We start from the raw sequence: 116,230 nt of genomic DNA, 5'->3' as shown, positions 1-116,230 counted from the left end.
TGCACATGTTCACACACACACACACACACACACACACACACACACACACACACAGAGTTGAGTACAGAAATGTATTTCACTCACCAGGGAAAGAAGAGGGAGAGATCATTAACAGAGACATTTGTTGTTGGGCAATTGTTTCAGTCAAGGCTGATACTTCAGGACCCCATTTGGGGAGTTCTTTTGTTCTTATTAATTTATTTTAAACTTCAACACAAAATAAGGGGGGGGGGAAGCATTGCCATGTGCACAGCAGAGCGTAAGAGAGGCTCCAAAATAGACAGCAATCAATTTCCGTTTCGAGAAAGCCTATTGATAAATACTGCACATCGTGTTCTGAGCTGCCCGGCTTCTCTTTGCTTCCTTGTAAGTTTTCGACTTGTTCTCTGCTGTGCACTTTTTACTTTGCTCTTTTGTCCCCTTTCCTCCCCCCCCCGGCTACAATTAATTGAGGACAGATTTATATACACATAATATACATACACATATATGCACATGCATACATACATATGCACAAACACATATACATACATATACACATACAGGCACTTACAGACACATATGTATACTTAGATATCTATGATCATACTCATATGTAGACATATACATTCATACACATCTATGTAAGGCCGTACTATACTTGTCCGTCCTCTGTTTCTCTGACGGTGGATAACGTCTTCCTTGGTAAGTGTGAGTCTTTTCCGTATTTTTCTAAGTCCACCCACTCGTCCTTTCCTGCACCACAGCCATTTTCCAACCTTATACTGTCGAGTTATTTTAAATAGTCTAAAACAATATTGATTAATCTGGCTGACAAATGGTGTACTTTTCCTATTTTTCTCTTTTGATTAAATCTATTTTAGCCTTAACTTTGTCTGAGATCGTGATTACTACTCCTGCTTTTTTTCCCTAAGAAAGTTGACTCCTGATCTTTATTTTATGTTTGTATGTATCTCTTATTTGCTGTCACTCCTGACTCCTCTACTTTACTTCTACCTGCTACCTTGCCCTCCTATTACTTAACCTAGCTCCCCCTCCCTCCAAAGATCCCTCCCTTATCCTCCCATCCCCATTAATCTAAACACCCTTGTATACCACCCCCCCTTATCCTATTCTCTTCCTCTCTTATTCTTTATAAATTTAGAAGAAGACTTTTATTTCTTTCTAAATGTTTATATTGTTCTCTCTTTAACCCAGTTCTGATGTGAGTAGGGTTCCCTCTAAAGATTCCTCCTTTATCCTCTCCCCTCTCCCTGTCCCCGGAGCCTTTTATTTATTTCTGAATTTAGAAGACTTTTATATCCTTCTAGATATATATGTATTGTTCCCTCTTAAACCCATTCCCAATGAGAGTAGGTTTCGAGAAGATGTAGGGGAAATTACACTACGTGATCTAAGAGAGATGGCCAAATGACCATCCCAGAGGTAGGGAACCTTTGGCCTGGAGGCCACATGTGGCCCTCTAGGTCCTCAAGTTCAGCTCTTTGACTGAATCCAAATCCCCTTCATAAAAAGATTTAAGGATTTGTTCTGTGAAGTTTGGATTCAGTCAAAGGGCCACACTTGAGGACCTAGAGGGCCACATGTGGCCTCCAGGCCACAAGTTCCCTACCCACAGACCATCCTTTTATTAATTACCTGCTGGCCTTATTCATAAAATGATCAAATTTCCCAGAAACTCTCTCTCAAACTTTTCAAATGATACCTTTATGGAGGATGTTGTTGGTTTGGGCATGAGTGATTTTTCATAAAGATTTTGTACATATTAGAGAGTAGACATATGGGTCAGTAGCAAACGCTAGGTGGCACAGTGGATGGAGGATAGACCTGGAATCAGGAAGATCTGAGTTCAAATTTGACCTCAGAGAATTACTAGTTATATGACTGGAAAATTCACTGAACGATGTCTGCCTCAGTTTCCTCATCTGTAAACTAAGAATAATCATAGCACTTACCTGCCACGGTTATTGTGAGGGTCAAAGGAGATCAGATTTGTAAATTGCTTTGCAAACCTTAAAGTGCTACAGAAATGGGCTATCGTTGAGAAATTCTCTTAGTTGCCTTTTTTCAGTATCAAGAAGATTCCAGACTTGTTCTAAGCCTTCAGTATCTTCTCCTCCTTAGATGCCTCATAAAACAAATCTTAAACGTCATCTAAATTGTGTGGCCTCCAGCCTGAAAGTCCATGATGTCATGTATACTTGGCCTAATCTGGCTGGGCTTCCCATTTTTTGCTCTCTCTAATGACATTTGTACTCCCCCTATGAACACATCTAGGACTGTGATGTTAAGGTTAAAGTATGGTGATTTGCATTGAAGAAGTCATTTAATAAATATGCATTTGTTGAATTTAGTTGACTTGTTGCAATAGGGAAAAGAATGATGAAGGTGATTTGAAGACATCTCTAGGAAGGCAGAAGGCTTGAGATGCAGGAGAAAATTCCTAAGAGTATCTGGGAATTACTCAATTGAAAGGAAAAATGGAAGGCCAACTGAAGAAGAATTGGAGCAGCAGGAATTAGGGAAAGGAAAAGCGTACAAAGTTGGAAGGTCCACAAAGAAGGAAAACAGCAGTACAAGGACTTGAGAAGGAGGAGAATGTCTTAAGGAGAAAGAGAACATTGATAAAACAATAGCTTAAGGAGAAACTGGAAGTGGAAGAAGGGAAGTGGGGGATGGTTGTCAAGAGTTTGTTAAGGGGTTGGGGGGGTAGCTAGGTGGCAGCTAGGTGGCGGAGTAGAGCACCAGCCCTGGAGTCAGGAGGACCTGAGGTCAAATCTGGCCTCAGACATCTGACACTTACTAGCTGTGTGACCCTGGGCAGGTCACTTAACCCCATTGCCTAGCCAAAAAAAAAGAGTTTGTTAAGGAGACCCAGGTGAGGAGCCTGTTAGCTTTGGAGCCGTGCTCATCCACAACAGCAAAACAGGCAAGGACTGAAAAGCTTACTTTGAGGACATCCAGAGACCAGGCTGAAATTTGCCAAATGACTACGATCTATGACACTCAAAGTGTGGCCTGGTTTCCTCATTAGGAAATGATACTGGAGTTCCAGGGTGGTTATTTGGGAACTGCTTCTTCTTCTTTTTTTTTTTTTAGAGTTGAAACTTTTTCTCCCTTTTTCTCCCCCCCCCCAAGACGGCGCACAATCTGACATAGGCTTTACATTTATATACCCATTAAACATATTTTCATATTAGTGAAGTTGTAAGTAAAAATTAAAACCAATAGGAGAAATCATCAGAAAGAGGAAACAAAACTCAACAGAAGGTAAAAATAAGTGAGAGCGATTCGACTTCCACAGCTCTTTCTTTGGATGTGGGCAGCATTTTCCATCCCGAGGCCTCTGGAGATGTCTTAGATCCTTGTAATGCTGAGAAGAGATGTCTAACATTAGTCCTTGCACAATGTGGCTGTTACTGTGTACAAAGTCCTCTTGGTTCTGCTCACTTCACTCAGCATCAGACCATACAGGTCTTCCCAGGTTTTTCTGAAGTAAACCTGTTCATCATTTCTTATAGCACAATAGTATTCCATTACATTCATATACCACAACTTGCTCAGCCATTCCCCAACTGATGGGCATCCTCTCAATTTCCAATTCTTTGCCACCACAAAAAGAGCTGCTATGAATATTTTTGTGCATGTGGGTCCTTTTCCCATCTATTGCTGTATCAAAGGGTATGCACATTTTTGTAGCCCTTTGGGCATAGTTCCAAATTGTTCTCCAAAATGGTTGGATCATTTCACAACTCCACCAGCAATGTATTAGTGTTCCAATTTTCCCACATCCTCTCCAACATTTATCATTTTCCTGTTTTGTCATGTTGGCCAATCTGATAGGTGTGATGTGGTACCTCAGAGTTGTTTTGATTTGCATTTCTCTAATCAATAATGATTTAGAGCATTTTTTCATATGACTATAGATGGCTTTAATTTCTTCATCTGAGAACTGCCTGTTCATATCCTTTGACCATTTATCAATTGGGGAATGGCTTGTGTTCTTATAAATTTGTCTTAATTCTCTATATATTTTAGAAATGAGGCCTTTATCAGAAAGACTGGTTGTAAAAATTCTTTCCCAATTTTCTACCTTCCTTCTAATCTTAGTTGCATTGGCTTTGTTTGTGCAAAAACTTTTCAATTTAATGTAATCAAAATGATCCATTTTGCTTTTCATAATGTTCTCTATCTCCTGTTTGGTCATGAATTCTCCTGTTCTCCATAGATCTGATAGGTAAACTATTCCTTGTTCTCCCAGTTTACTTATGGCATCAGCCTTTATATCTAAGTCCTGAACCCATTTTGACTTTATTTTGGTATATGGTGTGAGATTTGGGTCTATGCCTAGTTTCTGCCATACTCTTTTCCAGTTTTCCCAGCAGTTTTTTTTCAAAGAGTGGGTTCTTATCCCAGAAGCTGGGGTCTTTGGGTTTATCAAATAATAGATTACTATAGCCATTGACTACTGTGTCTTGCATCTTTAACCTATTCCACTGATCCTCCTCCCTATTTCTTAGCCAGTACCAAGCTGTTTTGATGACTTCTGCTTTATAATACAATTTAAGATCTAGAATGGCTAGGCCACCTGGGAAGTGCTTCTTTAAGAAATCCCAGGAAAGGTTTTAAGAAGACAGAGGCTACATAGAGGTTGGTATGGGGGAAGCTGGGTTCTGTACGAAGCCCGCAGGGTAGAATAATATCACACAGAGGAGGGAGGGAGCAAAAGCCACTGGGAACCTGGAGTTAAGGACCAGACATGGGCCTCTTCCCCAAAAGGAAGGAAGCAGCTGCTGATTCCCCCAAGGAACCACGTAGCTGAGCTCCCCAGAGCTTGCCTCTGTCAGGGGAGAGCTGATCCAGTGTCAGGGTCCAAAGATGATGGGCTGGTCACAATTGTTTAAGGGTATTCATTTGCAGACCTCACACCGATGTGGGGGGGGGGGCTGTTGTCTTTCCTGGGCATAGATGACAACACATGGTCTCTGAAGACTTGTCAAAAGTAGATGATTACTACCTATCTCACGTGGTTTTCTTGGGCGCACAAGATATCACCTAAAGAAACCAACACAAAATTGGTAAAGATTGCACAGTCTGAGGGAAGAAGATGAATACCTTAGGGATGTCGGGATGTATTTGGATCACTACTGCCATTGAAGGCAAGGGATTCAAGAGAGAACAGGAGATTTGGGAAGCTGGTGAAGAAGTGCGGAGGACTGCTCAAAATGGACTTGCCTGGAGGCTTACACATCTAATCAAACAGGCTTTAAATGGAAAATGACTGAGAAGGAAGTAGCCTGCCCCTGTATATCCCCCATAGGGAGTCTCCATGATGCAAAAAGAAGAACAGTGAGACACCCAGAAATTTCTAGACAGTGCACAAAAGCCAAGGAATGCGTAATGCAATGAGTGGTGTTGGTGGTCAGTGTGGAAATGCATGAAGTATGGGTAACAAGACATTCCCATAAGGGGAGTGAACCAGCCTGGGAGGGTCAAGGGCCCCCACTTTTAAGTTGTGCCTGATGCAGCCTGGCCAGGTGACCTAGGCAATGCATTGGTGAAAGAAGCTGCCAGTACCAATGAGAGCACAGATTTGGTTATAACGGAGAACTCTGGGAGAAATGAGAGGAGGGAGATATGGAGGAGAGCACTTGGGGAAAAAGCCTTAGAGACAGCCCCAGGAGTCAGGTTGTAATTGAAGCATGTACTATAGCACCCAAAGAAAAAAGAGAAAGAGGGAGGAAGAAACCCAATCCCAGCCTGCTGCAATCATCATGGGGGATTTCCATCATCTCCACACCTGCTAGATATTTTTGCCTTATGGAAGGGGGTGCTCCATACATCTGCCCCCATGGACATGAATGATGTGATCAGGCTAAAGGTGTGAAGACACGTAAATGTAAAAATGTAGTGGTCCAGCCTGGGCTGTTGTGTTTTATGTGATGTGGACTTCTTTGAGCGAGTCAAGAAAGGAACATTGGCTTGATTGGCTAATGGGAGTGGGAAGAGTGAGGCCAGAGAGGGTGTTTCACTATACCCTCTACAAATCACGTCCCTACCACACACATTAGGTTATCGCCCAAATCCTAATCCTAATTCCAAGGAGCAGCAAGGTGGCCCAGTGAGTAGAACTCTGGGCCTAGAGCCAGAAAGACTCACCTTCCTGGGTTCCACTCTGCCCTCAGACACTTGTTAGCTGGGTGACCCTGGGCAAGTCACTTCACCCTCAGTTTGCCTCAGCTTCCTCATCTGTAAAATGAGCTGGAGAAGGAAATGGCGAACCACTCCAGGATCTCTGGCCAAGAAAATGGGGTCATGAAGAGTCACTAAAAAGTGTAAACTGAAAAGCACTAAATGACAGTGCCAACGTACAAAAGCCACACAAGGGCTCCTCGGTAGTTTGAGGGAGGGGCTCCTGAAAGGCTCTGAGCTGCTTGAGCTGGCTGAGCCGAAGAGGAGGTGACAAAGCCAAGCCTGCGTGGTAAGCGTGGGAGGGAGCTGGCATAGCTGCCTGGCCCTTGGGAGGGCCTCATAGCGGCAGGGTCAGACAGGCTTGCGCTCACCAAATGACCTTGAAGTCAGGCTGCCTGCGTTCTGTTCCCTTGAGGCCCAGATGTAGGTCACAGCTAGGCCTGGGCTGGGGGCCCTGAAGCTCCCACTCCTGGGCACTTTTTCCCTTCTCTCCGACTGTAGTCTCAGTCTCCCCAGTGACGGCCTGGCCTAGGCTGCTGCTTCGGGCCGGGGTCAGGGGTCAGGTGAGATAGAAGGCAGCAGGAGACAGAGACAGGTGGAGCTGGGAGGAAGAGGCTGGGGACTTCCAGGCTGACTGAGGTTAGTGGGTCAGACGGAAGAGTGGATGGAGGGATGGACTGATGGAGTTCCCGCCTCCACCCAGTCCTGGTTCGCAGGGGAGGCCAGGGGCGGGGCCCAGAGCAGCCCGCGCGCGCCCGTCCTCCCCGGGCCGCCGCCGCGCACGTGCGCTCGGGGACGCGCCGGGGCGGCCGCGCGCACCCGGGCCGGAGGCAGGCGGCGGAGCGAGCCGCGCGGGGGCGCGGGCGGCCGGGGGCGCGCGGCAGAGGGACGAACCCGAGGGGCCCCCTCCAGCCTGCCCCCCGCCTCCTTCGCTCCCTCCAGCTCGTGGCCTTCCCCCTCGGACACGGCCCCCAGCGGCGGTGAGTGCGAGGCGGGGGAGCGGGGTGGGGGGAGAGGGAGGGAGCAGCCTGACGCCCCTCCCCAGGCCCGGCCCCCGCCCCCCAGGGCTGCCCCCCCCCGCCCCCGTCCTCCGTCCCGGGGCGGGGGTGGTTCGGTTGGGCAGTGCTGCGTGAGGGGAGCGGAGGGTGAGCGCGGGGATGGGCCGCCTCCCCCTCCCTGCTCCTCTTCTCCCCGCCCCGCCCCTCCCCGCCGTGGGGGGGGGGGCGGCTCCGGGACTGGATCCCGGAACTCCGATCCCCCACCTGCCTCCACCCGGTTGTCCCTGACAGGACAGGACAGGTCGGTTATCTCATCTCTGGGTGCTGGGGGTGGGGGGGCAAACCAGCTGGCAGGAAGTGGACGCGCCCTCCTTTCCCAGATCGCCCCCTCCCCGCCAGCATCAGTTTCCTCTATGTCTTCCCAAACCCTAGGCCTGAGGAAAAGAGAAAGCGAAAACATGGAGGAATGATAAGGTCAGCCCCGCCCCCCCAGCATTTTCTCCTTTCGGGCCTTGGGTCTAGTCTCCCAAACCTGTGGGACAGGGTTAGGACCAGGAATTCCAGGAATTCAGGGCCCAGCCTCCCCCTGCCCCCCCTTGCATTCTAGAGCACCATGCCTGAAGCTGGGGAAGGTTGGGGAGGTAAAGGAAGAAGGATATTCCATTCCCAACCTGGGGGGGGTCGCTATTTCTGCCTGCAGTGGGGGTGGAAGGGGGGCCTCCAGCTCCTTGGAGCCCTGCCCTCAGCCTTACCTTTTCCCCTCCCCACCTCCTCAGAGCCTCCTGGGCCACCAGGCAAAGGGTTAAAAGGTGGAGGCTCCCTCCTCCTCCTCCTCCTCCTCCTCCTCCTCCTCCTCCTCCTCCTCCTCTTCTTCCTCCTCCTCCACCTCCACCCCCCAGCGCTAGCTAGCTAGCTGACTAGCAGGTTAGCAGGCTGGGCCTAGGCTCCTGGCAAAAACCTCCCTGTGCTGCTTCTCACTGGCCTGCCTCGGCCCAGACCTAGGAAGGGAACCCCACAAGTGGTGAGGAAGGGAAGTGAGGGGGACTGGGGGAGGGTGCTGGGCCACCAGGATGCAGGGAAGGGCAAGCTTTTTTTCCCAGGTGCTTTGAGATCTTTCACTTAAGAGTAGGGAGGGTACTCCCAGAGAGAACCTGGCCTCTTCCCCAGAAGCAGCAGCAGATGTACAGAAAAACTCAGCTGCCCCCCACCTCAGGAGCTTCTCTACCCACTTGCCTGCCCCCAGGAGCTAGTCTGGCTGTCCTGAAAGCTGCTTGGGGATGTATTCCTTAGGTCAGAGCCATGTGAGCCCAGAGTGGTCCGGCTCTTAGAGGGTTGGGCCTTCAGGGGGCCATTTGAGCCAAGATCTTGGGGGACAAGGGCTTAGGGTCACATCTTGGCAGCTGAGGACTTAGGGAACTATAGATAGAGGAGCCAGCTGAGAGCTTGGGCTGCTTACGGAGGAGGGGAAAGATCGTAGCAGTGGCAGGCCAGGTCCTTCCCCTGCAGAGCCACCTCAGCTTGGGGAGGTGCCCCCAGAAACCACGGCTGGCCCTGCCCCTCGTGGGATGCTTTTGCTGTGGGTTGGCAGCAGCTGGAAGCCGGGGCCCTTCTGAAGTCCTCATTTGGCCTCCCCCACCCAAGTTGGAGAGTTTGGGGGGGGAAATGCCAAGTGGGGAAGAGGAGGAGCTCCCCACCTCCTACTCAGGGCTGAGCCCTTGTTTATCTGTCTCTTCTGGACTTTGCTTCTCTGCTTCCTGACTCATTCCTGACTAGGACCTAAGGAAGAGCTAAGGCAGTAGGGCATTTGGAGGGCCGAGGGAGAAAGACAAGACAAGCTGCCAGGTGCCACCTTGCTTTCCTCCCCCTGTACCCCTTCTGGACCACCCAAGAGGAGGTCTGTGCCAGCAAAGGGTGAGGGGAGCTTTTTGCATCCTGTGGGATAGAGAACTTTAAGGCTGCCTGCCCCCCCCAAACCACAACCTAACCCCAAAGTAGGAGTCAGAAGGCTAAAATCACAATCCAAGGGTCTGAGGGCTGGTTGAGTGGGGAGAACAGCTGGGTCCCTGACAGCAAGAGCTTCTCACCCAGGTCCTGTCCAGCAAGACATCTCTGCCTCCTCTCACCTGCCTTAGGATGGAGCTCAGAGGACAACTCATCAGCTCCCCAAGCTACAACTGTCCAGGTACAAGCCCCAGGGATGTGGGTTGGGGGGAGAAAGCCCTTGGGTGGCAGGGCTAGGCTGACTACCTAGGGCACGGTTTAGAATATTGGCTAACTCTGGGTGGGAGGTCAGATGTGAGAGCAGATGGACTCCAGCCTGTTTTCCGTCCCACTGAACAGGACTGCCCCTGGAAGAGAGCCCCCCAGTTAAGGTGGAGAGACTTCGGGCCCTGCTGGAACGGCAGCGGGGCCTACAGGAAACCCTAAGTCTAAAGCTTCGAGAACTCCGAAGGGTCTGCCTACAGGAGGCGGTAGGTGAAGGGACCCTAGTACTTGGGATGGAGGGTGGGCCAGGAGGGGAGCCCCATGATAACCTCCTTCCCCCACTCCAGGAGCTGACAGGCCGCCTTCCTGTTGAATACCCCCTGGAGCCTGGGGAGCAGCCTCATCCCATCCGGCGCAGGGCTGCCCCTATGCCCCTGCAACCCCGAGGAGTCTGCACCTCTGGGGTAAGTGTCTGAAGCTCCTCAGGAAGGGGCAGTGCAAAAGGAACCGGGCCTCAAAGGCGTTGGGGGGTAGAACTATGGAGGGCCAGCAGGGGCTGCTTGGGGGTGAGATCTAGAGCCCGAGGCTCCACCCTCCCCTTTTCATTTCCCTGCCTCTGTGGTCCTTTCCATGGTGCAGGCACTAGCACTGGAAACGCTTGAGAGAGAGGTATCGGTTCAGAGGCAGATTGCTGCAGCCGCCAGACGCCTTGCGCTAGCCCCAGAGCTGAGTGTGGAGCAGCGGCGGCGGCGGCGGCAGGTCCAGGCAGATGCATCACAGAGACTCCTTGAACTAGAGGAGCAGCTGAGGGCCAGCCGGGCTCTTCTGGGCCTGCCGCTTACCATGCCGCCAGGCCATGGTGGTCCTGGACTTCCTGGCCTCCGAACCCGGGTAGCTCAGCTTAGCCAAGGTGAGTGACATACTTCTACTGGAACTAACCAGTGGAGATAGAAGAGAGAGCAGCTCAACAGTAGCCAACAGAAGAGGGGCCGAGGCACAGGCAGTGTGGGTCTAGGGGACTGGTGACTCCAAAGACCGGCCCCTGCTTTCTTCTCCTAGATGATGCCTCCCGCTCAGAGAGCAGCTCTCTCTCAGAGTCGATGAGCCACGAGAATGGTGAGTGTGATCCGTGGAGAATGCCCGGGAGGAGCAGAAAGCCAGAACCCACCTGCCCCACCAAAATGTCCCCTCTTTGTCTCCCCTTGCCCTCAGAGGATCCCCACAGTGAGCGGCCCGCACTCCCAAAGGCCCGGGACCAGTTGCGAGCTTCAGTGTCAGCGGGAGGCAGCCCTGAGCGTCGCCCGCCATGGAAGGCAATGCCCCCTCTGCCAGCTGCTGAGCTCTATGGAGACCTGAAGAGCCGGAGGAACTCTGTGGCCAGCCCCACCAGGTGACCACAGTTCAAAGGGGAGGGTCCTTCAGAAAGCAGGTGTGAAGCCCCTCCCCAGGGGACTGGAAACCACTGATCATTGCTTCTTCCCCACTGACAGCCCCACCAGGACCCTTCCCAGAAGTATATCAAGCTTTGAGGGCAGAAGCGTTCCTGCCACACCTGTCCTGGCCCGGGGCCCTGCGCCCCAGCTCTGTAGGTAAGGCCCACCAAGGCAAGGGGGAGAGAAAGGAAGGCCAGACTTTCCAATCTTAGTGACACGGTTTAGAACTGAGGGTCTGTGGATAGATTGGGGGGGGGGAAGGGTCAGGGGTCTATGAACTTGGATGGGAGCAAAGGACATCTTCGACAGGATTGGGTTCAGGTTTTATGCATTTAGAAACAAGATTGTTCCCAGCAGGGCTGCACAGACTTCTTTGACAGGCAGCTAGACAGGCGATGGCACCACTTACTGTTCTAATTCCCTCACCTGCTGTAGAACAGGGTTGCCACGGATGCAAACCTCTGAGCACAGCAAGGTGCTAGTCAACCTGTAACAAGGCAGCATTGAATGGGGCTTGCTTACTGTCCAGTCAGAACCCTTCCTTTTATAGAGGGGGACACTGAGGCTCCAGAGAGAGAAGGCACCCGCTCAGGCTTTGAGCTGAAGGCAGGGCTGGCAGGTGGCTCCCCGGTTCTTTCTGATTGGCCTCGTGACCTCACTGCATTGCCCCTCTCTCCCGTCCCAGGCTGGAGGGCCTTCACTCCCGCCAATGGTCTGGCAGCCAGGACTCTCAGATGGGCTTCCCACACACAGATGGGCCTTGGGAGCGCGCCTTCCTCGTCTCTGGCCGAACCCGCCGGAGCAACAGTTCTGAGGCCCTGTTGGTCGACCGAGGTGCTGGGATCTCCGGCTTTGCCTGTGCCCGCCTGCCCCCAGAAGGCCCACCAGTGTCCCCGCCCTGCAAAAGCAATGAGAGTATTTTTGAGCGACCAGCCCCAGTGCCCCCCCCAGCCTTCTCTTCTCGAACAGCTGGGCCTCCGGACCCTCCCCGGGCTGCTCCACGGGGGCGGCCCCTGCCAGCCTCTGGTGACCTGCTACTTGATTACTACTTGACCCGGGGTGGACAGTGCTGGCCTGAGGGCCCAGGCCACCTTTCCTGCAGGGACGGTCTCTTTGTCTTCTTTCCCCCAGCTCCCTCAGCACTTCAAGGGGATAGTGGAGGTGGCATTGGCAGCCCCCTCCTTCAAGCCAAGGACCCAGCAGCACCTCACGGAGGCCCTGGGCGTGGGCTGACCAGTCGCGCTAAGTCTGATGATGGGGGCCCGCTGCCTGGTTCCTTCTGGGCAGGCCCTGGGCCAACCCGTTACCACAGCCAGCCAGAGCAGTCAGGTGCTGACCCCCGGAGTGGGCACAAGGCTCTGGCCCTAGAGGGCCTCCGAGACTGGTACATTCGAAACGTGGGCTCAACAGGAGGGGGTGCTGTGGCGGGCCTTCACCCCTCGGCCCGGGGCCTCCTTCCAGAGGGCCAGGCCCTGCATCCTTCTCCATTCTCCTGGCCTCACTCTAGCTACCCCCCAAGGCCTCCTGCTGCACACTGCCCATGGCACTGAGGCTAGCCCTGAGCCATACTTGGGCTATGCTGGAGTGGCCCTGCCCTCAGCAGCGGCGGCGGCAGCGACAGCCCTACCTCACTCCCTCAGCTTCACAGCACCTCCTGTCTCTGGCAGGTACTGAGTGAGGGTGCCCTGGGGGAGGGTGGGGGACTTGGCACGCCGGGGCATGAGGAGGTGGGAACGAGGGAGAGCCCAGTGGACCCTGTTCTCTGCTCTGCTGTCTTTCTTGTTTTCTCTAATGTTACTCTCTTCTCTCTCTGTCTCTGGCTCTGTCTGTCCCTGTTTCTCTTGTCTTTCTACTCCTCTCCCTTGCCCTCCCCCCACCCTAAGACACTATACAGACTTCCTGTACCCCCCAGAGCTGAGCTCCCACTTAAGTGACCTGGCATTGGAAGGGGATCGGCCCCTGGACTCAGATCCTCGAACCCCAGGGACGTTGGTCTGACCCTCCTCACCCTGGAGAGACTGGTCTGACATCCCAGTAATCCCAGCTCCCCCTGGGGATGCTAGTCTGGATTCCTAATGGACCCTCAGGATGCTAGCATCATGTCTTTGTGAACCTTCCCCTGCACGGCCCCCCAGGGATGCTGCTTTGACACCCTCTGCCCTCTTACCCAGCCCTTTGCTTCCTAAACACCATCCCTCCCAAGCCCCTGCTACGCACCCATTTCTCATCTGCTGTGAGTTGGGAAGCGGCCTAAGTACGGCGCAGGGCCCCTCCCTCTCTTTTCTGCCTGCTATGAGGAAGCAAGAGAGCCCCCAACTACGTGGATGCTGATGTGCTCTGACCTCCCCCTCCCTCTGCCCACATGAGGAGGGGGCATGGGGCTTCTGGGGAGGGGGCGTGGGCTGGATGCCAGTGTGGCATCTAACCCATTGCCCTGTCTGCTGTCGTTGACATCAGGCCTCCAGATGGAAGCAAGTGCCAGGCTCAGCCACCTAGGTGTGGGGGAACGGGGGTAGTGTGCGCCTCTGGAAACGGAGGATTTCTCTCCAAGGCGAGCTGTGCTCAGTCTTCCAGTCTTCATATCTGTTCCTCTTGGGTGTCGGGCAGAAGGCTCAGCAGCCATCAGGAGTCCCCTGCTTATTGGCTGTGAAGATACTGGGCAGGGGGGAGGTGGGGAAGCTCATTAGCTGGGGAGAAGCAGCCACCCTGTCCCCCATCAGGAGCCCCCCACCCCAGAGTAAAGACTCTATGTTCCAGTGGTGGCAGCAATGAGGCGAGACCCTCCTGTGCCTCATCTCCTGAAGATGAACGGTGTGGAGGGGCCTCTCGGCCTCTCCGAGCCACACGAAGACTCATTGCCCCTTTCTCCTGTCTCACTGTTGTGTTGTCTGTCTGGATGGCCCTGCTCCCCAGGAGATGGAAGGAGATGCTTTCTTTTTTTGGAGGGGGGAGTACAAATGGCCCCCTGGGGTGGACACCCCCCCCCCAGCCTCTGGCGGCTGGCGTCAACACTGGAACACTAGGGGTTTCTATAATAAACAGGTGAATGGTACTGGCCTCTGCCTCCCTGATTGTCTCCAGCCTCCCCAAAACTTTCCTTTTCCCTGCCCCTTTCAAGATCAAGCCTGGCACTATTTGGACTTCGGATCTTCAAGAGCCAGAAAGGTGCTTACAGATGAGCTTCTTCAAGGTTCCCCTTCCCCTGCCCCCCACCCGGGGCCATTTCATAGAGGGAGACTTGGAACCACAGGGGAAACTGAGGCCCTTAAAACTGTAGGAGGGACTTAAGATGGTAGGTCCAGAAAGTCCCTGGAGAGAAATGCCTCCAGCCCTCTTTAAGATTAGACATGAGTTGGGGCAGCTAGGTGGCACAGTGGATAGAGCACTGGCCCTGAAGTCAGGAGGACCTGAATTCAAATCCTGCCTCAGACCAAACATTTGACACTTACTAGCTGAGTGACCCTGGGCAAGTCACTTAACCCCAATTGCCTTACCAAAAAAAAAAAAAAGAAAAAGACATGAGTTAAATGTGAGCTCGTCCTCCACCCATCTGAGCTACCTTCCAAGCTGGCCCATGACTGTCCCTCCTCCACACTGAGGAACTCCAGAACTCCATTTCTCCCATCTCTCATTCCGACCATAATCTCTGATGCCACCTTTGCTTCGGCCTTATGACACGCAGCCTGATCTTCATCCTTATGCCCTCAGCTCTTTCCCGGGCCTTCCACACAGGCTAGACTGCCTTATCTCACCCACTTGATGAACCAGTTCAACTCAACACCATCCTCCATGTTCAAATCTCTAGCCCCCTTGTTTTATTGACAGCTGTGTCCTGCCAAGCCCCAAAGCTGGATTACTCCCACCTTCCACCACATTGGCTCCTACTCACACGGTTCTGGATAAAGTCACAGATCCAGGTTGAATGGGTCCACCACAAATAAGCTTTTCTTAAAATCTTCACTGGGCCCTCACTGAAGCAAGGCAATCCATTTATACCCCCTGATTGATTTGCTAGGGGCAGCTAGGTGTTGAAGTGGATAAAGTGCCAGGCATGGAGTCAGGAAGACCTGAGTTCAAATCCAGCTTCAGATGCTTCCTAGCTGTGTGATCCTGGGCAAGTCACTTCACCCTTCTGGCCTCAGTTTCCTCACCTGTAAAATGAGCTGGAGAAGGAAATGACAAATCACTCCATTATCTCTGCCGTCACAGAGAGTCAACCAGGGCTGGAACTGAACAATCAGTTTGCTCTCCCATTTACTACCGTAGCTCTTCCCAACTTTTTCTTCCTTCCTCAGGCCTCTCATGGCTCCCCCTCAGCTGAGGACCTCATTCATATTTCCCTGAAAAAAATTGAAAGCATTCACCAGGAGCTCCCTCTTCTCCCCTCCTCATCTCATATCACTCCAAACTCTAGCTGCTACTTCATAAATCCTAGTGGCACCTCCAGGATCAAATACAAAATGCTGTTGGCACTTTCAATGCCCTTCATGACCTAGTGCCACCTCCCCTCCTCCCAAGTGCCTTTCTGGGCTTAGAACTTATTCCCACCCCTATCCCCCACATACTGTGCCATGCAGTAACTCCTGCCTCCTGACTGTTCTTGTACAAAACACTCTGGGCAGCTTTGTAAGGCTGTCACCCTCCTCATCTCCCACCTCCTGGCTTCCCTGGCTGCCTTCAGGTCCTGGCTCAAATCCCACCTTTTCTAGGAAGTTCTTCCTGATTTTCCTTAATTCTAGTGTCTTCCCTCTGTTAAGGATCCTCAAGTTACCCTATTTGCATGTTTATATATAGTTGTTTGCATGTCGTCTCCCCCATAAGACTGTGGGCCCCTTGACAGCAAACACTGTCTTTTAGCTTTCTTTGTATCCCTAGCCCTTAGGACAGTGCCTGGCACATGGTAGGGGCTACACGTCTCTTGACTGTCTTTCCCAAGGAGGTAGCCCTCCTTTCCAAGGCAAACCCCTCTAATGGGCATCCTTGGTTTCATCCTTGTCTCATCCCCTTGCCCCCATTATCATATCTACTCTCTAAGCTTCAATTTCTCCTTATCTACTCATTTCTTCCCTACTGCATATAAACATACCTAGGTCACCTCCGTAACAAAACAAAACAAAAAACTCCTCACTTGATCTAACCATACCTGCTGGCTCTCATCTTCTAGCTTTCCCCTTCTAGGCTAAACTTCTTGAGAAAACCATCGACACTTGCTACTTGTACTTCCTCTTGCTTTCATTTCTTAAATCTCTGCAGTTTGGCTTCCAACCTCATCATTCAACTGAAACTGCTCTCCCCACAGTTATCAAGGATCTGTTAGTTAGTCGCCAAGTGCTATCCTTAACCGTTTTCCCAATCAGCTTCTCCTTGACCTCTCTGTTGCCTTTGATATAGGTGTTGAGTGCTACGTCCTTGATATCAGGGTCCTTCCTGAGCCCTCTTCTCTTCTCCCTTTATACTATGTCACTCACGGGTCTCATCCGCTCTTGTGGCTTCAATTATCATCTCTAGGAAGTGATTCCCACATGTGCTGATCCAACCCTACAGTCTCACAACTCCAAATGCTTATTAGATGAATTGACCTAGATGTCCTCAAACTCAACATGTTCAAAATAGGGCTCATTATCTTTTCCCCAACCTCTCCCATATGTTCCTATTACTGTCGAGGGCGCCACCATCCTCACAGGCTCCCAGTCTGGCACTCACCCCATGTATCCAGTCAGTTGCCAAAATTTGTCATCTTTACTTTCCCAACATCTCTTCTACATGTCCCCGCTTTCTCCACTCATATAGCCACAACCTTAGTTCTGGCCCTCTTGCCCTCAACTTCCCAGGGTTGTTGCAAGGATCAAATGAGGTAATATTTGGTGTGTGTGTGTTTTTGGCTAGGCAATGGGGTTAAGTGACTTGCCCAGGGTCATGCAGCTAGTAAATGTTATGTGTCTGATACCGGATTTGAACTCAGGTCCTCCTGAATCCAGGGCTGGTGCTCTATCCACTTCACCACCTAGCTGCCCCATGAGGTAATATTTGTAAAAGCACTCAGCACAGTGCCTGGCACATAGGAGACATTTAATGAATGTTTATTCCCTCCCCTCTTTTGTTGTTCAGTTATTTTTTCAGTCATGTCTGACTCTCCCATGACCCCATTTGGGGTTTTCTTGGCAGAGATACTGGAGTGGTTTGCCATTTCCTTCTCCAGCTCATTTTACAGATGAAGAAACTGAGGCAAATAGGGTGAAGTGACTTGCCCAGGGTCACACAGCTAGCAAGTGTCTGAGGCTGGATTTGAACTCAGGAAATCTTCCTGACTCCAGGTCCAGAGCTCTGTCCACTGCAGCACCACCTAGCTGCCCATTCCCTCCCCTCTAGACTATTGTAATAGCCTTCTGGCTAGTCTCCCTGCCTCAAGCCTCACCCCACCCTGTCCATCCCTTACTTGTCGAAGCAATCTTAATAAAGTCCAGGGCCACCATGTCACTCTTCTGCCTGATGACTCCCAGTGGCTCGTGAAGTTCACCGTTCGGCACTGATTTGCCAATTTCTAGTATTCTTGCCCCTTCCCCCACTTCCCTGATCTAGACTAGAACTAGTGCCCCTGCACTCCCTGGAACATGCCCCTTCCTCTCTCACCTCTGCACCTTTGCCTTGGCACTGGCAATCCTCGACTCCTGGTGAGCTCTGTCCCTCATCTCCACCTCACTTCCTTGGCTTCTTTCAAGACTCAGCTCATATCCCATCTTCTGCAGGATTCTCTTCCCCTCCCGTTAGGGCCTCCCAGCTGGTGCCTTCCCCTCCGCTACCTGCCTCTGCACCACTTTTTACTGCTTGTCTCTGCTTTTCTGGGATTTTTGCCCCCATGCCCTCTGTTTACTCCCCTGTTTCCCCATGGTCTTTCCCAGAGAGTAGCCAAAGAACCAGGAGTTCCTGCCCCTAATTTCACAATTTCATAAATTAATTATCAGTTCACCTATACTAGTGGAGTCCTTCCTCTTTGTCCCATCCATGCATTCTCTAGTCTAGTCAAACTGGCCTGCCAGTTAACCGCTCCCTGGACACAGAATATTCCCACCTCCCACTTCCAAGTCTTTGTGTACGTTGGAGTACATGCCCTTTGAAATCTCAAATTTCCTTAAAGGCAGTTCTGGTAGAAGCTATGTTTCTTTATCTCCTCAGTTGTTATTTTTTTTCTCCCTCTTGAAATTACTTTGTATATAATTTTATCATAAGCTACCACCAGAAGAAGGTAAGCTCCTGGAGGGCAAGGTCTAGGGTTTTTTGGTTTTGCTTGGGTTTGTTTTTTCTTTCCAGTCTTTGTAAACCCAGTGCCTAGCACTGCTTGGCACAAATTAGGCATTTACTAAAATATTTGAATTGAATTTCAGAATCAGTTGTCTGTATACAGTCACACCGTTAAATAATGAGAATGAAGATCAGTATTAACACCAAATGAGAAGAACAAGAAAGAAAGGGTGGCTGATATTTAAAGAGCTCCCATTTAACCTAAAGAATCAAAAATACAGAAATGGATTAAAGGCACAGACACTGAAAGGCAGAATTTCCACTTCCTCTCTAGATGCTGAACTGGCATTCAGTAATTTCCCCAACAAGAAGGCCAAGAGCCTAGAAACCATATCAGCCACTGAATGAGATTATCTTGGCGCGGTGGGAGATGTCAGTAAGGGCAACAACAGTTTAGAATATTATTTTCCTAAGATTCTCTGTGGGATCACAGAGAAGCAGCTGAGCTGCTTTCACTCGAATAGTCTCAGAAAGATTCTGAAGATCACCTGGCAAGATAAAGTATCAGACACCAAGGTCCTTTCTTGAGCTGAACTGCCGAACAGTCAGACTCTACTGCAGAGATCGAAACTCTGATGGGCTGGCCGTGTTGTTCGAATGCCATACATTTGCCTGAAAGACAATTTTACGGAGAATTCACGCAAGGCAGGCGCTCACACGGAAGTCAGAAGTGATAAAAGGACACTCTCAAGGTCTCTCTGAACAATTTTGGAATTGGTTTCATGATGTGGGAGACACTGGTAAAAGACTGTCCAGCATGGTGTGCCTGCATCAAAGAAGGTGCTGTGCTGTCTGAGTGAAGCAAAACTGTAGCCACTCAAAACAAGAGTGAGATGCGCGATTCGAGCTATCCGCATTCCAGACGTTCACACGGACTATCTGTGCTCCACCTGAGCTCGTGTTGGTCTGATCAGCCCCAGCCGAATGCACTGTACCTTGACCCCAACATCGTGATGCCATTTCGGTCCTCCTCCAGTACGAAGAGCATACAACAGGCAAACACCAGTGTGCACTGCCACCAGGTGACATGCTACCCACACAGCGATGTGAAGGAGAGGGCCTGGAGGGGGTTGGGTGGCAGTCTTGGAAACACCTCCCTGGGGTAGAGCTGGCCAAGGCAAGCAGCTGGGGCCCCAGAACTCTGTAAAAAAGTTTGGGACAGTCTCGATCGCTTCCATCCACCAAGCATTTATTCAGTTCTTCCTGTATGTCAGCCAGCAGAACCTGTGCTCCACTCAGCTCTGCTTTTGGGCCACCAAAAAAGATGGATCCTGCCTTCCAGGGGTTCACATTCCACGGAGAGGGGGGGAGGCAGCATCCTGAATGCCCAAACCAGGATCAATATGAATTCCAAAAGGGAACGGAACCTGCCCAATAGTGAGTACTCTGTCTGCCTCCTAGCCTCATTGCTCAGGACTGACTGGGTTTTTGGATTTTTTTTTTTTACCACAAACCCTAAAACCCTGCAATTCCTGTCCCCACCCCTCAGGGAAGGGCTCTCCAGCCTCCCTCCCTCAGCTTTCAAGACCTAGCTCCTGGAAGCCCCGCCCCAATTTTTCCCTCCTTGATGAGTTCCTGGGACTCAGCTAATCTGTGGATGATAATAATAGCTAGTATTTCTACCTACCAAGGGCCAGGCACTGTGCTAAGCACTTTACAGATATGATCTCATTTGATGGCTGTGATAACCTTGGCAGACCAGTGCGATTAGGATCCTCACCTTATAGTTGAGGAGACTGTGGCAGACAGGCGAAGCGACTTGTTCCGGATCGCTTGGTAAGTGTCTGAGGTGAGGAATGCGGAGCCCACCCTGGACCTGAGCAGCGACTAGCCTTCAGCTGGAGCTAAAGTTTCCACAAACAGATGTCTAGTGACAGGGGGCTCCCAAGCTGCCCAGTAACTTAAGCTCCGCCTTCCCTCCAGCTGGGATGTGCCTTTCTGTCACTGTCTCCCAATTTTGTCTAACAGACACGATGTGCTTGTGCACCAGTCAAAGTCAGGGAGCATATTTGAAGCTCCTACTCTGTGTTAAGTCCCAGCTCGGTGGAATAGCTGGGCTGGGGGTGGGGAACAAGCAACCGAAGATGAGACAAAAAGGGCACAAGAGGGGACTAGCAGAGTCTAGAAAGGGAGGCAGGATTGGTCTGAGCCTTTTCTCCAAATGAGGATGGAGTTTCCTACAGGAACTCACCAGTGAGAAAAGGGATCCGATAGCTCCGGTAGGAGTTAAGAGTCTGATGACAAATATAGTGCTATAGGACTAGAGGTTCAGGGGTTAAGGGTAGACAAAGACGAATTTGAAGTAATCCCTGGGGGAGATCAGGGAAGGCATGGAAGCTTCATGCAGGAAAGCTACGGCATCTGAGCTAAGCCTTGATGAGAATGGGGATTGGCATAGCAGAGGGGAAGAAAAAGTAGGCCAGGAACGGGGGGATGCCAGCCCATTGAAGCCCACGTCTCAGAGACGTGGAAAGGTAATTGCAGGTAAGTTGGAAAGGGCTGGAAAAGCCAACCCGAAGAGTTTGATTTGGATTCTAGAGGAAAGAGGAATTGTGACTAGGAAAGTGACGCAGTCAGATGTGTGTTTTAGATGTGTTGAAGCTGCTTTTTTTCTCAGCCAAGGAACACGACCTTCCAGACAGAAATGGCTAACTGGGAGCTATTGTCACTTAAGCCAAGGAGACAGTAAGACAATGCCAAGTTGCTCTTGTCACCTGGTTAGTGCGAATGGCATCTTTGGGTCTTGGAAGAAGTGGCAGACATAATTGCTGAGCCACTGTCCCTGATATTTGGAAGATAATGGGAAATGGATGAGGTACCAGCAGATTGGAGAGAAAAGGCAAGCATTCTGATCTTCCAGGAAGGAACAGAGCCAACCAGGCTGCAAGACACAGGCCAATGAGTTGAGTGGGGGACATCCACCTTCAAAGGGAAGTGGTGATTTCAGAGCACAAGACTGGCTTCCTCAAGCATAGAACAAGCCAGACTAAGTACAATGCCGCCTTTTCATATGATTACTGACCTGGTGTCGTCAGGAATGCTGTAGATAGAATTTGCTGACATTTGGTGATGTGTCTCAGAGTTTTCTTAAGGAGGAGATGGAGAGGCATGAACTAGACAATAACACACTTTTCAAATGGATTCAGAACTAGCTGGCTGGCCAGAGCCTAAAAGAAATCTGTAAGGGTTCAATGTCAGCTTGGTAGGGGGGTCTCCAATGGAGTGCCCCAGGGCTCTGTGCTGAGCCCTTGGCTGCTTCACCTTTCTTTATCAGGTGAATTGAACAAAAACGTTTGGATGCTCAGCAGATCTGGAGATGACACAAAGCTAGAAGTACAGAGTCAGAATCCCCCCAAAGAGTTAGGTTAGAATTCTGGGCTGAATCAACACAATAAAGTGAAGGATGGGGGAAGACATCGACAGTGGTGGACCCATAGAGATTTGGTGACTGAATGGCCTCCAAGCTCTGGGAACCAGCTCACATTGGGATGCCAACTCCATTTCGCCCTGGTCGCGCCACATCTTCAGGATTATCTCCACTTCCGGGCACTGTAGTTTAAGAAGGACTTGTGTGGCAGGGTAGGGCCTCGAGTTTATGTCACATGGGGATCAGTTTAAGAAGCAGAGGATGTTTAGCCTGGAGAACAGAAAACACTGAGGGGGGGGATGGGGGGTGCAGAACAGGGGAAGACGGGAAAGCTTGTTTCCATATCTGAAGGGCTATCTTGTGGAAAACAGATTAGGCTGTTAGTTCTGCTTGGCCCTCGGAGAGCAGAACTCAGAACTGGGGACAGAGATGGAGGCTGAGGCTCCTTCATGGCGGGAAAGACTTCCCGATAACTGGAGCCATCCCCAAGTGGCCTGCCAGTCAACTTGGTCTCATTCGAGGTCCTAAAGCAAAGCCAACCGTTTGCCAGGTTTCTTCTAGTGAGGATTCCTTTGGGATGTGGGTCAGGTGAGGAGTCCTCTGAGGTCTCTCCCACTTTGTGACTCTGAGATTTCAAACCTTGGTGACTGGGGTGATGGCAGTGTTCTCAACAGAAATGGGGAAGCACCAAAGAGATCTGGGTTTTTGGAAAGAAAACCGGAAGGTTTGTAGATGCCTTGAATTTGCAATGCTTGTGAAATATACTGACTCTGGTGGGGGACGTTCATCTGGCCTCGGGAGAGGAAGGCGCCCAGGGCTGGAAATAGAGATCAGACAGACAGATAGGGAGGGGAGGGCATCAAGGGCACAAGAAAAGGAGTTGGTCTCGGTCCTGGAGAGTGTGGCCAAGGGCTCGCTCGGTATCTTCTTGGGGAGCCCTGCCCAGAACAGGACCAGGACTCGAGGAGGGCTAAGGGGGGTGTGGCTGGGAAGAGGTTGCAGAGTCTGGAGGGGAAGAGGGAGTAAATGTGGCAGCCAGGGCCTAGGTGCTTTTTTCTCCTAACACGCGGTAGACTATTGCACTTTCGCCCTTGTCTTGCCTCAGTGGTCGTCGGGGGCGGCGCTGTGGCTAACAAGGTTTTTAGGTTTTCTCTTCTCATCCGGCCCCGGCAAAGTAAACTCCTTGTGTCCCTCATCATTCAGGCCCCAATCGGGGAGTGAGCCTCCCATCACCCAGGCAGAAAGGGCCTCGAAGACGGCCCCCTCCTTGTGAGGAAGGACACAGCTGTCTTCATCCCTCAGTCCAGGACTGGCTCAGGCCATTCTGCTTTCCCAGCCGCCCACCTTGGGAGTTGTCTTGGGAGTGCGTTTCGCCTCCCCTGAGTCAGGAGGGCCTCCCCGCTTGTTCTGGGTCCCCTCCATATAGGGAGACAGGAGCGTCGGCCCCGCCCTCGCCGCTCCCTCCCTCCCTCTCGCCTAGAGGTGGTGATTCACGCTCTGGCTTGGGCAGGGGTGGGGTGGGGTAGGGTGGGGTGGGGTGGGCAGCGGCCTCACCTACTTCGTACTGGGCGGCGGAGGACCCAGGGCTGTCGGGGATTGCTCGTACAACTCGAGCTCCGGGGCAGCGTCTAGCGCTTCCTAGGCAGGGACCTCCAGGAAGGAGGGCCTCTGAAGCAGCGCCTACCTCTTTTCCCTCTGGCCCCAGGATGGCGGACTCGGAGCATAGCTCGACTCCCAAATGCTTAGCCGCCTGCACTGCATTCTCCCGCACCCGCAAGGGGATTTTCCTCTTGGCCGAGATGGTGAGCGCTTCTGGGGGAGGAAGGGAGGAGAGACCGGGGGCCGGTCGGCATACCTGGAAATCTGGCCTGGCCGGGATGTGGGGGAGGGGGACTTGGGGACTGTCGCTAGTGGCTAGGAAAGAAGGGTGTGTCTCAGCACGTGGAGAGGAGGAGGAAGGAGCAGCCCTGGGGTCTCCCTCGGAGGAACGTGGGACCTCTCCCACTCCCACTGGGTCTTCTCCCTAACCCTATAACCCAGCCCCTCACTTCCCCGAGGGTGGGGAGGGAAGGGGAAGAAAGGGGAAACTCCAGGGGAAACTGAGGTTGAATGGAGACCGGGAGAACTTATTCCCGCGCCCCCGCGCAGAGGGGGAAGGGAGGGAGGAAAGGCTAGGTGAGCCAGGCGAGGCTGGCGGGGTAGGGCGGGGCGGGAAGGCAGAAAAGGGTGTGTTCCCCCTTCTCGCGGTCTCGGCCTCCTTCCTCCCTCCCCTATTTTTCTCCGCTTTGGTTCTCTTTCTCCTTTTTTTTCCCCTCCCCCGCCCTCGAAGGCCTAGGGCACCGCTTATTTACCTGGACAACTCCCCACCACGTCCCCCGGGATGCTCCTGCCGCCCTGCCTCTGGTGCCCCTCCGGCTTCCCACCCTCCATTTTCCTGGGCCAGCGGGGGTAAGGGGGGGGGTGCGTGCCTGCGGTCCTTGCCTCAACTCCCCTCTCTCTTTCTCAAACTGGGGAAATTGGAAGCAACCCCGTCGCTTAGCCTCCCGTGCCTGAACCGTTTCTTCTTTTATCCCCTTTTCCTCTTTTATTTCACTTATTTCCTCGCTCCCATCCCCCACTCTTGCGGCTGGGGCTGTTTGTGGTCCTGGGGCAGTAGTGTGGGGGGAGCTAAGAGGGAGAAGCGCCGCCGGGAACGGCGGAGCTGAAGGCCCTGAATGCGACTGGAAAACTCTCGAGGGCCTCCGTGAAGATCCGGGGGGGGGAGGAGGAAGGGGAAGGGTGCTGGTTCCTGGGCCGGGAGAGAAGAGTCTCGGGCCTGGACCAAGCAGCGCCCTCTACCGGAGGGTCAGCGAGCAGTGTTGTCCTGTCCTCTCCTCGCCCCCCCCCCCTTCCTTCTCCCTGAGCCAGGTGCTGTGTTTGCTGATCATCATATGTTACTCAGCCTCCGGGGTAGTGGGTTACCTTACTCTACCTGTGTTGGAGATGGTCCTGGCCGGCTTTCTTTTCGTCATCTTTATGTTGAACAAACATCACCAATTGCAGTTCATCAACTGGCCCTGGAGTGTGAGTGCTGGCGGGGGGGGGGGGGGGGGGGTGCGGCTGAGTTGCAGGAAGATCACAGGCTTCTGGGGCTTTCCCATCCACCCCGTGTTTGTGGGTCCCCTCTCCCTTTCCGAGCCAGGGCTTCATCTGGGCCAACACACTGTCACCTGATGAGCCCAGGGCCAGAGAATTCCCATGGCCTGCCCAACCCTTGGGATTGAGGCCTTGTAGTGAAGTCCCAGAAGCCCTTTCCTGCTGAGTCCACTTGGGGTCCTCACTCACTGCCCTCCCCCCCCCCCGCAGGACTTCTTCCGAGCTCTCATCGCATCTGTCCTCTTCTTCATTGCCTCACTCATTACCATCATCAAAAATGTGGATGCTCAGAGTATGGTTGGAGGGGTAAGCTTCCCCAGGACTCTCCTCCAGTTTGTCTGCTCTGGGATAAGGGCTGGCCTGCACCCTGTTGCTCTTGTTTCTTACCTTGATCCTCCTGGCCCTTAGGTATTGGGCCTGGTGGCCACCATCCTGTTTGCCTATGATGCCTATAGCACTTTCCAAGGCCAGCGGAGCCACCACACCCCAGCTGCCACTGGTGAGTGCCAGTGCCAGGGAGGACTGTGCAGGGGCCTGGCCAGCTCAGGCTCTTCTTCATTTTCCCATACTTCCCCCCCTGCAGAGTCTCCCGATGGCCCCTCGTAGCACCAATGTGGCCACCATGGGCTCCCTCACTCACAAAAGGAGGATGAAGAGGATGACCAGTGGAGCAGCCCAAGTGTCTGTGCATCTCCCTCAGCCCCTGCTTGCAGGAACCAGTCTCTTTGCCCCTGGGAGCCTCAGCTGCAGCCCTCAGCCAAGTTGGACCAACTTGTCCCAGAGAGGAGGCCAAGGGTTTTGGGGCAGAGGGCAGGGAGAGGATGAATAAACGGGTAATAAATTGGCTTGTCTGTGGATCATGAGCTTCATCGGTGGGCAGCAGCAGATCCTGAGAGGGAGGGGGAGAGGGCAGCTTAACAAAACACCACCTGGAAACTCAAACACATGAAACTAATCCTTTTAATGGGCAGAGCCAGCCTGCAAAGGATGGCATGGAGTAGAATATTCTAGAGGTACTGGAGTGGAAGGGGTGGGAGGGCTGGGCAACCAGAATGCAGACCCCAGGATGGCACAAGAGGGATACAAAGAACTTGATCCAGCATCTGCTCCAAAACCAACTCCAACAGTTGGGGACAATGAGGCAGAGAGAGGGAGAATGAGTCTGCACAAGGCCTTCTCCGTAGGGGCATGTGTGAGCCCAGCCAGGTCTCAGGCCACGATGCAGTTCCTGTCCCTGTCCGGGTGTCGGCCCTGGCTTGGAGCCTGCCTGGGAGGCCCAGGGGAAGTCTCCCATGTCCCTTCCTTCTCTTGGGGCCCCAGAGTGGCTCTCTGCAGGGCTGGGGGCAAAGGAATGGGCTCCCCAAGGAAGTAGCCATCCTCCTCTGAGTCAGAGGAGGAAGAAAGAGAAGAAGAAGAGACCCAAGCTGAGTCCCACTCCAAGTGGGTACTGTGGCGATGGTGAGGCAGCCGCTGGGGCTGTTGCCTTCTCCTCTGACTGGGCTGGGCTGCAAGGCCCTGTGGAGGGGGAGGAGGAAGGCCCTGGAGCTGCTCCTTCTCCTGTGGGGCTTGGGCCACCAGGGGTTCTCGGAAGCTAACTCGGAGCTCCCCTCGCCGGCAAAACTCGGGGCCCTCTGAGGAGGCTGCTGGGTCAGGGGCAGATATAGGCTTAAGGTCTGGCTGTGGGGGCTGCCAAGGGGAAGAGACCACCCGTCGGAGGCCCAACACAGGCATGGAGTGGCGCTGCGGGGCCTCACGGCAGAAGTGGCTGCATGCTCTGCCTGCCAGGGAGCCTGCCCGGGAGCGGGCCCGGAGTGCTGTTGTGCTGGGAACCAGAGGGCAGGTGGTGACTGCTGTTGCCCCCACGGTTGCTGTGGCCACTGTGGCCTCTGCTTGAGCAGGGAGGCTACAGGCTCGAGAGCAGAAGATCTGGCCTTGCCTGGGGAGGAAGGGCTCGCCCAGCAGGGGCCGCCCACAGCGGCAGCAACTGAAGCAGGTCTCAGATGCGTGCCAGTGCTGCCCACCGTACGTCATCTGGCCCTGCTCCATTCCTGGCCAGGGAGAGAACAGAACGTGAGCTCAGTCATGGAGAAAGGAGACAGAACGTGAGCTCAGTCATGGAGAAAGGAGGCAAAATGGAGCCAGAGGCACACTGGCTCCTTCCTCCCTGAAGTGGGAGCCCTACTTTGCCAATTTTCCCCTAAGGCCAAGCTCAGAAGCAAGGTCACCTCCCCCACTCCCCCACAGCTGTTCCTCTTCCCAACCCCGCTCAGCCTATAGGCTCTGGAGTACACAGGTCCATAGAGCCTCCCCAGCTAGATGGAGCATGAGAAGGGGTGAGCAGAGGCTCAGGAAAGCCCCAGAGCCAGGCCCTCGTTGCCCTTCCTCAGGTTGGATCGGGGCAGTGGCCTCACCGATGCGCTCTCCACAGCTGTCGCAGTACTGGGTGTGTCTGGCCTCGTAGCAGGCCCCACAGTGAGGCCGGCTCCCCCTCATCACGTAGCGCTGCCCTCCCAGAGGCCCCTCACAGTCAAAGCAGCAAAAGTGTTGGATGTGCCAGTGACGGCCTTCGGCCTCTGTGCACTCTGCCGCGAAGATGATCTGGACAAGGAGACAGGCAGGGAAATGGGAGGACGGAAGGGCGAGAGGGCCCGAAACAACTTCCTTCCTCCCAGAGTGGGCGGGCTGTGCCCCCTGGAGTCTGCGGGGCCCTGACCCTCTGCCAAGGTGCACCCCCACCCCCCACGTCAGTCCCCTCAGATACTTCATCACAGGCTTGGCAACGGGGCCGAAGGCACTCAGCGTGGTGACGCCCACAGTAGATCTTCCCAGACTGGTAGAAGTAGATGAGATCAACAAGTAGTTCACCACAGGTGGCACAGAGGAAGCACTGGGGATGCCAACAGGTCCCGTGGCCAGCCCGGCTGGCGAAGACGGCCAGATCCCCCCCTCCGATCTGCTTCCCACACTAGGAGGGGGAGAACCAAGGCACCGTTGGCAAATAAATCAGATCATCAGCCCACAGGAGCTCCTCTAGGGCAGGGCTTCTCTTTTTCCTTTCTTGGCATCCCTGGCACATAGCAGGTGCTTCATTCATGCTGGCCAACTGACTGAAACAAGGTACCTACTTTGGGCTTGGACTACTGCTGTGGGACTGGAAAGTGAGATGTTGGCCCCTCATGGGGTTCACCTATTCTACTGGGGGGAAAAAAAACCACTTTCACAGATCAATTCTTCCCAATCAATCCCAAGTCTATTTGGGGAGGGAAGGGAGGCCCTAGCAGCTGGGGGAATGGATCAGGCTAGGTCCCAGGAAGGACATGGAGCCTGAGCTGAGTCTTGAAGGCCAACAGGAACTGGAAGAGGCAGAGGTGAAGAGTGAGGGCCTTCCAGACAGAGGGGATGGCCTGGGCAAAGGTGTGGAAAACAGAGTGAGGAACAGCAGAACAGAATGCAGGCCATTTGGGCTGCATTACAATTTGTGATGAGGCTGAAAAAGGCAAAACAGGCATGTCTATCTGATCCAAGAGGCAACGGGGAGATGTTGGAGTTTCTTTTCTGGGAAACTCAGGAGAGGCGTGGATATGGGGAAAGTGCAGCATGAGAGAGGTGTGGGCTTCAGAGCCCCAGCGACCTGCTCACAGATGGCCCTGATAATGGACTCCTGGAACGCTTGGACAGCCCCTGGGACCCTATCACCTGGTCACGCCTGGCGCTGGTGACGGACCCTGGGAATGCTCAGAGCCCCAGGGACCTCCTCACCTGCTCACAGATGGCCCCGGTAATGGACACTGGGAACGCTCGGACAGCCCCTGGGACCCCATCACCTGGTCATGCCTGGCGCTGGTGACGGACCCTGGGAATGCTCAGAGCCCCAGGGACCTCCTCACCTGCTCACAGATGGCCCCGGTAATGGACACTGGGAATGCTCGGACAGCCCCCCGTCCCAGGTTTTCCCGTCTCCGCTTTTGGCTAAAGAGTCTCAGTTCCTTTTCTTCCTCTTCTTCCAGTGCTGCACAATACTGGGCCTGGGAAGTGAAGTTGGGGGACACCTCAAAAGCCATAGAGGTAAACCACTGCTGCTGACTCAGTTGTCCATCCCCAGTTACCTTCGCAAGAATCCAGCAGCATAGAAGAGGAGAAGGCTCCCCACTGTCTGGAACACCATCCTCCTTCTCTGGATAGCTCCCCCTGGCCTGCCCCCTCACAAAGAGCCTGGCAGGCTTCAGCAGCAGTGGGGCTCACTTGGGCCTCCTCCCCTTCCTCTCAGGCTAGCCTAGCCTTAGGCCCCCAACTCAGGGAAGTCCACTTCTCTTCTCTTGACTGGTCCCGCCTGGTTTCTCCCCTTGGACTCAATGAAGCCCTGCTTTGGAAGGCTGCCCCTTGTCTGGGGGCTGGGGAATCTCACCTCACTGTCATGTGGGGGTAACTGTCGAAGCAATTGTTGAACACGGTACCTTTCCCCAAGGCTGTTTACATAAGGAACTTTGTCCTCTGGCAGGCAGCTGAAAAACTGATCCACCTGGGAACAATTGAGGGTTAAAGAGGAAAGGGGAAGCCATCACATCCAGGCAGACCATAGGCAAATCTCTGACCCCCCCCAACTCAAGAAAGGATCACATTTAGCTCCATGGTCCCCTCACCTGAACCCCACCTTAAACCACCTCGCTCTGAGACTCAGGGCAAACACCTGTGAGCGTGGAAAGCCAGAGCAACCACTGATTCCTGATGGAATTGGCCCTTGGGTCAGGCCCTGCCCCTCTCTGGGCTTCAAGTCTCTGCAGCTTGGAACATGTGGGTGCTTAGTGACTCTCTGCCTGACCCACTCCACTCTGAAACCTCTGCTCTGGCAGCATTGGAGGGAACTAGAGAGGAAAAGAGCCTGGCCTGAAGTCAGGGGGCCAGAATTCTGGAAGGAGTGGGGTGGGAAGGGGCATCTCATGGCCACAGTGCCTGTGCTAATCACTTTTTCAAACATCCAAAACCAAAATCAAACCAAAGCGCTGTTCCGAGCCCCATTTTCAGAGCTTGGCAACCTCTCAGACTTGGAGTTGTTGGGTCCAAGGCACTGGAAGGGGGCTTCCACTCCCTCTGGCCAATGTATTCCCTGATAGCAGGATAGTGAGCCTCCCGAAAGGGCCCCAGGTCACCAGGCTTGTCTTAAGTGAATGTTTTAAACAGCAGAATCCCAGTGTAGCTGCCCACCCCCACCCCCATATGCTTCCACAGAGGGGAAACTGAAGCCCTGTGAGCAGGCCAAAGAAACTGGTCCAGAGAGGAGTTGTCGGTGGGGGGCCAAGAGGTTACCTGCTCAGGCTTGAGGCCTGGGGGCACCCACGTATACTCCTCTGAGGCACAGCCAGAGCTTTCATCTGAGGTGGAATGCCGCTGGAAGTCAGAGATGAGGCGGGCCATGAGCTGCTCCAGGTCCTCCGGGACCCCACTCCCCGTGTGAGCCTCTCGGGGGCACTTACAGTGCTGACAGATCTTCCTGTGTGGAGAGACGCTTCCACTCCACTCCCTGCCCAGATCTGAGCCTGCCTGCTCTGGTTGAGAGGGACCCATGAAGTCCTCCCTCCCTTCATGTGACAGGTGGGGAAACTGAGGGGGGAGAGGCTCCTGACAGGGGGTTAGCAGCCTCCAGGGGGCTACTCCCTCCCCACCCCTAATCTTTAAGAGGCCTCTGCTCTCTGCATTATGGTTAGAGTTAGGAAATGACCAGCTGAGAAGCCCAGGGTCCCTCACCTCCAGCCATGCACCAGGAAGCCAGGACACTGGTCCCCACAGCTATTGCATGGCCTCCCGAGGCCAGGGTCTTCAGACTCAGGAGGCTGGGGGCAGACAGGCCAGGAGGAGCCCTCAGTCCTTCTCCCAGCCCCACCCCCCACCCTACCTGGCCTCCTGGATTTCTCCTTGTCCCAGACAGAAGGAGTCGGAGGGAGGAGGGGAGAAAGAAGGGAAGCCTCCCTGTTTCCTACCTGACCCTCCATTCTGCCTTTCCTCCCCGCTTCTCCAGCTGTTGCCCTCCCCGGGGCGCGCCAGCCTCCCGCTCCCCACGGGCCACCCTGCTGGGGGCCGGCAGCCCCGGACAGACGTCCCCGCATCTGCTGAGGCCAGCTCCTTCCCTGACAAGCCCGAGGCTCCTTACCCCGCGTCCGGAGCGGCGCCGGCGGGTTCCCCTGACGAACATGGCCACCCCGGACTTCAATCCACTCCCTCCCAGCCGCCGCCGCCACCGCCCTCCTGGCCGCCAGGACTCCTCCCTCCTCTCTCTTCTTCCTCCCCCTTCCTCCCTCCCGTCTCTTCTCTCCCCCCTTTTCCTCCCCTTCCTTCTCCCTCCTTCTCCACGCTTCTCCTCTCCTCGTCCTCTCCTCCCCTCTTCCTCCTCGCTTGTCGCGCTAACCCAACCCCTCTCTGCTGGGGCCTAACTCCGGGGTGGAGGAGGGGAGGAGACAAGCAGCTGAGTGTGGGCTTCTCCCTCCCCCCTTCCCCCCACCCCGTCTAGAGATCCCGGCTGGGGATCCCTGGCCAGCCACGGGGCTCCCCCTGGCGGCCGGTGCGGGAACCCGGAGAGACGGCCCAGAACCACCCTGGCCATGCTGCTTGGCTCCCTTCCCCCGGCCCGCCCCAAACTATAGTCACTCTCCCGGAGCCAGGGTTCGAAGCGGGTTCCTCTCAAGGCTCCCTGCCCCCGGCCCTCCAGGGTCCCAGCAGGCGCTTCAGCTCTGACCCGGGCAGAGCTGTCCAAACAGTCCAGGCCCTCCGGCTTCTTCCCCTCGCTCCCAGACAACTCTCTCTACCCGACTCGTCAAAGGGTCAAGCCCGACAGAGGGACCGCTGGCTTGGCGGGACTCAGCTTCCTGCCCCGCAGGGCGGGAAGCCAAGTCGGGATCAGGAAGTCGGGACTGCTCCTTCACGCGAGGAGAGTCGCTCCCTCCAACTAGACAGTGGACTGGGGTGGGGGTGCTCTACCCTTAGCCTTGGCTCCAGGCCCCACTCCCAGCCCGTGGTGGGGGATGGGAGGCAGAAAAGACCACCACACCCGCAGCTGGCAACCTAACCCTGAATCATGTGTCGGTAGAATGGTGGGAGGGAGAAGGACCCGTGATGGGAACCCCACCCCACTGACAAGGATGTTGATTGCAGCCCACCACGTGTACAGAGTCATCCCCTATATAGATCCCCCCACACACACACATTCTGTGCACACACACCCACAGATGCAGGCTCCGGGGTGCCCCTCCCCAGCATTCCTGGCCCCCACCCACCTACACCCAGCACAGAGAAGTTCAGAAAGGATGCTTCTCACTGTCCCCAAGTGCAGAGAGATGGGGTAGCTAGGATGGCATGAGAAGGGAGGGGAGGAAGGACCTGTTCACCACAGCATACCTCAAGGAGAAAAGGGGAAAAACAGAAGGTCCCTCTTCTCCAAACATGGAGAGCAAACCTCAAGGATACTGGAGTTAGGCAGACCTGGGTTCAAGTCCAGCACAAGTCCCACATAAAGCTGATGTGTGACCTTTCTTAGTGCCCGCTGATAATGCTCTGAAACTACAAGTCAGGTATGCCGGAAACCATGCTTTAAGGCACAGAAGAGTTGTGGCAGGCATCCCTGGGTTCAGCTGGGTGAGCTCCACTGAGGAGATGAAAGGATTTGGCCCTTTGGAGTCAGCTGAAGTCCTTAGGCTTTTAAAGACACCTTGGGCCATTGGGTGAAGCAGCATTTGGAGCCCTTCCCAGAGCAAGGCAGTGCTGGTGGTGGTGGTAGTGGTGTGAATTGGGACTGAAGGAGAGGCTCCATTTCAGGCAGAGGTTAGTGAAAAGAAAGATGGCCTATTTCCCCACCCAAGTTCACGGACCCCAGCTTAAGAGTCCTCACCCTGGAATATAGACTGAATTGCAGGTGCCTTTCTAAGGAGACCCAGGGAATTGCTGACTGAAACTCAGAGGGCCAAACTCTCGTCAGAGGAGAGCTATGCAGGCAAGTGGCTGGACCAGCTTGGGCTCAGATTTTGAGATGCCAGGCCAGTGCACAGCATATTTGGGGACCTTCATGGAGGTAAGGAGGAACCTGCCCCCCCTTTCAGGGGGAAGAATGGGGGAGAGATGGAGACTTGTGGCAGAAGCACATGGCAGAGTAGACCTGGGCTTGCTTGCGGCCTGAGACAGTGACAATGGTTATGAACCTCAGCTCCTTCGTGGAGAGGTGGGGGGGTGTCTTCTAACTCCCTAGGCATCATGGTAATCCCAGGATCTAGCCTCCTAGCATGACAGGGGAGATTTTGGGGGCAGCATCAGCTTGTTCCAGGGGAGTTCCCTGGTAGCCTCCAGTCCAAGAGTTCCCAAGTCCAAACTTGTAGAAGAAGGGATTTCCTGAAGTGGAGTGCTCCTTTGAGAAAGAAGAGGATTGTCTGGCAAGTGCCAGCCGTGCCCAGCATCCCACTTGGGTCCAGGAGCGAGGAGGTTAGTTGGATGTTTGTTTACCTGGCCACACAATCTTAGGGAGATGACATTGGGCTGTTAGAAAGAGGAACCAGCTGAATGTCAAAGAGTTGCCTCAGCAGCACTCTGCAGGTTCAGCTCCCTTATGACTTGAGTTCTTTACATGTTTCTTTATTCATGAGTTCCTGTGAGTGCTTTTTGTCTTATACATTCTACATGAAGTGAAATGAAAACTGTCCTGTATCCAATATGCATTTGGTACCTTGAGTGCTCATACAGTGGCTATGGACCCTACTATTTAAGAAAATCTAGATATTCCAGGTGGGAGCAATGAGTCAGAAGGAGAAAGTGACCCTCGTGGGGTCAGCACAAAATCAAACCAGTCTGCCTGACCCTAGAGTCTTTTAGGGGACCACAGACATCCCCTCCCCACATGGACACCTGAGGCTCTGTTGTCTCTAATGAGACACTTGTCCTGGAAAGAGTGGAAGGGGATGTGAACATCCTGGCACCAAGGAAGCTCCCAAGCAAGAAGAAAGCAATTGGATGAGTCAGGAAGAGAGTCGGAGCAAAACCCCCTCCCTGACCTCTCCCCATCAGGACAGATAGCTGAGAAGTCAGCATGCTGCTCTTGAGCTCTCCCTTCTTGGTACTCTTCTTGGCAGGGAGCTGGGAGAGCTGGAAGGCCTTTGAATGGGGCAAGGGGTGGTTTGGGGGGATTCCGAGGACCCTCGAGGGGGGAAGTGGAACTTTCTAAGAAGCTGGGTGATGACAAAGCATTTTCCCCCTACCAGTCCTTCCTCCTTCCCCACCCCCTTCCCTTGATTCCCAGAGAAAAGGCAAAGCATGATGGGCTTGGTACCTTTTATTTAAAGGGGATGGGAAGAGAGAGAGGATCCATGGCCTAGTTTTTCCCTGAAGGATTAGGGGTAGCAAGGTGGGAAGGAGCAGGACCACAAAGCTGGACAAAATAGAGACACACAGCACAGGCACCACCAGGAATCACAGATGCAGGAGGGTAGTGGAGAAAGGGGAGGGATTGGATCTGGGGGGAGGAGAGGAGGGGAGCAGAGCCAGGAGATAGGGGTCGGTGCAGTCAGGGCTGCCCCTCGGACAGGGCCTTCTCAAGCCTGTGGGGCCAGCAAGCCTTCCCTACCTTTTCCCCTTGAGGCCCTCTAGAGATCAGCCAGCCCACCCTCTCTATCCCTCCAGTCCTCTGCCTCCTGCCTCCATTATAAAGCCTCTCCCCATCCTGACCGACAAGTTAACATTCATGACGGGCCCACCGTGTGCTCATGACTGGGGCTTCAAAGAGCCTTCCCCCGACTGTGTTCTGAGCCCTGATCCCAAGGAGGTGTGGGTCCCTGCTCCCTCCCAGCCCCCTTAGTCTACACCTCTAGGGAAGGAAAGAGATGAAGAAGGAAGGATAGTACCACAAGGAGTGGGGAAGGGTCTGGGTTAGGGAGGGTCGCCTGGTTGGTGGTCTGGCTCCCGTTCCCCAGATTAAGATGGGCATTGGATTTTTGGGGGAGGAGTGGGTGAGGGATCTGCAGACAGATAAATAATATATCTTTCTCTGTAATATATGTATTCTATATAAACATCAAAGACAACTAGATCACCCCCAGGGTGGGAGAGGGCAGCGGGAATTTGACCTTGGGGCTCCTAGGCAGGTTCTGATATTCCCTACTATGCACACACACACACAGGCACACGTGCACTCGCCCACACCAGAGGGCTTCCTGTAGGAGGTGGCACAGGTGAGTGTCTCACTCCCCCCCATCCCAGCCTAGAGAGAGAGAGAGAATGCACATAGCTGGTTGGAAGTCTCCTGGATCCTGCACCCCCACCCCCTGCCTCCAGAGCCCTACATCTGGTTAGAGAAGGAGGTGGGCGCTCCCTGGGGGCCATAATCTGTGGGCTGGCCCCCATAGCCTCCCATGCCGCCTGTTGGCTGCCCGTAGTCAGGCTGGTAGCCACCCTGGGGCCCATAGCCAGCCTCTCCATAGGATTCTCCTGGGGGTGCAGGCTGCTTCTCTGGGGCAGGGGGCTGTGGGCGCAGGAATGGTGCAGACCAGCCAGTTTCCTTGAACACAAACCACACGTTGCCCAGCCACAGGACCAGATTGAGGAACCCAAATACCTGCAGGTGACAGAGAAGCCAAAGGACCCCCCCTCCCTCAGTTCTTGCCTGATCACCCCCTCCCCAGGCCCTCCAGCCCTCCCCAAGATCTCCATTCCACCCACTGCTCCGGAGACTCCCGGAATATCAGAGCCAGATATGGGGCCTGAGAGGCCCCTTCCCTTCCACAGGGGTAAACTGAAGCCCAGAGAAGTGAAGGAAAGGGCTGTCTCACCACGGAGGTGTTGAGGCCTGAGGTGACAGGCTCCCTCAGCTCCTTGCAGGACACACTGGGCTGGGAACAGATGCTGCTCATACCCTTGATGATGTTCTCTGGGTCAGTGGCCATCTTCACATCAGACAGGCCCTTGGCCCAGGCAGAGGAGCTCACCAGCCACAGGAAAGCAAAGGCTGCAGTGACCAAGAAGTCCTGTAGGGAGGGGGACACAAGGGAAAAGAGGGCTGAGGCCACATGGAGCCCCAGGGGCACTCCTAGAGGTAGGGCGCAGCCAGCTGCCTTGGCATGTGCACGCCAGGCCGGGGGGCAGGGGGCTGGGGACGACTCACAATCATGGGGCCCTTGTTGTTTTCTCGGTACTTGTCCTGGAGGAAGATGTAGGTGGCCAGGGCGCCTGTGGAGTAGAGGAAGGCAAACACGGCCACAGTGACAAAGAACTCAGCAGAAGAGGAGTAATCACCCACTAGGAAGACCTTCTTGGCACCGTTGCTCTGACAGGTGGGGGCATCGAAGTACACTTGATGCAGCCTGGGCAGGGATGAGACAAGGCCAAAGTTAGGCCTGAGTCCTACTAAACACCTAGCTCCTGTCCTGGGGTGGGGGTGGAGGGGGCGAGGCGGGGGGGGGGTAGAGAGAGAGACAGAGACACAGAGAGAGATGGAGAGAGACAGAGAAAGAGAAGAGACAGAAGAGAGAGACAGAGAGAGAGAAAGAGAAGAGAAAGGAGAGAGAGAGAAAAGAGAGAGAGAGAACAGACAGGCACAGAGACAGATAGGCAGAGACAGAGACAGAAGAGAGAGACAGAGAGACAGAGAGAGACAGAGAGAGAGAAAGAGAAGAGAAAGGAGAGAGAGAGAAAAGAGAGAGAGAGAACAGACAGGCACAGAGACAGATAGGCAGAGACAGAGACAGAAGAGAGAGACAGAGAGACAGAGAGAGACAGAGAGAGAGAGAAAGAGAAGAGAAAGGAGAGAGAGAGAAAAGAGAGAGAGAACAGACAGACAGGCACAGAGACAGAGACAGAAGAGAGAGATGGAGAGAGACAGAGAAAGAGAAGAGAAAGAAAAGAGACAGAGAGACAGACAGAGAGAGACAGAGAGAGACAGAGAAAGAGAAGAGAAAGGAGAGAGAGAGAAAAGAGAGAGAGAGAACAGACAGACAGGCACAGAGACAGAGACAGAAGAGAGAGACAGAGACACAGAGAGAGATGGAGAGAGACAGAGAAAGAGAAGAGAAAGAAGAGAGAGACAGAGAGACAGATAGAGAGAGACAGAGAGAGAAAGAGAAGAGAAAGGAGAGAGAGAGAAAAGAGAGAGAGAGAACAGACAGACAGGCACAGAGACAGAGACAGGACAGAGAGACAGACAGAGAGAGACAGAGAAAGAGAAGAGAAAGAAGAGAGAGACAGAGAGAGACACACACAGAGAGACAGAGATAGATACAGAGAGAGACAGAGAGAGCTCAGGCTACTCAGGGACAAAGGGCACAGGCTGTGGTGCTTCCCAGACTCACTTGTACTCTTCTATAAGAGAGGCTGTGAGTGGGGTCCCACACTGCTCTGGGCCATTCCTATCATTTCCCTCCCAGGAGGTCCCATCCAGACCACAGAGCAGCCCCCATGGAGCAGAGACAGAGAAAGGAGTGTGGTAGAGATAAGAGTAGACTTAGAGATTACAAACAAAGTGAAGGGAGAGGCAGTACACAGAGATGTGGAGACCAGAAAAGAGGGCTAGAGACAGAGAAAAGATAGGGCCCAGACAGAGGGAGGAACAGCTATGGGGACAGGAAAAGACACCAGGGGAGTGAGGCCCAGGGAGTGCCAGAGGACCTCAGGCAGGGGCTGGGAGGGGGCAGAATTTGAGCAATGCAGAATTTAGAGATTATGAGTCTGGAGGGGTTTAGGTCTAGGGGCCCCTGGCGTGGAAGAAGTCTCCCTCTGGGAATCCTGAGGAGTCTGGGGGAGCCCGGGCACCTGAAAGGGTAGGCAAACTCCACATCGATGCTGAGCTGGCTTTCACTCCGGTTGGCACATTCCACGCTGAGCTTCAGCTCCCCTGTGTAGCTACCACAAGTAGCAAAGGCGAAAATGGCAAAGACCTTGGGCAGTGGAGAAACACAGGAACACAGTCATACAGACACTCCAAGTGGGAAGGGCCCTTGAGGGTCATCGAAGGTCACCCCTACTTGAACCAAGAGCCTTGCTACGACATTCTCCACCAGTGGCCCACTTGGAGCCATCTGGTAAAGGGTGCTCTACAGCCCATGAGGAAGGCTCATCCACTTTGGGATGACCAAGATGGCCGAGAAGTTCTTCCTTCTATCAAGCTCCAACTGCCCCACCTGTGCCATTAGGTGATGAATATTCCATAGCATGCTATGAAAGCATTGAGCTGGCCTTAGGATTTTACCTGGAATGAGACAGAGAGAGAGAGAAAGAGAAGAGAAAGGAGAGAGAGAGATGGAGAGAGACAGAGACAGAGGGACAGAGACAGAGAAAGAGAAGAGAAGGGAGAGAGAGAGAAAAGAGAGAGAGAGAACAGACAGACAGGCACAGAGACAGATAGGCAGAGATAGAGACAGAAGAGAGAGACAGAGAGAGCTCAGGCTACTCAGGGACAAAGGGTACAGGCTGTGTTAAAAGGATGACTGGTCCAATCAGCCGAAGGCAGTGCCTGCCCCAAAGGCCAGCCCAGCTTCAGCAAGCCTCACTGAGCACACTGCCTTTTTTTCCCCCTCAGGTCACGAAACTAGGAAATGCGGGGTAGGTTGTGGAGGTAGTTTGCCTAGATTTTAACAACGTATTTGATCCAATCTCTCGTATTATTCTAGTGGAGAAGATGGAAAGGTTTGGGCCAGATGATCAGACAGTTATAAGAAGCCAGCACCATTTAAATGGCATGGCCCAAGTGTGGTCAGTAATGGCTCACTGTCACCTTGGCAGGGAGTCTCTACTGGATTGCCCTCGGGATGTATGTCGGGCCCTGGACAGCTTCACGTTTTTAGCAGGGAATTGAATAAAGGCCTAGCTGGTCGCTTAGCAAACCTGCAGATGGCGCCCTGCTGGGAGCAATACAGCTAACAGAATGGGAGACAGGCAGTCAGGACCCACAAAGATCTGGCCAGGCTGGAGCACCTGATTGATGCCAATGAGAGAAAATGCTATAGAAATACTCTCTTCCTTGGATTCCCAAGCCTGAGATGGTGGAGCCTGGTTGGATGACAGTCGTTTGGTCCTAAGCTGTGGGATGTGAAGGGGTCCCTCTGGCCTCTGTTGAGAGGATTGTATTTTGTTTTGGGAGGAGAAGCTGGAGTGTGTCCCGTCGGCTGAAGAGGATGGGAGGGTCCTCAAGATCACGCCATCTGACCATTGTTGAGCTGGGAGACAGGTGGATGTGAAGGAAGAGGGCCTAGCTTTGTTCTGCTTGGCCCCCAGAGGGCAGAGCCAGTCTGGGCTGGATGTCAGGTCTCTTCTACCTCTGAGACTCTTCGTGTCCCATCCCCCCCCATGGCTCCTTGGTGCCCTCTGGGGGCAAGGAGAGCAAATCTAACCCCATATGTCCACGCTGGCCCTTCCAATCCTTGAAGACAGGATTAGAAGGGCCATCCAAACCAAACCTCTGCCCATGCCAAAGCTTCTCCAGGCTCAACTGTCCCTCTTCCTCTTCTGACCCTCATGGGGCCTGGCTCCTCCTCATCCCCTACTCAGCCATGCATCTGGACATATTCCAGCTTCTGCATGGCCTTCTTATGTTTGGCCCCCAAACCTGGACACAGTAGTCTAGACAGGTCTTCCTCATCCTCTACTTCACCAATTGATTATTTGAGAGTCAAGGTTTACATTACTTTACATTGCTCCCTGTCAATGTTCATTTTATTAGCCCTGGCTCATTATCTTAGGATCACTGGATTAAGAAGTGGAAGGGAACTCAGGTCACCTGGAGGACCAGTGTGTCATTTGACACAGGAGAAAACCAAAGTCCTGAGAAGGAAAGGGACTTCCCTGAGGTTTTACAACTACTGAGGTGGGATTTGAATCCTGGCCCTGGGACTCCAAAGCTGGGCTCTTTCTAGCCCATCACAGTGATGATTTTTGAATCTTGATTCTTCTATCTCCTCCCAGTTCAAGGTGAACCCCAAATTAATAAACAACATCTTCATGGCTTATTTAAAAAACAAACCCTAACCCCCCCCAAACCTCAAAGGGAGCCCAGTGGTCATCTATTCCAACCCAGAATGTCAGGATTTCTCTCTCCCCCCTCCTGTCTCTCTTTCCCTCTCTGTCTGTTTGTCTCTGTCCCCTCCCCCATTCACCTACTTCTGCAACCCTCCCTTAAACACCACCTCCCCCAGCTGCTCCACCCAGCTCCCCCCTGCTCCTCCTGGGAGGTCCCCCTAGATTTCTCCAACATCCTCTTCCTCCATTGCTTCTGACTAGAACAAAATAGAAGGTGGAGTCCAGGGGCTGCTACCAGAGACCTCCTCCCTCCAGAATTACCTTAATCTATTATTCACTACTAGGATTTATCCATTTAACCATCTCTGAACCCATCCAAGTAGACTTTCATTGAGAAACTATCAAACACCTTTGATGAAATCTAGGCATCCTAATTCCATAGCTTTGCCTGGCTTCAGTTAGCTGCCTTCTCTCTCCCTCCCTCCTCTCACCCAGTGGGTGGCCAGGCAGGTGGCAGATGGCTCAGCAATCCTTTGGCCCTCTTGTCTCCTAATCCAGGATAAGCCATGCCCTACCCTCTATTCCCATCTCTCTGCCTACCAAGGTTGAGAGTGGATTAACTGGGGCCTCCCCTTCTCCTCAGCCTCTCCCATGGGTCTGTTCCAGATCAGAATTAGTTGTTCCCCTCCTCACCAGGATTCCCCCTCTTGGGAACCAGATAGAAACCCACCTTAACCTCATCCCTCTAGAAATTCTCCACAAAAGAGACTCACCCATTCCAGTAACTTCAGGAAGCCCAGGGGCTCCTTGACCACCCGGAACTGACCTCCAGCCACCAGCTGTAGAGAGACAAGAAAGGATGAGGAGAAGGAAAGATGGAAGAAGGGAAAATATGGAGATTAAAAAAGAGGAGAAGAAAAGGGATGGGGAGGGAGATAAGGAGAGGACCAATGAAGGAAGAGAAGAGGAAGAGGACAAAAAGGGAAGGAGGGAAGAGAAAATTAAAGGGATGGAGGAGAGACAGGGCTATAGGAGCAAGTGTGGAATGGGAAGGGGGAGCTCTGAGCACAGGCTGCTGACCAGCTTCCCACTTAGTTCTGCAAAGGGCACTGCTCCTATCCAAGGTGACTGGGGTGGGGAAGGGAATGGGGACCCTACCTTTTGGGTCAATCAACACTTCTTCCCAGTCTTCTCACCATCCCTCTGGCCTTCTTCTCACCCTGCCTTCTGTCACCCTATTTTCTCAGCTCAACAGAGTAACACACACACACACACACACACACACACACACACACACACACTCTCCACCTTCCAAACCTCTTCTCACTCTGACTCTTCCAACTCTAGAATTTCTCCATCTATCTCCCTTTTTCTCCCACCTAGTCTTCTTTCTAGGCCATCTGCTCATATATGATCCAGCCAGGAATTGTCCATTTCCCTCACAAAATTCATCCCTCATCCTCCTGGATTCATTCCAGGATTGCCACCTTCACCTTCCTCTCACCTTATCTTCAGGTAGCTTCCTCCTTCTCTGGGATTCCTGCTTTCATATCTCCATCCTCATTATCCCATCCCATCCCCACCCCCACTTTCTTCACTTCAAACCTTCCCTCCTCTGCCACGGTGCCCTGTCTCCATTGCTATCAACATCTATGTTCATACATCTAATCCTTCCTTCTCTGGAATGCCCTTGGGAATCTCCATATTCATCTCCTCCCCAGGACCATTATCTTCCCTGTCTCTCTCCTTCCCCACTCCTGCTAGATCCACCTCCCTTCTCTTTCCCTCCTTCTCCCCAAAATTCAGACTTCCTATTTCACTTAGATGTTTCTCCAGAATTTCTTATCCATCAAACCCCCAAGTCAATGTTCTTCCTTCTGGATGATCTCCAAGATTTCTCTCTCTCTCCCCCTCCCTCTCTCTCTCCCTCTCTCTTTCTCTCCCCTCCCCTCCCTTCCCCTCTCCCTTCCTCCCCCCCCTTGCTCTCTCTTTCTCCTTCCCTCCCCCCTCTTTCCTTTCCTCCTTCCTCCTCTCTCTCTCTCTCTCTCTCTCTCTCTCTCTCTCTCTCTCTCTCTCTCTCTCTCTCTCTTTCTCTCTCTCTCTCTCTCTCTCTCTCCCCCCCCCTCCTCTCCTCTCTTCTCCTCTCCCCACCCACAAACCTCTTCTACATCCATCGATTCTCTACTAGTCCCTAATTCCTCTACTTCCTGGGCAAGCCTGCTCTTCTCCCTGGTGACCCTCCTGAATTTTTCCACCTCTTCTCCCCTGTCACTTCCAGGGCTGTTTCCTCTTTTTTCTGGATGCCTTTTGGGATTTCTCTATCTGTTCCATCTGCATCCCTCAACAGCAAATCCCCTTTGCCTTTCTTCCTAGGATGCTCCCTCCTCCCCTTAGCTAATTGGTTTTTAGCTCCAGCTTCCTGCCTCTTCCTGGGGGACCCCTAGGCTTTCTCCCTCTCACTGAGCCTGGGGCTTTTGCAGGATGGCAGCTTCCTGCCTTCCTTCTCCTCCAAAATCTTTCTATTTCACTCCTTACTGGATGCCCTCAGGAATTTGTTTTCTCCCATTTCCCTTTGCATCTTCTCATTGCCTGTCCCTTCTTGACCTTCCTTTTCTCCTCCTGGCCGTCCTCTGGGGTTTCTCCCTCCCCAACTGATCATCACTACTAGTCAACCGGGCCTTCCCTTCATTCTCTGAGACTCATCTTCCTTCCCCACCTTTCTCAATTCCAGGCTTCTTCTTGCCGTGCAGCCCTCTTCAGCTCCTGGCCCCTTGACAAGCCTCATTCCCCACCCCTCATCTCGTACCCCCTGAATGTTCTCCTCCCTTCCTGGGTCTCCTTTATCTCTTGCCCCCTGGGCACTGCCCCTCACAGCCTGATTCCTTCATCTGTCCCCTGGATGCCTTCCTCCCCCAATTCATCTGTCCTTCAGACAGCCCCCCTCCTTCCCTGGTTTCTTCATCTCCTGCCCCCCTCAGGACTCCTTCCCTTCTGGCTCATCTTGCCCCCCACCCCCTCCCCTCTGGCTCCCTCACCTCCAGCCAACCTCCCTTCTCTGGCTCCTTTATCTTCTGCCCCCTGTTCTCCTGACCTCTGGCTCCTTCAATTCCTGCTCCATTCTGCCTAGGTCCCCCTGACTGACTCCTTTATCTCCTACCCCTCCCCAGACACCACCCCCTCGCTCCTTTACCTCCCGCCCCCCCACGTCCCCCTGACCTCTGGCTACTTCATCTCCTGCCCCTCCTCAAGCCCCCCCCTTCACCTTTTGCCCCTCCCCAGGCCCCTTCTCCCCTCTGGCCCTTTCACCTTCTACCCCCCCATCCCCTTCCCCTCCGGTTCCTTCACCTCTGCGCCCCCCATCCCCCTTCCCCTTTGCCTCCTTTACCTCTTGCACACTCCCCCCCCCCGCCCCGCCCCGCCCTTTTGTTCAATCTCTTGGCTACCCTCCCTGAGCCCTCCGGGAAGGGGAGGAGCGACCCCTGGGGCCTAGGAACTAGCTCGGGGTGGCTGTCCGTGGTGCTGAAGCGCCCTCGGTCGCCTCCGCATCTCCCCACCTGGTTGAGCACGTCCATGGCGGCCTTTTGGATGTCCAGCAGCCGCCGCAGCCGCAGCCGCAGCGGGGGGAGGAGCAGTAGCAGTGGCAGCGGCAGGGAGGGGGGCGGAGCGTTGCAATCATTGAACAGCCTCAGCTGCTCTCGTCGGCGCGCCTTCCCCTTCCGCTGCTCTTCTCGCTACCCCCACCCCTACTCCCTGCGCGCAGGCGCGCCACCAGAGGAGGGGAGCAAGGGAGTCGGGCTGGTCGATGGTCATTGGCCTTTTCGGGAATGTAGACAGGGCAGGTTTCGGAAGGGACGTCTTAGGGGTCCCTGGGACAGGTGACTTCAAAGGCTTCCAACCCCTTCCCCCAGGCCACTTCCTCCTGGAAGCCCACCGAGATTTCTTTCCCAGCTCTGAAAGGGGTGTCACAGAGGCCATCTAGCCCAACTCTGACTTTAACCGGAGTCCTCCCTCAACCCTTCCCTGGGGGTCGTCCTTGAAGACTGGAGGTGACCGGGACTTTCACTATCTCACCTCCCAGACTCAAGGATGAAAATGGGCTCAATGGTCATATAGTCTATTCTAAACAGGAATCTGAATTCCCCAACCCCCTCCAAGTACACAGCAACCAGCCTTGACTTGAAGGCCTCCAGGGAGGGGCATCCCCATGCAGCGCACAATGGTGAGGAAAAAGCCTTGCTCTTGTCAACCCTTGGGAATCTCTGGGCCCCTACCCTGTGCTGATGAGCAGTTTCTAACTGCCCCCCAAGGAGGAACCCCCCCCATTCCCCAGCAGTTTCTAACCACTCCTGTTCCCAGACAGAGATAATAGCAAGGACACCCCTACAAATGTGGTCTTTTCTTTTCTTTTCTTTTTTCCTGCTTTCTCAACACTCCTTTCCTGCAGCCTGGCTGTTCTATGTATCCTTATGCCCTACACTAAGAATCTCCTTTCTCCCCTTCTCCAGGTATCCCTGTCTGAATAAGGCAGCCCATTGGCCCGAAATACAATTCCCACACCCTGAATAAATGCCTCACTATTTACTGATCACCTCGTTGGTCTGAGTTTTTCCAGGTTTGACACTTTTCGTTAGAAACAAATTTTGTCAGGGATCCTTTTTGAACCTAGCCACCAATGACCCCCCTCCCCCACCCCATCCTTAGTCCTGATCCTCCTTTGGAAGAAGGATCTCAAGCCTGAGTCTCCCACTTTGGCCTGACTGGGAAGAGCTTTGCAACTGTTATCACTGAATCTGCTTCTGCCCTCTGGAGCCAGATAGGACAAGTCTTATCCTTGTCAACTCCATGTGTCAGCCCTTCGAGTAGTTGGAGAAACTCTCATGTACTTCCAAATCTTCTACATAGGATGTGGTCTCCAGGCCCTTGGCCAGCCTGGTAGCCTTCCTCCAGCTTGTCAACATCCTTTGATCCCAGATCTCAGAAATGACAATGGGGCTGTCATGTCCTTCATCCTGGAAGGTTGGCCCTCCCTGGCAGCTCAGGCTGCCTGCCTTGGTTTGCCATTCCTCTGCCAATTCATCTGGACCCACAGAAGCCTGGATGGTTGGACCCAACAAGCTCCCAGCTTGCTGAAGAATGGCTCATTTGAATCTGTTCTTTCAGAGTCAGAGTTCAGGCTGAACCAATGCTTAGGAGACCAAGTTTTCTTTTTTTGTTTGTTTGTTTTTGTTGGTTGGCTTTTTTCTCACTACTCGCCCAGAGTCACACAGCTAGTGAGTGTTATGTGTCTGAGTTCAGAATTTGAACTCAGGTCCTCCTGACTCCAGGGCCAGTGCTCTAGCCACCTAGCTGCCCCTAGGAGACCAAGTTTGCCACCTTCACTTGAAACCGTTGATTTCCTTGGCCTTTGTCTACGGATACCCTGAGGCTGAGGATTTTCAGCCGCATCCTTTCTTGGTTGGTGTCCCAAATACTTCTTCCTCCATTGTAACAATTCTGCAATGTAGCTACTTCCAAAGTTGTAGCTATTAGGCATTTATGCACCTATGCCATAGGAAGGAATTTTATCAAAGAGTTTACTAAGTTTCAAACAGAATTAGAAACAAAATAAAAATAGTGAGAGATTCTAACCACTCAACTCTCCGATGGTGACCAAACCACAATGTTAAAGGAGAAGTAATCACCTTTTACTGTAGAGGGTCCTGAGAGTTACCTCAACTCCTCACACATTCCCAAAATTGGACTCTGGTTCTTACAGCTAAAGAAAGTTACAGAAACCTGCAATGATGTTTCAGTTTGTGTCTCTCTCTGTCTGTGTCTCTGTCTGCCTGTCTGTCTGTCTGTCTCTCTCTCTCTCTCTCTCTCTCTCTCTCTCTCTCTCTCTCTCTCTCTCACACACACACACACACACACACACACTCCCATTTCAGCCTTTCATTAATTCTGGGTCTCCTATATCTGTTGTCTATCTTGATACATCAAAATCTCCTATAATTTAGTCTTTCCTTTATGTCTCCTCTCTTTCTCATATAGTCATATTTGTTGTTCAGTCTCATGACCCCATTTGGGGTTTTCTCTACAAAGTTACTGGAGTGATTTGCTGTTTCCTTCTCCAGCTCATTTCACAGATGAAAAAATTGAGGCAAATAGGGTGAAGTGACTTGCCCAGGGTCACACAGCTAGCAAGTGTCTGAGGCTGGATTTGAACTCAGGAAGATGTTTTCCTGACTCCAGGCCCAGAGCTCTATCCACTGCAGCACCACCTAGCTGCCCTTCCTCTCTTTCTCAGGCCAAGGCAAAACCCCAATCAATCAATCAATAATCAAAGTCAATAAATATTTACTTAAACACCTCCTACACACCAAGCACTGTGCCAGGTTGTGGGATATAAAAAGAGGCAAACGCCAGTCTCTGCCCTCAAGGAGCTCACAATTCAATGGGGGAAACAACATGCAAATGGCCACGTACAAACAAGTCATAACCTGGATAAAACAGAGAGAAGGCACTGAAAATAAAGGGGAATCCAGGAAGGCTTCTTTTAGAAGGTAAGACTTTAGCTGGGACCTGAAGGAAGCCAAGAGGTAGTGATGAGAAGGGAGAGGATTTCATGTCTAGTGACAGGCAGCGAGAATGGCCAGAGAGATGGAAAAGCCAGGAGGCTAGTGTCACTGGATCCCAGAGTACATGGAGGTGTGCAACATGTGAGAAGACTGGAAAAGTAGCAGGGACCAGCTTATGAAGGGCTTTGAATGTCCAACAGAGAATTTTCTATTTGATCCTAGAGATGATAGGGAGCCACTGAAGTTTCTTGAGTGAGTTCTATGGTTGGAAAATCACTTTGGCAGCTGAGTAGAGGATGGATTGAAGGGGGGAGAGACCTGAGGCAGGCAGGGCTCCCCACCTCCCACAGCAGCTACTGCAATAATCAAGGTATGAAGTGATGAGAACCTGCACCAGGGAATGCTAGTGTCACAGGAGAGATGGGAGTGTATTTGTGAGATGTTACAAAGATAGAAACAACAGAAGTAGGCAACAGATTGGATATGGGAGGTGAGAGAAAGTGAGAAGTCAGGGATGACACATAGATTGCACGTCTGGGTGACTGCAAGGATAGGGGTACCATGAAAAGTAATAGGGAAGCTGTGGGGGGAAGGTTTCAGGGAAGAGATAATGAATTCCATTTTTAATATGTTGAGTTTAAGATGTTTACATGACATCCGGTTTTGAGATTTCCACTGGGCAATTGGACATGTGAGACTAGAAGTCAGCAGAGAGCACTGACAAATCAGAGAGGGCTGGACAAATCAATGTGAGACTCATCTGCATAGAAATGAGAATTGAATCCCCGGGAGCTGATGAGGTCACCACGTGAAATAGTCTCGAGGGAGAAGAGGGCCCAGGACAGAGCCCTGGGGGACCCCCACCATCGGATGAAGATCTAGCAAAGAGCACCATGAAGAAGCAGTCAGAGGAGGAGAATGAGAACCAGGATAGAGCAGCGTCATGAAAACCTCAAGACAAGACGGTGGGTGCCAATGTTGAAGGCTGCAGAGAGGTCAAGAAGGGTGAAGACTGAGAAAAGGCTACTGCATTTGGCAACTAAGAGAACTAAGAGATCCTGAGTAACTTTGGAGAGAGCAGCTTCAGTTGATTAATGAGGTCAGAAGCCAAACTGTAAAGGGTAAAGAAGAGAGTAAGAGGAGGGCAAAAGGAGGTACCTGTTATAGGCAACCTTCTAAACCCCAAAGGTGTTTATCCACAAAGGGGAAGAGAGGTATGAGATGAAAGTTAGGTATATCTGGTGAGGGCCTTTTGAGGATGGGAGACACACAAGCATGGTTTTTGGCAGTACAGAAATAGTCAGTAGAGAGATTGGAATAGAGTGAGTGAAAGAGTGGGGATAATAGAGAGGGCAGCCTGCTGGAGAAGATGGACTAGAATAGGATCACTTGTGCATGAAGAGAGGTTAGCCTTACTAAGGGAATCGAGCTGAGCCAAAAAAAACCCAAAAAACAAAACCAAACAAACAAAACAAGGGCCATGAGGACCACACTGTCAATGGAAAGAATAACTACCAGAAGACCACCCAAAGTGAGCAATGCAAATTTACAAAGAACAAGCCTGGCTCGAAAAAAGATCCTCTGCCCAGGTGGGAGGTCAAGACATGCAGGTGGCACAGTGCAGATTTTCACACTTTTTTGGCTATATCCATCAGTTATGCTGTTTCTCTCTCTCTCTCTCTCTCTCTCTCTCTCTCTCTCTCTCTCTCTCTCTCTCTCTCTCTCTCTCTCTCTCCCTCTGTATGTGTGTGTGTCTGTCTGTCTGTCTCTGTCTCCCTCTCTTTTGTCTACAAAATGCTATTTATTTTATGAGATAACTCTTAGGGAGGAAGAAGAGGAGGGATGTTAGGAGAAATTATGGGGTTGGGAAAAAAAAAAAGAGACCAATTGAAACTTTTAAAAAGTAGAAATGTAGCTTTTCCACCTATCCAAGGTCATGGACCCCTGTAATCTATCCACAGACTTCTTGAGGGTCAGTGGAATGCAGGTTAAGAACCCTTGGTCTGGGAGCAGAGCCAAGATGGTGGAGTAAAGGCAGGAACTTACCTGAGTTCTCCCAAATTCCCCTCTAAACAATGTCAAAATAGTGCCTCAAAATGAATTCTGAATCAACTGAACCAACCAAAGGATGGGATAAAATAATATTCCAACCAAGATAACTTAGAAGGTCAACAAGAAAGGTCTGTCTCACTGGGGTGAGAATGGAGCACAGTCCAGTACAGGTGCACCCAGGAAAGCCAGCAGCAGCCCTTGGAGTTGACTGAATTGGCAGCAGTGGCTTCCAGAGACAGTAAGAGGGGTCAGAGAACTGGTCAGAAGAAGATTGCAAGGGACCCTTTGCTGACACAGGGAGCAGGACTCTGTTGCATTGCCCATAAGCAGTTCCAGGTTACAGTTGGGGCTGGGGGGGGGAGGGGAGAGGAAACACTAGCAGGACACAGTTCCAGGGCAGAAAAAAAGTACTTGTGGTTGTTCACAGACCAGTAGAGCAATGACCACACCTCTCCTTATATTCTACCACCTGGGAAGAACAGAAAACTTACAGAACTAGCTCTGAAAACAGCAGAACAAAAAATCTGAAGCTTGAGACAGTGTCCCCTCCACCCCAGGAGCAGAGCCCAATTTTAACATAAAGTTAAAAGTCAAGAAGTAGGCCTAAAAATGAAAGAAAAAAAGAAACTGACTGTACAAAGTTACTACGGGGACAGGGAAGATCAAAACACAAACTCAGAAGAAAACAATGCCAAAACAGCTATGTGCAAAAGCCTCAAAGAAAAATGTGAATTGGTCTCAGGCCCAAAAAGAATTCCTGGAAGAGCTCAAAAAGACTTTTAAAAATTAAATAAGAGAGGTAGAGGAAAAATTTGGAAAAGAAATGAGCATGATGCAAGAAAATCATGAAAAAAGTCAAAAGCTTGGTAAAGGGGGCATGAAAAAATACTGAAGAAAATAACACTTTATGTGAACTGATCCAAGCATTCTGGAGAGCAATTTAGAACTATACCCAAAGGTCTATAAAACTGTGCATACCTTTTGACCCAGCAATACCACTTCTAGGTCTGTATCTAAAAGAGATCGTAAAAATGGGGGAAAGGGACCCACATGTACAAAAATACTTATATATTTATTTTAATTTTTAGGCAATTGGGGTTAAGTGACTTGCCCAGGGTCACACAGATAGTAAGTGTCAAGTATTTGGTCTGAGGCTGGATTTGAATTCAGGTCCTCCTGACTTCAGGGCCGGTGCTCTATCCATTACGTGACCTAGCTGCCCTACAAAAATATTTACAGCAGCTCTTTTTGTGGTGGCCAAGAATTGGAAATTGAGGGGATGCCCATCCATTGGGGAATGGCTGAACAAATTGTGGTATATGAATGTAATGTAATACTATGGTGCTATAAGAAATGATGAGCAGGTGGACTTCAGAAAAACCTGGAAAGATTTGTATGGACTGATGCTGAGTGAAGTGAGCAGAACCAGGAGAACGCTGTACACCCTAACAGCCATGTTGTGTGATGACTAACTTTGATAGACTTGACCCTTCTCAGCAATGCAAGGACCTAAGACATCTCCAAAAGACTCATGATAGAAAATGCTATCCACATCCAGAGAAAGAACTGTGGAGTTTGAATGCAGATGGAAGCAAACTATTCTCTCTCTCTTTCTCTCTCTCTCTCTCTCTCTCTTCCTTTTTTTCTCGTGGTTTTTTCCCTTTGGTTCTAATTCTTCTTTACAACATGACTAATGTGGAAATATGTTTAATATGATTGTACATGTATAGCCTATATCAGCCTGCATGTTGTTTTGAGGAGGGGGGGAGTGAAGGGAGGGGGAGAAAATTTAGTACTCAAAATCTTACAGAAGTGAATGTTGAAAATGAAAAACAAATACATAAATTTAAAAAAGAAAAGAACACACTAAAACCAGAATAATCCAAATGGTAAAAGAGGCACCAAAAAACCATTGAAGAGAAGAACCCATTAAAAAGCAGAATTGGCCAAATGGAAAAAGAAGTACAAAAATTCACTGAAGGACCCCATCAATTGAGGAATGGCTGAATAAGTTGCAGTATATGAATGTAATGGAATACTATTGTTCCATAAGAAATGGTGAGCAGGCGAATTTCAGAAAAACCTGGAAAGACTTACACGAACTGATGCTGAGTAAAGTGAGCAGAACCACAACATTGTACACAGTAACAGCAACATTGTTCAAAGATCAACTATGATAAACTTAGCTCTTCTTAGCAATGCAATGATCTAAGACAATCCCAAAAGACTCATGATGGAAAATGTTATCCACACCCAGAGAAAGAACTATGGAGTCTGAAAGCAGATCAAAACATACTATTTTCTCTTTTTCTTTGTTTTTTCTTTCTCATGTTTTTCCCCCCTTTGGTTCTGATTCTTCTTTACAGCATGACTAATGTGGAAATATGTTTAATATTTACGTGTTACATGTACAGATTACATGTATATACATCAGATTGCACACTGTTTTGAGGAGGGGGCAGAAGAGGGAGGGGGAACATTTAGAACTCAAAATCTTGTAAAAGTGAATGTTGAAAACTAAAACTAAATGAATAAATAAATAAAATTTTTAAAAAATGAGCAGGATGGTTTCAGAAAAACCTGGGAAGACTTAAATGAACTGATGCAAAGTGAAGTGAGCAGAACCAGAAGAACATTGTATAAAGAACATATTGCATGACAAGCAACCGTGAATGACTTAGATATTTTTAGCAATACAAAGATCCAAGACAATTCTGAAGGACTTATGATTAAAAAATGGTATCCACCTCTAGAGAAAGAACTGATTTTTTGTTTTGTTTTGTTTTTGATCAGTTCTAAGTGTGATTTTTTGTTTTGTCTTGTTTTTTGCACAACATGACTAATATGGAAATATCTTTTGCATGACTGCATTTCTATGACCTGTATCAAATTGCTTGCCTTATCAGTGAGGAGGGAAGGGAGTGAGGGAGAGATTTTGGAACTCAAAATTAAAAAAAAAAAAACAAATGCAAAAAAATGTTTACATGTAATTGGAAAAAAATATATTAAAAAAAGAACTCTTGGTCTATCTTGTCTCTATCTCTCTCTGTGTTTCCTTCTCCTTTTGTCTATGTAACTTTCAGTGTCTGTATATTTTCAACATTCACTTCTATGAGATTTTGAGTTCTAAATTTTCTCCCCCTCCCTCCACTCCCCGCCCCCCAAGATGACATGTAGTCTGATATAGGCTATATATGTACAATCATATTAAACATACTTCCACATTAGTCATGTTGTAAAGAAGAATTAGAACCAAAGGGTCTCCCTTGGTCTCCCCTTTTATGGCTCCATCAAACTCAGGTCCCAGGTGAGTTCTCGCCATTGCCTCTAGACCCAGGAGATAGGGATTGGAGCTGTCGTACCTGAGCTCACCTCCTCCAGGATGACATTTATTCTAGTATAACACCTACCTATGTCTACACAGGCACTTACACACACGCACACCCTTAGGTCACCCAGGCTCATCTGTGGAGCCCCAGCGCATGAGCCCCTCCCTATGTGTCACCCAGAAGATCCAGTTAGATCCAAGCCCAAAGCATTTCATATGAAGATTTTCAATAGAACATTTTCCCATACTCCAACACAGGACATACTCTCATATAGATAGCCAAGAAAGCAGTGGGGAGAGTGAGCAGGCAAGGGCATGTTCTGGAGTTGTTGTTGTTGACCTGCTCTCATTATGCATGCTCCTTGATGGGCATGTCACTCCACTGGGCTTACTGGCATCTCTGTAGGCCTCTTGTTCCACTGAGTTCTTCTGGTCTCTCTTGGCACACAAGAGCTTCAGTTTGAACTGGGTGTAGTTTCTAAAGCTCTCCCAGAGGAGGCTAGCCTGACGCTCTTTAGTTATAGCTGCCCACACCTAACCAATAAAAGTTAGGCCAAGTGCCCTAAAAGCTAAGATTAGCTCTTTCCTTTAGGCAGCCAGGTGGCTCAGTGGATGGAGTGCGGGGCCTGAGGTCAGGAAGACCTGAGTTCAAATGCAGCCTCAGATACTCACTAGCTAGGTAACCCTGGGCAAGTCAGTTAACCTATGTTTGCCTTAATCCACTGGAGAAGGCAATGGCCCAGTGTAGCAGCCTTATATTCCAGCTGCCTAGGGTTAGGTTCTGCCAATCTGATGCATTCCCCTGTAAGGTCCTCTCTCCTTAAGCTCTAAATGTATTTGCACAAGAACCAAAGGTAGGCTAAGGAGGCCAGGGTAGTGTTCTCCACCCACCTGGTCCCAGATTCAGTCTTAGGCCTCCCTTCAGTAGCAAAGCCTCAGTGCTTTGGTGCTCTATTTCTTCCAGCAAAAAAATGAATGTTTCTCTGGGTGCCCTGAGGAGCTTGCAGGGACAGCATAGACAGGGCCTTTGGAGCCTCTCCCAGGTGCCAATGCTCTGGAGGGTCCCTTGGGGAGTCTTCAGTACTCTCAGGGGCTTGAGCTCTCAAGGACATTCAGGGACGCTCCAGGACTTTTTTTCTGTCACTCTTGGAGGCACTGAAGAGTTCTCAAGGCCTCTCTTGAGGCCTCATCTAGGCTCTAAGGGTCTCATATTCTCTCCTACACTTTTTTTTTTTTGCTTTTTGCAGTGAGGCAATGGGGTTAGGTGACTTGCCCAGGTTCACGTAGCTAGTAAATGTCAAGCGTCTAAGGGCAGATTTGAACTCAGGTCCTCCTGACTCCAAAGCCCGAGCTCTATCCACTCCTACACTCTTTAGAGGCTTTTCAGATGTGGAAGAATATTTAAAAACTCCTTCACAATTTGTCTGGGAAGATGAAGAAATCATCATTTTCTGGCCACAAGCCCCTTCCAAGACTTTCTGGTTTGAGGACAGGAGCATTTCCTTATGGAAAGAGTACTTGGCTCTGGTTTACATCCTTGCCTCCCCCCACCCACAAGAAGCAATGGAAATATTGACCCATCTAGGTCTCCACAAGGGATCAGCCTAAGACCCACCCAAAGTGGGGAAGGGCCCTCTTCTATTCTGAGATTCTGAAGAGATATGGGACCTTTTCGTTCCAGAAGGAGTCAGAGGGTGATTGGTACTCCATTGCTGTTCTGGATTGTTAACTGCCAAGCTGGACTGTAACACTGTCCACTCTTTTCCTATTTGGAGAGTCCTATCAATATTACCTCAAATATTCGGGGGGTCTGGGGTAGAGTCCTATTAGAGGGCATATGGGGAGGGGATAGGCCAGTTCAGACCTCTCCTCCCCCCACTCCCTCTCTGTTTTCCAGAAAAGGTTTGGATAGTACATCTAAACATTTTTTATTTAATAATTTAAAAAATTTTAAATTTAAATATAAAATGAGAAAAGAAAAAAAAAAACACTGCCATGTACACAGCAGACCATAAGAGAGGAATAGTAAATGTCCATTTCAAGAAAACCTCTAGAATAAATACTACACAGTTTTCAAAGCCGCCCAGCTTTTCTGGGCTTCTTTGTTGGTTTTCTTTTGTTCTCTGCTGCGCACTTTTTACTTTATTTTTCTCCTCCCCCCCCCCAAAGAAGGCTACAATTTAGCGTGGATATATAAGCATATACATAGATATCTATAAACATCGCTATACATACACTCATATACATAACTGTAAGACCATCCTATGCTTATTTCCTTCTATCATCTGTTTCTCTGAGGGTGGCTAGCATCTGCTTTCACAGCTCCAAGTCTTTCCACATTTTTCTAAATCAACCAGCTTATTATTTCCTGCACCACAGCAGTATTCTGGCCCAGTCACATCCTATCTGAGAGATTGTCTATGAAAGTTTTCTCCCAATTTTCTTCCTTCCTTCTGTTCTTGGCTGCAGAGGTTTTATTTATACAAGATCATTTTAATTTAAAATAATCAAAATAATCCTTTTTACACTTCAACAATACTCTCACCATAGAACATAGTTTAAGGTCTGACACTACTGAATCTGCTTCCTTGACATCTTCTTTCTCTGGTTTCTTTGAAGTCCTTGACCTTTTGTTCTTCCATATGAACTTTGTTATTATTTTTCTAACTCAGTAAAATGATTTTTTTAGTAACTTAATTGGAAAGACATTGAATAAATAGATTAATTTGATAAAATTGTCACTTAACAATTATATTGGCTTTCCTATCCATGAACAATAAATAGTACTTCCATTATTTATATAAAAATAATTTTATGTTTATGTTCACATAGCTCCTGTGTCTGTCTTGGTATGTGCTTATACAGTATTTTATACTGTCTATGTATTTTAAATGGTCTAAAACTATATTGAATTATCTATTTGACACAGAATAGTTTCTCTATTTTTCACTTTTGATTAAATGTATTTCAACTTTAACTCTACCTGAGATCATGATTACTATCCCTGCTTTTTTACATAATAAATTCTACTCCTGCCCTTTATTTTATCTTTGTGCATAACTCTCATTTTTACAATGTTTCTTGAAAGCAACACATTGTGGAATTCAAATTTTTAACTTGCTATCCATTTCTGTTTTGTGGGTAACATCATCCCATTCACATTCTAAGCTACAATTATTTGTTGTGTATTTCCCTCCTTCCTATTTTTCCTCACTATCCTTCTTACCCTATTTACCCTGTCTCTCTTCACTCCTCTGCTTTACTTCTACCCACTACCTCGCCCTCCTATTCCTTAACTTACCCACCCCTCCAAAAGTCCCTCCCTTATCCACTCCCCTCCACCCTATCCCCTTGCCTTCTTACTTTTTTTGAATTTAGAAGACTTTTATGTACACATATGTACATAGACACACACATACATTTCCTTCTTTAGCCCATTCCCAATGAGAGTAGGGTTTCAGCACCACCTGTCCTTCCCCCTATTAGCTTCTTCTGTATCAATTTTTCCTTTTATGCCTCATTTGCATGAGATAGTTTCTCCTTTTTATCTCTCCCTACAGCTTTTTTAGAATCACCCCATCATACTCAGCTCAGCCCAAGCCTTTCTTTCAAACCACCTAAATAATGACAATCATAAGAGTACTGCTAACGTTTTCACATATACAAAGTAAACAATTTGACCTTATTGAGTCCCTTATATCTATAGTCTTTAATGTTTACCTTATATTTCTCCTGTATGTTATATGTCAAGATTTCCCTTAAGTTCTGGGTTTTTTTGTCACAAGAACCTGAAAGTCTTTCAGTTCATTAAATATCCATTTTTTTCTTCATTCAGGATTATACTTAACTTTGCTGGGTAAGTTACCTTTGGTTATAACCCTAGTTCTTTTGCTCTATGGAATATAGTATTTCAAGACCTATGATTCTTCAATGTAGTAGTGGTAGGTCTTGTGTAATCCATATTGTAGCTCCATAATATTTAAATTGTTTTTTCCTTGTTGCTTCCAATATTTTCTCCTTAACCTGGGAGCTTTGAAACTTGGCTATGATATTCCCGTAAGTTTTCCTCCTGGGATCTCTTTCAGGTGGTAATCAGTGGATTTTTTGTATTTCTGCTTTGCCTTCTTGTTCTAGAACTTCAGGGCAATTTTTCTTGATAATTTATTGTAATATTATATCAAGATTATTTTTAATCACATTTTTCCTTTTTTAATTCTTTTTTTAATTTATTTTTAGACAATTGAGGTTAAGTGACTTGCCCAGGGTCACATAGCTAGTAAGTGTCAACTGTTTGGTCTGAGGCCGGATTTGAACTTAGGGCCTCCTGACTTCAGGGCCGGTGCTCTATCCACTGCACCACCTAGCTGCCCTTTTAATCATATTTTTCCAGTAGCCTGACTATTCTTACATTATTTCTCCTCAATCTGTTCTCTAGATACATTGTTTTTCTGACAAGATGTTTCACTTTCTCTTCTGTTTTTTCATTCTTTTGATTTTGTTTTATGATTTCTTGGAGTCTTAGAATGTTATTAGCGTCACCTAGCCCCATTCTAGTTTTCAAGGAATTAATTTCTTCCTTAAGTTTTTCATTTTCTATGTCAAGTTGGTTGACTTTCTTTTCATAATTTTCTTCATTTTCTTGGATTGCTCTTTTCCCCCCCTAATTTTCCCTCAATCCCTCTTACATGATTTTTAAAGTCCTTTTTACATTCTTCTAAGAACTCTTTTTGTGCTGGGGACCATTTGACATTTCTAATTGAAAAAGGAGTGGTTTTGTTTTTTTAGCTCCATCATCTTCCTCTGAATATGAACCCAGATCTTCTCCATCCCCGTAGTAACTATCTATGGTTGGGGTTTTTCTCCTTTGCTTACTCATTTTTATTTATTTTTTATTTTATTTTATTTTTTAAAAGCAGCTATCAATGTAATCAAGTTGTAGTCCCAAAGTATGGGGAATGATGCCCCAAGTCTCAGGTCTTTCTTACTGTTATTTACTGAGGTCTGTCTCAGGGCCCAACCTTGAGCTCTTCTCTCCACTTAGGGCTCCCAGCCACACTGTCCTGCGAATGATCTTGCTCTCTGCAGTCCCCCCCACCCCCCCATGGCTGCAAACCACAGCTGTCCTCTGCCCTGGGACTGAAAGCAGTGACTCTGCTCTCCAAGCAAGGTCCCAGCCCCTCATTACTGCACTCATCAGATGTGGACATGTCTGGTCAGCACAGCTGTGCTTGGCGTCCCTCAGCAGTGGAAGGTCCTTCAATCTTCTCCTCCCCAGGGTCTGCCCCCAGGACTTGTTGTTTGTTGATTCTGCAGAGTCTCACCCCTGGAGGTGTTTGCACTTCACCCCTGGAGGTCAGGTCTTTCCTGGGGTCTTCTCCAATTGTCTTAGGGGGACAACTGCTTTACCCCGTGTTTATTTCTGCTGCTCTGAGGCGATGGTCTGTCTTTTTTTGTGGAAGAAATTTGGAGGACCGAAAGTTTTCTGACCTATTCTGCCATCTTCCCAGAATCCTCCCTCTTGGATAGTAAATGAATGCTCGATGAAATCAAATTGTCTCTGGCAGACTTGCACCTAAAATGCAGTCTAATAGTCACCTTTTTTTCTTAATTTGGCAGACTCAGCTCTTGGAGTACCAGAGGGCTTTTGATCTCTTGGGTTTCTCAAGGGTTTTCAGGGTCTCTGGGGATCTCTCACAGACCATCCTTAAGTGCTGAGTGCAGAGGTCCATGCTAAGGGCTAGGGACTCTGCCAGGGCACTCTTCATATACTCTGGGGATCTCCAGCTCTAGTCCTTTATGAATCTCTATAGCTCAGTTTCTGTCTCTCCCTCTCTCTGTCTCCACTATGCTTCTCTGCCTCTTGCTCACCTCCAGGAAAGACAGAGGAGATGGCCTATTGAGGCTTCTCCAGGGATCTTGGGACCTAGAAAGAGGAAGCCCCTAAGGGGCTGGGACACAAGCCATCTCATCCGCTAGTTCTTCCTCTTCGACCTCTGGGGCCCTGAGGATCTCCTCATCTTCATCACTACCCATGGGACCCCATATTTGGGTCTGGGCAGGGGAGGGCCTGGCGGCCCCCAGGGCTAGCAGGTCACAGGCAGCACTGTCCATCTCATCCAGGGTCAGCCGGCAGGCATCAGCAATCTCCTGCTTTGCCAGAGCCACAAAGCGAGGGTCACGGGCAAAGAGGCCCAGGCCCTCGGAGATCAGCACCTGTGGGCATCAATCAGTGGGAGCAGGGCAGTGGCCCAGGGAAGGGAGGGATGACAGGGGAATTTTAGAATTGGAAAGGGGGCAGAGAGGATGGGAGCTCAGGATGTGTGAGGTGGGTAGCGGGGGATGTCGGATCCCAGAGGGGAACTGGCTGCAGGGCCTAAGTTATGCAGGCAGATAGGGGGAGGGGAGGAGAAGGGAGGGAGGAGAGGGAAGGGAAAAGGGAAGAAGGGAAGGGAGTACTTCTACAACCAGTTGACATGTCTAGGGGTGGGGTACCTTTTCTCAGCCCTACCCGCACCCCATTCGGACTCACAGCTTCCACCAGGCTGTCAGCGCTGCCCCTTTTCCCTGGGCTAGGTGGTAAGTGGGTGCTGGGCACATGCAGGCGGGCATAGGTGCGCAGTGGGCCCCGGGACTCCACGTCAATGTGACCTCCCTGGAGCCTGCCCTCCTCCACCAGTAGTAGGGGTGCATAGAGCACATGGCCCTGCTGAGGAGGTGTGGCCCACGAACCCTGGAAGAAGGGGAAGAAACACGTCTGGGCAGTTGGCAGTTAGCTGACTGCACCTGTCCTTGCCCCCTAAGCTCCTCCTTACCTGTGCCTGGCGGCTGCCAGAAGATCCCCCACGCTGATAGGTTCCAGGAATTGGGAAGTCATCGCAGCTCCCCTGGCGTTGCATACACTGGATGGTGAAAGAGGGCTTCCGGGCTAACAAAGTACAGGAGGGCAAAGGGTCACTGACCCCTGGCCTCTGAAACAGTCCCTCTCTCCCTGGGGCCACAACGCCCAGATCCCTCCCTCTAGACCCCTCCCATCTCATCCCCCGGGGGCTCTCACTGGCAGGTGTTGGGGGCAGTAGGCGCCTGCGGCGGGGGGGTGGGCCCAGCCGCCTCCCCAGTTGTTCAGAGGGTTCCCGAGGAGGAGGAGGTGGTGGTGGTGGGAGGAGGATGTGATGGGACCTCCAGATGAGCTCATTTACATGGGGTTGTCTGTTGGAGAGTTAAGGAGGAAATTAGAAAGAGGACAACTGGGGAAGCCAGGTGGTGCAGTGGGTGGAGCCCCGGCCCTGAAGTCAGGAGGACCTGAGTTCAAATCCAGCCTCAGACCAAACGCTTGATACTAGCTGTGTGACCCTGGGCAAGTCACTTCACCTCAATTGTCTTAAATAAAGATTTAAAAAGGGAAAAAAAAAAAAGAAAGAGGAGGACCAGGTTTGTGAAGGAGGGGCTCAGTTGGCCCTGTGAAATCCTTTTTTTTACCTTTCCTGACTGGGAGAGTGGTCCTCTTCTTCCTCCTGTTCTGCCAAGCCCTTAGGTCCTGAGGGCAGCTCTTCTGGCATGGGGAAAGCGCTGGTAACAGAGGAAGGAGACATCCTAGGTTTCTTCCATGGCCTGTTCTTCTCCCCCCCCCCATCCCGGCTCCCCTAGAGCTTAGCTCCCCCAGTGGCTACACCAAGGGAAGGGCCAGAGTGACTACTACTACAGTAACTACTTTAAAGCAGCTGGGAACACATCACACCATGAACTGGGATAAGGTCAAAATGGGTACAGGATTCAGACATAAAGAATGATAGTGTAAGCAAATTGAGGGAGCATGAAATATTATGCATAAGGGAAGATTTATGGACCAAACAAGAGACAGGGAACATTATGGGAAATAAAATGGAGAATTTTGATTACATCAAATTAAAGAGTTCTTGCACAAACAAAACCAATATAGGCTATTCTTAGCAGTACAATGATCCAAGATAATTCCGAGGGCCTTACAAAGAGAAAGAACTGACGGAATTTGAATGCAGACTGAAGTATACTTTTTTTTTACTTTACTTTATTATTCTTGGAGGTTTTTTGTGTGCATTTTCTTTTGCAACACGGCTAATATGAAAATGTTTTGCATGAATATACATGTATAATCTATATCAAATTGCTTGCCTTCTCAAGGAAGAGCACGATGAGGAAGAAAGGGAAAGAATATGGAATCCAAAAAAAATTTGCGTTAAAATTTTTTCGTTTACATGTAATTAAGAAAAAATAAAATAAAAATTAAATGTACAAAAAAGCTTGACAACGAAGCAACATTGCTACTAAATATATTTGCACTACAAATGATAGCAACAAAATGCTTAAAATAAACAAATATGCAAAAATGTTTAAAAATTTTTAAAAATAAAGCATCTGGGAGTAGATACAGGAAATATGAGGTAGCTCCAGTGGTGGCCAAGAGTCCAGCGGGGATAGATGGACTCAGAGCTAGGGAGATGTTGGGGAGAAACCTAAGTGTGGAGAATGGAAACAGTGTAATCTGTATGAAGGCATATAACTGTACTTAGGGGTTGCTTTTATTTCATTTTGGTTTAACTCTCAATTTGGAGGGGCTGCTCTTCCCTATTCACTCAGTCATTAATACCTCAGGCTTTACAAATCCATGGATATTTCTTGTCAATCAGCATAACAGAATCACTACACTTTGCCACCTGCACTGTTGCACCCACTGAGGAAGATGCCATCATTTTTCTAATTACACATATGATGATTCAATTCAATAAATGTTTATCGAGCAAAAAAATAAAAATAAAAATAACTCTGAATTTAACTCGAGTATGGGCCAAGGAGCTAAGTAAGCCAGGTCAACCGATCCTGCTTTTGTATTTGCGCCTGACACACAGTGAGTGCTTAATAAATGCTTTTCATTGACTCCTTCACCCCCTCTTCCACTTATTCATTCACTCATTCATTCAACTAGATGCCACTAGGTGGTGCCACAGTGGACAGAACCTTTGCCCTGGAGTCAGGAAGACCGAGTTCAAATCCAGCCTCCCATACTTCCTAGTTGTGTGATCCTGGGCAAGTCACTTAATCTTTGTATGCCTGAGGTTCCTCATCTCTAAAGTGGAGACAATTATAGCACCTACCTCCCAGTGTTGGCGTGAGGATAAAATGAGATAACGTTTGTAAAATGCTTATTATTATTATTATATTCCCTGTTCTCCTTGGTTACCTATGCCTGGAAGAATTCTGCCTTCTGGACCTGTACCTCTTGGTACCCAAGCCTGTGAGCCATCCCCAGGCCCCTTTTGTCCAATACCTGTGAGAATGGGCTCCAGGCAGAGGTCTTCTCACCACTTCTGGATCCTCCTCGGTGGCCACAGTCACAGACACAGAAGCAGTGGAGTCATGGTGGGATGGTGACAGAGGGTCCAGGGCATCCTGTGGGCACTAGTCACAGCCAGAAGATTTGGCCTTAAGATTATTGAGCCCAATTATCCCATTTTGCAGATGGGGAAGGTGAGACCCAGATTGGTAAGAAGCCTCAGAGCCAATGAAGTGGACTCTTGCCCCCAGAGGTACCTCATGTACTCACCCTGTCGGTCTCCTCTGTGAGGTCAGCATTGTCTCCTTCTTCTTCCAGGTCACATGTAAGGGCCTGGCGGATTTCTGGGCCCAGATCCTGCAGGGTCTTCAGCCCAGCCTAGGGATGGGGAAGTCCAGGAGGGCACCCAAAATTGGGTTTAACATTCCCCACTCCATTCCCTTCCCTTTCCCTAGGCAGGCCTTTGTCCAGGGTCTCCTTGTCCCCCAGGTCTGGCCTCTTCCTTCCCTTCCCCTCCTTTCCCACAGTGAATGCCTAATGAGAGGAGATGGACTGTGGGACTGTAGGGCTGGCCCCCAGGAAAGGCCTGGGTTCTGGCTCCCTTCCCTAGTCCCTCCCAGCCTGCCCACAGACCCGTAGGGCAGATGAGTTGCTTGGCAAGTCCTCAGCCCCCAGCAGACCCTTCTCTTTCCGACGCCGGAACTTTCGGAAATAATCCTGGATCAAGAACGTGGCATAAAACTTCCCAACAGTTACTTCCTCCTCTGTGGCCAGACATCAAGGAGGGAAAGCACAGAATTTACCATTTGGGGCTTCCTGGTAGCAGGGCTGGGTGGCAGAGAGAATGCAGGAAAATGGCAGGCAGGACAATGGAGACTCATGGACTTATTGACTCAGCCAGGGTGCTTAGAGATCATAGCTGGTTCCTGGCTCATCCCACAACACAGGGAAAGGGAGCACCTGGGGGGAGGGGATTGGGGACTGGGCTGTGACTAGTGGGGGAGTTTGGAGCCCTCCTACCATCAGGAGGTGGGATGAGCTCGTCCAGGAGTCTGGGCTTGGTGTGCTTCCAGATCTTCCTAATGACAACTCGCAGTTCCTGATTGGCCCTCTCCAGGTTCCCTGGGTGCAGCAAGGAAGACAAGCCAGAATGACCCCTTCCATTGGCCAGGTAAGTCATTCCACTTAGTCAAATGGGGTTGGAACTCCACTCCTCCCATCCATCCCTTACTGGGCTCCATCCTACCCTCAGTCTTAATCCTCAGAGATGTCCGGACCAGGGCAAAGAGGGTGGCATTGAATGTTACCGTCCCATCAGCATTCAAGGGCATGTTCATGGCCACCAGCCGCTGCAGAGGCCAAGGGCTTGTGTCACACACACACACGCACACACACACACACACACACACGTACACATGTGAGAGGGAGACATGGGTATGACAGAGACATGGGATAACCTAGCAGATTCGGAGAGAAGCAGCTCCCTAAGGGGCCCAGGCTGGAGTATTTTGGGGATGGGGAATCTCTGGGAGCTGAGAGAGTTTTGGGAAGCTTCTCGAGGGATCTCAGGGCTGGGGGACCTTGAGGGTTTCAGGAGGGTCCAGGGTGTCAGGGATTGGGTTGAAGGGGGCTCCCTTCAAGGGGCTGAAGGATATTCCAGGCACCATGATGGACAGACCTTGCAGGCCACACGGTGAGGACAGAGCTTCCCAAACCCCAAAGGAGGCTGGATGCGCCGGAGCAAGGCCACTACGTCCAAATGTTTGATGTGGCCCCTGGTTAGCCCAGAGAGAAGAGGTCAGAGCCTTTCAGGTCCCAGGGCCTCCCAGACCTCCCAGATAAGCAGCCCTCTAACTTCCAGGGTAAGGAATGGGATAGGTTTTGGTGGGCACTCGAGGGTCTGGCAGGGGTCCAGGAATATTGGGCCTGGGGTGGGGCACTGCCAAGTTAGGGGACAGGCTCATACTTGGCTCCAGGGTCGTACTCAGACCAGACCCTCTTGAACTCGTCCAGGTGGTGGGGGCCGAGGATGGACCAGTCCCGTGTCAGGTAGTCAAAGTTGTCCATTATGACAGCCACAAATAAATTGATGATCTGTCCCAAGATGAGGGCAGAAACAGAGTTAGGGGAGGGGTCCCTTAAGAACCAGGGCCAGAAGGGAGCTTAGGGGGAGCTGAGGCCCCCCAGGGGGTAGAAGGCCCTCCATTGCCATTGGCAACCTCTAAGATTATCAGCTCCTGGGTTCAGACTTGCAATGAGGCTTGAAGAGGTGACCCAGGCAAGGGGGAGAAAGGTGCTACAGGTATGATGATCCCATTTTACAGATAAGGTAACTCAAGCAAAGTAACTTGCCCTCAGTGCCACAGCTAGTGCTTCCTGACTTTTCTTTGGGTTTGGCCATTGGATCCTTGGCTCAGAGCTGGGAAGAACCTTCAAAGCCCCTCACTTTACTGAGGGGGAAACTGAGGTGGAGAGTGTGACACTGATCCAAGCCACAAGGAAGTTAGGGTGAATTCAGCTATTCAGCCTTCTCAGTCATGGCTGCCAGTCTCATAATGGGGACAGTAATAGGTGATCACCTCTGTTCAGCACTTTGCCAGCACTTTTAGGATTAATAACATCCTATATTTAAGAGGGGTCATTGACAGAGGAAACTGAAGCCCATTGAGGAGAAGCTCTCGCTCTGCCTGGCCCCACCCGAGTCACTCACCCCAACAGTCCTGGATGAAGGTAAGGGGGCTTAGAAAGAAATCAGCAGACCCCCTCCCCTGCTTCAACCCTAGAAAGGCCTGCACGACCATCGAGTCCCATTTCACTCTGCAGAAGAGGAAACTCAAGCCCAGACAGGGGCAGGAACTTGGTTGGCACAGATCACACAGAAAGTGAGGAACAAAGTCAGCACTGGAGCTCAGGGCTTTGTATTTCCAGCACAGGGCTCTTTGGATGATACCATGCTCAGAGCTGGAAGAAGCCTTAGAAACAATGTAAGCCAAGTCCTGTGTTTTATAGATTGTGGAAGTGAGGCTCTGCCATGGGACTTGGGGGAGGTTTTGGGGATCGGTGGAGTTTGGGGGGCCCTACAAGGACCTGCCCTCTGCTCTGTCCCCCGGGGGCTTACCAGGAATGCACAGAGCATGAAAAAGCTGATGAAATAGACAATGGCGAAACTGCTTCCACAGGTGAACTCTTCGCCAGGTCCAATGTCTGACTCAGGGTCACAGCGCTTCCCAGGCAGGCTGGCCAGCATGATCTCTTGCCATGCCTCTCCTGTGGCACACCTGGGCCAGGGCCCCACAGAAGAACACAGCCAATGAGGGCTAGAGCCAAGGCCCAAGCTCAGGGGACAGGACCGCAGCCAAAAGGGTCCTCGGAGAGCAAGCATCTAACCCCACCTCCATCATTTTACAGATATCGGGGAAAACTGAGATGTAGAGAAAGGGACTAGACCAAAGTCCCAGAGCAAGAGTTGGAAGCTTCTGAGCTCTGCCCAGCCCAAGTCATCAAATCAGCAGCTCAGAGCTACAAGCTGGGGTGGAGGTGGGGGCGGGGACAGATCTAATCCAACCAGAGAGGGACTGAGACTGGCCCAGGTCACACAGGCAATTAGTAGTTCTAGGTATCTGTGAGTGATCCTGTTTCTCTAACAGAGGTTGGCAACCTTTCAGACCTAACATGCTTGAGTCTCCAAGGGGCACCGAGAGAGCTAAAGGTCCAGTCTCTTACTGTTACAGAGAGCCCAGGTGGTATCATCAAATGGCAGAGCTGGGAAGGACCTTAGAGGTCACAGAATCTACCCCCCCTTTGCTTTAGAGAAGAGGAAACCAGGCTTCACAAAGGTTGAGCGGCCCTGGCCCGTGTCAAAGCCAGGCCACGCCCAGGGGCATTCCTCACCGGAAGAGGAGGAGCACGGCCTGGGGGAAGGTCTGGAAGTTGTTGTTCCGGTTAATCTGAGTTGCGTCCTGGAGGGCCACCTTCCCGAACATCTGAGAGAAGACGTAAGGGGATGATGGGGATGCCCCTGAGGGGAGCCGGCAGACCTGCCCCTCCGGGAGGCTCACCTGCATGCCAATGACAGCATAGATGAAGAAGATCATGGCAATCAGCAGGGCGACGTAGGGGAGAGCCTTGGGGCCAGCGGCAGACAGACACACCGACACAAAGAGAGCCATTAACAGAGGGTCAGCACCAGACACTGAGCCTGGGGCAGTGAACGAGGAAGGCCCCTCCCTGGGGAGGGCTGGACACTGATCCTTCCCGAGTAGCCACCCACTCGATTCTTAGTCTAACCAGTGACTCTTGCGAGCTAGGTACCAAGGACAGTGATTCTTCACTCCCGACATCCAAGAAGCCCAACAGGTGGGAGGCAGGGGACAAAACCTCATCCTAGTTATGCTTGTCAGGGAGAATTCTGGGAACTGTAGTCCTGGGAGAAGCAGGACTAATTCTAAGAGTTGTAGCTTTGGGCTGGGGGGAGGGGGGGTGGGGGCGGGGAAGGGGGGGAAACAGGAAGAATTCTGGGAGTTGTAGTCCTAAGTTGGAGTGAGTAATGTGTGTGGACTATATGAGTTGCAATCCTGGGAGAAGCAGGAAAAACCATGGGTTGGAACAGAATTCTGGGAGTTGTAGTCCTGGCATAGGGAGGAGCAGGGAGAATTTTGTGAGGTGAGCTGACAGAATGGTAATTGTAGCTCTTGGGTAGGAGAGAGCCAAAGACCTTACCTGGAAAGACTTGATAAAAGTCCACAGGAGTGTACGGATCCCTTCCCCCTTACTGAGAAGCTTGACTAGCCTCATGACACGGAAGAGGCGAAAGAAGGTGATGGAGATCCGGGAGCTATCCTCAGAGCTCTGGAATGGAGATCCAAACATTGAGGACCTGCCCCTGGACATTGCCTCTCCAAGATGGCCCTCGTCCCATCCCTGGCCATCTTCCCCCAACTTCTGCCCATGCAGATCCTCTAGGGAACTGGGGATGGAATGAGGGCATATCTGAGACCTCAGTGAGAAAAAAGGAAGAGGCAGTGTCCCAATCAAGTTACCTCACCAAGGAGTCCTCCATTCTGAGGATGATGGAGATGGCAGAGGAGAAGATGGAGATGATGGTGGAGATTATAAGATAGACAACAGACAAAAATGAGGCAAGGGAGAAGGTGGAAGAGATAAAGGAATAATAGAGGCAACAATGGAGATGCCAACGAAGAAGAGGAGGGGAAGGATGAAGACAATGAAGAAGATGAAGGCCAAGCAGGCTCTAGGGAAAAAATGGAGATCAACAGAGAGGAAGGAGCAGATGGCATTGGAGACCAGGGACAGGATGGAGGGACCAAGAACGAAACAATGGAAAAATCAGCAGAAGGTGGAGGAGAAGCAGACAAAGGTCATGGAGAAAGAACAGAACGTGGAGAAAACAAGGAAGGAGACGACAGGAGACTAGACCGAGTCCAACAGGGAGAAGGGCAATTCGGGGCTGGAGATCACGCAGGGGAGTAGCATCCTCACATTGACCTCAGTGACTGCGATGTCCACCACACTGCCCACCACGATCAGGGCATCGAAAGTATTCCAGGCATCACAGAAGTAATGCTGAGGTAAGGAGGATTGATGTGAAAAATCCAGGGGAAGTGGCAGGAGGTAGCCACACCAGGAGCTTCAAGTTCTAATGGAAATAGCCTTGGGCCAAGAGCCAGGCAAATGAGGTTCTTATCCTGGGCACTTCTCCCAATTTGCTGTGTGACCTTGGCCATATCCTATCCCCCTCTAAGCTGGAATTGCCCTCTTCCATGAAATGAGGGGTTTGGATTCAATGATCTCTAAGCTTCTTTCCCTGCTCCCCCCCAAGCTCTGAGAACTTCGTAGCTTGGCCTGTCCACGTCTGGACCCCCTCAGGAAGGTGCCAACCTTGGGCTTGAAGGCAATGACCTTGAGCAGCATCTCCACAGTGAACAGGCCTGTGAAAACCATGTTGAGGACATCCATCGTGTAACTGAAGGGAGCTGTCTGTTCATAGTGCTGGGGAGACAAAATGGGACTAGTGAGAAAGAAGGAGGGAGGAAGGAAGCAAGAAGGGGATAAGCATGCATTAAACACTTGTTATGTGCCAGGGACAAAGATGATCTCGGTGGATCCTCACAACAACCTAGGAGGGAGGGGCTATTATTATGAGCCCCATTTCACAGATGAGGAAACTGAGGCAGACAGCAGTGAAGTGATTTGCTCAGAGTCACACAACCAGGAAGTATCTGAGGCAGGATTTGAACTCGGGTCTTCCTGACCCTCTCCACTATGCCACTTAGCTAGAACACAGAACATGAAGGCTAGAAGGGACATTTGAAATAGGGGGAAAGAGGGGTACAGAGTGGGGCAGGGACTTAGGATCTCAGAATGTCTTAATGACCATTCAATACAATCTCATTACTTTAGAGAGGAAGAAATGGAGACTGTCAGAGAGGCAGGGACTTGTGTGAGTCAGATCTCATTGGATCCAATTAGAGATCATTGAGTCTAGCCCCTTCCTTTTATGGAGGAAGAAACTTAGCCCAGAGAGGGGCAGGCACCCACCCAGGGCACACAAAGTCAGGAGGTGGGGGGAGGGGATGCTAGGCGAGTCACGGACCTGCATAGCCAGGGCAATAGTGTTAAGCAGGATGAGCAGGAACATGAGGTACTCAAAAGTTGGGGAGTTGACAGTTGCCCAGACTTGGTGTTGATGCCTGTTCCTGGGAATGTAGCGTCGAAGAGGCCGCGCTTTCAGGGCATATTCCACACACTGGCGCTATAACAGAGAAGGCAGAGGTCAGCGGTGGGGACCAGGGCATGAGGAGATGCCACGTTGCTGACATAGGCCAGCACCTGGTTCTTGTCGAGTTCACAGTTCTTGTACTCTTGCTCGCCCTGGGCTCGGAAGGTGATGATGACAAAACCCACAAAGATGTTCATCATGAAGAAGGCGATGATGATGATATAGACGATGAAGAAGATGGAGATTTCCAGCCGGTAGTTGTAGATGGGGCCCTGGTCCTCTGCATGGGCATCAATTGCCTTATAGAGCAGCCTGGGCGGGGCAGAGGAGACCAAGAGATGGAGTGAATGGCATAAGGGGATGGGAATGTTCATAGACTTAGAAGGGAACTGAAGCATCCCAGGGAAGAGAAGTTACTGCCCCAAGGTTTTTCAGGTAGTGAGCAAAAGAACTAAGTGAGGAACCCACTTGCCAAGGTACCTCCCAGGCACAGGACTAAAAGGTTTTAACTCTGAGTTGTGTGTGTGTGTGTTAGTGGGGAGGGTCCAAGGGTGGGAGAGTGAGGGAGTCCAGACTCTCAGAACTAGAGAGGCTGGGAGGCTGGGGATTCTGGCCTCTCCCCATCCCACCCCCCATTGTGTGAATGCAGAGTGGAGCTCACGAAGGCCAGCCTTCAAAGGTGGAGACGGTGAACAGCGCCATCATGGCCGCCAGAACGTTGTCGAAGTTGAAGTCACTATTCTGCCACACACGCTGCCTCATGACAGGATGGGCCACATCTCCATCAGGGTACACGAGGAAGGTGCCTCTTGGGGGGAGGGGAAGAAGATAGAGGATTTGGGGAGGACTGGAGGGACTTGGGGGCTTTCCCAGGGGCTCAGAAGGACACAATGTGGGGCTTCCAGGAACCAGGAAGGAGATTTTCTGGGCACTCACTTGCACTCTGTCGGTGTGTGTTTGGCTTCATCCGTGCAGCTGTAGAGTTTCCCCTGTGGAGATACGGAGGCCATTGAACAGGGAGCTGGGGGAGAGGAGGAGTTTGCCCTATGGCATTTGGCTCCCATTAGCCCGGGACTCCCTACCTTGAAAAGCTGGACCCCAATGCAGGCGAACATAAACTGGAGCAGGCTGGTCACAATCAGGATGTTGCCGATGGTGCGGATGGCCACGAAAACACATTGGACCACATGCTGAGGTAGGACACAAGAGCGGTGCCCAGGACTGGACAAAGAAGCCCTGCGCTCTGAGCCCTGCCCTGGGTCAGGGAGACTCTGGGAAAATTCAGTTACCTTGAGGCCCTTGGCTCGATTGATGGCCCTCAGGGGCCGGAGCACCCGCAGCACACGGAGGATCTTGACCACGGAGATGGCGCTGGAACTGAGAGCCAGAGCCAGAGTCAGCCTCAGCCTACCTTGGAATTCTGGGGTTCAAGGGCCCTGGGCTTTAGGGCATCTGCTTCTCTGGCTAGGATCCAGCTCAGGCTCTTGAGGAGACCCATATCTGGTTGGGGGGGGGGCTCAGACAGCCCAGGGCTAGGATTCAAGGGGTAGGGGTCTTGGGTTCCAAATTCAGAGAGTCTTGAGTTGGGGGGGGTACCAGGTTTGAAAGGTTCTGGTTTCTGGTCATTCCTGGTTTGGTGGTCCCAGTTTCATTAGATATTTTGAGGAATATTCCTAAGTTTGGGGTTCCTAATTCTTAAGGGAGCCCATGTGACTACTCGAGGATTGGAGCCTGGGTCTTAGGAGGAACTCACTGGATGCCAAAGGAGATGAGCGATACACTGACCACCAGCAAGTCCAGCAGATTAAACCAGTTTCGGCAGAAGGAGCCTCGGTGTAGGAAGGCCCCAAAAGCAGTCATCTGGGGGACAGGAGGGGTGGCTCAGCCCCAAGGACACAGATGGGCAGACTGACTGACAGGGGGCCGCTGGGATGGGGCTGGGCGGCTCACCTTGAGCAGGATCTCAACAGTGAAGATGGAGGTGAAAGCGTAATCAAAATAACCAAGGACCTGAATGGAGGACAGGGTGTGGGCATCAGCCAGCCCCCTCTGCCTTTGCACAAGTGGGGCTCTGCAGCTTTACCTCCAGTTCTGCTCTCTGATTTGGCCTCTCTTTGGATTTCTCTGGTCCAGCCTCCAACATCTTCCTATGACATTTAGTCTCTCCTGCAGCCGCCCCCCCCCCCTTCTCCAGCATCTCAAGGGTCAAAGGATCTCTCTCTCTGAATGCCTCTGTTTCCCACTCTGCCCTTCTGGCATGTGGGCCTCTCTCAGGAGGGTTGTTTCAACCTTTCTCGCATCTCTATTTCTCTGTGAGTCTCTCTTTCATGTCTCTGTGTTTTTTTCTCTTGTTCTATCATTCTCTAGTTCCCCAAGACTCTATGCATGTGTGTGCACATGTGTGTGCACGTGCATGTGTGTGTGTGTCTGTCTGTGGTGCCTTTTCTGCTTCTTGGTTTCTGGATTCTCCCCTGTCTGGATCAGCACCCAGAACCCAGGCCCTCCAAAGTGTCCTGGGGCTGTCCATCCAGAGCCAGCTCAGACTCTCTCTCCAGCAGGTCTCAGAGCAGAGCAGATTCCACTTCACATCCCATGCAGCTAAGCCTCCCCCCCCCACCTTGTCCCACCCTTTTCTCCCCCTCCCTCTTTCCCATTCCGCCTCCTGTTCTGGGCACAATAGTCAAACCATTACTTTTGGGAAAGATGTGTTTCCAGACTCCTCAGGGGACCCACTCAACCATCCTTCTGACTCCCCCTTGGGGCAGGAATGTCTGTGTGTCTCTTGCATTTTTTAGCCCCAGTCCTGAGCCGGGGGCTTGGCACTTCTGCCATCTGTCTGCATGTCCTTGGGGCGCTGCTAGTTCTCCCCATCCCTCTTCCCCTCTCTCCTCCCTATCCACCCAGCTGCTTCTGTCTGAACAGTCATTCGTCTGTCCCTCACGTGGTTTCGGAAGGAGTGAGCCCGGATGGGGTCCTCAGCAGCCAGGGAGACACTACTCAGGATGATGAATACCAGGATGAGGTTAGTGAAGATGCGGTGGTGGATGAGAGCATGACAGCTAACCCGAAGCCTGGGACAGAGAGCGAGTAGGGATTGTGGTTCAGCGTCATCCCTGACTTACTCGGGAGGTTCACTGAGCCCCCACTAACCCACAGGCTTCCAAATACTCACGGGTTTGTGTGACTGAGGCAGAAGAAGGCACTGCCCTCAGGGATGGGCACCACTTTCTCTTTGGGTACCACTTCCTGTAGGCGTTCTAGCCTAATTCCTTCCTGGTCATCCTCCTCTTCCTCCTCCCCCGAACCTGGCCCAGGAAGGAAAGCAAGGTTAGCATGAGGAGGGAATGAATAAGCATTTCTTTATAGAATGCACCTACTGCTGTGCTCTGATCCCTTGGTCCCTCCCTATCTCTGGCTGAGGACCAAAGGATCACGGATTGAGTGCTGGAAGGGCCTTTCATTCTTTAGCCCACTAATTCATTTTACAAAATGAAGAAACTGAGGAAGTTTAAATGAAGTTAAGTGACTTACCCAAGGTCACACAGGCAAGTAGCAGAGCTGGGATTTAAACTCCGAGTCCATGGATTTTCTAGGAGATGCTGACAAGATCCTATTATTCTCCTCTGCCTCCCCTTCCCCATTCCACCTCACAGGCTGATAGATTTGGAAGGGTGCTTAGAGATCATCTAACCAAACTCCTTTTATGGGTTGAGGAAACTGAGATTGCAAGGTGAAGTATCTGGGAACCCAGAGGGGGGAAGCTTCCCCCCATCTCTTGAGACACTTTCCAAGCCTGTTCTCTATTACCTCCAGCTTCACTCTGCTCTTGCTCTTGCCTTCCTCGTCCTCTCCACAGGGCACCTGTGAGTGAGGAGCACAAGGCTCAGAGCCCCCCTCAAGTTCTAGCCCCCCAGCTTCTGTCCCAGCTAAACTCACCAGCACTCCGTTGTCTTGGGGGCTGGTTCCATGCTCAGCATTCTTCTCCCTGCTCAGGCAGGAAATGGTGGGAAGGCTTGTGGGGATGAGATTTAGAGGGAATCCCGCCACCCCCCGCCTAGGTGAGATGGGTGAGGTAGGGAGCCAGTTTCTTGTCCCTTGGCCTAGAGTAGCAAGAAGGATTCTCAGAAGGTCAGGGTGGGGTCCTTACTTTCCCCGGCCCTTGGAGGTTCTGGCATCTCCCCCTGCCAGGTTGTCCACAGCAATGGCAAGGAAGACATTCAGTAGGATGTCTGATGGTTTCAGCTTAGGATCCTAGGACCTCTAGACAATTCTTCCCTTCCTCCCCCAAAGGGTGTGTGGAAGCCCATACCATCCATACGCCCATACCGCCCATAGGAGAAGTGGGAGCCCAAGGGTGAGTGAAAGGGCTCAGAGTCTGTGGAAGCCCATGGACGAGCAGGGAGCCAGGGATGAGTTTGGGGGTCTTTGGGCTGAGGGTGAGTGGGAGGAACCCGAGGGGAGGAGGCTGTGGGTTGAAGCTGATGGGAAGCAGGGCCCCAAGAGTCAGGGGGAGGCGGGCGCAAAGGGCACATGAAGCAGATACAATTGCCGCAGATAAAGAGGATGATGAAATAGATGCAGACCAACATTCCAGGGAAGAAGGGCCCCCCATAGGCTAGGATCCCATCATACATGACCACATTCCAGTCTTCACCAGTGAGGATCTGTGGGGCCAAGGTCACTGTTGCTGAGGGGAACTGAGTCCTTGGCCCACTCCCACCCACCCTAAACCCAGTCCCCATAAACTGCTGCCAAATTCTCTGCCCAGGCTCTTCTCGACCTCCCTCTCTCCCTGATATTCTCCCCAGTCCCCAATGCCACCCTGGCTGATAGAAGCTGAAACGTGACCTGGAAGACAGTGAGCAGGGCTTGGGGGAAGGTGTCAAAGGTGCTCCGTTTGGTGTGGGTCTGATCAAAGTTGAATTTCCCCCCAAAGAGCTGCATCCCCAGGAGGGAGAAGATGATAAGGAAGAGGAAGAGGAGCAGAAGCAAGGATGCAATTGACTTCATGGAGTTGAGAAGTGAGGCCACCAGGTTGCTGAGGGATGCCCAGTGCCTGGGGGGAGGGGAGAGCCTAGTCAGGGTTTGGGCAAAGGTCAAGGCCAGGGAACTGTTGTCAGCAGGGTCAGGGTTGGGTTGGCGTTGCCACCTTCTCCTAGGTGAGAGTCAGAATAGGGGTGGGTTAGGGTTAGAAGTGCAGACTGAACAGCAGAGTTTCTGAGAATTAAGGTTAGAGATCTCCTATTTAGGGTTAGGGTTATTATCTGGCAGAAAGTAGAAAGCAAGGCCACACTGCAAGTTAGATGCAGAGCTGGGTCTGAAAGCCAGGCTCCTTCCTGCTCCCATCACAAAACAGGGATTGCAGAGTAGGGGTCCCAGATTTGGGGGCTCCAGCAGTTAAGCCAGAGAAGCCAAGAAGGAAGTGCTGGAATTTTGGAGCCAAGTTGACTGCAACTGCCCTCTTCTGGACTTCTCCATCACACCCCAGGAACCTCGGCATCCAGTCTGGGAAGGGCCTCCTGCCCCTGGCCCCTTCCTCCCTCAAACTGGAGAGCCCCCTGAGGCTAGCCCCCTTTTCTCCCTTCCCACCAGGCTGCACTCCTCTGCACTTTGCCATCATGCCCCTCCCCGAGCCCAGACCTTCCTCCCAGCCCCTTTCAGCTTCCTTTTGTGGGCATAGTGCCTGGCACACAGTGGGCACTGTATAAATGTGCCCTATTTTATGATTGTTGTTATTATTATTATTTCCCCCCACAATAGATTGTAAGCTCTTTCTTTTCTTTTGGATTCCCGGCACTTAGCACAGTTCCTGGCACACAGTAAGTGCTTAAGAAATGCTTATCAACTGACTGACTGAAATCCAAGCCCCTGTTCCCCAGCAGGTGCAAATGCAGAAACTGTGGGAGATGACATTATAAGCAAGCTGAGAAGGCCCAACTGAGCAGGACTGTGGGGAGACAAAGCCTTAGGGTCCCTTAGCCATCTGTGGCCTTTGGGAGGCAGCTCCGAAGTCTTCTCTATGGCTCTATAGACACTAATCGTAATGAAGGAATGTTTGCTTCATTTTGTCATGATAGCATACCGTAGGCACTTAATCAATACTTGGTATTCAGCAATCTGTTGAATTGGTGGCCTTGGAAGAGCTGGTTAATCTGCTCCGGCCAAAAAGCTCTATGGTTACCACTACCCTACTGCCACCTGGTGGCAGTCAATGGTTTTCTCAAAGGTGGAACCCAACAAGCTGATCTTACCAGGAGCTGGATAGATGGATTAGGGGCCATCAGGTGGCTGGCTGGTGGAGGGGTGTGGGGGGAGGATGGCAGGGAGGGGAGGGCGGAGGCTTCTCAGACCTGGTCACCTTGAAGATCCTCAAGAGGCGAACACAGCGCAGCACCGAGATCCCCAGTGACTGCATGGCCCCAGCCTCCACCAGGGCTGTCTCTAGGATGCCTCCACACACCACAAAGCAGTCGAAGCGGTTGAAGAAGGAGGCTGCGTAGGCGGCTGGGCCAAGGCCATAAAGTTTCAGAAGCATCTCCACAGTGAATAAGCAGAGCAGGACCTTGTTTGCATATTCTGGGGGGGGGTGATGGAAAGCAGTGTTTTGGGGCTCCTAGGCTATCGTTCTTGGGGCTCCACAAGGGCTCCACTCAGTGGGGTCCTGCCACCAGGGGCTCCCAAGGGCATTTGGGGGCAGGGAGGATGTAGTTGTCTTAGTAGATCTCACCCTGGATTTGTGTGAGCCAGACCGGCTGTCCGTGGTGCTCAGAAGCGATGGTCAGTGTATTCAGAAAGACCAGAAGCAGAACAGTCCAATAACAGGCCACAGATTTCACGGCATGGCGGCAGTGGGTCCTGAGCACCCTGTTGGCCCTTCGCACCCTGCGGCTGGGGTGGGGGAGGAAGAAAGGAGGACTTGGTAGCCTCCTTTCTCCACCCTCCCTCTGCTCCTAGGCTGCCACTGAGAAGTGATTAATCCATTTCCATGGTTTCAGGGAGTTCCTTGAACTGCTGCCTGGACAGTGTATGGTGGATCTAAGGCCATGTAACCCAAGGATGCCGGGGGAAGGAGGTTCGGTGGCTAGGTCCTCTGGTTAGTAATCATTAGATGTGAGATTTGAATCCAGGGCCCCTCATCCCAGAGCCATGCTGGCTCTCTGTCTTAAACTCAACACACACCAAAGCGAATGTGTCCATTATCTTCTCCCCCCAAACCATTCCACTCCTCCCTAGCTTCCCTATCCCTGGCAAGGTGGCCACCATCTTCCCAAGCCCCCTGACAAAGTCTATGTGGTAGTTTTCTTTGACTCACAGCACTCATCCAATTCTTTCTCTCTCTCCTGGTTCAGTCTCCCATCACCCCTTGCTTGGACTACTGTCACAGTCTCCAAACTGGTGACTCCCCCAAATCTCTTCCCCTTTCCAAGCATCTTCCTAAAGCCTACTTCTTTCCCTGTTCCAGAAGCTTCACGACTTCCTAGGGCTCCTAGGAACCAATGTCCTCCCCTCAGCCCTCTGCAGGCTGCCTCCAATCTGCCCACTGTCCAACACGCTGTCTCCCACTTCTGCAGCTGCGTACAAGCCCTCCAGGAAGGCTTCTCTGGGAATCTTGGCAAAATGGCAGCTGGGGTGGGGGGAGGGGCGGGGAAGGGACTGGTGGGCGGTCATGGGAGATTCCTAACCTCAGGGCTGCCTTGGCTCTTCCTACAAACTTACCACAGCCTGGTCTTCATGATCTTGGCCCTGCAGAATGGAAGGGGCTAGGCTGAGTCTGGGGAGGGAGGAGCTTCATTTGACAGATCTGTGAACTGAGGCATTCCAGAACCCCCTCCCCCACCCCAGGGCATCAGGACAGACCCTGCCTGGCTGCTTGGAGTGGGAGGGTGGCACTCACAGGTTTCTGCTACAGGCATTCCCTGCCTCTTCATCTTCCTCAGCCCCAGTCTCTGCACTCATTGAACCTGTTTCACTAGCTGGAAGCAGAGGGGGAGGGGGAGAATATGACTAGGCAAGGACACCCTCTGGGCCTCTGTGTCTCACCCAGGGTCCCCCTCCTCCCATAGGCCCATACCACCCACAGGCCCATACCACCCATATGCCCATACACCCATACCACCCATACACCCATGCCACCCATAGGCCCAGACCACCCATGCCACCTATAGGCCCATATGGCCCATAGGCCCATGCCACCCATAGGCCCATACACCCATGCCACCCACAGGCCCAGACCACCCAGACCACCCATAGGCCCATATGCCCATACACCCATACCATGGCTGCTAGTCGAGTGACTGAACCACCGTAGTCGGCTTCGCTTCTTGTGGATTGTCTCAGACAGGGTCACTCCTGTAGGGAGGGAAGAGGCATGTGGAAGGGGTGGCTGGACTTCTGCTGCCCCCACCCCACTTCTTCCTTTGGTGCCTGTGAGCAAATGGTCCTTGTCAAGGTAAGCAGGGACAGAAGGCAGAGGACTTGGGCTCCCATTCGGATTCTTGCTACATCGCAGCCTCCTCCTGGGCTCTCTAGGTCTCAGGCTCCACTCCCTCCCCATATCCTCATCTACTTCCCCACCTGTACAATGGAGGGATTGTCTCAAAGTCTCAAAGGTTCCTCCCGCTTAGAAATGCTACATTTGATCTCCAATTACACCTCCATAGTCTCAGTCTGTGCCTGGGCCCAAGTGGCCTAGTGGGATTTGAGGTTGTGTGGGATGTCACTCCCCAGGGACTGTGCTTTGGGAGTCCCCTCCCCCCATACGTTGCTGCAGCCTTCCAGTGGCCACTCCTTCCTCCTCAGCCTCTGCCTCAGTCTCCCCCTCCTGGTCTCTGAAGCCCAGTTCTTCAGCCTGGGTGAGCCACTCCAGGTAGCCTCGAAGGTCTTCCTCCATCTGCTGCTTCTCCCGAAGTTTCTGAAAGTCTCCCCGGGCCTTGGCCTTCTCTCGTTCCTTGGAGAATTCCCTGAGAACATTCAGAGAGAGCTGTGATGGGTGGAGGGGTACCAGGGATAACTGTCTGAAGGCCTCTGACCACTCCCAGGGCTCACCCACTCAGGACGCCCAGTACAAGGTTGAGGACGAAGAAGGAGCCAAAGATGACCAAGCTGACAAAGTAGAGCCAGGGAAGCTCATACCCCATGGCATCTTGCATCTGGAGGAGAAGGGGGAGGAGGGAGGGGAAGGGGGGGGAGGGGGGGAAGGGGGAAAGGGAGGGAGAGAGGAAGAAGACAAACGGTCAGGTGAGCTCAATCTGCCTCACCCTGGGGGAGCCTTGGCCCTGAATCAGGGCTGGGCTAGGCACCGTCCTCCCCCCCGCAGCTAGGAGCCATACCCAGTACAGAACATCAGTCCAGCCCTCCATGGTGACACACTGGAAGACAGTCAGCATGGCAAAGAAGAAGTTGTCAAAGTTGGTGATGCCTCCGTTGGGCCCCGCCCAGCGGCCTCGGCACTCGGTGTGGTTGGCAAGACACTGTCGGCCAGAGGAGCCCGGCATGGCGCAGGGGGATGGATCCTCCTCAGCCTCCAAGTCTGTCCACAAGAGAGGAGAGAGAGGAGAGGAGGGAGGGGAGGGGAGGGGAGGGAGGGAAGGGGAGGAGGAGGGGAGGGAGGGAGGGGACAGGGGGGAGGGAGGGAGGGGAGGGAGGGGAGGGAGGGGACAGGGGGAGGGGAGGAAGGGGAGGAGGGAGGGGAGGGGACAGGGAGGAAGGGGAGGGAGGGGAGGAGGGAGGGAGGGAGAAGGGGAGGGAGGGGAGGGAGGGGAGGGAGGGGAGGGAGGGGAGGGAGGGAGGAAGGGAGGGGGGGAGGGAAGGGGAGGGAGGGAGGGGAGGGACGGGAGGGAGGGGAGGGAAGGGAGGGAGGGGAGGGGAGGGGACGGGAGGGAGGGAGGGAAGGGGAGGGGAGGGGAGGGGAGGGAAGGGGGGAGGGGAGGAAGGGGACAGGGAGGGAGGGAAGGGACAGGAAGGGGAGGGGAAGGGAGGGAGGGGACAGGAGGAGGGGAGGGGAGGGAAGGGAGGGGAGGGAGGGACGGAGGGAGGGAGGGGAGGGAAGGGGGAGGGGGAGGGGAGGGGACGGGGGAGGGAGGAGGGACAGGGAGGGAGGGAGGGGAGGGAGGGACAGGGAGGAAGGGGAGGGGAGGGAGGGAGGGAGGGAGGGAGGGGAGGGAGGGGACAGGAGGAGGGGAGGGGAGGGGACAGGGAGGGAGGGAAGGGGAGGGACTAAGCAAGGATGAGTGCACCTTATGTGCCAGGTGCCATGCCATCCACCTTTGACAAGTATTATCTCATTTAGTCCTCATAACAACCCTATTTATTGTCTATTGCTAGATACTATCATATCACCCCCATCGCACAGTTGAGGAGACTAAGGCAAACAGAGATTAGGTGACTTGTCCAGGGCCACACAGCTAATAAGTATTTGAGGCTGGATTTAAATTTGATTCTTCCTGACTCCAAGGCCAGTGGACAGGGGAGGGGAGAGTGGGCTCAAGCCGAGGAAGCTCTGCCACTCTAGTTACCTGAGCCCCGGATGAAACAGGTCTTATGCATGCGGCCCAGGAAGAGTTCAAGGCCTATCACTGCATAGATCATGATGACAAAGAGCACCAGAAGCGCAATGTGCAGCAGTGGAACCAGGGCCTTCAGAATGGAGTTGAGCACTATATGCAGGCCTGGGGGGGTGGGGAAGGTTAGGGCCTTGGGCCTTGGGCAGGCTTGAGGGGGGCCTCCCCATTACCCCCCATCCCTCCAGGGAGGCCCCCCCCGGGGGCTGCCTGCTTCCTGCCCAGCCCTGCCCCTCCTGGGGAGCTGAGGCTCTTTGTCCTGGGAGACTGGAGGCCATCCTGTCAGTGAAACCTTCTGGATCATCGCAAACTCCCTCTGTTCTCCAAAGTGAGGAAGGTCTCCAGAGGCCCCATCCAGCACTGTCTGCACACTCTGCCCTCTAGCTGAGGACCTCTCATCCCACACTGAGACAGCTGGCAATCCTGTCCATACTAATTCCATCTCCCTCACCTCCCTACTTTCTAGTTCTTTTTTTCCCTTGTGCAGCCCGGACTCACTGGGGACCCCAGATACCAGCCGGAGGGGCCGAAGCACTCTGAATGCCCTCAGGGCTTTCACATCAAAGCCTCCGGGCTTCCCTGCTGTGTGGGAAACATCCCCCGGACGAGGAGGGCCCTGCTCCAGGAGAACACTGAAGAGCCTGCAAGGGGGTTGAGGCTAAATTAGGAGAGCTCAGGGCCCATTCAGATAACAGGACCAGCTGGGGGCAGAAGTGGGTTAGGGTCAGAAATGGGGATCTCTGGCTATTCCTTGTGCTCTGGGGCCCAGGGTGGCCTGGGGAGGTGGACAGAGCCACAGGGAGGCAGGGGAACCTTGGTGGGAGCTAGGGGAGGGGCCGAGGAAGGGATAAGTGGATCCAGAGGAGAGATGAGCATCCGGGCAGAGGGCTGCTGCACACCCTACAACCACAATGATGAAGTCCAGCAGGTTCCAGCCATTGCGGATGTAGGCATTGGGGTGCAGCACAAGGCCATAGGCCACGATCTTTAGCGCGGTCTCCACAGTGAAGATCACCAAGAATGCATACTCCACCTGCTCCTGGGGTGAGGAGGGGAGAGTGTGGCTGTGTTGGGGGAGGGGGGAACAAGTCAGGCCCATTGGTATCTAACGGATGTATGGCCACCCAAGAAGTGCCTATGGAGGCTCTGAGGCAGTCTAGGGGGTGCTGAGGGGCATCTTGAGTGGTCAAGGGGAAGCCTGTGGGTCCAGGAATGCTCATAAAGGGCTCTGGAGTGGTTTGGGGGTATCTGCAGGGTATTTGAGGGCCCTGCTCCAGGAGAGCACTGAAGAGCCTGCAATGGGGTTGAGGCTAAATTAGGAGAGCTCAGGGCCCACAGGACCAGCTGGGGGCAGAAGTGGGAATCTCTGGCTATTCCTTGTGCTCTGGGATGCAGGGTGGCCTGGGGAGGTAGGCAGAGCCATGGGAGGGGGTGCCTTAGGGAAATCTTTTAGGGGTCCTGGGAAGTTTCTGTCTGAAGGCAGTTCAAGGACTTGGAGGGTGAATGGGTCTCTGGTGGTGTAAGGGAGTTCTTACCAGGTTGTGGTTGCCTGCATTGGAGTCATCCTCTGGGAAGGGGACATAGACCCCAAGGGCCACACAGTTGGCAAAGATGGTCATAAGGATGAGGATGTCAAATGGCCTGAAGCAGGTGAGGTCAAGGAAGCTGGTGGGGGTGGGTTTGGCTCCCCATCTCTTTCCTTCCCAGCCCAGGTCCCCAAGTGAGGAAGGGTGGAGTTGCCCAGATCCTGCCCTGTGTTTTTGCACTGCCCACTGCCCATATCTTCAGTCTGGGAGGAAGGAAAGGCAGCTCCATGGATTGGGGTGGGGGCAAGCCAGACAGGATACTTCCATTCCACGATGGTGATGCAGAATCTCCTCACTGGGTTGGTAAGGCTTAGGCAGAAGAGGGCCCTGGGGGATCGCTGGATCCCCCCAGGCCCTGGGGCCTTATGTTTGCTGGGAGGAGCCTTCCTTCGCCCTGCTGGCATCCCGACTTGGCCTCCTCCCCCTGGAGGGGGTCCAGTAGCCAGACCCCACTCAGGGCCGGGGCCCGAGAGCCTTTGAATTATGTCTGGAGAGGGAGAGAAGAAGGGAAGAGGCTATGTCTCAGAGGGCCTTGTAGGACCAGGTGACCCCCAATCTGGCTAAACCAATGGAATCTTGGTGCAAATCTGGGGTGTGTCCCGTCAAGATTCGGGGGGTCTCTGGGGCCTCTGGGTCAGGAGATCTGGGGACCCTGGGCCTGAAGCTGAGGGGAGGCTTGGGGGCATAGACGTCGGCATTGCCAGGCTCACCTAACCCGCTTTCGGCTCCCTCCATCCTCTTCCCTCTCGCTGGGATGCCAGGATTAAGGCCAGCCAGCCTTATGGGCTAGAAGGGAGGGGGAGCCAGATGGTTCTTCCTAGGGGCCTTGGGGGGCAGGGGATCAAGAGGTGGGAGTGGCCAAAGGTCATATATATACAGCGCTGTGATGGCCTCCCCCGCAGGGATTCGCGTGTCTGGGCCCTTCGTTTTCTCGCAGGGGTGATCACGGCGGCCGGCCACTGGCACCACCAGCCCCTGCCCCACTTCACTAGTTCACTCTCTGCCGCCAAGGGGAGTCCTGTGATTCGAAGGACGAGAACGCTGGAGCGCATGCCCGAGACCTGGGAGGCCTGAGGACTACAAGTCCCAGAGAGACGTGCGCCTGCCCCCCCCCCCCCCGCTCGCCGCTCAAGGCGGAGAGAAGAAAGAAACTACAAGTTCCAGAGGGCGCTGCGCGCTCGAGCCAGGTGACTTGGCTCTTCGTCCTTCGGCTCCCAGGCGGAACCCAGGCGTCCGAGCCCGGCAAAGAGGCTACCGAGCTGTGGAGCGCGTGCTGGGGACGGCATGGAGGAGGCGGACCGGATTCTGATTCATTCGCTGCGCCAGGCGGGCTCGTAAGGAACCGGGCCGCGCTGGGGAGTCATCTGGGATTCGTGGGGAAACTGACGAAGCTAGGCTTGCCAAATAGGCAGTGCCAAGACTCGGACAAGGGTCCTGGGCCCTGGGGATCCCCTTCCCCCAGCCAGGCCTCCTCCCCGCCCCCCACCACCACCACCAGGGCCCGACGTCCCAGGCACTACTCCATCCCTGACAGGGCCATCCCCGAAGATGTCCAGTCTCTCCGGGCCTTCACTGCAGAGCTGGCCGTAGCAGCCGTGGTGGGTTGTCTGCAGGTACTTCGGCCCTCCCTGAGCTCCAGCCTTAGCGCCCACCTGCCTCCTGGAATGTCTGCCCGCTTTCGGCTTGGCATGAGTCTGGCTCAAGCCTGCTCGGTGAGGCCTGGGACTCGTATTGGATTGAAGCCTGGGGGAAGGAGGGGAAGGAAGCGAAGGGGCTGCCAGGCCTGGGGCCTGGAGGAAACAGGTGGCATCTGGCCTCTCTCTGTCCCTTTGTCCTCCCCGGCTGGTCATGTGCCGCCAGGATCTAGGTTATCCGCGAGAGCTCGGTTACCAGAGTTTTCTGTACCCAAGTGAGCCAGACCTGAGGCAGCTACTGCTCTTCCTTGCAGAGCGGTTGCCCCCCGACCCTACCCAGGAGAGTGCTCAGCCCTCAGGTAACTGGGGTCCCACAGAGGCTAGGCTAGGGCAACGAAGATGGGGGGGCAGGGCGTGGAGTGGCTGCCTGGCTGGCTTGAGAGCTAAGTGGAGCCTTCCTCCCCTGCTCAGTAGGTGAGTCGGCTATCCTGCTCCGTGCTGTTGGCGCCCAAGTAAGGGAACTTCTGACAGAGCCATGGGTGCCCCCAGCCCTAAGGCCTCAAAAGTACCAGGTATGATTGCCCCCCCAAAACCCCTCTTTTCTCTCCCAGCCCTGCTGCTGCCCAGCTTGGCTCTTGCTTTCTCCCTGTCTTCCTCCTGCCCAGGACCGTGTCCCTCTGAAGCCTCTCCACGTTCAGCCCTTCGTGTTCCCTAAGGCCAACACCCCAGAAGGTAAGAAGGGGCCCAAGACTTTGGTTAGCCACGCAAAGATCTTGGTCAGGCAGGCCCTGCCATTTTGTACCAAAATGCTCTCAGAGCTACAGGAGTCCACATGTACTCCACACGAACACAGCTAACCTGAGACCCCATCTCTCTCCCTGTGACCAGGTGCCTCCGAGGTGCAGGAGTTCCAGGGAGGACCCCTGGTGCCCCCAGTTCCTGCCCAGATCCCCTGTCAGGCCATCCGGGCAGCTTCATTTCTAGAGGAGCACACAGCCCAGCTCCGGGAGGTGCCTGAAGGAGACGCTCCTGGAGATGCAGACAAGGTTAGGCCAGACCCCTTGCCCCCCCACCCCCACCCTGTGTGCTTTGTCTCTGTTTCTCCTCTCCTCTCCTCTCTCTTCTTTCTCACTCTCCCTACCCTTCACTTGTGCAAATGCCCTCCGTTTGGGGGAGCCTCAGAGTGCCCAGAGGGCTCCATTGTGGATGGAGGAGCAAGAATAGATGCTCCTTCTTTCTCCATAGGCTTGCAGGAGGTGTCTGGCCCCGCGGCTGGTGGAGCAACTGAGGCAGAACTGGGGGCAGGCCACATCCAGTGCCTCAGGGGCTCGTGGACCAGGCCGAGAGCTGGGGGAGCTCCTCTGCACCTGGGGGCCTCGCGGGAAGGGTTCCAGATTCACTCATGCTGAGAAATTCACTTTTGCTCAGGTAGTGGCCAGGGGACACATGAGGGATTGAGGGCCCAGGTCATTGGATGGGGAATCTGTAAAGCCCTCTCCCTTTTTGTTTTTCCCTGCCCCGCCCCCAGGAAGAGAAAGTGGCCCATGCCCCACCTTTGGCACCTGCACAACATCCCTCACCACTGTCCCCGCTGTCCCCCGCCCACTTGGAGCGGGAGGTGCAGGCAGGGCAGGAGGCAGAGCTGGCCTCTCTCCAAGGCTGCCTGGAGCTTGTGGGCCACAGCATCCAGGAAGCCGGGGCCACCATGAAGAGGCTGACGCTTAGCACAGGCCAGGTCAGGGGGTGTGGCTGGGGAGGGGACGACACAGACCTGGGGGGTGGAGGAGGAGGATACTCCTTCCGACCTACTGACTAGGAGCTGGGGTACAGATCGAAGCAGAGGCCCACCAAGACTGGCTGAGTGCCACAGAGCGGGAACAGGCCAGGAGGCTGAAGCGCCGGGCCGTCGACTTGCTGCCAGACGCCCCTAGCAACCTGGCCAAGCTGCAGGTGAGTGTGGCCAGTCACCAGGGCCTCCTGGTGGCAGACTTAGCACAGCCCCTGGTGACTGTTTTTTCGTCTCCCATTGGGTCCAGGTGGTGGTAGAGGCCAGTGCCCAGCGTGTCATCCACCTCACTGGCCAGTGGGAGAGGCATCGGGTGCCACTCCTGGCTGAATATCGGGCTCTGAAGAAGCGTCGGGACCAGAGAGAGGTGACCCCACCTGCTGCTCTGATACCAACCCTGGGTTTTTGACAGCCATTCTGTGGGGTTTAGGAGTGGGAGGCTTGGACAGGCAGGCAGCCTCCAGGGGCCTTCCCCATAGGATTTTCCCTGAGTTAGGAGCAAAGGAGCTGTCAGCCCCTCTTCCCCCCCCACCACATTGACACTTGGGGAAACTGAGGGCCCCTTTTTTTCCTATCTAGTTAGAATCATCACACAGGGCAGCTGAACTCCAGGCTCTGCAGGACTGTGTGCGGGTAGCTGCTGCAGAGGCCCGACGCAAGGAAGGGTTACATAAGCAGTTGGTGAGTGACACTGGCTGGTTGGTTTCCTGCGAGGGAGGAGGGCCTGAGACCTGGCTCGGGGGCAGGGGCAGGCCCTCAGGACTGAAAGACAAATGGCCCCGGGCCCTTCACCAGGTAGCTGAGCTGGAGACCCTGCCTGGAGACATGGCCCGCTCTGCCTACACCCATCGCATCCTGGAGATTGTGGGCAGCATCCGAAAGCAGAAAGAGGAGATCACTAAGGTGAGGCCGCCTGGGGCCCCTGCTTTCCACCCTCTTGGCCTGACCAGCCCATGCTCACCCATCGTCTACCTCTCTTTCTTACTGGGGCTCACAGATTCTTTCTGATACCAAGCTGCTTCAGAAAGAGATCAATGCTCTATCTGGCAAGCTGGACCGGACCTTTGCTGTCACAGATGAACTGGTCTTCAAGGTAGGTGTGTTGGGTGCCAAGGAGGAGGCCTGGGCCTGTGTAAGGCCGTTGGGGGGGGGGGTGCGGCTGCTTCCTCAGCTAAGCCGAAATCCCCCTGCCAGTCTGAGCTCCTTGCCTCCTCCCTGGGGTTGGCACAGTTTTGAAGTCAGCGTGTGGTAAGCTCAGACTTGAGCACGTCTTTGCAGCCAAGTAGAGAGATGCTGGTCCAAGGGACTGTCCGGACCTGGTGGGTGCCAGGAGCCTTAATGGCTATTATAAAGCCCCCGGGCTGTTGAGCATTTTTCTTCCTGACTTGGATGAAGAGAAGCGTGCTTTCACACTGGCCAGAGCAGAGGGCTTGAGTGGGCGAGGCCTGGTTTCAAATCCCTTCCCTCCCTCGAGTGGCTAGGATGTCAACACTAGGAGGCTTCTTCTTACTCACTGAAGGGTTAGGAGGACCCAATCAGTGTCATCAGGCGAAATGGCAAGCTTGTCTGGAAGGGGGTGCTGTTATGTGGGGAAGGGGTCAGGTTTGGCCTGGAGTAGCCTTGGCAGACTCTGGACTCCTTGCCAGCTGTGGGATTTCTAAGGTCTCTTTGGCCCCTTGGCCCACTTTTCTCGTGTGCCCCTGCAGGATGCCAAGAAGGATGATTCTGTGAGGAAGGCCTATAAGTACCTGGCAGCCCTGCATGAAGTGAGTTGGGTGGGGTTCCCCAGGGCCAGCCCCTGCTGCTGGGGATCCTCCCCCTGACCTCCCCCCTCCCCATATCTCTCCCAGAACTGCAGCCAGCTTATCCAGACCATAGAGGACACTGGCACTATCTTGAGGGAGGTCCGAGACCTGGAAGAGCAAGTGAGGAGCCAGGGAGGGTGGGCAGGACCCTGGAGGCTGCTGGAAGCTCCCCCAGGGTCACAACCACCATCTTGGCCTTACTTTTCCTTTGACCACTGAGACCATTGTCAAGGAGTCTAGATGAGGTCTGCTCCCTGAGTGTTGGCATCCAGGACAGGCCCTAGGGGACAGCTCCCCTCGCCCCCCAGCCTGCCCCCCCCTTTGGTCTTTGATCTCTGCAGTATCACTTGGGGGACAGTCTGGGAAACCCCTCAGGACCAGTAGAAGGCATCCAGGACAGGCACACTGAATCCCCCCCCCCCCGCCATGCACACATCATGGCCGTCAGGGGCCTTGGTCAGCCTGACTCTTGCTACCAGGTGGCACATACCTCTCTAACCCTCACTTTCTGCACCAGATTGAGACCGAGACTGGCAAGAAGACACTCAGCAATCTGGACAAGATCCTGGAGGACTACAAGGCAGTCCGCCAAGAGAACGCGGGCCTGCTGGGCCGAGTCCACGAAGCATGAGGCTGCCACAGCGGGACAGCCTCACCCAGCACCGTTTCCCTTTGGGCAGAGGCCCTGATAGGCCTTTCCCTCAGGCAAACCCTCTACCAATGTGTGGTTCAGCCATAGGGCCTTTATTGGTGGAAGGAGACCAAGGCCCCTTCTTCACTTGGGGGGGGGGCCAGAGCGGGAGCAAGACAACCAATAAAAATGGTTCCTTCAGCAGCCAGACTCAGGTGTGGCTGGTCAGCTGGGGGGCAGAGGGAGCCAGGCCTCTGTCACAGCCAGTGGGGCACAGGACAGCAGACGTTTCAGGTCTTGGTCTCTGGGGGGACAGTGCAGGAGGGTCACTCCTCGCCCAGGGTGGCCCTCCTCCCCATCCCTTGTCAGAGGGAGTTAGTGGGGCCGGGGGCTCCTCACAAAGTCGAGGCTGTTGTGGGACTAAAAGCTGGGGCTCAAGTTAAGGCTGTCTGGGTACCTGCTGGGCCTTGGACTTCTCTTCTTTCGGAATTCAAACTCGTCCACAGTCCACACTGCCCCTTTCTCATTCTCCACCCGCACAAAGCATTTATGCAGACTCAGGTTGTGCCGAATGGCGTTCTGTGGGAAGTGAGAGCACCTGAATCTGGCCTCTCCTTGCAAGCTACCTTCAAGACAAGGCTCTTTGGGCCCAGGAGAATCAAGTATCCACAGCCTAGTCAAAGGCCAGACACCCAAACATCCATGTGCACCCACAGGAGCTCAGACAGGGGCTTACCTTCCAGGTGGCTGGGTGGGTCCGGAAGAAGGCAAATGTGTGGGTGAACCAGTGATAGATCTCATTGAGTGTTCGCTGTTTCTCAGGGGCTTCCAGTATGGCCTGTGGGCAAGGGAGGCTGTAGGGAGACATCCTTCCCTCCTTGGAGTGGTCCCTCACTATCCCTAGAGCCCCTAGGGCAGGGCATTTATGGGAAGGGAGAACTTGGAGAACTGATTTTGGCAGAGTCAGAAGAGAATAGAATCCAAAGGAAGATCCTCTTATTTTACAGAAGGGGAGGCTGAGGCTCACAGACAGGAAAAGGACTTGGCCAAAGATGCCCCAAGAGCAAAGGCGTGGCTCAACCCCAGATCTGCAAACACACCAAATCCAGCAGAGAAAGAGAATTGGGCCTGGGGCAGGCTGCAGTCTAGCCTCCCAGAGGTCTTGTGGTAGGAGTTAAGATTAGAAATGGGCTGGAAATTAGAGATGGAGTAGTGGGCCCTGTCAGGTCAAGGTCAAAGGTTAGGGGTAAGGGAAAATTAGGGCTGGGTAAGTTGGCCCTTAGAGCCTGAGTAACTGGAGTGGAGGTGGCTGGCCAGAATTTGGTGAGGCTGCTTTTGAAGCTGAGGCTGGAGGAAGTTGAGGAAGAAAGAGAAACGCCCCCTCCCCCTAGGTGAGCTGGCCTCCCCCCCACCCCCCCAGGTGAGCTGGCCTCCCCCCCTCCCCAGGTAAGCTGGCCTCTCTTCCCACCCCCCCAGGTGATCTGGCCTCCTCCCAGCCCTCAGCCATCTGTCCTTCCCCAGCTTTGTGTATACTATCTGCCATCTCAAGGGCCATCTTCCTCCCCTCCCTCTTGTGCCTCCTCCCAGGCTCAGCTAAGGAGCTGCCTCTCCCCATCTCGTTCTTTAGGTTGCTGGGGAGGGCAGCTGCTTTTTCTCTGTTTCTCCAAGGCCTACCTCCCAGAGCATCTTGCACACAGCGAGATCTGTATTTGTTGGATTTAGTTGGAGGCAGCTTCTGGGGGTCGGGTCCCCATAGGGTTTCAATTTGGGGTTGAGCCTGAGGCTGAATTCAAGGCAGGGTCAGGCTCTGGACTGAGGAGTGTGCAGCTCAATGGACTGTTTGTTTGGATGAGGTGGTCTGCCAGGCTCTAAAGCTCTGATGCCTTGACTTACCCAGCGGATAAGAGTAGCGTAGGTGAAGGGTGGCCGCAGATTGTGGGATCGGAAGTATTCCAGGTTATGGACAAATTCTGTGGGGAGCGGAGGCAGGCCGCGAGCTAGCTCCTCCTCCCTCCCCAGCATCCCCAGTATTTGCCTTTCAATCTGGGGGAGCCCAGGAGAGGCCAAAACCCCTCAGTGGTGACGGAGCTCAGAGAAGCACACAGGTGAGCCACCCAAGGGGCTGCCTATACCTCCCTGGGCCTCTTCTTGGGCCTGTGGCCAGGCAACCCCTCCTCCTAGCCTCAGTCCACCTAGGGGTGCTCACCCGGGGACATCTGGCTACCCCACAGGTGCCTTCTAACCGCGAAGAGGCCCTGCCTGGGGAGCCTCGCTTCTTTCTCGTCCTCTGGGGCTGCTGGCCAGGCTGACCAGGTGGGGCCCAGGCTCCCTGATGGACAGTAGGTCGCCTTCTCTGTGGAGGGGCTCTAGGAAGGAGAGGGAGGCTAAGCTGTCAGAGCTGCGAGGTACCATGCAGAGGAGAAATTGGGCTTGCATTTGGGAGGGATCTGAGGTTATTTAGTCCTGCCCCTTTAGCTCACAAGTGAGGGAACTGAGGCTGAATGACTGGTCCTAGGTGTCCAGGCTGGGGTTTGAACCTAGGACTGCAGACTCCAAAGCCAGCACCCTTCCTCTTGCCCCAGGCCAACTAACACTCAATCCCTTGAGCTGGCCAAACATGGAACAAGGTCCTAGAGGAGGCTCAGTGAGCGCTTTGGGGGCACCGGGCCAGGTCATGATTGGCCTACCCGGCCAAGGGGCCGTGAGGTGAGTAGGCCGGTGGGCCAAGAGCCCATCTACCTACTGCCCTAATTCCAAGTCAGGGCTCTGGCACTGACAGAGCCCAAGTCTTTAAAATGCACAAATTCTCGGCCTGTGAGAAAGTCTCAGGTGCCACTCACCACAGCCAGGGGCTTCATCAGCGCCAGCTTCCCAGACAGGTGGGCTTGCATGGCGCCCAGCTTCTCTTTCTCTAGGAGTAGCTGCGAGAAAGGAGAGAGGCGGCGCTGACCTCCTCCTCGGTCTGCCTTCCCCTCAAGCCTCAGGGCCTTTCTGGACACAATAGCGCATTTACCAGATGTGATCTCACTGGAGGGAGGTGCCATTATGATCCCCATTTTATGGATAAGGAAAAGTGAGGCAGGCTAGGGTGAAGTAACTTGCCATCCAGCTGGAAAGCTATGAGGCCATCTTGGTGACCAGTCCAGAGTTCTCCACTGAGGGCCACCTAGTACCTCTGTGACTTCCTCAAGCCCCAGCCTCTTCCCAGGGGGTAGGTAACCCTCTCTCACCTTGTGCTCCAGATTTTGTACCACCTCTTTCTGGATGAGACACTGGGCCTTCCCCTTCTCATCTAAGCGATGGTCTTCTTGGAGGTGTCTAGGGGAAGGAGGCAAGACAAACAGAGCAGCCTGAGCTGCGGAAGCCCTGTCACCTTCCCGGGACTGGGCACTCACTTACTTCAAGAGCTCCCCTGACTCCGGGAAGACCTTTTCACAACCAGGCCACCAGCAACTCCGGGAACTGTCCAGCGCGCAGGTCTGGAGGATGCTGTGGAAGGACAGATACAGGGGAGCCATGGAATGTTCCTCAGCTCCAACTCTGCCCCTGGGGAACCTTGGAACAAATCCCTCCACCCCTTTGGATGTTTGTTGAGGGCTCTAAATGCTGAGATCACCCCCACCCCACCCCAGCCTTCATTTGGCCAGAGCACAGTCCCTGACAGGATAGAAACTCCAGTGTCAGCATCAAGAGAGTTGGGATGCAAACCCAGGGCTTCCGGACTAGAAGGCTGAGCCTCCCTCCATCCCCAGTTCCAGGCTGCCTCTTGCTAAGATTCTCAAATTCTCCCCCTTCTAGGCTGCGGGACACTGACCTCTCCTTCTTGGGGCCAAGCCGGAAAGCAGAAGCATCCCCAGGGCTGGGCCCACTGGGAAAGGCACACAGATAAGTTGTCAGCATGTTGGCTGGCTCCTTGGGCAACCACTCAAGGTTGGCAAGGTTGATCCCTGCAGAGGAGAGGAAGAACAGTTAGTCACACTAGTAGATGGCTGGCCATAGGATGAGCAAGGTCTCCCTTGGCTACACTCAGTCTTGGTTGACTTCCCTCTCTCATGAACATTGAGGCCCCAATCCGAGGGAGTTAAGAAGTCTGGGCTTTGGGCCTGACTTGGCCACGGCTTCATCCCCTCTTTGGGCCTCATTTTCCCCATCTGTGCAATGGGTGGGGGATTTGGACTAGATGTTTCCTGGAGTCCAGGCTTTGAGCCATGGATGGGGAAGGACAGGAGCAGGCCCAACTCATCAGACTGTTACCAGGAGGAAGGCCATGCAGCTGGGCGGGTCTGGTCTTGAGGGTGATGACTCCAGGAGGTGAAGGCAGGTTGATCAGGGCAGGGGTGCTCAGCGGCGTCATGTGTACCAATGGGGGCCGGCCAAGGACCTCAGCAGAGGTGAGCTAAGGCATGGAGGGGGGAGGAAAAGAGAGGAAGTCCCTTCCACAGGCAGCCATATGCCAAACAATTATGTGAGAAGGTTGGTCTTGCCAGAGTTAGACTAAGGCATTCCCCTCTCGTACCTGGTGTACAAAATGCTGCTTCTCCCGAAGCAGGGCCTGGGGGTGCGGTGATGTGCTGAGCCGCCCACCCGATGGGGCCACCATCACCATGGGGCCTGTTGGCAACTGGAAGGGGAAGGTTAGAAACAGAATGCCAGAGTCTCAGGTTAGTGGCCATCTTGGGTGATGCATAATGGAACAACATAGGGGGCAGCCAGCCTCTGCTTCCCATCCACCCATTGGCCTTAAATCTGGTTCTGACTGGGGCCAAATAGGACCAGCCAGCAGATCTGCAGGGTCCAAGATGGAATACAGCCTGAAGATCACCTGCCTCCCTGGGCCTTGTGGCTGCCCTCTCTTTCTCTAGCCTTCTCTCCACACTGTTGCGGAGCTGACCAGGATGGCACAGTTAGGAGACAAATAGGCCTTGGACTTCTTGGCCAGGATGTGGGAGTGGCAATGCCTATTTCCGGATCGCTGCTGCTACCTGGCTTCTTAAAGGCCTTGACATGTCCTGTACTTGGTGTGGTCCACATTTAGGACTATTGAAAATTGTTTTTTCCTTTTTCTTTCTGAGACTCAAAGTAGATATTCACTTTTCAATCCATCCCAATATGACACAATTGAAGAAAGAAGGCGCTCAGCTGGAGAGAACCAAAATGGAGGGACAACTGTCCCATGTGAAAGCCTAGGAGCAAACCCACCGTTCAGCAGTGAGTGCCCACTGAGTCCAGTTATGAAGATGAATGGCGGCCATGCTTACAGACAGTGGCTGGGGGGGGGAGGCGGGGTGATGAATGGGACTGATGAGGGCTTTCAACCTGGAAGGGGGAGAAACAGCCTGGAGAAGCGGGAATGGAAGGCTAGCTGACCAGAAGAGAGAAGAGAAAGGAGGGGCCAGCATGGAGATGGTGGGGAGGGAGGGACCAACGGAGGGAGGAGGTGAGTAAAAAGGCTGAGCCCAAGGTGAGAGAGCTTGAAAATGAGCATCTTAATGAGGCATGGCTCCAGAGGGGCAGGTCAGTGGTAGCACAAGTCCATGAAAATCCATTTCTGTCCTGCTGACCTAATTTCCCATTTTGGGGGAGTTCTTGGGCCTGAGGAATTTGGAAATCCCAGTGGACCTGCAATACCGGAAGGCACTGGGACCAAGCCTTTTCCCATCTTCCTCAGGATGCACCAGCAGGACAGTGGGCCGCAAGCTAAGCCAGGGAGGTGGACCCAGAGAGGAGTGACAAATGGAAAGAGGTTTCCATGTGCTCCCAAGAGGGGATGCTTTGGAATTTCTCTCCATCAGTCACTTGCTATGTGACTGTAGCCAAGTCACTTGCACCGCCCCCCCCTTTCAGATGTGACAGTAGCCATGTATTTTGGGTTTCCCAGAGGCCATCTGATTGAGCGTGTCTGTCTGTCTCTCTCTTTCCCGCAGTGTCTGTCTCTCTGTCTTTGTCTTTCCTTCCTTCCCCCTCCCTAAGGTTTAGGTTGGGATGGGGAGGAGGGGTAGGGAAGGTAGGTGCCCTAGTTGGAGGGGAATTTCTCCTGTTGGTGAGATCTGCATAAGAAACAGACGGCGCCCCCTCACCCCTTCACAGAGACCAGAAACCACTTCCTCTGCTCTCTTCTCCCCAATGATTCAGATATAAGGGTGAAGGTTCCCTCAATGAAAGGGGAGGGCACCACCCCTCTCAGCTCCCTAGCCCCCCAAGCACCTACCTGTGGTGATAAGGCACTTGTCCCAGTGGGTCCCCCTCGGGAGGGAGGCCCAACCTCCCAAGCTGGAAACTCCAAGGCCCCTCTGGTTACCAGTTCTGTGTCCTTCATGTGAGCCATGAGGCTGGAGGAAGCCATGGAAGAAGAGGCTGCTGGGATTTGGTGTGGCTTGGGATTGGGCATCAAGCTGATCCTCAGGTAGCCTAGAACAGAAGATGCTGACATAGGCTTCCTGGCAGAGGGATGAGAGTCTGAACTGGGTAGGGTAGGATGGGAAGTCCTCCTTTGTCTGGTCTTTGGGCCCTGCAGAGGGCCTGGGATCTCTCTGGGGTTTCTCCATCTCAGGTTCTGTGGCCCCTTATTGGACTGGCACTAACAACAAGATGGTTTCCTCTCTCTCTCTCCCTCCTTCCTTCCTTCATTCTCATTCTCTCTCTCTCCTCTCTCCCCTCTTTCTCCCTCTCTCTCTGTCCCTCCCTCTCCCTCTGTGTGTGTGTGTGTCTCTCTCTCCTCTCTCCCCTCTTTCTCCCTCTTTCTGTCCCTCCCTCTCCCTCTCTGTGTCTCTCTGTCTCTGTCTCTCTGTCTCTCTCTCCTCTCTCCTCTCTTTCTCCCTCTCTTTCTGTCCCTCCCTCTCCCTCTCTGTGTCTCTCTGTCTCTGTCTCTGTCTCTGTGCTTGAAAGAGACCTAAGAGTAGACCGTGACGGAAACTGTGGCCCAGAGAGGGGGAAAGACATAGCCAAGTTCAGACAGTGAAGTCATCTGGCAGAGAAAGGGCTTAAACTCACTAAAATAATGATGCAGTCATATTCCAGAGCCCCGGGGCTTGAAAAAAAGAGATTGGGTGCAGGTGGAGAAAACCAAAATGGAAGAAAAGGCCAGCTCTCCGTCAAAGTGCCATGTGGCGGCCTGGTGCTGTTTTTAACGCTACATGAAGAGGGCAGTGGAAGTCATTGGGAGTTTCGAATTCTCTGAATTTCAAATTCTAAGATTCTTTGATTCCAAAATTCTGTGAATCTAAGTTAGAATCACAGACTCTTGCCCTAACTCAGTGAAGGACCTTGAACAAGCTGCTCCTTCCTCCCCTCTCTCCCTGATGGTGGGGGTCTCGGTGGATGATGGGTGGGCAAAGTCATTCTCAAAATTTCTCTGTTTCAGCCACATCAGCAGCATCTCCCACTCAGCTTTGCACCATCCTGTACGTGTACCAGAGAATCTTAGAATCAAAGAAGCTAATTCCTGGAATATCCACCTCTTCCACCTCAAACATTCAAGTCTTGGGACCCAGCAGAACCCTGGGATGTTGGAGTCTTAGAATGTCCCCTTCTTCAAGTGAGGGAAGGCCCCAGGCTTGCTGTTACTAGGGCTGTGTTTTTGCAGAAAGGCCTTTGTGGGGTGAGCAAGAGGGACCCTGCCCTTACATTTCTGACCATTTCCTGGGGGCCACACCTCTCTTGTGAGAGCCAGGGTTCTATTGCAGACCAGTGTGATGGAGGAGATGGCCAGCTGGAGCGGCCCTGCCACCCCCAGACTTCCCGCCACGTCACTGGCGATACAGAAGAAAACGCCACCCCAGGGTTTCGTTCTGAGAACCGGTGGGGCCTGCCCAGCAGCCTGGGCCCCCACTTCTGGACTTATGACGTGAGTAGCAGCGGAAATGGGTGATATCCGGGAAAACATGCCCTGTGTCAACTCCACCCTTGGGCCTAGGACCTTCTTACCCTATAGTCCAATCCAATCCAATCTAATAGTCTTCCTGAAGACCAAAGGCCTTGCCTAGAGTATGGCTCCCCATTGTCCCTGGCATTCCAAGCTTCTATCCCAGCTTTGCTGGTGGACAGAGCCCTGTCCCTAGAGTCTCTGATCATCAGCAATTCCCTTCAACTATTGGGGACTCATTTTTCTCTGTTCTAAAGTCAGAAGGGTTGGACTATACAATTTCTGAGATCCTTTCTGCCTCAAAGTCCTTGCGCTCCTGTCAGTGAGTCAGCCGGTCTGGGATGGGCCTTTCAGCCACCTGCCAGCCCTAGACAAGCTATTTTTCCCTCTCTGTGCCTCAGTTTCCCCAAGCTCCCAGGGCCCTCAGAAGAGCAGGCCTGGGAGAAGGCAATACCTTTGGCGGTCTGAGCTAACAACAGCCAACTTCTATGGGCTCCTCTTTGGGGCTTGTTGGCCTCCGTGTCCCAGACTAGGGTTAGAACTGTCAGCCTCATTGAGAGCTGTCCCCTCCTGCTCCCTCCCTCCCTCTGGGTTCCCTGACAGGGCACCCAGGAGCCAGCTCCAGTGATGAGAGGGTGGCCTATTCCGGACTCAGCTCTCCTCTAGGTCCCACCCAGAATGGTCACCTCAGGGACTCCAGCTCAGCTGCTGAGGCTGAACATTCTGATTCGTGGCTGCCAGACTCTCCTCAATGTCCCAAACGGAAGTCATCACTTCTGCCCTGGCCCCACCCACACCATCCTGTCCCCTTAGGGTCTGTAGCTCTACTGAGGGCCCACCATCTTCTTGGCTGCTCCCTCTCCCTCACATCTCACCACATGGTGATTCTCTCTGGGCAACATCTCTCCACTAATATGGGGACTACTGTAATACTGTGCCTCCCAACTGGTCTCTGTCTTGAGTTTTCCCTGTCTGATCCCTCCTGTCCAGGGTGTAAAAAGATGAGCAAAAAGCCTGGCTATGACTATGGCCCTGACCACGGCCCTGAGGAAGCTTCTGGGTTGGGGTGCAAACTCCTCTCTTTGGCATTCATGGCTCGCCCTTCGCCTTGCCCACCGACTCCTTTGTCCTGAGTTGTTTTCCATCTGCCATGTCCCATCCCCTGCCTCTGTGTCCCTGCCCGGGCTGTCCCCCCATTCCTGATCTCCCCAGTTGTCCAGGCTCCTCCCCTGCCCCGCCCATCTGGGGACAGACTCTGAGTATGCCCAATTTGTGACAAGCAGCCTTGCAGAGTGGATAAAGATCTAGGTTCAAGTCCTGTCTCTGACACCTCATAGCTGTGGGTTCCTGGACAAGCCACTTCACTTTGCAGTGCCCTGAGCAAAATGGGCACAGAGTGGTGTTGGCAGATGGCATTTCTTCGCTTCAACCAAAGCTGCTTCTCTTTTTCCATGCTGGTTTTCCCCAGTGGACTGGGAGCTCCCTAAGGCCTCTGTCTCTGCTGTCTTCAGATCCCCTGGGCGTGGCACACAGCCTGTGGGTGCCTCTGGCAAGCCTAGGCATTTTAGGATTAAAAAGGCTCACCAACACCACCCCATACACTTTTTTTTTTTAAAGAGAGATTGAAAACTGAGGCCAAAGCAGATCCCACGGCAAGGGAGAGAGCTCCCCTCCCCCACCAGACATTAGGAATCATTGACCCTTAAGCACTTCCTTTGACAGTGGAGGAAGCCGAGGCCAGGCAAAGGGAAGGGGAGGGAGCCTGAAGCCACAGACAGTGTCCACGTGGGGCACCCTACAACAGCCCTTAGGCTCACAGGACTGACCCAGAAGGAAGGGGAAGAAGAGGAAGGGGATAACTTACCTTTCCGCAAATCTGTGGAGTTGACCTCCTGAGCACTCTAAGTGACCAGTTTAGACCTGCAGAAACAGACACACGCGCACACACTTTGAAGAGACCTGGCTTTGTCTGCAGTGAGCTTCCTACTTGTCCCACACCATAGTAGGGCTTCTTCCAGGTTATTTGTGTTCAAGTTTTGGGTTTGGTTTGTTTTTTTTTTCCTTTCTGAAGAGGCCTGGACACTTTCTCACACCCCTGGGTGTCTGATCTGGGAGTCACCCTACCCCCACCTCCGATCTACATTTATATACGTACATCCTCCAAGCCTCTGTTCCCAGATCTATTTGTGCTCTGAACTTTCCCAGAGTCCCAGAGGGCAGCTCCTCAGGTTTCTCTGGCCCAGCCTCTTACTTCATTGCTCCCTCTCCCCTGCCCCATCTGTGAGCACAGGGCCCTGAGTACAGTAGCTGAGTATATATAATGATCTGGCTGTGATGGGGGACTCTAAGCCGGGGACCGGCCAGGTACTCTGAGTACTTGGCTTAGATCAGTGTTCTGGCATTGGAAGACCCTGCACCCCACCAAACTCCATGGGGCTCAATTACGTTTTCACTGTGTCCTTAGTCAAATCACTTCTCCTTTCTGGGCCTCAGTTTTCTTCTCTGTCAAGTGGGGTTAATTTGAAGGCCAAGTGAGATTAGGTTTGTGCCCTCATTATGGTGTTGTAGAACAATAACTGGAGGTTAATTAGTATTCATATAATTTATTCACATACAACATGAGCATCGCTAACAAAGACGGCGCTAACTGAAGCTCAAGACTTATGGAGTGTGCCCTGCTCCCAAGACACTTGCTAAATACTCTTAGCCTGCTTTGGCCCCTTGCTCCCCACAGCTCTTAAGTGGGGGGCCCAGTCAGAACTCTTCCTGGCCCGCTTCGGGAATGGCTCTCCCAGACGCCATTGGATTTGGGGTTCAGCTAATTCCCTGTCTCTTCTCTCTGTGGGCTTTTGTTCTCTCCCTTCCTTCATATAAAATCAGGGCTTTGAGTGAAATGGTCTCCAAGAGCCACTTCTAGCGCTCATGACTCCATGGATCTCCTGCTTTGCTTCCTGTTCTGATATCCTCTGCCACGGACTAGGAAACCTTAGCAATCACCTTGTCTGCCCCCCTCACCATAGCCTGGTGGGGGGAGGTCACATTTGAAAGCGGGTCTTGTGACCTCAAAGACAGAGTGGTGCCCAGGGCCCCCCCCCCCAGCAGAACTAGAGGCTCAGATATGGACAGATCGCTGGTGTCTGCCTGCCTCCCTGGGCCTCCATCCAAGTCTCCCCACACCTCTGGTAACCCCAAACACTGGAGGCCAATAAAACCGCCTGGGTTAAGGGGTTTGGGGAAGGAAAGGAGGGAGGAGAGGTGAAGGCAGCTCACACAGGCAGGAATTACTCACCTCTTGGGAGCAGGGTGTCCAGGCTAGCTTGAGGTAAGAAATACCAAAGGCTCGAAAACAAGTTCGCTTTTATACGGGAGGTGAGAAGAAAAAAAAAACCACTGAAAACCGAACCCACACGCTGTCTTCTCAATCAATCCTATCACTCTTCTCCACTCTTGGTCTAGAGTACGGGACTTAAACGGAAATTTTGAAATTCAGACTCTCTGTCTCCCCCTCCCTCCCTTCCCCCCCTTCCCCCCTCTTTCCCTCTCCTCTTGCTTTCTCCTCTCTTCTCTCTTCTCTCTCTCTCTCCTCTCTCTCTCTCTCTCTCTCTCTCTCTCTCTCTCTCTCTCTCTCTCTCTCCCTCTCTCTCTCTCTCTCTCTCTCTCTCTCTCTCTTCCTCTCTCTCTCCCTCTCTCTCTCCCCTTTTCCCTCTCTCCCTTCTTCCTTTCTCTTTGTTTCTCTGTCTCTCCATCCTTCCCTCTCAGTCTCTGCCCTTCACAGTCATTTGGAAATAACAAGAGTTGTTGAGGTCAATGAGATACTACCCTGCTGAGGTGAGTGTATTATTGAAGGAAACCCCAGAGTTTTTAACAACATAAGAGAAGCAGGTTTGAAAGCCCCAGCCACTGGGAGAAGAGCAGTGTAGAGGCAGGCCCTGAGGAGGGGAAGTCAGGCCTTGTTCAGAAGCTCAGTATAATCTAGTAAACCTTTAGTGGTGCTGGGCCTTGGAGCCAGGCAGATCTGGCTGTGTGACCCTGGGCCAGTCACTTCCCCTCACTATGTCCCAAGGCAATGTGCCAGCCTGCATTAGCACAGAAAATTTCTTTATCTGTTTACAAAATCCCAGGTTGGTCCAGAGGCCTCGGGATGGAAAATTCTGTCCACATCCAAAGAAAGAACTATGGAAGTCGAATAGCTATCACTTATTTTTACCTTCTGTTGAGTTTTGTTTCATCTTTCTGATGGTTCCTCCTATTGGTTTTAATTTTTACTTACAACTTCACTAATGTAAAAATATGTTTAATGGGTATGTATAAATATACCTATATTAAATATAAATATAAATATAAAGCCTATATCAGATTATGCGCCGTCTTGGGGAGGGTGGGGGAGAAAAATTTTCAACTCAAAAGCATATGGAAGTGATTGTTGATAAATCAAAATAAATTAATAAAATTTAAAAATTAAAAAAAAATCCCAGGTTGGGTCCCTCCCCCTCTCCTTGACAACTTAGTGATATAGCAGGCCTAAAACCACACCTCCATGTGGCCTGCTTGTGGGCTTTTCCCGGTGAACTCTGGGTAAAACGCCTGCGCAGTAGATACAAGTGCATGTTTCTTTAAGAACTGACTCCTTAACCACTCCCTAATCCTGCCCTGAATTCACCTAGTTAGCATATTTGACACATGTCTTACTATATTTTATACTATATAAACTTTAGCTATACTGTTTTAAAATTGCAGATTCCTTAAGAATCCTCGCCCGCTGAAAAGTGTAACAATAAACTTTTTGCAAGTTGGCTTAAGATTGCTTGAGTTTGTGAATTCATTCCAGACGACCCATTTTGTACTCTGGTTTTTTTGAGGGGTCCCAACCTCTCAAACCTCATCATTTCTCCCCCTCTTTTCCTCCCTCCTCCCTCTGTCCTTCCTTCCTTTATTCCTTCCTTTTTCTCCTTTCTCCCTCCTTCCTTCCCTTCTTCCCTCCCTCCTTTTCTCTCTTCCTTCCAGTTGGTACATCTAACTCTCCCAGACCAACCCTTTCCCCCTACTACCACAACTGAGAACACAAGAAAAACAGGTATAGTAAAAAATGAAGATTCATGTTGCCTATGTCCTAAAAAACCCTTTGTCTCATTCTGAGTCTTTCCCCTCTCAGGAGGTGGGGAGCATTGGTCCTGTGGAATCCTGCTTGGTCATGATGCCCAGAAGAGTTCAGCACAATCGTATGCCATCATATTCATATGCCATAACTTGTTTGGCCATTCCCCAATGGATGGGCGTTCCCTTCAGATTCCCATTCTTTTCCACCTCAAAAAGAGCAACAAGTTTTTTTTTCTTATCGTTAGTTTGTTTTGCTCAAGACTCATCCCACTCCCCCTTTAATCTACCCTCCCTCTAATTCTTCCTCCCCCTTCTCCCTGCAATTTTCCTGTTGAGTGAAGTGCATTTCTGTACCCAACTGTGTGTGTGTTCTGTCTTCTTCTGAGCAGTTCAGATGAGTGAGGTTCAAGAGTCAGCTACTCCTTCCACCCATAGCCAACCCACGAAATACTTATTAAGCACTTTCTATGTGGCAGGCACTGTGCTAAGCTCTAGGGAGACAATTAGTCAAAAGAAAGACAAAAAGGGGAGACAATACACAAAAGGAGGCAGGAAAGTAGGAAAGCAGGGAGTGGGAGGGAGATGGGACACCATCTTGTTCCATGGAGCTGAAAGCAGGCACAGTAGCAGATGCAAAGTGGAAGGAGCTTAGTCCAGTTTTTGTCCTCTATAAAGGAAGGTGAGGCAACTAGATGGCTCTGTGGGCCTGGAGCCAGGAAGACCTGAGTTCAAATCTGGCCTCAGACATTTATTAGCTGTGTGTCCCTGAGCAAGTCACTTCATCCTGTTTGCCTTAATCCATTGGAGAAGAAAATGGCAAAGCACTCTAGTATCTTTACCAAAAAAAAAAAATTGCCACGGACAGTGTGGTCCATGGGGTCAGGAAGAATCTGACAGGACTGAACGACATGATGGAAGGCATTGGAAGGAGTTAGGCATTCCACCCTCCAATCGAAGGAGAGAGGAGGCTGAGGGAGGTGCTGGCACTCAAAGCTTTGAGTCAGCCACATGGTACCAAGTTTAGAAGTGAAGAGCTCATCCTGGGAGGGGCATCTGGTCCAGGCAGAGCAGCAGATGCAAAGTGGAGCCCTCTCTTTTTTTTCTATAGATGTGTACTGGTTCACCCTGATTATGTGAGATGCTTTTCCCTAACTTCCCTTTCCTTCCTTCCTCTCCTCCCCAGCATAAGCCTCTTCCCCTTTCTTTCCATTCTTTTCTTAAGATGATCAAGATATTACAGAACCACTCCCAGGCATTGCTAATTGGTTGGACTCCCTCTATGACCCCAGATGATGATGTGTCAGTTCACACACATCTCTCCAGGTTTTTCTGAAATGTCCCCTTCATCATTTCTTATAGCACAATAGTCTTCTATCACATTAATATACCATAACTTGTCCAAGACTCCCAGGCCATGTCTGATTGGATGCCCTCTATAAGCCATGATGATGGCAGGACGTGGGATGGGGGGTGGGGGCACACATATCCTCTCTCCACAATTGGATGGAAGCAGTTTGTCCTTGTGTGGTCCTATCTCACTGTTTGTTCATGTTGACCTTTTTATGCTTCTTTTCACTCCTGTGTTTGAACCTCAGGGTTTCTCCACAGCTCTGGTCTTCTCATCAGGAATGCTTGGAAGTCCTCTAGTTCACTAAAAGTCCATTTTCTCCCAGTAGCATTATACTCAGTTTTGCTGGGGAAGTTATTCTTGGCTGTAAGCCCACATCCTTTACCTTCTGGAATATTACATTCCAAGTTCTCTGCTTCTTTTAGAGTGGTAGCTGCTAAATCTTGTGTGATCTTGACTGTGGCTCTTCAGGACTTGAATACTTTCTTTCTGGCTGCTTTCAGTGTTTTTTCTTTGACCTGGAAACTCTAGATTTTGGCTATGATGATCCTAGACTCAGGAAGCGACCAGTGTATTTTTTCTATTTCCACTTTGCCATCTGGTTCTAAAAGATCTGGACAGTTTTCTTTTAAGAATTTTTGAAATAGAATGTCTACCATGATGAAAAATGCAATCCACCTCCAGAGACAGAACTGATGAGCTTTGAGTGTAGACTGAAGCAGATTTTTTCCACTTTATTTTTCTTGCTGTTTTTTTTTTCTTAAGTTTTGGGTTTTTTTTTTTCTTTGCAACATAGGTAATATGGAAATGTCTTGCATGACTTCACATGTATAATTGTTATCGCATTGTGTGCCTTCTTAATGGGTCAGGGGTGGGGAATGAGAGAGAGAGAGAGAAATTTAGAACTCAAGATTTTTAAAAAATTAGTGTTAAAAATGAAATAGGACATCCAGGCTCTTTTTTTGGTCATAGCTTTTAGATAGTCCACTCATTCTTTTTTTCTTTTTTTTTTTTTTGGTTTTAGGCAATTGGGATTAAGTGACTTGCCCAGGGTCACACAGCTAATAAGTGTCAAGTATTTGGTCTGAGGTCGTATTTGAACTCAGGTCCTCCTGACTTCAGGGCTGGCACTCTATCCACTGCGCCACCTAGCTGCCCCTTAGTCTACTCATTCTTAATTTGTTTTCCAGGTCAGCTGTTTTTGGTATGAGGTACTTTACATTTTCTTCCATTTTTTTCCAGGTGTTTTTTAACTTTCTTTCAATATTTCTTGTTGCCTCATGACATCATTGGTTTCTATTTGGTCTACTCTAATTTTTAGGGCATTTGTTGCTTGGGAAAGGTTTTGTACCTCTTGCACCAGGCTGTAATTCCCTTTCTAGTTCTTTCTTCCAAAGCTCTCATTTCTTTTCCAGTTTTTTTCCTCAAGCACTCTTATTTCATTTATAGAAACATTTTTAACTCTTTTTCTCCCCAATCTACAATAATTTTATCGTAACAGAGAAACCAGGCTGCATAAAGGCCTATGTGATTACAATGGAGGGTGATCTTTCCAACGTTGATGTTTGAACTTGGCTAGCAACACAGAGAAGCTTACAACCACAGCTCAAAATACTCATCTCCCAAGACTGACTGCCCCACATAAACTTGACATGAACAGGCTATTTATTGCACAACCACATTGATAAGGTCTGGTGGGGAGGTAGCAGAAATGGGGATGATGAAAAACTTTACAATGATGCCAATATTAAAGTGCAGTCATTTTATCAAATTCCCCTCCTCCATCTTTTGCTGAGAAAGGGGAGGAGAGAACAAGCTCATTTCTTAAATTACATTTCACTCAATTCTCCAAGTATATGGATCCTGATAGGAAGGATCTGAAGGTTAATTTGAGCAGAGGGAGGGATAGAACCTAGGGCAGATTTGGATCTTTGGGTTGAAGGGAAAGGGCAGCAATAAAAATGGAGGAGGAAGGGAGAGTTAAAAAAGTCTTAGATGTCCAATGGGTGAGAGCCACCTCCCTGTCCTGTTATTTCTCGAAGCCAAGATGCTGTACAACAGCAGCATCTACAATTTCCAAAAACAAACTGCGATTCGAGGTGCCTCTCTCAGTCACAGGAGGCCAATAAGAGGCAGGAGCCAGAACTGGGCAAGCTTTCTTTGGAAGCTTTTAGCACCACAGAGATTTCGGTTACGTGGGCTAAGTGATATTTATTACCTAGCTTAAAGCTCTCGAACAACATTGTAACGCCAGACATCTAAGACTGGGGGACGGGGAGAGGGAGAGGAATTCTGGTTTCTGGGTGGGATTTTTGGTAGAGTTGCTATAAACATAAAATGTTTTGAAAAAATTGTGGAGGATGGGTTGGGGAGTTTGGATTAGCCCCACAAAGCTCCAAACACTAGTTTCGGGTGCCTTTTGCCTACTCACAGGTCTTGTTCTGAGATACTTTCAACGGCTGAGCATTAAGCACTGTGGCTGAAAGAAATTCTCACACCGCTCCTATCTTTGCCAGCTCAATCATCTCTCTGAATCTCAACTAGCAGAGTCTGGAGGTGGGAAAGTCATCTCTGCTCCATCTCGCCAGGTAGAGTTATTTCGTTACTTGGGCAAGGTATCCTACGCTGCCCGATGTGACCCCTGCTACGGAAATGCGGCCATCTTTTGTCATATAGTTGGAGAATTCCTTGGTCTGCCGTTCTGCCTGCTCAGGTTCCAATCTGGTCAGTGATGTGCTGCCAGCTGTGGGAGGTTAGAAACCAGCTGGGTTCACATGCCAATGATGCAACCTTTGGCTCCTCAGATCAGGACTATTCAGGATCATGGCGGCAATTCAGGCCCCGTTGAGAGGGGGGCTGGAATCCGTGGGATGAATCAGGATTTTCAACTGGGGATTCTACCCTTTTGGCTTCATCTAACCCTCATTGTGCTCCCTCCCACACGTTCACCATACAGGCCCATGTTCTTGGCGTAGGAGTGACAGACAGACATTGACGCCCTGATCAATGAAGTAGTGAACAGCCCAGGCATCCTTGTTGCCATCTCCACTGGCAAAGCCCTAGTATGCCATGTCAAAAAAAAAGGCAAAGAGTTTCCTTTGCTTTACCAAGGATGTTATTTCTTTCCACTGCTTAGGATGAGGATCGACTCCTGTGGAGGCTATGAGCACAGGCATGCAGAAGGATGACACTCTGCTCTGGGATTTTTGAAATGTCTTCCAAGGCTCTGGTGAAGTCAAAGCCACAAGTCTTGGGGTCATAGTAGTGATCGCCATTCAGCTACATGCCAACGTACCTGAAGACGGGGGTGTGATTTCCCCAGGATGGTTTTGGAAGATAGACATCCCAGCTAAATTTGAAGAACTGTTGCAGAAAACTGGCTCCCACTCTCAACACTCCAGTTCCAGAAATAGTCTGTATGGTGACATATTGATTGCTTTTCAGAACCTTGTTATTTTCACCCAGGGCCAACTCTGCTGATGTATTGCAAAATTCAGCCAGTCCTGCGATGCCCATGTTGTTCCCTGCAATTTGAGCCTCTGCCTCACGGACACTTAGAAGAATGTAAGGCTTCCCATTGTCATCTCGGTAGGCCCCAACTCCCAGATTCATCTTCTTGCTGTTACTGTCTCTCTTAAATGCTTCCGTAACCCCCAAGATAGGGTTGAGGGGGGCCATCTCTACGTGGGTCCATCAAGAGCTGGCTCTGGCAGCGGTGGCTGCACTGAGGCCTGGGTACAAGGAGGTGGCTCTGGAGAGCAGGCGGCAGGAGTGCAGCAGCGCCATGGCGAGCAGAGAGATGGCTGGTGGATGCGGGCACACCAACATTTTTAACTCTTTAAAAAAAACTCTTGCTTCATTTCTTCCAGAAATTCCAGTTGAGTTTGTGCCCAAACTGTGGTTTTTTCTGAGGCTTTGCTTGAAGGTGTTTTAGAGTCATTCTGTTCTGCATTGGTGTCTAGAGTGTCCCTGCCATCATGATAGCTCGTGGTGGGCTTCTTTGTGTGTTTGCCCATCCTTCCAGCCTGCTTCGACTTCAGATGTGATATTATGGCTGGGCTCTGTCATACTTGTGGAGGGAAGGTCTGGACTGCTTCTATTGCTACTTTCTTAGAGTATTGAGGGTTATATTTCAGGGACAGCTCAGGCTAGGGACCTGCAAGCTTTCAGTGCCCCCAGAGAGGGGTCTGACCCAGGGCAAAAGCTCATTGCTGCCCCCTGCTCTGAGCTCTACAATTTCCTGACCTGGGTTTGAGTCTGAGTAACAGACACTGTAGGCCTCAGCCCCTATCAGCCAGCTGGCAAGCTCTGCTGGTTCAGAGCAGCAGAATTGTAAGCTCCTCTTTGGTCTTGGGTTCCCACCCTGGCTGCTCTTCTGTAGGCTGGGCTACATGCTAGAAGTGAGAGCCCAATCTGGTCCTGGAGTCTGAGCCCCACCGCCACAGCCATCACTGCTATTGCTGCTGCTGCTGGCTTCATACACTGGCCAGGGTGTCCCTACCTGGGAATGCCACCCTCGCACAGAGGTCCCCTCCTCAGTTTCCCTTGGATCTGTGACCCAGAACTGGGTAGTGGATGACAAAGCTGCCAGTCGGCATCTGTTCCTGTCGAGGGACCCTCTATCTGGGAGAGCTCCAGGCTGGGTCTAGGACCTCCTCTGGCCTGGGTGTACCTAGGTTTCCTTGGGCACTGGTGCTCCTGCTCTGACCAGTCCCTAGGGTCTGCAGACCCCCTTCTCCCCCTATGCTGGGCTGGGACTTTTTCTGGCTTTCCCCATCAGGATTCCATCCACTGTGTTTTATTATTTTTTCATTGCTTTCTTTTTATTTGTTTTGCAATAACTCAATTTTATTTTATTTTTGGTTTCAAATTCTTTCCCTTCCTTTCCCCCTCCCTCACACAGTACAAATGCATGTAGTCACTAAAAACAAATTCACGCACTAGCTCTGTCCAAAAAAAAGAAAAAGAATGCAAGAGAGAAAAATATGCTTCGCTCTGCCCTCTGAGCTCTGGTACGCTATCTAACTTTGTTGGAAAGAATTCATGGGCAGGCGTTCACCACACTGCGGCCTCCCACTCTATCATCTAGAGAATTGTTTAAATTATTGTTTGAAAAAAAGATCAAGAACAAAAGAAAACCCAACCTCCAAGCCTTCTGCAAAGCAGCTTTAACTCAGACCCTCATTGAGAATTGTCCAAGATGCACCTCATCCCACTGTAAGAGACACAAGGGAAATTGGAGTCAGAGGAACTGAGTTCAAATTGAGACACTGATACTTAGTAACAATGTGGTCCTCTCCATGACATAAAACATCCCTCATGGGAGGGGGAGAAAGAAGATAAACACCATAGGCTCTTCACCTTTCTTGTATCATAGAGTTCTTGGGCATCCTCTGAATCAGGTTTTTTCAATGCATAACACACATTGAGGAGCAGTTAGTGGGCACAGTGGATAGAGCGCTGGGGCTGGAATAGGGAAGACCTGAGTTCAAATCTGGCTTCAAATACTTCCTAGCTGTGTGACCCTGGGAATGTCACTTCCACTTGTTTGTCTCAGTTTCCTCATCTGTAAAATAAACTGGAGAAGGAAATGGCAAATCAGTCCAGCATCTTTGCCAAGAAAACTCCAAATGGGGTCACGAAGAGTCAGACATGACTGAAACAACAAATGTCAGTAATGGCAGTCAGAAAAGCAACAGAAATTGAAAGCATAAAGAAGGCAGAGAGAACACAAAAGTATCTCTATTTGTTGATGAAATGAATGATTTACTTAAAAAATCATAGGGAATCAGCAAAAAAAAAAACCTAATCAAGACCATAGCTTCAGCAAAATTGCAGATGATAAAAATAAACGGCATTTCTATGTACTAATAACAATATCTAGGAAGCTATAATAAAAAGGAAAGTTCTATTCAAAAAACTACATAATGTATAAAATATTTAGGAGTCAATCTATACACTCAATACCTGTATAAATTCAAGTACAACATTCTCTTAAAATAAATTTTAAAAATTCAAATAGCTGGAGAAATATTCAGTGCCAGTAGAATAAAAGTGACAATACTACCAAAATTGATTATACGTCTGATGCCATACCAATCAAATGAACAAAGGAATATTTTTCAAAACTAGATGAAATAATAACAAAACACATTTGGAGAAACAAAAGATTTAGAACATCAAGGGAAATAATGAAAAAAGACAGGAATGAAGGAGGAACAGTGCTGTGAAACTCCAAATTATATTCTAAAGCAGCAGTTACAAAAACTATTTGGTTAAAAAAACAAACAAACAGAAAGGAAAATAAGGAAAAATCAGAAACAATGTAACTCAATAACCCAGTGTCTGATAAACCTGAAAACACAAATCACCCCTGCAAGAATTTTGTTTGATAAGAACTGCTAGGAAAACTGGAAAGCAGTCTGGCAAAGAGATCATTAGTAACTTGGGAGAGAGCAGTCTCAGTTGAAAGATGAATTTTGTAGCCAGACTATAGAGAGAAAAGGAGGCAGGCGGCTTTCTCAAGGGTTTACCTACGAAAAAGCAGGAACAATACGGGATGCCAGAGGGCTGACTGGATCCAGTAAGGATTGTCAGCCTGTTTGTAAGTGGTAGAAGAAAAGGAAAGACTGTTGTTTATTGAATAAGAGATTAAAAAAATCATCTCATTTGCCAAAAGTTCCCTCCGCTCCCCTCCTCATCTCCCTTTACTCATAAATCTTCCCCTTCTCTCTCCTCCTTCACCCTTGTCTCGTATGATCTCATTTTTTCAATAAAATGTGAGGCAAGGTTGGTGAGGGGGAGTGGAGGACCTGCGGGGGGGGGGAGGGAGTGGAAAATGGAGCTGTGTAAGGATTGCCTAGCAGCAGTGAGGGCCCTGTTGAGCTGTAACATAAATCTGTACTGGAGCTGGTCAGCATGGTTTTATGATTTTCTCCACCTTTATCCAGCCACAGTGCATAGGAGTAAAGGCAATGGATGGCGGGAGTGATCCAAGGCTGACATTTGGCAAACAGTGTGGAGTTGATGGAGAAAGGAGGAGAGGGAATTTCAGAGTTCACGAACATGGAAGTGGCCACATTGATTTTCCTAAAGCATGGTCTGACCAGGTCACTCCCTTACTCAATAAACCCCAGTGGCTCCCTAGGGCCTTCAGGAGCCAATATAAGATGGTCTCCTTGGCGTTCAATGCCCTTCATGCCCTGCCCCCTCCTCCCTTTCCAGTCTTCCCACGCCTCACTCCCCACCCCATCCCATTCCATCCAGTGACTCTGGCCTCCCGGCTGTTCCATCCCCTCCATCTCTGGGCTCTGGGCCTTCCCTCTGACCATCCCCCGGAATGCTCTCTCTCCTCATCTCTGTCTCCCAGTTTCCCTGGCTGCCTCCAAGTTTCAGATCAAACCCTACTTTCTTCTGGTCCTCCCCTCCACCCCTCACTGCTTCTGAGATTCCCTCCCATTTACACTGTGTGGATCCTATTTGTATGTATCTTTCCAAGATGCCACATTTTATATAAATTGTTCTCAACATTACTGTGTTGGTGATGGGTTTTCTATAGAGAACCATTTTCCATGTGGACCTCATACTTTTATATATGCTATGGTTGGGATACAGATACTATATATGCATATATGTGCATATATAATATATCTACATACACACACATACATACATACTTATACATATGCATATATTTGTAGTACCTGACTAAGCCTTGAGGCTTTGACTCAGGGAAACTGAGTCAAAGGCCTTTGGCTAACCATAGGCAGTAAGCAGCTAAGGGAGTGCTCTTACACACCTGAGACTTCTGGGGACGCCCTCATTTTCTTTTGTTTATAGATTTGTTGGAGGGATATTACATATGAATGCTTTGTATTTGCCACACTGACAATTTGCAATTGCTCTGCTACACTCATGGTCTAACTGCCCAATCCAGTGGTCTTTTCTCAATCCTCATTCTCCTTGGACGCCATCGATCACCCTTCCCTCCTGGATAGTCTCTTCTCCTGGCTCTCCTCCTACCTGTCTGACCACTTCTTCTCAGTCTCCTTTGCTGGATCTTCATCCAGGTCCATGCCTGCTAATGGTGGGTGTCCCTCATGGCTCTGTAGCAGGCTCTCTTCTTTTCTCCTTCCATCGCACTTCACTCCCCTGGATTTAATGACCATCTCTATGCTAATGATTCTCAAATCTCCCTTTCCTGCACCAGACTCTCTGCTGACCTCTAATTTCTTATGGATCTTGAAATGATGTCCTATAAACATCTTAAACTCCACATGCCCTAGACTGACCTCATGATCTTGTCCTCCCTTACAAACTTCCTGGTCATTGTCCAGAGCACCCTCATCCTCCCAGTCCCCTTGGCTCCCAGTCCTAGGCATCAGCCTTGACTCTTACCTCTCTCTCATCTCTAGTCTGTTGCCAAGGCCTGTCAATAACACCTTTACAACATCTCTCAAATACACTCCTTTCTCTACTCTGACCTCCTGGTACAGACCCTTAGCACCTCTTTTTTTTTTTTTTTTGGCTAGGCAATGGGGTTAAGTGACTTTCCCAGGGTCACACAGCTAGTAAGTGTCAAGTGTCTGAGGCCAAATTTGAACTCAGGTCTTCCTGAATCCAGGGCCAGTGCTCTATCCACTGTGCCACCTAACTGCCCCAACCCCCATCACCTGTTGCCTGGACTGTTGCAATAGCTGCTGGTTGATCTTCCTACCACAAGTCTCTCCCTACTCCAGTCCATCCTCTGCTCAGCTGTCAGGTCAGTGACTTTCCATGTCATTCACTCTCCTGCTCAATAAACTATAGTGGCTCCCTATCACCTCCAGAAACAAATACAAAATTCTGGCTGACATTCAAAGCCCCCTCTGACCTCCCTTCCATGTTTTCCATTTTCTTGCATCTTAGAACCCACCCACCACACAAATACACATACTATTTAATAGCCTTTGGGGCATAGTTCCAAATTCCTTTCCAGGATGGCTACACCAGTTCCCAGCTCCACCAAAAGGGCATTAATGTGCCCATTTCCCCCAGCCTCACCAGCACTTGTCATTTTCCTTTTATCATCTTTGCCAATCTGATGAATATGAGGTAGAATCTCAGAGTTGTTTTAATTTGCATTTCTCTAATTATTAGTGACCTTACTTTCCCAGAGGGAGAATAGCTATGTACGCTCTTCAGTGTTCTAGAGATACCCCTGAGAATGCGAGGGTATCTTTCTCTAATGCCATCTGCTCAAGCTACTGTGTTCTTCAATATCAACTATACATAATTGGGACCCCAGTTCTATTTAACCAATTAACATCCATTAGCTTTTATAAGAATATGTTTCTGGCAAAGATATAGTAAGAACATCATAATTCTAAAAGAAATAAATTATAAATTGTAAATAAAATAAGAAATAAAACCATTGCCCCTTGAAGGGCACCTCGGTCACTAGAGAGAGTGGGCTCCAACTTAATGCCATTTTTATACCGTGTTCCAAAGTTCACAAGGTCATAGTCAGCTCCAATATCCTTTACAGGAAAGAATAAATGCAAAGGTGAAGAACAAGATTATTCATTCACAGGTGAGGGCCTGAGGCCTCTCTTCCCTTACATACTTATTTTTTATCTAAACAGCAGCTCAGAAAGAGCAAAGCAAAGCAAGAGGCTTGGGGAAGGCTGCCCCTTACCTCCTTCCAGGCAACCAATCAAAAAGCCTCTTCTTCCTCAAGGTCCCAAGCTCAGCCCTCTGGGCCTGCTCCCAATGACCAGTCCTTCATTACATCCAGTTTCATGCCAATGTTGATCATTATTCTAATGAACAGCAATCCTGGGAGGCAAAGCAGGGCCACAGAGCTTTCCCCCCATTGTATAGATGGGCAAACTGAAGCCCAGAGAATGTCAGTGTCCTGTGTTCAAGCTTATAGTGTGGCAAAAAGAACAATGCATTTGGAATTCAAAGATCTGGTTTGGAATCCTGGATCCAATTTGAGAGACTAAATGGCAGAGTGGAAAAAGGCAGACCTTAGATATTTCCTCAGGTACTTATGAGCAACGTGGCCAAGGGTGAGTTGCTTGACTTTTCTGAATTTCAATTTCCTCATTTATAAAATGAACAAATGAATAAAATGAATGAATGAATGAAGCATCTGTTAAGCACCTGCTGTGTGCCAAGCCCTATGCCAAGCCAGGTGGATGAAAACAGAAAAGTCAGACGGTCTCTGCCCTCGAGGAGCCCCCATTCTAACGGGGGAGGCCATGCTTGGGGAAGGAGTCCGATGGAAGTCAAGGGCCCGGGGTCCTTAGGGCGGAGTGGCCAAGCAGGCGCTTCGGCCTTTTCTCTAATGTCACCCATAGAACAGCAACAGGCTCTGCTGTGGAGCCACTGGAGCACCGTGGCCAGGACTTCCCTTTCTGAGGCCTCAGGAGCTGTGGCCGGAGCCCCCAGGGAGCCAGGGTTTGCTTCCCAGGAAGATGGCTGAGGGCCCGGGGCTAGAAGCCTGGCTGGTCCCAAGGCCCTTGGGCTCAGGGGCCTGGGCTGGCTGGGCTGAGGGGAATTGGTCATGGCTGGCACATGCGGCCTGTTCTCTTCCTCAGTGGGCCTGGCTTCTTCAGCCAGGTTGGTTTGCCTGCCCTTTGGGTGGCAGGTGGTAGGGATGGCTGGGCCCCTTCTGTGCAGAATGATGGCTCCGAGACCACTGCGCTAGAAGCATGGCTGTCTCAAGACTCTTGGATTTGAGGTCTTGGGCTCTCCCCATCAGGGTCTGAGACAGAGGTTCCTAAACTTACTTGGCCTACTGCCCCTTTTTAAAAAGAAAATTACCCCACACTTCCTTAGAAATCTACTTTCTTTAACCCTTTAATGGCTTTTTAAAAACTTGCATCAGTTAAAAAAACATATATTTTATATTTTTTAAATGATGCATCTTAAATTTAATAATTTATTATAAATTTGTGGTTTTTTTCCTGCATTGAAATTTTGATGATGTAATATTGACTCATGTAACCATATAGTATCGTATTGTAAACAAATCACTACAGGCACATATTCCTACCAATCAATGCATGCTGCACTTCCCAACAATGTGGGACGGGCTCACCTACCAACACTTGCTTGTTAAGACCTGTTGGTGGACTTGACCACTAATGGGTTATAATTTGCATTTTGTGTGTTTATTTGGAAAATAATGTAATCGTTATGACTTTAACTCTATTACACAACAGATGAAACACATACAAATGGTTTTTCAAATTTTTCTTCTCTTCTCTTCTTTCCTTCTGCTTCCACCACCCCTTCATTTTTCTTCAATGTCCCCCAGTTGCAATAGCATGCCTAGCTAGCATCCTTTCTTCACAAGGCTGGATTGCTGAAGGGCAGGCTCCTTGGGCTCTCGTTTGAAGAGAAGTATCTGACTTCTTCTCGATGCCCCAAGAGATTCATTATTAGGAAAACTTTGGTTGTTGTACAGTCATTTTGCAGTTGCATCTGACTCCCTGTGACCCCATTTGGGGTTTTCTTGGCAGAGATACTGGAGTGGTTGGCCATTTCCTTCTCCAGCTTATTTTATACATTGAGGAAACTGAGGCCAATATGGTGCAGTGATTTGCCCAGGGTTACACAGCTAGGAAGTGTCTGATGCTGGATTTGAACTCAGGTCCCCCTGACTCCAGGCCTGGTGCTCTATTCACCACAGCACCCCACAGCTGCCCCACAGAAAGTGATAAATGACAAGGGAAAACCTTACCATCCCATTCACCTCCCTCCTCCCAAATCTCCATTTAAAGAAAGAGCTCAGGGGGCAGAGCCAAGATGGCAGAGTGAAAGCAGTGACTTGCTTGAGCTCTCCCACAAACCCCTCCAAATACCTGTTAAAAAATGGCTCTAAACAAATTCTGGAGCAGCAGAACCCACAAAAAGACAGAGTGAAACAAATTTCCAGCTCAAGACAACCTGGATCAGAAAGGTATATCACGCCTGGCGGGGAAAGGAGCGCAGCGCAGCAGGAAACCTGGAGGAGGCCTCAGAGGACTGAATCGCAGGCAGCTGTGGTGGTTTCCAGACCTCTCAACCCACAAACGCCAAAGACAACTTAGCAGGTCAGTGGGAAAGGTCTGTTTCAGCTGTGCTGAGAGAGAAGTGAGGTGGTTTTAGCTCCAGCTCCTGAGCTTGGCCCCTGGGCGGTGGCTGCCTCCTGAGCTTCCGGCCCACAAACTGAGGGGGAATTGAGCAGCTGATCAGAGATGGATTGCAGGGATCTCTTTGCTGAGGCAGGAATCTCTTGCTTTTGCCCGTGTTTGGATCTGGGTCACAGTTCTGAGGAGCGGTCCTGGGGAAAGGAGGAGTGCTGGAGTGCTGGAGCTTGTAGTGCCTGTAGAGAGAAAACTCTCCTCACTGTTCCAGGACAGAAAGGAGTGCTTGTGGTAACTCATAGACAGAGCACAGGCCAGGAAAGGAGTAAACACCTCACCCCTTATCATACCACCTTAGAGGAACTGAAAATTTACAGGTCCCTAGAAGTAACTCTGAAACCAGCTGCACAAACCCCCGAAGCTTAGGACAGTACACTCTCCACATTGGAAGCAAACCTCTACCTTAACAAAAAGTTTATAACTCAACTAATTGGCTGGGATCATGAGCAAGCAGTGCAAAATGAGTCAGACCATAGAATCTTTTTTTGGTAACAAAGAAGATCAAAACATACAACCAGAGGAAGACTACAAAGTCAAAGCTTCTACATCCAAAGCCTCTAAGAAAATTATGAATAAGTCTCAGGCGTTAGAAGAGCTCAAAAAGGATTTTGAGAAGCAAGTAAGAGAAGTAGAGGAAAAACTGGGAAGAGAAATGAGAGTGATGCAAGAAAATCATGAAAAACAAGTCAACAGCTTGCTAAAGGAAACCCAAAAAAATACTGAAGAAAATAACACCTTAAAAAATAGCCTAACCCAAATGGCAAAAGAGGTCCAAAAAGACAATGAGGAGAAGAATGCTCTAAAAAGCAAAATTGGCCAAATGGAAAAGGAAGTCCAAAAGCTTACTGAAGAAAGTATTTCCTTAAAAATTAGAATAGAGCAATTAGAAGCTAGTGACTTTATGAGAAATCAAGACACTGTAAAACAAATCCAAAAGAATGAAAAATTAGAAAACAATGTGAAATATCTCATTGGAAAGACAACTGACCTGGAAAATAGATCCAGGAGAGAGAATATAAAAATTACTGGACTATCTGAAAGCCATGATCAAAAAAAGAGTCTAGAAATTATCAAGGAAAACTGCCCTGATATTTTAGAGCCAGAGGGCAAAATAGAAATTGAAAGAATTCACTGATCTCCTGAAAGAGATCCCCATGGCAAAGAACTGGAAATTGAGAGGATGCCCATCAATTGGGGAATGGCTGAGCAAGTTGTGGTACATGAATGTAATGGAATACTATTGTGCTATAAGAAACGATGAACAGGCTGACTTCGGAAAAACCTGGAAAGAATTGTATGGTCTGATGCTGAGTGAATTGAGCAGAACCAAGAGAACATTGTACACAAGAACAGCCACATTGTGCGATGACTAATATTGAGAAACTTAACCTTTCTCAGCAATACAAGGATCTAAGACATCTCCAGAGGCCTCGTGATAGAAAATGCTGTCCACATCCAAAGAAAAAACTATAGAAGTTGAATCGCTATCATTTTTTTTCTCTTCTATTGAGTTTTGTTTCCTCTTTCTGATGGTTCCTTCTATTGGCTTTAATTTTTACTTACAACTTCACTAATATGAAAATATGTTTAATAGGAATGTAAATGTAAAGCCTATATCAGATTGTGTGCCATCTTGGGGAGGGTAGGGGGGAGGAAGGGGGAGAAAAATTTTCAACGCAAAAGCATATGGAAGTGATTGTTGATAAATCAAAATAAATTAATAAAATTTAAAAAGAAAAAAAAAGAAAGAGATCCCCAAAGGAAAACTCCTAGGAATATTGTAGCCAAATTCCAGAGTTCCCAGGTCAAGGAGAAAATATTGCAAGCAGTCAGAAAGAAACAATTCAAGTATTGTGGAAACACAATCAGGATAACACAAGATTTAGCAGCTTCTACATTAAAGGACCGAGGGCATGGAATATAATATTCCAGAGGGCAAAGGAGACAGGATTACAACCAAGAATCACCTACCCAGCAAAACTGAGCATAATCCTTCAGGGGAAAAAACGGTCATTCAGTGAAATAGAGGACTTCCAAGCATTCTTGATGAAAAGAACAGAGCTGAATAGAAAATTTGACCTTCAAATACAAGACTCAAGTAGAACATGAAGAGGTAATCAGGAAAGAGAAATCATAAGAGACTTATTAAGTTGAACTGTTTACATTCCTGCCTGGAAAGATGATATTTATAACTCATGAGACCTTTGTCAGTATTAGGGTAGTTGGAGGGGGAAAAATTATATGTATGTATGTATAGATAGATAGATAGAGGGCACAGGGTGAGTTGAAGATTAAAGGGTCATATCTGGAGAATAAAATTAAGGGATGAGAGAGGATTATTCTAGGAGAAGAAGAAAGAGAGAGGTAGAATGGGGTAAATTATCTCAAAAAACAGACAAGAAAAGTTCTTACAGTGGAGGGGAAACGGGGAAGGTGAGAGGGAATGAGTGAATCTTATTCTCATAGGATTTGGCTTAAGGAGGGAATAACATACACACTCAATTGGGTATGGAAATCTATCTTACCCTACAGGAAAATAGTGTGGGAAGGGGACAAGGGAGCAGGGGGCAGATTGGGAAAGGGGTTAATCAGAAGGAAGTACTTCTGAGGAGGGACAGGGTCAAAAGACAGAATAGAATAAATGGGGGGGGCAGGATAGGATCAAGGGAAATAGACTTAATTTTTCACATGACTACTATGTTTTGCATAACTGCACATGTATAACCTATATTGAGTTGCTTGCCTTTTCAGTGAGGGTGGGTGGGGAGGGAGGAAGAGAAAAATTTGAACCAAAGTTTTAAAAACATGTTAAAAAAAATTTTTCACATGCAACTGGGAAATAAGAAATACAGGAAATGGGATACAGAAATCTATCCTGCCCTACAGGAAAATAGAAGGAGAAGGGGATAAGAGAAGGGAGGGAGAGATAGAAGGGAGGGTAGACTAGGGGAAGCGGTATTCAGAATGCATGCCATCTTGGGGTGGGGGGAGGAGTGAGATGGGATGAAAATTTGGAACTCAGAATCTTGTGGAAGTAAATGTTGAAAACTAAATAAAATCTGATCAAAAAAAAAAAGAGCTCAGGGGGCACATCTTATTTCTCACCTGGCTGCACTACTGTGGGACCTCACCATGCTCCTACTAGAGTGTAAGCTCCTTGAGGGAAGGGCTATGGTTCCTTTTTCACATTTGTAGGTCCAGTGCTTAGCTTACAAAGGGCACTCAATACACGCTTATCTACTGAGGTCTTCAGTGTTGTGCTCAAGGTGGCTTGTGAAGATTTTCCCAGAAGTGAAATCTTCCCACTGGGAACAAATATGCTAATCTACTGCACAGGGTCATTGTAAGGAGTGTTTGGTAAACTTTAAAACACTATATTAAAGTGGACTGTACTTCTTTATTTCCTGGGGGCCCTTGGCCAAGTCACAGTAAACCCTGCCCCCTCTAATACCTTTAACGGAATCCTTAGAGGTGCCGTAGTCCAATGCTGGTATTTTACAGAAGAGATATTTTAAGGATGGAATCAGGAGTGGCCCAGAGGTACCATGACTTGGCCAAGATCATCCAGATTGTAAGCAGCAGCTCGGATTCCACATATCTTGCCTCCCTCTCTCAGGCCACATTTGATTCGTTCATTCAACCAATACTGATTATGACTCATAATCATAGCTCATGACAGGCTACAGCTCAAAGTCAGCATTGGCCAGGTCTCTTGATCCCCACGCCCAAGGTCTCAGACTCCTCTGTCTCCTCGAGAGGCTCAGAGGCCCTACAAGTTGTTTGGGTCTTGGCCCCCTCAAAGTAGTCCCGCCAATGTCCCAAGACGCTTCTCTTGGCCATCACATATCATCAGAAGTGGCCACATGGGCCAGTCTCCAAGGCCAGAGCTTTGGGAGTCACCTGTGGGGGAGGTAGGAATGAGCTCCCCAACCCAAACCCTCCCCAGGTCTAGAAGAAAGAAGCAGAGGGAGAGGGAGAGGAGGGGTGGGAGGGAGAGGGAAGGGAAGAGAAGGGTGTGGAAGGGAAGGGGGGAGGGAGGGAAAGGAGGAGAAGTAAAAGGAAGGGAAGGCGGCTGCTACATTCGGGCCTCCAACCTCCTTCCCCATGTGCCCGTTCGCTTGGCCCGCGCAAGCGCCTGAAGCTGGGGGGGGGAGGCGCGGCG

General features: G+C 51.2%; 7 protein-coding genes, 2 long non-coding RNA genes and 1 pseudogene across 19 annotated transcripts; 3 read left to right on the top strand and 7 right to left on the bottom strand.

The window, feature by feature from the left end:
* Positions 1-1,659: 1,659 nt before the first annotated feature.
* On the bottom strand, positions 1,660-6,980 carry LOC144455030 (uncharacterized). Of its 2 annotated transcripts, none has more exons than XR_013483670.1 (3): positions 6,564-6,980; positions 6,160-6,295; positions 1,660-3,373 (listed from the first exon to the last, which is right to left on the bottom strand). It is a non-coding gene; the product is annotated as an uncharacterized LOC144455030 (long non-coding RNA). The 2 variants fall into 2 exon arrangements; XR_013483669.1 differs by lacking the exon at positions 1,660-3,373 and adding an exon at positions 4,149-5,055.
* Positions 6,981-7,089: 109 nt separating this feature from the next.
* Positions 7,090-13,880, top strand: CCDC120 (coiled-coil domain containing 120). The gene is given in 11 exon segments (XM_020976573.2): positions 7,090-7,172; positions 9,279-9,372; positions 9,531-9,661; positions 9,743-9,859; positions 10,035-10,305; positions 10,455-10,511; positions 10,608-10,785; positions 10,886-10,984; positions 11,514-12,336; positions 12,338-12,495; positions 12,712-13,880. Coding segments are annotated over 10 exon segments (1,998 nt in total). The 5' UTR covers positions 7,090-7,172; positions 9,279-9,323; the 3' UTR covers positions 12,827-13,880.
* On the bottom strand, positions 11,140-23,018 carry LOC110201030 (uncharacterized). Of its 6 annotated transcripts, none has more exons than XR_013483667.1 (5): positions 19,848-23,018; positions 19,063-19,268; positions 18,616-18,739; positions 14,980-15,168; positions 11,140-13,483 (listed from the first exon to the last, which is right to left on the bottom strand). It is a non-coding gene; the product is annotated as an uncharacterized LOC110201030 (long non-coding RNA). The 6 variants fall into 6 exon arrangements; XR_013483668.1 differs by having other exon boundaries at positions 18,616-19,268; positions 19,848-19,971; positions 20,947-23,018; XR_013483665.1 differs by having other exon boundaries at positions 18,616-19,268; positions 19,848-21,049; positions 21,150-23,018.
* Positions 23,019-23,040: 22 nt separating this feature from the next.
* On the top strand, positions 23,041-25,473 carry PLP2 (proteolipid protein 2). Of its 3 annotated transcripts, XM_020976486.2 has the most exons (6): positions 23,049-23,296; positions 23,824-23,942; positions 24,402-24,557; positions 24,840-24,935; positions 25,038-25,128; positions 25,213-25,473. In XM_020976486.2, exons 1-6 carry the CDS (start codon positions 23,233-23,235, stop codon positions 25,233-25,235), a joined length of 549 nt encoding a protein of 182 aa, XP_020832145.1. In that variant the 5' UTR covers positions 23,049-23,232; the 3' UTR covers positions 25,236-25,473. The 3 variants fall into 3 exon arrangements, with proteins under 3 accessions (XP_020832147.1, XP_020832145.1, XP_020832146.1); XM_020976488.2 differs by lacking the exon at positions 24,840-24,935 and having other exon boundaries at positions 23,041-23,296; XM_020976487.2 differs by lacking the exon at positions 23,824-23,942 and having other exon boundaries at positions 23,055-23,296.
* A 98-nt stretch (positions 25,474-25,571) lies between these two features.
* On the bottom strand, positions 25,572-30,885 carry PRICKLE3 (prickle planar cell polarity protein 3). 2 transcript variants are annotated; one of them, XM_020976484.2, is made up of 8 exons: positions 30,775-30,885; positions 30,372-30,457; positions 29,934-30,117; positions 29,035-29,148; positions 28,517-28,654; positions 27,391-27,594; positions 27,041-27,227; positions 25,572-26,677 (listed from the first exon to the last, which is right to left on the bottom strand). In XM_020976484.2, the coding sequence occupies exons 1-8, from the start codon at positions 30,814-30,816 to the stop codon at positions 25,839-25,841; spliced, it is 1,794 nt and encodes a 597-aa protein (XP_020832143.1). In that variant the 5' UTR covers positions 30,817-30,885; the 3' UTR covers positions 25,572-25,838. The 2 variants fall into 2 exon arrangements, with proteins under 2 accessions (XP_020832143.1, XP_020832144.1); XM_020976485.2 differs by lacking the exon at positions 30,372-30,457 and having other exon boundaries at positions 30,775-30,856.
* Positions 30,886-33,915: 3,030 nt separating this feature from the next.
* Positions 33,916-43,311, bottom strand: SYP (synaptophysin). The gene is made up of 6 exons (XM_020976596.2): positions 43,157-43,311; positions 40,376-40,441; positions 37,401-37,525; positions 35,758-35,956; positions 35,426-35,620; positions 33,916-35,211 (listed from the first exon to the last, which is right to left on the bottom strand). The coding sequence occupies exons 1-6, from the start codon at positions 43,172-43,174 to the stop codon at positions 34,936-34,938; spliced, it is 879 nt and encodes a 292-aa protein (XP_020832255.1). The 5' UTR covers positions 43,175-43,311; the 3' UTR covers positions 33,916-34,935.
* Positions 43,312-55,229: 11,918 nt separating this feature from the next.
* CACNA1F (calcium voltage-gated channel subunit alpha1 F) lies at positions 55,230-80,808 on the bottom strand. The gene is made up of 48 exons (XM_078147897.1): positions 80,441-80,808; positions 79,992-80,217; positions 79,680-79,785; positions 79,044-79,183; positions 78,643-78,785; positions 78,100-78,252; positions 76,915-77,114; positions 76,631-76,734; positions 76,346-76,545; positions 75,852-75,934; positions 75,480-75,589; positions 75,302-75,328; positions 74,313-74,473; positions 73,936-74,161; positions 72,434-72,641; positions 72,129-72,249; positions 71,733-71,814; positions 71,522-71,570; positions 71,265-71,446; positions 70,758-70,943; positions 70,527-70,656; positions 69,536-69,595; positions 69,339-69,445; positions 68,875-68,962; positions 68,668-68,775; positions 68,522-68,574; positions 68,247-68,393; positions 67,696-67,897; positions 67,460-67,618; positions 66,745-66,855; positions 66,346-66,429; positions 65,886-65,906; positions 65,566-65,694; positions 64,905-64,970; positions 64,738-64,829; positions 63,965-64,124; positions 62,813-62,940; positions 62,525-62,621; positions 62,093-62,195; positions 61,867-61,968; positions 61,480-61,610; positions 61,117-61,224; positions 60,841-60,971; positions 59,016-59,105; positions 58,594-58,745; positions 58,352-58,464; positions 58,069-58,269; positions 55,230-57,752 (listed from the first exon to the last, which is right to left on the bottom strand). Exons 1-48 carry the CDS (start codon positions 80,463-80,465, stop codon positions 57,480-57,482), a joined length of 6,078 nt encoding a protein of 2,025 aa, XP_078004023.1. The 5' UTR covers positions 80,466-80,808; the 3' UTR covers positions 55,230-57,479.
* An 84-nt stretch (positions 80,809-80,892) lies between these two features.
* Positions 80,893-85,790, top strand: CCDC22 (CCC complex scaffolding subunit CCDC22). 2 transcript variants are annotated; one of them, XM_020976438.2, is made up of 16 exons: positions 80,893-81,064; positions 81,265-81,442; positions 81,591-81,723; positions 81,839-81,936; positions 82,030-82,096; positions 82,253-82,410; positions 82,610-82,792; positions 82,893-83,099; positions 83,195-83,314; positions 83,401-83,517; positions 83,730-83,831; positions 83,946-84,053; positions 84,148-84,243; positions 84,857-84,916; positions 85,001-85,075; positions 85,473-85,790. In XM_020976438.2, exons 1-16 carry the CDS (start codon positions 81,015-81,017, stop codon positions 85,584-85,586), a joined length of 1,866 nt encoding a protein of 621 aa, XP_020832097.1. In that variant the 5' UTR covers positions 80,893-81,014; the 3' UTR covers positions 85,587-85,790. The 2 variants fall into 2 exon arrangements, with proteins under 2 accessions (XP_020832097.1, XP_020832095.1); XM_020976436.2 differs by having other exon boundaries at positions 80,894-81,064; positions 81,836-81,936.
* Positions 85,679-96,932, bottom strand: FOXP3 (forkhead box P3). The gene is made up of 14 exons (XM_020976440.2): positions 96,737-96,932; positions 95,312-95,367; positions 91,795-91,994; positions 90,103-90,207; positions 89,841-89,982; positions 89,401-89,533; positions 88,986-89,075; positions 88,817-88,904; positions 88,427-88,507; positions 87,793-87,952; positions 87,480-87,556; positions 86,323-86,424; positions 86,044-86,165; positions 85,679-85,890 (listed from the first exon to the last, which is right to left on the bottom strand). The coding sequence occupies exons 3-14, from the start codon at positions 91,972-91,974 to the stop codon at positions 85,812-85,814; spliced, it is 1,359 nt and encodes a 452-aa protein (XP_020832099.1). The 5' UTR covers positions 91,975-91,994; positions 95,312-95,367; positions 96,737-96,932; the 3' UTR covers positions 85,679-85,811.
* A 5,554-nt stretch (positions 96,933-102,486) lies between these two features.
* LOC110200994 (aspartate aminotransferase, mitochondrial pseudogene) lies at positions 102,487-103,706 on the bottom strand (annotated as a pseudogene).
* Positions 103,707-116,230: the final 12,524 nt, after the last annotated feature.

The sequence above is a fragment of the Phascolarctos cinereus genome, unplaced genomic scaffold, assembly GCF_003287225.1.
Source record: "Phascolarctos cinereus isolate Bilbo 61053 unplaced genomic scaffold, phaCin_HiC Scaffold_8;HRSCAF=390, whole genome shotgun sequence".
NCBI classification, from domain to species: domain Eukaryota; kingdom Metazoa; phylum Chordata; class Mammalia; order Diprotodontia; family Phascolarctidae; genus Phascolarctos; species Phascolarctos cinereus.
The sequence above is the reverse complement of the archived record's forward strand: the minus strand, read 5'-3'. Positions and strand labels throughout refer to the sequence as shown.

What these genes read in the sequence shown, in the direction of transcription:
- CCDC22 (XM_020976436.2), top strand. Translation starts at nt 81,015, where the DNA reads ATGGAGGAGGCGGACCGGATTCTGATTCATTCGCTGCGCCAGGCGGGC. An exon ending in TGACGCTTAGCACAGGCCAG is followed by an intron (nt 83,100 to 83,194) that starts GTCAGGGGGTGT and finishes GCTGGGGTACAG; the next exon opens with ATCGAAGCAGAGGCCCACCA. An exon ending in TCCGAGACCTGGAAGAGCAA is followed by an intron (nt 85,076 to 85,472) that starts GTGAGGAGCCAG and finishes TTTCTGCACCAG; the next exon opens with ATTGAGACCGAGACTGGCAA.
- PLP2 (XM_020976486.2), top strand. Translation starts at nt 23,233, where the DNA reads ATGCTTAGCCGCCTGCACTGCATTCTCCCGCACCCGCAAGGGGATTTT. An exon ending in TTTTCCTCTTGGCCGAGATG is followed by an intron (nt 23,297 to 23,823) that starts GTGAGCGCTTCT and finishes CCGCCCTCGAAG; the next exon opens with GCCTAGGGCACCGCTTATTT. An exon ending in CCACACCCCAGCTGCCACTG is followed by an intron (nt 25,129 to 25,212) that starts GTGAGTGCCAGT and finishes CCCCCCCTGCAG; the next exon opens with AGTCTCCCGATGGCCCCTCG.
- FOXP3 (XM_020976440.2), bottom strand. Translation starts at nt 91,974, where the DNA reads ATGCCCAATCCCAAGCCACACCAAATCCCAGCAGCCTCTTCTTCCATG. An exon ending in GAGTCAGGGGAGCTCTTGAA is followed by an intron (nt 88,905 to 88,985) that starts GTAAGTGAGTGC and finishes TCCTTCCCCTAG; the next exon opens with ACACCTCCAAGAAGACCATC. An exon ending in TGATGAAGCCCCTGGCTGTG is followed by an intron (nt 87,953 to 88,426) that starts GTGAGTGGCACC and finishes TCTCCTTCCTAG; the next exon opens with AGCCCCTCCACAGAGAAGGC.
- PRICKLE3 (XM_020976484.2), bottom strand. Translation starts at nt 30,816, where the DNA reads ATGTTCGTCAGGGGAACCCGCCGGCGCCGCTCCGGACGCGGG. An exon ending in GGCGCCGCTCCGGACGCGGG is followed by an intron (nt 30,458 to 30,774) that starts GTAAGGAGCCTC and finishes GTCTGCCCCCAG; the next exon opens with CCTCCTGAGTCTGAAGACCC. An exon ending in CCGGGGCCATCTGTGAGCAG is followed by an intron (nt 27,595 to 28,516) that starts GTGAGGAGGTCC and finishes TCCCCCTCCTAG; the next exon opens with TGTGGGAAGCAGATCGGAGG.
- SYP (XM_020976596.2), bottom strand. An exon ending in TCCTGAAGTTACTGGAATGG is followed by an intron (nt 37,526 to 40,375) that starts GTGAGTCTCTTT and finishes CCACTGCCCAAG; the next exon opens with GTCTTTGCCATTTTCGCCTT. An exon ending in CAGGCCTCAACACCTCCGTG is followed by an intron (nt 35,212 to 35,425) that starts GTGAGACAGCCC and finishes TGTCACCTGCAG; the next exon opens with GTATTTGGGTTCCTCAATCT.
- CACNA1F (XM_078147897.1), bottom strand. Translation starts at nt 80,465, where the DNA reads ATGGAGGGAGCCGAAAGCGGGTTAG. An exon ending in ACCTCCAAGGGCCGGGGAAA is followed by an intron (nt 71,571 to 71,732) that starts GTAAGGACCCCA and finishes CTGCCTGAGCAG; the next exon opens with GGAGAAGAATGCTGAGCATG. An exon ending in CTCATCTCCTTTGGCATCCA is followed by an intron (nt 68,963 to 69,338) that starts GTGAGTTCCTCC and finishes TCTGGCTCTCAG; the next exon opens with TTCCAGCGCCATCTCCGTGG.